The sequence below is a fragment of the Capricornis sumatraensis genome, chromosome X, assembly GCF_032405125.1.
Source record: "Capricornis sumatraensis isolate serow.1 chromosome X, serow.2, whole genome shotgun sequence".
In the NCBI taxonomy this organism is placed as follows: Eukaryota; Metazoa; Chordata; class Mammalia; order Artiodactyla; family Bovidae; genus Capricornis; species Capricornis sumatraensis.
The window spans coordinates 63,253,031-63,378,807 of record NC_091092.1 but is presented as its reverse complement, the minus strand read 5'-3'; the positions used below and the strand labels follow the sequence as shown (position 1 = coordinate 63,378,807).

Genomic DNA, 125,777 nt, shown 5'->3' with positions numbered 1-125,777 from the left:
GCAGCGCCCCCCACCCCCAGGCGTCTGTCCGGCCCTTCCCTTCAACCAAGCATCAGGAAGGGGGCTACAGCCGCTCCTATTGTGCCCGCCCTAGGCCTGAGTTCTGGAACGTGTGGCTGACCCAAAGCAAACAGATAGGATGCTCCTCGTTTGCCGGGATGTTTCGTGGAGGGACCAAGCCAGCCGCCCAACATGTGACCTGAGCAGGCAAGGTCCACTGCCCAGGTTCCCACGGCTGGCAGGGCTCAGGGGTCACAGAGCCAGGGAGGTCTGTGACCGCAGGGCCAGGCCCGCAGGCTGTTTGTTGGCAAGAGCTTGGCCACCGTGGCTCCTCACTTGAGCTTGGGCTGTGTAGGGAAACCACCGGGTTCACATGGACCTAGATTGAGCAGAAAGGGACTTGCTGGGCCAGGGACAGCTGGAATCCAGACCCCGTGGTACCTTCAGGTCTACACGGAGCAGCTGAGAAAGCCCTGTGTGGACAGGCCGAGAGGCCACGCTTCATTTGGTGTGGGGATGCTGACCTTGGTTCTCTTCCCTGTGCCAGTGGCCTGAGGAAGGGGCAGTGAGTAGTCCAGAGTCGCAGAGGGGGACCTAGAGACCCCTTCGCTCCCGTCTAATGCTCTGGCTCCTGCATAGCTACAGAGAGTCCTGTCCTGTCCTGGACACTGTGGAGCAGCTGTGTGCCCACAAAGGCCAGACACTGTGTTTAGTCGCTCAGTCATGTCTGATTCTTTGCGACCTCGTGGACTATAGCCCACCAGGCTCCTCTGTCCATGGAATTCTCCAGGCCAAAACACTGGAGTGGGTTGCCATTCCCTTCTCCAGGGGCTCTTCCTCATCCAGGGATCGAACCACAGTCTCCGGCATTGCAGGCGGATTCTTTACCATCTGAACCACCAGGGAAGCCCTCAGGAGAAAAAGAAAGAAACAAAAAAGCCTTTCTTGACCCCGCTGGGGTCTTTGTGCTCAGAGCCCCCTCACACAGCTCCACAGGCACCTACAGACTTTGGGGGACCCAGTAGAGTTGAGTTCTGGGGAGAGTTGTCCCAAGCCCCTTGGAAAGCTTTCCGGCATGGCGTCACTGAGTGGGACACAACAGCATGGAGGATCCACGTAGGGCAGGAACCAGACGTGGAGGAGAGACTAAGCTCTTTGTGGACCCCCAACATGTGATAACTATTTGGGAGCAGGGACGGTAGGGTGGGGACCCCCAAGCTGATCCTGAGTGTCCCCACCATGACAGAGGGCCCAGGCTAGAGCAGTTAGTGGATAGCTCAGATCTGGGCACTACCTGTGGCAGAGATTAGAGGGCCCTGGTGAGGATGCTCGACTATCACCGGATGCCTGGTGCCAATGAAGGACAGACATGAAGGACCTGAGAGGGACAGTAGCTGTAATCTCAGCTCTAGGAGCTTGCAATGCAAAAGAGGCATAAGGTTCTGGTTGTTCATTGACTCAGGCACGTCCGACTCCTTGAGAATGCATGGACTGCAGCACGCCAGGCTTCCCTGTCCTTCACCATCTCCTGAAGTTTGCTCAAACTTGTTTCCATTGAGTCGGTGATGCCATCCAACCGTCTCATCCTCTGTCGTCCCCTTCTCCTCCTGTCCTCAGTCTTTCCCAGCATCAGAGTCTTTTCCAATGAGAAAAGGCTCTTTGCATCAGGTAGCCAAAGTATTGGAGCTTCAGCTTCAGCATCAGTCCTTCCAATGAGTATTCAGGGTTGATTTCCTTTAGGATGGACTGGTTTGATCTTGCTGTCCAAGGGATTCTCAAGAGTGTTCTCCAGCACCACAGTTTGAAAGCATCAATTCTTTGGCACTCAGCCTTTGTTATTGTCCAAGTCTCACATCTGTACATGATTACTGCAAAAACCATAGCTTTGACTAGATGGAACTTTGTCAACAAAGTGATGTCTCTGCTTTTTAATATGCTGTCTAGTTTTGTCATAGCTTTTTTTCCAAAGAGCAAGCATCTTTTAACTCCATGGCTGCAGGCACCATCTGTAGTGATTGTGGAGCCCAAGAAAATAGTCGGTCACTGTTCCCATTGTTTCCCCATCCATTTGCCATGAAGTGATGGGACCAGATGCCATGATCTTAGTTTTTTGAATGTTGAGTTTTAAGCCAGCTTTTTCACTCTTCTCTTTCAGCCTCATCAAGAGGCTCTGTAGTTCCTCTTCTCTTCCTGCCATAAGGGTGGTGTCATCTGCATATCTGAGGTTATTGATATTTCTCCCAGCAGTCTTGATTCCAGCTTGTGATCCATCCAGCCTGGCATTTCTCATGATGTACTCTGAAAATAAGTTAAATAAGCAGGGTGACAATATACTGCCTTGACATACTCCTTTTCCTATTTGGAACCAGTCTGTTGTTCCATGTCCAGTTCTAACTGTTGCTTCCTGACCCGCATACAGGTTTCTCAAGAGGCAGGTCAGGTGGTCTGGTATTCCCATCTCTTTAAGAATTTTCCAGTTTGTTGTGATCCATACAGTCAGAGGCTTTAGCGTAGTCAATGGAGCAGAAGTAGATGTTTTTCTGAAATTGGCTTTTTCTGTGATCCAACAGATGTTGGCAATTTGATCTCTGGTTCCTCTGCCTCTTCTAAATCCAGCTTGTACATCTGGAAGTTCTAAGTTCACATACTATTGAAACCTAGCTTGAAGGATTTTGAACATTACTTTGCTAGCATGTGAAATGAGAGCAATTGTAGGGTAGTTTGAACATTCTTTGGCACATTGCCTTTCTTTGTGATTGGAATGAAAACTGACTTTTTCAGTCCTATGGCCACTGCTTTTTTTCCAAATTTACTGGCACATTGAGTGCAGCACTTTTACAGCATCATCTTTTAGGATTTGAAACAGCTCAACTGGAATTCCATCACCCCTACTCGCTTTGTTCATTGTGATGCTTCCTAAGGCCCACTTGACTTCACACTCAAGGATGTCTGGCTCTAGGTGAGCGATCACACCATCACGGTTATCTGGGTCACTAAGACCTTTTTGTGTAGTTCTTCTGTATATTCTTGCTACCTCCTCTTAATATCTTCTGCTTCTTAGGTCCATACCACCTCTGTCCTTTATTGTGCCCATTTTTGCATGAAATGTTCCCTTGGTCTCTCTAATTTTTTGAAGAGTTCTCTAGTCTTTCCCATTCTATTGTTTTCCTCTTTCTTTGCATTGTTCACTTAAGAAGCCTTTCTTACCTCTCCTTGCTATTCTTTGGAACTCTGCGTTCAATTGAGTATATCTTTCCCTTTCTCCTTTACTGGTTCCGGTTAAGAGCATTCAGCTGTCACCTCCATTCCAGGTGCCTACAAGGAGGCACAAGCTTGAGGGCGGGGGGCCCTGTAAGGACAGTCACTGGTCCCCTCATCTCTGAATAGTCCTTAGGGCCTCACTGAGGCACACCTTTCTACCTACTCTGGCAGTGGCAGAGGTGTCCTTGGATGAGGGCATTCAACTGTCACTGGTGACCCAGTTGCCTAATCTAGGGTCCAGGCAAGAGGTCCCATCTGAGAACAGTCACCTGTCACCTCAGCTCCGGGTGCCTACTCGGGAATAGAGGCAGGAGATGCCAGCACAAGGGCATGAGCACAGAGGCCCCCGTGAGCCCTGTCACTTGACAACTCTGCATGCAGAGTCTGCACAGAGAGGGCAATGAGGGATCAGCTAAGGGCGCGGGTTCTGGGTGCCCACAGTTGGCACGAGGAGCCAAGCAAACACCGGGAACTAGCACTGCAGCTGTGGGAGCTGCCCTGGGGACGAGCAGGAGGGCCCAGAGGAGACATTCTGCACTGGGGCGCGTGAGTTGCGAGGGTCTCATCCTCTCTTAAGTCCCCGTCAAAAAATATTCCCAGAGAAACAAAGCCGCCCCCTGAAGCACAGAAGACTGGGGAGGAGTCCTGGGCCTTTGGCCCTGCACCACTGTGGTGTCCCTGGGGTTGATGAATGTGTCATTAGGCCCTCAGGAGGACTCATTAAACCAGCATTTCCAAAATGTCTGCTCTGAGAAAGACGTAAACAGTGTCTTCTAAGCACTAGCAGTCTCCCCGCTGCCTGGTGCCTGGCTGGCAGCTCCAGAGTGGGACCAGCCACCAGCTTCATCTATTGGGCACCACAACACCCAGCATTGCAGGAAAGGCCACTGAGGGAGGGCATGGTGCCCAGGGCTTGGTACTCATAGACAGGTGTTGTTGTCCAGTGAGTCGTGTCTGACTGTTTGCAACCCCATGGATTGCAGCATCCCAGGCTTCCCTGTCCTTCACCATCTCCCAGAGGTTGCTCAAACTCATGTCCATTGCGTCGGTGATGCCATCCAACCATCTCATCCTCTGTTGTCCCCTTCTCCTCCTGCATTCAATCTCCCAACATCAGGGTCTTTTCCAGTGAGTCAGTTCTTCACATCAGGTGGCCAAAGTAGTGACACTTCAGCATCAGTCCTTCCAATGAATATTTAGGACTAATGTCCTTTAGGATTTTCTGGTTTGATCTCCCTGCAGTCCAAGGGACTCTCAAGAGTCTTCTCCAACACCACAGTTCAAAAACATCAATTCTTTGGCGCTCAGCTTTTTTTATAGTCCAGCTCTCACATCCATATGTGACTACTGGAAAAACCATAGCTTTGAGTAGATGGACCTTTGCTGGCAAAGTGATGTCTCTGCTTTTTAATACTCATCTAGGTTTGTGATAGCTTTTCTTCCAAGGAGCCAGCGTCTTTGAATTTCATAGCTGCAGTCAACATTTGCAGTGATTTTGGAGCCCAGGAAAATAAAAGTCTAACACCGTTTCCATTGTTTCCCCATCTATTTGCCATGAAGTGATGGGATCAGATGCCGTGATCTCACAGATAGGTGAGAGCTTGGCAAATGGTCAGTACTACGTGATCCCAAATACTAATCGCTGACAGCTGTAGCAGGGGCCTGAAACATCACCTTGATCTTGTAGGGAGAAGGGGTGGTAGGGGGGAGTGTTGTGGATGCCATTGCAGAAGTTCCTGGATGCCAACCAGAGCTCTGTCTCTGCCTAGCTCTATCAACTTTCTCTGGTATTTTTGGTTCTTTCCTTAGGGAATTTTCCCATAAGTGAGGTCATTGGGTCAAAGGGCACGGACGTTTCTGTGGTTCTCACGCCGCCGGGCTGCAGACGTCCCACACCGATGGGTTCAGGCTACAGGGTGGCCCCAGCTCTCCCAGCCCGGGGGGGGGCGGTGATCAGGGTGCCCCAGACGGTGTCCGGGGTGCCTTCCTGAAGGAGGCTGGGGGAGCAGGCAGGAGGTAAGCGCGTGTGAGCGTGCCACTCTGGAAAACAGACCAGCGAGCGGGGAGGCCGCTCAAGGCTGAGCCTGCTGGCTCCTGGATCGTCGCATCCGGCCATTTCCCTGGATACGCCTCTGTCACTCCGTGTTACGAAAACGTACAGATTTGAACGTTGAAAGAATTTCTCATTACGCCCCAGGATCCTGCCGCCCATTTGTAGGCTTCGGATCTGCGCGCCGGGCAGGAGCGTAGCCCCGCCCTCAAAGCCTGGGAAGGCGGGGCTCTCCCCGTTGAGCGAAGTATCAGGGGAGACGTCAGGGGCGGGGCCGATCGTGGTCCCTCCCCCCTGAGCCCGGCCCGGGGGCTCTGCCGGAGAGCGCGTCGGGGGCGGGGCCAATTCGGGCCCCTCCTACCTGGTAGCCGGCTGCCCAGCGCTAGCCGGTGACGGCGGTGGCAGCCGCGGCCGTGCTCTCGCCCAAGTCGCCATTGCTGGGCCTCTCGAGCTGCCCCGCGCAGCTCCCTGGCCTCGCCAAGTAGAGCGAGGCGGCTAGCCTCACGACGCTGCCCTCAATCCGGCTCGCATCCTCCCCCGCGGCGTCAGGCAAGTCTCCGGCCGGCCCGGCCCGGCCCGCGTCGCTGGCCTCCATGCCCGGAGGGGTGGGGGCGGCCTCCCGCGGGAAGGACCCGCATCTGGGAGAACCACTTCCACTTCCCAGCCCCAGAGGCTCCCGGGAGCTCGATCGTGAGCCGCCTGATTCCCGCGTCCCCTCCGGTCCCAGCCGGGCTCCTCTCCATGTCCCCAAGGGGCCTGGCCAGGGACTTGGACCAGCAAATCGGCGCACCGATCACGCCCGCACCATAACTGGGGCCCACCAAGAGGTCGTCCCTGACCCCCACCCAAACCTGCTCTTCTGCTTTGTTGCCCCCCTCCCCAGAGTGCAGGGTCCCCAAAGGCTGCACCTGCCGGCTGCCCCAGCCCAACGAGAGAAGTGGACATGAGATTGGCAGGTGGGTGGCTTCCACCGTGAAAGGGAGAGTCTTGGAAAGCAGACTCGGCTGGAGGCCCAGCTGCCCAGAGGTCTGTCTGGAAGGGCAGGCAGGGCGGGAGTGGTGGGACCACTGGGTTTGTTGGGTTTTGCAGAAACACTCATGCTATGACCTTGAGCAAATCCTTTCACTTCTGAGGACTTCAGCTCCCAGCTCTTTCCGTCGTAAGAAGAGGGGTACAATAGTCTGTTTCTCCCAAACGGGGTGACTGGCCACTCTTTGGAAAAAGCTATGTGAGAGATGCCCCAAGGAGTGCAGCAGCTAGGTGGACAGGGAGATGCGGTGGTCTTAGACAAGAAGCTGATCAAAGTGGCCCTGGGCTCGGATGGGAACCCACTGCCAGTTCTGCTCTTGCCTGGACAGTTGAGACAAAGCGGGTTTGGGGTCCCATCAGGGTGGACTTCCTAGTGGCAAAGGTTGCAGCACTATGAATGTATCCCAGGGAAGCTGGCCCATGAGGAACTGGCTGGGAAGATATGGCCTCAAGAGTGGTCAGGGCTGGGCTGGGAAAACAAGAGTCACTGCTCTGTGAATGTCAGTTAAAGTCTGGGAGCAGAGGAGGGCACTGATACAGATAGTCAAGGCAGGAGGGAAGAGTGAGAAAAGGGTATGGATACAGGATTCGGAGATTTCCCAGTGTCATTCTGCAATGTTTTCACTTGCCGCACTGTATGAATGGAGGAATCATTTGCTGAAAGACAAAATACTGGAAGAATAGAGTTTGCTTATTTGGGGTAGAAGAGAGAAGATGAGTTCTGTTGTAATATTTAGTTTGAGACACCTGTGAAATATCCAAATATCAATATTAAAGTAGCAGTTGGCTATATAGATATGGCTCAGAAGACAGGATAGAGCCAGAGATAAACGTTAAGGACAAGGAGAATGGATGACATGATCCGGGAAGAGTCCATGGAAGGAGGTGAGAAGGCCATGTGGGACAGAAACCAGGACAAGCCCAGGTCTTCAGGGCAGTCTTGGAGGACAAGAAGGGTGAAGAGCATTTTATGGGCTTCCAGGGTGCCAGCCCAGAAGGGTTTCAGCCTGGAAACAACGAGGGCCCACAGGTAACCCTGGGGCGCTGACCCCAGAAGGTCCTGGGCCAGGGGCCTTGGCGACAGGCTGTCCTATGGGGCTGATGGAGGCCCGAGCAGAGAGGAGGTGATCGGAAGACAGAGGGACCAGGAGGGAAGTCTATGCAAGGAGGGAGGAGCCAGCATATGCGACTCTGGAGGGGCCTGAGAGAAGGGGAAGGGAGCGGACAGAGGCCAGCGGCCGGCTGGGGACGTGATCCCCAAGGAGGACCGTCCTCCTGTGTCTTTGGAGGATAGGAGATGTTGACTATAGATGACCAAGAGTAAGACAGAGTGAGCTATTCCAAGAACCCCAGGCAGGGTGGGGAGCTGGGCGCCCAGCTCACAGCAGGGGAAGGGAGGGCTTCCCGGCCTTCTAAAGGGGTAAGAGCCTTCTCCTCCATCATTGCAGGAGAAAGGAGGGCAGGATGGCGGGGACTCAAACGCATGGGGACCTCAGGGGTTAGGGGGCTTCTCCATCAGCACAGGAAGGGGACAAAGCCCTCTCGAGCACGGGCTCTGGAAGGCCCCTCCACACCACTAGGGAGAACCAAGCCAAGAGCCTTCCAGGTGCAGCGGCCTTTCCTCCTTCACCCACCAGGAGCTGATCCCTCTCTCGTGCCTGGTGGGCAGCCGCAGGTCCCCCCAACCCCCGCTCCTGTTCTCCCATCCCTTCCTCCCCAGCAGATAAGGAGATCTGCTCATGAGAAGGCCTGGGGTCGTCCGGGAACTTGCTCCCCTCAGAGGTGGCCTAGCTCATGTCTGTCCTGCCTCCAGGCCCCCTTCGCATCGTGGCCCTGGTCATCACCGTGGCTGTCACCTGGATCGTAGTCAGCATCCTCCTTGGTGGCCTTGGCTTTCCTCGAATCCAGCAACTCTTCGCCAGTGAGTGTGGGACTTTCCCTCACCCTGCTACAAGGGTCGCTGGCAGCAGGCACCCGGACCTGCGGGCCGAGGCTCAGGATGGGGCTGGCAGTGGTCTGGTTTGTCTGTCTCCTCCTGGCGAGACACCAGGAGCTGTCCTCGCTGGTCTGCCTCTTGGTATCCGGCACAGCCTGACCCTTACCACCCAGTTGCTTTGGCTGGATACACCAATCCCCACTCATTAGGATTCATCCAGTTCAGTTGGAGTCACTGGAGCCTGAGTGGGGGGCAGGGGGGCTTCAGCTGAATCTTGGGGATGATGCCCTTGTTGGTCCCCAGAGGCTTTCCACTGGGTTCTGAGATGGGGAGGGAACTTGACCCCTTCTTGCCAGGGACACCTCATCTCTAAGGACTTTTCACAAGTCCCATCTACCCTTTCCTGGAACAGAGAGCTTTGCATGTGAACGTTTAGACTTGCCCAGGAATGTATGTGCCAGGGTCAGCCTGGCATAGCCCCTGGCCCCTGATCCTGGCTTGCCCTCCACATTGACTTCCTGGTACAGGACCAGGCTGCCCTACTAACAGAAACAACTCTCTGTACCCACAGGCCAAGAGAACTCAGTGACTGCAGGTAAGGTTCCTGTCACCTCACTGCTCCTGCAGTGTGCCTGCCCCCTCCGACCACCTTTGTGACAGCCATGCTTGTACCCAGCCCACCAGGGTTTCTCTTCTCCATTTACCCCTCCCCATACTATAGCCCATTGGAGCTGCTTGCATGCTGGGAGTCCAGAGAACAAGTTACCTCCTTCCAGAATACCTTGGGGGCCAGGCATAGGATAGACATCGCCATTCTGAAAGGGAGGAATTGTAAGGAATAAAGAGGTCATCAGTTTCAAGCAAGTCCAAATCCCAGCAGGGCAGATCCATTCCATTTCAAAGCCTAAGAAGAATCCCTGGGCCTTTGAGGGGGTGGAGGTTGGTGGGGCTCTGGAATATAGGGGACGATCTTACCCTCCCTCTGGGTCCAAGCCAACTGTGGCCTCTGCAACTATTGATCTGCCCTTGGAATTATCCTTCCTCCCTTCCATCCTTTGTCTGTCTCTCTCAGTCCAGCCTAGAAATGTTCCTACTTGTATACAAGTCTCAAAAACCTTGTTGATCTCCTTTGGAATTCATGAGGGTCTAAGCTATAGACAAGAGAGTCCTCCAGATCATTCCTGAATAACATCATCTCTCTCTCTCCTGGCTTCTGCTGACACAGCTGAATGGGTCCACAAGTCACCTGCCTAGCTCTTAACAAACAATTGTCCAGCCACACCCTGGGTGTTGTCTCCTGAGCTTGCCCTTCTCATTTTTTTTTTTGCAATATGGTTAGGCTGAGAATTTTCCAGGCCTTTACATTCTGGTTCTTTCATGCTTAACTGGTCTGTCTTCCCTCCCATATTATTGTGAGCAACAAGGAGAAATCCTCAGCACTCTGCTTAGAAATCTCCAAGTTCAGCCTTCACGAGTTGTACCTTCCACAAAACACTAGAACACAATTTGGCCAAGTTCCTTGCCACTTGATGACAAGGGTGGCCTTTTGGCCAGTGTCCCAGAACACATTCCTCATTTCTGTCAGAGAGCTCACCAGAAGCACCTTTAGCATTCACATTTCTAGTGCCATTCTGGGCACAGTGATGTGTGTATTCTCCATGAGGGTAGCAGCTTTCTCTACTGTTATCCCTTCTTTCTGAGCCCTTAGCAGAATTACCTCCAATGGCTGTATGTCTACTAACAGTCTCTTCAAGGCAATCTAGACCTTTTCTAAGAAGTACCTCAGAATCCTACACCCTCTACCCATTACCCGGTTGTAAAGCCATTTCCACATTTTGGGGGATTTATTACAGTAGCACCCCACTTCCTGGTCTCAAACTCTGTATCAATTTCCTGGGGTGGCCACACCAAAATGGCAGAAACTGGGTGGCTTAAACAGTAGAAGGATATTCTTTCTGTTCCAGAAGCTCCAAGTCTGAGATCTAGGTATTGAAAGGCTACTCTCATCCCAGAGCCTCCAGGGGAGGCTCCTTCTGGCATCTTCCAGCTTCTGGTAGCCCCAGGTGGCCCCTGGCTTGTGACTTCATCCCTTCTGTCTTGGCGCCCATCTTCACATGGCCTTCTCCTCCACGTCTGTGTCTTCTGTCTTCTGAGACCACACATCATTAGATTTAAAGTGATTAGTGAAGTCGCTTAGTTGTGTTCAACTCTTTGTGACCCCATGGACTGTAGCCTACCAGGCTCCTCTGTCCATGGGATTTTCCAGGCAAGAGTACTGGAGCGGGTGGCCATTTCCTCTCCAGTCATTAGATTTAGGGCTCACCCTATTCCAGGGTGATCGCCTCTAAATGAATTATAATGTCAGTAACCCTGTTTCCACTGAAGGTCATGTTTTGAGGTCCTGGGGCTTCAGAGCCTCTTCTGTGGAAACACAATTCACCTCGTAACACACCATCCTCCTGGTGGCTCTCCTACTATCCTCTGTTCTCCCACCAGTGGCCAAAGAGCCTCCCTGAGGGTCCCTGACCTCAACCTGAGCCATGTCTCCTCCGCACGCCAGTCCCCTGGTCTGATCACTCATTCGTCCCTATGGGCTGGCCTGACCACCCCCTCTCAGGTGTCCAGTGCCCCCAGGGCCAGGGCCAGGAGTCATGCTAGTTGTCCCCACAGAGCCGCGGGCCAGGAAGTACAAATGCGGTCTGCCCCAGCCGTGCCCCGAGGAGCACCTGGCCTTCCGTGTGGTCAGCGGCGCTGCCAACGTCATTGGACCCAAGATCTGCCTGGAAGACAGGATGTGAGCCTCTCGGGACGGGGCCAGGGTGGGGCAGGGAGGGAAGCAGGGGCTGCATGCCGTTGATGGGCCATTGGAAAGCTCTGTCCCCCTGCCAGGCTCATGAGCAGTGTCAAGGACAACGTGGGCCGGGGACTGAACATTGCCCTGGTGAATGGTGAGTTCCCCATGGAGCAGAGACACAAAGCCGGGTGGCAGCCTGCCACCCTCTGTCCACATGCCCATTCCGGGAAGTCCCAGGGGGGCCTGGGGTGGTAGGGGGCAGTGTGTGGGAGCTGAAGTTGCCACAGAAGAGGTGACCCGATGGACAAGATCAAGGTAGCAGTGAAGATCTCGAACTTTCCAGGGATGGGAGGCTGCTGCCTAGGGAGCCTCTGGAGGTCCGCCAATGTCTGGCAGCCTTGGGTGGGTCCTGGCATGTGAACCAACAGCACGGTGGTGGGCATTCACATGTTGGGGTGTTGGGGGAAGCTTCTGGAAGGGCTGCTGATCTGGGGGCTCTGGGTGGCATCACCCTGGCAGCTCCTGCAGCAGTGCCCAATTCTTCCCTCTACCCAGGGGTAAATGGAGACCTCATCGAGGCCCGCGCCTTTGACATGTGGGCGGGAGGTGAGTCAGGCTACCACTACCACTTTCTGACTGTGGGTGGAATGACAGCTCCTTTGCCCTGAACGCTGTTCCCCTCTATAGGTTCCCCCGGGCAGCTCAAGTGCTCCCTTGCCTTCAGAAAAGGTGGGGAGAAGGACCGGTGTACCGTCAGGACTTTGGCCCTGGCTGCTTGTTTTCTGGGCTTCCCTGGTGGCTCAGATGGTAAAGCATCTGCCTGCAATGTGGGAGACCTGAGTTTGATCCCTGGGTCAGGAAGATCCCCTGGATAAGGGAAATGGCAACCCACTCCAGTACCCTTGCCTGGAGAAATCCCATGGACGGAGGAACCTGGTGGGCAACAGTCCATGGGGTCGCAGAGTCGGCCATGACTGAGCGACTTCCCTTTTTCTTTCTTTCCTTACTTGTTTCCTAAACTCTTCTATTTCTTCTTATTTGGTTCCTAAACTCACTTGGCGACCTGGCTTGGCATGAATCCCTGGCCCACTCCCTGCTTTAGTTTCCTCGTTTGGAGAACAGGGGTTGATGAGGGTGGGGTGCTCAGAGGTGGCCAGTGCTCCATGGGACCTGTTCCCCCAGATGTCAACGACCTGCTGAAGTTCATCCGGCCGCTTCACGAAGGCACCCTAGTGTTTGTGGCTTCCTACGACGACCCAGCCACCAAGTAAGTGATGGCTGAGGGCGCTTCAGCCTCATCCGTCTAGGGTCACAGCTCACCTCTCTTCCTTCTGTGCGGCAGGATGAATGAAGAGACCCGGAAGCTTTTCAGTGATCTGGGCAGCAAGAACGTCAAGGACCTGGCCTTCCGGGACAGCTGGGTGTTTGTGGGGGCCAAGGGTGTGCAGAATAAGAGCCCCTTTGAGCAGGTATGGGCACAAAGCCTGGTACCCCCACTGCCTGGCCCAGGGCAGTCTGCCCGCCCCTCTGGCCTGCATCCTCCAAGGTCCCCTTCTGTTCATGCCACGGCCTTCCCTGAATTCTGCTCAGCACACCTGCCCCCTGCCCCATGGTGATCCTGGCTCTGCACAAGGAGGGCAGTAACTTTTGATCTCTCTCTTGTCTGGATTTCCCCCTAAAGAACCTTTGAATGGCAAAGCTTTCACATGAGCAAGAGTCACAGTTAAGACACCTCCCTCCTATACATCTTCAAGATGCTCACCAGACATCTTGGCAGTCGTTTGGTTAAGATTCCATGCTTCCACTGCCAGGGGCAGGGGGCAAGGGGCACGGGTTCTATCCCTGGTCAGGGAACTGAGGTCCCTCATGCCACGTGGTACAGCACCACCCCCACCCCCAAAAGATTCTCAATGATGTCCCATCCCTGCCAAATCCAGGACCCCAGTTCAACCTGTACACCCTGCTCCTCAGCTGCCCTCATTGGGAGGCCCCCCGCTCCCAAACTCTGCTCCCCGCAACAGGGCAAGGCAAACAGGCCATTCCAGTGGTTTCTAGAAGGCTCCAGCTGCCAAAAGAGCAGCTTGGCTCCCAGACAAGAAATGTTCCTTTGGGCCTCACTCTTGGCACAGCCTTCATGGGCTCCCTGTGGGTGAGGTGAGGGCTGGGACACACCCCGTCCTTCCCTTCCCAGCATGGGCCAGGCCCACCTGAGTTCTGAGAACCTGACCCCCTCCAGCTGTAAGGGGACAGCTGCTGCCATCTTTAGCTGAAAACACTGAGGCACTGGCAGACGGGGCTGGGTGCCCAGAGAATGCCCGCTTGGTTGACCGCAGCCCAAGAGGATGGAAGGTCTGTCTGGCCCTGGTGGCCGAGGATGAGTCCATGCCTTCTTCTACCCCACAGCACATGAAGAATAGCAAGCACACCAATAAGTACGAAGGCTGGCCCGAGGCGCTGGAAATGGAGGGCTGCATTCCCAGGAGGCCCACAGCCAGCTAGGGGCCAGACTCGCAGATGAAACTGAGTAAGGCTGCGTGTGCCCGGCCCCCGACGAGGTGCCAGCACAGGGCTGAGGCCCCGACCCCACGCCCAGCACGTCGGGGCTTTGAGGTGGTGACCAGCGACCAGACCGTGACCAGTAGTGGGGGCTGCCCAGCGGACCTGTCGCACTTTGTGTCTGTGGGGAACCCCAAGTACCTGTCTCCTTTTCCGAAAGCTGCTCCCCTAGTCCACCCCCAGCCAGGCAAGTCCCAAGCACTTGCAGCCCCAGGTTTGGTAGTGGCTGCCTAGAAGGTTTGGGCATCTTCCAGAACCTCTGCATCCCAGAGTGCCTTGTGGCTCCATGGGCCAGGCCTGTTTCCAGCATGATTCGTCATGCTGGGCCACCTGGCCACCTCCAGGGAGGGGCGGCCACCTTGGAGCCAGACCAGCTGTGTGCTGAAGTTGCAGCCTGATGGCAGTCTCTGGAGTGGCAGGTGGCCACCCCTGTGGTTGGTCAGAGGGCCTGCCTTCTCCATGACCTCTTAATAAACTGGTGGCCCCCAATAGGATGAAGTGTGTTCAGCGGGGGGAGTCAGGGGTGTTGGTGTCCTGGGGGAGGGACACGTCCCCGAGGCTCAACCAACTCTCCTCCACACCCTTCATAGTGGCCTGTGTCTCCAGGGCACATGTCATCCACAGGCCCCTCTGCCAAGTGGACATCCCTGTAGCCTTGCCCGGAAAGCTGATTCTGGCTGCCGGAAACTGGCTGAATCCCTTGGACACAGGCCTGTAGGGACAGAAGTGGGGATTCAAATCAACCCAGGAGGCTTCCCCCTCCCACCCCAGCTCCCTCAAGAGCTGGTGCATCTCCCCGCAGTGCTCAGCTTTAGATCCCTTTGAAATCAGGGCATGAGAGATCAAGGTAGGGGGGCTATTTGGCACTTCTCAGAGATCACAGCTCTATTTCCCTGCATTGGGTGAGAACCAGCAAGAAATGATAAGGAGTTTTGCTGGAAAAGTACACAAAGCGGCACAGAAATGGCCTGGTGTCAGGAAAAGGAAGGAAGTCAGTTTGGACTTCCCAGGTAGAGGAATCAATTGGGCACCAGCCAGGTCACATTCAGGGTACCGTGGCGGGGGGCAGTGGACGTTTGAGTCCCCCTCTAGGAGTTAAGTGCTGCCAGAGTGTGAGTGCATTATCAGAAAATGAAGGTATTTAAGGAGGCGCAGAAGAGAGAGAGTCCCGGGATGGCCCAGGAGGAGAGGCTGTGGCTGTAGGGCTGTGGTCACAGCCATGAAGGGTCAGGGAGTTGCAGACGTGAGGGCAGCCTGTTGCTTGCCTGGGAGATGGTGATCACACAAGCTGAAGACCAGCCTGACCCCGTGCCAAGAACTTGAGGTGTTTTCATTTTTACATCAACTTTGTTTTTTAGAGTTTTAGGTTCCCAGCAAAGTTGAGCAGAAAGTCCAGAGTTCCCTCATACCCAGCCTCCACTGAAACATCATCACCACCCATAACCCAGGGTGGACATTGGGGTTCCCTCTTGGTGTTGTGCACTCTGTTTGACAAGTGTTCATAACGCCAAGTGATGGTTGAGTCACTAAGTCATGTCTGACTCTTCCGACCCCATGGACTGTAGCCTGCTAGGCTTCTCTGTCCATGGGATTCTTCAGGCAAGGATACTGTAGTGGGTTGCCATTTCCTTCTCCAGCGAATCTTTCCGACCCAGGAAATCGAACCCAGGTCTCCTGCATTGCAGGCAGATTCTTTACCAAGTCAGCTACGAGGGAAGATGCAACAACTGAGTACTTACCATTATAGTATCATCTATGTTCTTCATATTTTTTTAACCTTTATTATGGACATTTCCAACATCCTCCAAAGTAGAGAGAATAGTCTGATGGATCTGGATGTACCCATTGGGGCTGCCACAAGGATCAACCTGTGGCCAGTGATTCATCTGCATGTATTACCTGCTCAGTCGTCACAGCAACCCCAGTGAGCAAGTGCTGCTGTGACCCCCGTTTAGAGAAGAAAAATGGTCCCTGGTATACTTAGGAAAGCTTCCCTGGGGCTGGGAGGTTAGAAGCCAGCTAAATAGGGCTCCACAAAGTTAGTGACTCACCCCAAATGCAATGCGCCTTAGTCAAGGGACGAACTGCAAGGCTGGGAGGTGCCTCTTATCAACCGCTATGCCAGCTGACCTGCCCCAGACCTTCATCGCTTACACTGGATTCACACAGATGGAAGCGGCAGGCAGGCCAGCTTTATCCCCCACATGGCCCAACACAGGCCAGGACGCTGACAATGGGTGCTGTGCAGCCTGCCAGACCTTCCAAAGTAGAGGACCATCTTTCTACACCCAGTGGTCCTCCTCCACCAGGGTTTTGTCCCCCAGGCCTACCCTCAGGAGTTAAGACATCCTCAGTTACAGTTACAAGAGCCAGGGTCCCAACCCAACTGGCACATGCAAAAATAAAGCCACGATAGCAGAAGGAGGCTGAATTTTCCTGTAACAGACCCCCAACACCTACGGGTGAGTCCAGCTCCAGTCATGTCCTCAGGGCTCTCGTATGTTAGCTCCCCCTTTTTTTGTATTCGTGTCTTTTTCAAACGTGCTGACTTCCCGGGCAGGGGGAGCAACCCCAGCAAGAAAGAGTTCCCATCTTCCCAGTCCCTAGGGAACTACCTCTCATTGGTCCAGATTGGATTATGGGTTTATCTTTGCCTCAATCTGTGTGGCTCTGATTGGCTACCTCTGTGTCATGCACCCCCCAGAGGCCAGCACTGGGGTCATCTACATGCAAACCTGTGTACCAAGAGTGGAAGAGAGATGGCCCACTAAAGAAAACTCGCACCACAACCTGTAGCTGGGCTTGTAAAAACGCCAGTTGTCACTACATTTCCCGGTAAATACCAAATGCATCCCATATTCATGCTTGTATAGAATATGCCTTCCGTGCCTGCTAATTTATCACAGTCTTCCTGGAGGCCCCTGCCTGGAAAGCAGGAGGTAAGTCCACTTCTCAGGGTCATCACTGTGCCCTGTTAGTGGGATGGCGGTGGGTCTCCCATCTGAAGTGCCCTGATGTTCTTTTAGCTGTAACTATCATTTGTTCCATCTGTTTTCTTGGTCCAGATGACTTCTCCTTTGGAACTAGATATCCTTGACTGACACATAGAGACCTTCCTTCTCTTCTGGGGTAAATTATTAATCCTCAAAACTAACTACAAATATTCTTGTTTTTTTGTTGTTGTTGTTGTTCAGTCACTAAGTCGTGTCCAACTATTTGTGACCCCATAATTTTAATTTAGCCACCCCTTTTTCCTGGAGGGAAGGCCTCCAAATCCCTTCAGGTCAGACACCCCCCCACCAGCCCCTCTGGCTTTTCAGGGAAGGCTGGAGAGACTAATGATAACGGGGAGCAGCCTTCTAACTACATTTGTTCTCCTTGACCCCTGACACCAATTCTCATCCAGTTGGGAATATAAAAATGAAGGGCTCCTCAAGGGTGAACAGATTGTTTAGGTTTTCCATCCCCAATGTTCAGCTGATCCATCCCCCTTCTCTCTCTGGCCACTTTTACCCCATCCTCAGACAAGGACAGCACCACTGCTCCTTTGCAAAATTGCAGTCTTCAGCCTAGCATGTGCCCTCTCACCTGTGCCACCCTGCTTCCATCAGGACCTCTCAACCCCATTTGAGAGGGACAGTACAGACTTTCTGGGATACTAAGTCAACACACACACAGAAGGCTTATGTCTTAACTGAGACTAAAGAACAGCCTAGAGCTACAGCTCTGAATGTTTCTTGATCACTGACATAAACCCTCTTGAGTGTGCACCCCACCATGTGTGTCTATCTGCTTACACATCACATGAATGTACTAATCTGAACTTTATAACACACAAATACAGTTCTCAATAAATAAGGCTAAATTAAAATTAATAGGTTTTTATTTAGAGGATTACAGTTATTATTTGTTGGGAAAATAAAAATGGATATGCTACAGGTCTTTTTGGACATTCTCTACGATGTGTCTTAGGAACCTTCTTGGGGCAAGAACCTGCAACTTTGGGCACCTGACAAAGAGGTTCTTCCAGAGCAGTGGGTAGCTATTGTCCCGCTGCCTGACTGCGGTTGCCCAGCAACCTTTGGGAACATACAAATCTCCTTTGATTCTACACTTGTTCACTGTCTTCTCACATCCATGTTCTACACCCTCACCACCTTTTTGCCCTTCCTTATGTCATGTGTTTGCATTCCTTCTCCGTGAAACCTTAGGACCTTGCTGGTGGCCCCAAATAGTTTTGAAACGTTCAAAAATCCACTGATCTTTCACAGGGTGGAAACAGGCGCTCGGTCATTGCTTGAACGTAGGAAGGTGGAACATGGCCGAGACTGGGTCCCAGAGTCTGGGTCCTTCAGAGTCGGCCCTCTGGCCACAGGGCTAGCGCCCAGAGCAGGCACGTGACAGAAACCCTGATTCCTGGGTTCCGCCACTAAGCAGCAGCTCCCGGGCGTCCTAGCTTGGCTAAGGGCTAAGCATGTGTCCCACTGCCCCCAGAGGTCGCAGCGTGGTTGGGAAGGAGTGGGGTGCCTACCGGTACGGGTCGCCCTGGCAGCAACCACAGAAGACTGGGATACGCGTCTCGCTAGCCACACGAGATAGCGCCCAACGCCAAACCACAGCGACCCGGAAGGCGGCCAGACCGGCGCGCGCGCACGCAGACTCGTCGCTCCCGTGTTACGTCACATCCGGTCTAGGCCCGCCCCGACGGTGAGAGGTGAGGGGACTGCCGTGGGGTAGGAGGGGCGGGAGCGTGGGGCGGAGGCGGAGGCGGTGCTTCGACGGGCTCGGGGCGGAGCTCCGGCTGGCAGTGCTCGCGGGCGTCCGCCGGCCCTCCTGGCGCTGGCTCCGGCGCCGTTTCCGGGCCGCCGAGGCAGGTGAGAGCCTCAGGCCAGAAGGGCGGTCGGAAGGCGGCTTCTGGCTCCGGCCAGTTTCCTCCCTCGCTTGCTGTGGCGGCCGGGCGCCACGGAGAAGGGTCGCCGCCGGGTGTTCGTGCAGCCGCGGGGACCGGGAGTGGCGTGAGGGATCCCGGGGCCGCCCGGGCGGATCTCCGGCCTGCCAGCTGCAGGGCGCTCCTCCCTCTCTCCCTCCCTAATTTCTGCCCGAGCTCTGATCCGCCCTGTCCGACAACTTCCGGACTCCCAGGTAGGGAGGAGCCCCGGGTCAGCACTGCCAACTGCACTGACACCGAACACTCGGCCAGTGAGGGGAAAACCTGCTGACCCGGGGTTCCCTCCCTCGTTTTGGGGCGTATCTGCCCAAACTCTCCTGGCATCTCAAGCAGAAATGGTGGGATCTGGGCCGGATCCCCCATACAGTGACTCAAAGCCACCAGCAGTACTGGAACGACGGGGTGCATGGCCATTCACCTCCTCTGCCTTCTGAACTGGTTCACACCAGACCGGTGGCTTCAGTCCCAGGTGCCTTCGTTTCTTCCCTGTGAGTCCCCTCCACTGTACTTCTCCTGCTCCCTCTGGTTTTCCTGCCTCCCTCTTCAGTGGTGGGACCCAAGGCTGGATCAAGGCCTCCAGGGTAAGTAACCCAAATGCCGAGCCAGGAGAGGCTATGGCATCCCAGGGTGGTAGAGGATGACTTTCCCAGGGATGAGCCTTGTGCTGAACCAGCCCTCCACCACCTACTTCCACTGCTCCCCAGTCTCAAATGAGACTATCCCCGATAGGATCTAGAGATGCAGGGGCCTCTTCCAAGACTCGGACAATGCCAGGCATGAGTCAGTCAACAGTAAGGATGAAGAATTACTGTGTCCTCATCTTGGTTGCCCCAGTTCCTGCAGGACAATAGGGTGCGGGCTGCCCAAATTGAGAAGTGGAAAGAGGCAAACGTCCTTCTTTCCCCTTGAGGCAGCCCTCCCCTCTAGAAACACTCCTCAAGGGTAGTTTTAGGTTCTGGTAGGGGTCCACGTGGGCATGGGAGGAATCCCTGAACTCTGATCAGAGCCTCTCAGATGGCACAGTGGCTCTAGGAGCTCCAATTCTGGGCCTGCCAGGGGAGTGAGAGCTCTGACAGAAAGGGGAGAAACCTCTCAGTGGACACATGGCCCTATCTGATCCCTTTCTGCTGCCCCTTCTGGCAACTTCCCTGGGGAGAGAGGGACCTGCTTCCTCCCAGAACCTCCATCTTGCCCCTGTCAGCAGGTAGGTAGGCCAGATGGCCACACACAGCAGCACCGTTCACATGGCAGTGGTGAACATCAGCACATGGGGCCTTTGGCCCGGGGGTCACCCGCTGCCCACACCACTTTGCCGGCTGCTCTCTGCTGGTCAGATGACACTCAGATGCCGTGAGCTGGCCTGCTCTCATCAGGCCTGCTTCCTGGGCATCCCTGGGCTGTCCTTCAGAGATTTCCTCCTGGTTGTGGTACTGCCACAACTGTGCCTCAAAGCAAGTGGGGCACAGGCTAGTGGTGACAAGATTGGGGCTGATCCCCTGGTGTCAGGCCATCTCTCAACTGTCGAAATCAGCCTGAATCAGCAGGCCGAAGGCAAAGTTCTACCTGTCGCTGCCCCTTCTGGGGAAGCTTGAGGTAGTTGTGACTGGGGAAGGGACACCCGAATGGCACTCAAGGGCCATCCCCAGGCTTGCAGCAAGGGACCCGGCTGAGTCTCCCAGCAGTGGGCTTCTCGGTCATGCTCCTGGGCTCACAGCTGCTCGCCCTCACCAGCCACTGCCATGTCCCTTCTCTTCTCAGGAAGAGCTCTACCATCAAGAAAGGGAGCCCAGCACCAGACCTCACCCATGGACCCTTCTGAGGACCACCCAACGGCACCAGCAAGGCTGGTCTCCTAAGCCACAGAGGGCCTGCGTGCCCCACCGTTGGGAAGGAGCCATGGTGTTTAGGAGTGGTGAAGGCCGCTCCCTGCAGTGGCCTGGCCCAGAAGGGGGCACTGGTTGCACGGGCCCCCAAAGCATGCTCAGGGCCACCCTGCTGCTTGTCAGCCTGCTGTGGGGGGCCCGGGGAACAGCAAGTGCCAGTCTCAGCCCGGCTCTGGGCCATCCCATGCCCCTGACCAGGGGCCGCTACCTGAGCATTGGAGATGGCTCTGTGATGGAGTTTGAGTTCCCAGAAGAGAGCGAGGGCATCATTGTGATCACAAGCCATTACCCAGGCCAGGGCAACGGGACGGGACCCAGCCCCATGCTGCGGGTCACCTCCCTGGACCCAGAGGTGCTGACCATCAAGAATGTGAGTGCTATAGCCTGGGGCGGCGGCGGCAGCTTCGTGGTAAGCATCCGCTCGGGCCTGCCTGGGATAGCCCCACTCCACATCCAGCTCACGGACCCCCGCGAGGCCCCACCCAGGCTGATCGAAGAGCGGAGAGATTTCTGCATCAAGGTCTCACCCGCTGAAGACACCCCCATCACCCTCGGCACTAACCTGGTCCACTTCTCAGAGAACCCAATCCTCTACTTGCTCCTGCCTCTTATCTTCGTCAATAAGTGTTCATTTGGGTGCAAAGTGGAGCTCGAGGTACTGAAGGGGCTCTTGCAGAACCCCCAGCCCATGCTGCTGGGCCTTCTGGGCCAGTTCCTAGTCATGCCCTTCTATGCTTTTCTGATGGCTAAGGTCTTCATGCTGCCCAAGGCCCTGGCTCTGGGCCTCATCATCACTTGCTCGTCGCCCGGCGGCGGGGGGAGCTACCTCTTCAGCCTCCTCCTTGGAGGGGACGTCACTCTGGCCATCTCTATGACTTTCATCTCAACGGTGGCTGCCACCGGCTTCCTGCCGCTGTCCTCAGCCATCTACAGTCACCTGCTCAGCATCCATGAAACACTCCATGTGCCCGTTTCCAAGATCCTGGGGACCCTGCTGTTCATTGCCATCCCCATTGCAGCAGGCGTGGTAATCAAGTCCAAGCTCCCCAAGTTCTCGCAGCTGCTGCTGCATGTCATCAAGCCCTTCAGCTTTGTGCTGCTCCTGGGTGGCCTCTTCCTGGCCTACCGCATGGGGGTCTTCATCCTGGCAGGTGTCAGGCTGCCCATCGTGTTGGTGGGCTTCACAGTGCCCCTGGTCGGCCTCCTGGTGGGCTACGGCCTGGCCACGTGCCTGAATCTGCCAGTGGCCCAGCGGCGGACTGTCAGCATCGAGGTTGGGGTGCAGAACAGCCTGCTGGCCTTGGCCATGCTGCAGCTGTCCCTCCGCCGCCTCCAGGCTGACTATGCCTCCCAGGCCCCTTTCCTTGTGGCACTTAGTGGCACCTCGGAGATGCTGGCCTTAGTAATTGGCCACTTTATCTATAGCAGCGTGTGCGCCGTTCCCTGAGGCCCCCTGGGTCAGGCTTTCACCAGGCACCCCTAGCCCCCAACCTCCACCAACTGTCCCCACCATTCTTGTGTACCAAAGGCCTTTAGTTCTCATGCACTATGCACTCAGAAAAAAAAAAAAAAATCCAGGCTTATTTTTTTTACTCGTTTTTTATTCTCCAGCTTTCAGTGCCAAAGAGGCCATGCTGAGTTCTGTAAGCGGGCACTGCCCAGAAAATATATTTCAATAAAACAGAAGCAAGCTTGGGTGTCATGCTGTCTTTGCCCTCTGAGGCCTGCGGGTCAGGGGAAGGAAGGGCGTGGTGTGGCCAGGTAGGTGTGGGCCAGGGTGGAGGGCTGGCTTGGGCGACACTGACCTCTGGCCAGATTTAGCCCTCCTCGCCCCTGCATCACCTCTGAGAGCTGTGTATCTGTTCTAGAAGGAGCAGTGGGAAGGGCAGAGGCCTGACTCCCCCACCAGATCCCAAGCTCAGTTGCTTTTCCACAGATGGAGTAAAAAAGAGGCCGGCGAGTGGTGAAACGAGCTCGGCGGGGCCGGGTCTTCTGCAGGTTCCTGAGAGGCAGGGGATAGGATGGGCATCGGCGTTGACCTGCTCTGCCCACGTGCGGTGGCGCGCGAACTCCCGGCCCGCCGTCTCCCCGGGCCCAGCTCCCCAACTCCTTCGAGCGAGCCCGACTGGTCCCTCCACCCTCTTCCACTCTCCGCGGGTTTCCGGGCTCCGTCGCCCCGGGGTCCGCGGACAGTCCAGGTTGGGGGGGAGGGGCCTGCGACGCCGGCGGGGCGGGGCCGCAACGCCGGGCTCGCCCTTCGCGAGGCTTCCGGCGGCGGCGGGCGGTTCCGGCGCGCGCCCGGGGCGGCGGCGCGCGGCGGCGGGCCGTTGGGGTGCGCGCCGGCCCGAGTGGACGCCTCGACGGCCGCCATGCAGCTGACGGTGAAAGCACTCCAGGGCCGCGAGTGCAGCCTTCAGGTAGCATCGCAGGGCTGGGTTGCGCGGTCAGCCCCGCAGGTGCGGGATCGAGCCGCGGGCGGGGACGGACCCGGCGGGCTGGCCGCCTCGGGAGAGCCACCCTCCGCGCGGGCCGCGGCTTCACCCCCCGCCCACCTTTCTCGGCCGGGACAGGTGTCGGAGGACGAGCTGGTGTCCACGCTGAAACATCTGGTCTCCGAGAAGCTGAACATCCCGGTCCGCCAGCAGCGGCTGCTGTTCAAGGGCAAGGCCCTGGCAGGTAACCAGGGAGAGGGGACGCCGGGGGAGACCCGCGGGAAGCCAGGGTACGGGGCGTCCAGCCCAGGCCCGGGCAGCAGTGTAGGTGGAGGGGGCTCTGGCTAGGTGACCCCCACCCCCACCCGAGAGTTCACCGCTGCGCTTCGCCTAGGCTCCCCGAGGGTCAGTGCGACTCTCTCTCTCTCTCTCTCTCTCTCTCTCTCTCTCTCTCTCTCTCTCTCGGACAGATGGGAAAAGACTCTCCGATTACAGCATCGGGCCGAATTCCAAGCTCAACCTAGTGGTCAAACCTCTGGAGAAGGTGTTGCTGGAAGAAAGCACCGCACGGAAAACGGCCGAGGCCCCAGCCCCACCGCCCGCCGCCTGGCCGCTCATTTCCAGAATCCTGGCCCAGCACTTCAGCGCCGCCGATGCCAGCAGAGTCCTGGATCAACTCCAGAGGGTGAGAAGCGTGGCCCAGGACCTCTGCGTCCTGCCCGCCTGCCTCTGTCCCAGCGGGCCCCCCGCCCCAAGCCACACCCCTGAATCCTTCTGGCTTTCTCTCTTCAGGATTATGAGCGGTCCCTGAGCCGCCTGACGCTGGATGACATTGAACGTTTGGCTGGCCGCTTCCTGCACCCCGAAGCGACTGAAGCTATGGAGAAGGGGTTCTCCAAGTAGGATTCTCGGAGTGTGGGGAGGAGCCTGGCCAGGCCACAAGCTGCATGTAGCATTAAATGTCTTCTTGTATTGCAACTTGGCTCATAATACTGCCTGGCGGGTACCCGGGTACCTGTATCTGGCTCATGTTAGGTGCCAGGCCCCACTCAAAGCTCTTGACCCAGGTTGGCTCCCACATGTCGCACAAAAGGTGAGACAGCCAAGGCTCCTAGCAGAGAAGGCGAGGAGCCAGATTCTGAGTCCAGCCAGCTTCCAGAAGTACTTCAGGGTGAGAAGGAGAAAAGGGTCGTTCAGACGGGTTCTGAGGGGTGGCCATGGACATTCCAGGTTTAGCCCACTGAGGAGAAACCCTCAAGCAATACCTTTTCCAGGCCTGGAAGGGGAAGCAGCTAGCCCCTGATGCCCAGTTCTGTCACCTCATCCTTGGCAGGTCCGGCATTGGCAAGAGGTCAGGTGATGGCCAGCCTTGGGCCCCCTTAGCGGCTGCAACCAGTATGCACTCAAAGGGAAGGCGGGCTGGGGAGTCTAGGATGTCACCCGACTCTGGGGAGTGACACGTAGGTGCCACGTTGGTCCCCAGCCTTCAACTCTGCCCAGTGAGGGCTGTTCTTGAGACTCTCTCAGTTTTTTTTAGCTCCAAAGCCTGGGGTCAGGAGTCTGTAGGCATCCTACCCGTGTGTCCCAGATACTAACTGAGGCCAAACTCTGAGTAATGGCCAAGCGTGGCCCAGAGATGGAATGTCCTGGCCCTTAGTGTCACAGCTTTTCTCTGGGCACCCCCTTCTTGTCTCCTCCCAGACACAAGCAGTCCGTGACCTTTAGAGATGACAGATGATGGTCTCAAGGTGACTCGAGCAGGCCCCTGTACCCTTTGCCCATCCTCTGCCACATGTGGACAGGGCCTCCCACTGTGCACACCACTCACTGTCTGAGAGGGAACCTGGGTGGGGGCAGAAGCTGGGGGGTGGGTCGTAGAGATCGTCTAGGCACCTGCTCCTCAGAGGAGGGCATCTGGGCCACTCTCCGACCTGAGCCTCATAGGGTAAGTGCTGAGTTCCCAGGTGGGGAGGACAGACAGTGGCTCGAGGGCCAAAGGCTTTGAAGAGCAGGTGGAAGTCCATGGCTCCACCCAGGAGCTGGGCATGCACTGCCACAAGGTTCATGTGATAGACTTCCCTACGCTCTCATTTCTTTGCAGTCAGGAAATTTTATATTGACCTTTTCAGTCACACTAGAGGTGCATGTGAGACTTTGACCTGAAAGGAACTCTATTAGTTGAACTGCTTTTGGTTTCCCCATCATTGATTTAACCATTACAGGACATTGGTTTAAGCAATAAAGAAAAGGTATTGGTTTGCAAAACTGAGAAGTCCAGGGGTATTGGCAGCAGATGAATGATTTCCCCAAATACCCAGTTTCTTCCTACCTCCCCTCTGCACTCTGCAGTGTCTGCTTCATCCCAGGCCTCTACCTCAGGATCAGAAGATGGCTGCCTGCAGCTTCCACCGAACCCCTCGGTCACAGCCAGCACGGAGCACCTTCCCGTCCTCTAGCGTAGCTTCCTCCTCAGCTGCCCCAACAAATAAACGCTGTCCCTTTTGGATGCTTAGAACCGGGTGCCTCCATCATTTTATCAGGGGCTTGGGTGGGCTGTGGAAGGGAGAGGGCAACTCTCAGGAAGGCCAGGTCCTCGGGGAGAGCTGACGCGTGCAGACGGGTCTTGTTGACAGACACAAGAGACAGCTGGTGAGTCTTGTGTGCCTCCCGACTGGGTGGTGATGACCCTGTGGTAGCTAGGAGCCATCTGCTGGGTGCAGAAAGTCATCGGGGACCTCAGGCTGCCCATGGAGACAGGAGTGGTGTCTCCCAGGTGTATAGTAGGTGCCTTGCTGACAGGCCCGACAGGCTGATTCCATGGCCCTGTGCAGCTTTCCACGACATTCCGGAGGGCCTGTGGACACAATGTCCCAGACACTGCGAGGATGCATGAAATTACTTCCCAGAGAGCATGACCGAAGAAAGGGGAGAGCACTGGACCTGGGGGAGACTTCACCAACTGGAGACACTGCAGAGGCCAAGGCACCTCTGCAGACGCAAGGCCACAGGGAGAACTTGATGTCAGAGGCCAGGAAGGCCCCTCCAGCCAGGGTACAGAGTGTATAGTGCTGCCAAGAAGCAAAAGAGAGGGCAGCCTCCTCTCAAGCTAACAAGAAGGTCATTGGTGATATTTTAGGGCAAGAAGCCGCTGCGTGGTGGAGAGGGGGAAAGTCTTGCCAGTGACTGGAGACCCCTGGTTCCAGAAGCTTGTCTGGGCAGGAGTGTGTAGCTATGGGGGGTGGGGGTGGGGAGACAGGGAAGAGGTGCTGGGATGAGAGATGGGAGGCCTAGGTGGGAAGGGGCCACGGAGGCTCTGGTCTAGGCCTTGTGCCATCGCTAGAGGATAGAATGGCCACGGGCTGTGCCCTGCCTTTGTCCTTAGTTTCTGGGCGAGGGGGTGGCCCCATGTACCCTGCGGGCTCCAAATGCTGCAGTATCCTTCCACAGGGGCTGGAATGTTTAAGGCCATCACTGTGCCCCTTGAGCCAAGTGTCTGCCCCAGAGGTGGGCACTGACCCCCCCATTACCACTCCCATCCCCTGGTCTGAGACCACTCTCTCCTCGTGGAGGAGCCTTGAAACAGCCCCACTAGGAGATGGCAGGGCGAGTGAAACGCCCAGCTGAAGTGGCCCCAGACAGCAACAGTCTGGCACCTGGAATAAGGTGCCTGTGGTGCCACTTGCCATGGGCACACTGGCGGAGGGGCAGGCTCAGAGGAAAGCAGCGTTTCCTTTGGGGTGGGGCTTGCTGAGCTGGAAAACGTCCAGGAAAAGATCAGCTGCATGCACAATTTGCTGGCGCCTTGCTTTCCACGCAAGCCTGGACAAAAGCCAGCCTTACCAGGTCCAGTAGATCTGACAAGTGCTGCTGAGGACGGGTCAGGCCCTGCCAGCAGGAGATGCAAAGGCCATGGTGGCCTCTGTGCCCTGGGCCTTGGAAAGCCTGCGGGAGAGATGCTCACCCCTGTCCCCCTGTCCCCCTCCAAGGCCCAGCCAGAGCAGCCTCCCGGAGCTACTGGGGACCTTCCCCGGGCCACCTCTTCTGCCTGCCCTCTCCAACTTTTCCTTCCACTTCCCCTAGCTCTGGGCTTCCCTGATAGCTCAATTGGTAAAGGATCCACCTGCAATGCAGGAGACCCCGGTTCAGTTCTTAGATCAGGAAGATCCCCTGGAGAATGGACGGGCTACACACTCCAGTATTCTTGGGCTTCCCTGGTGGCTCAGCTGGGAAAGAATCAGCCTGCAATGAGGGAGACCTGGGTTTGATCCCTGGGTTTGGAAGATCCCCTGGAGAAGGGACCAGCTACCCACTCCAGTATTCTGGTCCATGGGGTCGCAAAGAGTCAGACACGACTGAGCAACTTTCACTTTTACTTTTCACCTGTGCTGGCTCTCCCCCAACACACCCATCTCCTACTTATGGGGGACCCTGAGGCTCCGTCCCCGGATCTCTTCTCTGGATCTCTCACTCCCTGGGGAACCTGTCTGCCTTCATTGCCATTTCTATGCTTTGTGTCCATGTCTGCAACTCACCCCAGCCCCATCTCTGAGCTTCGGGCCATGGCTCTGGGTTGTGACTCTGAAGCTGTGTCCAGCTTCCCTCCAGACACCTCCTGTCACCCCTTTGGTGCTTGTGATGTCGGTGGCACAGGGACTGGAAGACACAGTTCCTTCCTGCCTGGCACCCATGTGCCCAAGGTGAAAGGCAACACCACTGGGTCAGGCGTTTGATGACAGGAAATGGGAGGCCACCTTTGCCTTTCCTAACTCTCCCTTGTCCACGGGCCATCAGACAGCAATGCTTTTGGAAGAGTCCAGGGCACTGGCCTCATAGCAAGTCCCAGGATCTGGATTCGCCTCCTTCCTTGCTGGTTAGATTCAGCTTAGGCCTTCTGAGGAGAGTGGCCACCCAGGGCAGGCTGTGTTCCTCCCCACGCAATGTGAGGGAGGCTCAGTTTGATCACTCAGTCTCTCCCTGGTAAAGCTGCCTTCTCCCTTCCTAACACACAAGTCATCTGGGTGATACCTTGAGACCCAGGGATTCTCTTTTCCCCAACAACCTTCATCTCATGGTCTTACCACCCAAGGATGCTCCCCATTTGGATCAGTTCAACTGGATGAATTGCACAGGTGGCTGCAAAATGGTGGATTTTCTTGGGCTGTCTTGCTTTCTGCAATTATTAGTTGGCATTTCTCTACATTTCTTAGTTATCATGATGGACACTTTTTTTTATTCAACAACTTAGAATCTAAGTTGTCTAAGTGTCATTTTGGGACAGTTTTTACTGCATTGTAGCATGCATACAGTAATGGGCATAAATCATCGATATACAGCTCAACAGAATTTCAAAGTGAATATACCCATGTGTGCATCCCCTCCAGATTGAAATATATACATAATGTCTGCCTATATATTACATTCCCTGGTGCCTCCTCTCCAAAAGGTTTAATAATCTTTGGGGTGCTCAAATTGTTCTAGCTTTGGTTCTTTCCAGTTGGCTCCCATGTCTCTTTCACATGCCCCATCCTTTTCCTTTCCAAGCATATCCTTCCTTTCTGACACTACAAGGTGCTCCAGGCTCCTCTTGTATTTTTCCCTGACCCATACCTAGAATCTTCCATTTCTCCAAGGAGCTCTGGTTCCTTTTAGTGGAGACTGGTGTTGAGAACCAAGTTCTGGGTCCAGGGAACATTCTTTGCTACTGGAGTGACATTGCTTCTAGACTCTCACTGGACAAAACTAGGCAATCTATTTTTTTTTTAAGAATTCATAATGTGATCCCCAATTCCAGTCTGGTAGCACAGTTCTATCTCAGCTTCCCTCATTCCACATTGATGTTCCTAACAACAGCAAAAAACAACCGTTTATGGATATGTTTACTCATCTCTTCTACTGGATACAGTCTACCTTGCAGTATACTCAAAGTAGCTTCAGAATCACCTCAGGACTATCATTACTAACAACACACATACTGAGAATAAAGCCGATTCTTTCTGTCCTTAGAATATATCCCATAAAGGGAGCACCGTCAAAGAGTGAGTTTGAAAGTTTCCTGACTCATTTTCTCTGTGTGGTTGTTACTAACTGGATATGCAGTTAGGCTCACTTGCTTTTGTTTTTATTCCGTTTTAGCATTTTTTCCCTCTTTCAAATGTATTTTTGAATATATAAAATATTTTATGGTTTAAAGTCAAAACTACACAAAAAGATATTAATATATTACAAGAAATCCTATACCCATCTCAACCCCCTATCAGTGAGAATTTTCACTAGTTTCAGGGTTCTCCATCCCCTTTAGTTTTCTTCCCAATAAGCATGTGTATCTATGAGTGTGTGTGCACAGGTCGTTTGCACTCAGCTTTTTTCTTCCCCCCACAAAACAATATATCTTGGAACTCGTTTCATTTTTCTTTTTATTTCATTAGAGATTTTCATTGTTTTTTTTTTTTTTTACTGCTGCTTGGGAATATATTGTCACCCTGCTTATTTAACTTATATGCAGAGTACATCATGAGAAACGCTGGGCTGGAAGAAGCACAAGCTGGAATCAAGATTGCCAGGAGAAATATCAATAATCTCAGATATGCAGATGACACCACCCTTATAGCAGAAAGTGAAGAGGAACTAAAAAGCCTCTTGATGAAAGTGAAAGAGGAGAGTGAAAAAGTTGGCTTAAAGCTCAACATTCAGAAAACTAAAATCATGGCATCTGGTCCCATCACTTCATGGGAAATAGATGGGGAAACAGGGGAAACAGTGTCAGACTTTATTTTGGGGGGCTCCAAAATCACTGCAGATGGTGACTGCAGCCATGAAATTAAAAGACGCTTACTCCTTGGAAGGAAAGTTATGACCAACCTAGATAGCATATTGAAAAGCAGAGACATTACTTTGCCAACAAAGGTCTGTCTAGTCAAGGCTATGGTTTTTCCAGTAGTCATGTATGGATGTGAGAGTTGGACTGTGAAGAAAGCTGAGCACCGAAGAATTGATGCTTTTGAACTGTGTTGTTGGAGAAGACTCTTGCAAGTCCCTTGGACTGCAAGGAGATCCAACCAGTCCATCCTAAAGGAGACCAGTCCTGGGTGTTCATTGGAGGGACTGATGCTGAAGTTGAAACTCCAGTACTTTGGCCACCTCATGCGAAGAGTTGACTCATTGGAAAAGATCCTGATGCTGGGAGGGATTGGGGGCAGGAGGAGAAGGGGATGACAGAGGATGAGATGGCTAGATGGCATCACCGACTTGATGGACATGAGTTTGGGTGAACTCCAGGAGTTGATGATGGACAGGGAAGCCTAGCGTGCTGCAATTGATGGGGTTGCAAAGAGTCCAACATGACTGAGCGACTGAACTGAACTGAAGTAATTTTGTGCATATGTTGTTTCATATTTGTGAAGTAACAGGTACATGTGGCATTCCTAGGCCCAAGACACTGTCTGAGTTTTTGAGGGGATGAGAAGGGGGCAACAGAGGATGAGATGGTTGGATGGCATCACCTACTCAATGGACATGAGTTTGAGCAAGCTCCGGGAGATGGTGAAGGACAGGGAAGCCTGGCGTGCTGCAGTCCAGTCCATGGGGTTGCAGAGTCAGACACAACTGAGCACACAGAATGTTGTTTCATCCAACAAGAAACAAACCACCTAGTGCATAAACTACATAGAAAAGGTATCAGAGACAATACAATGACAGTATAGAAGTGAACAAACTTACAATTTCAGATTATTAGAAATGAGCAACCTGAAATGGGCAAATGTGATGAAGGGTGCCTGGGGGTAGTATGTTAGATTGGTGATCCCAAAGGCCTCTCGGAATTGACACTGGAGACTAGATCTTAATGACAAGAAGGAGCCAGCAACGGGAAAGTCTGGAGACAGTCTTCCAAAAAGAAAAAGTAAGTGCTAAGGGATGGGGGCAGGCCACCCTTGGTCAGGAGCAGAGAGAAGTCCCTAGAGGCTGCACAGAGTAGGGAAGCAAGAAGGTGGAGGAACCCTGAGCCGGGTTACACAGGACTTTTATAAGCTACAGGAAGGAGTTTGTCTTTGGTTTCAAAGACAACAGGAAACTGTTTTAGTACTTTAAGCAGGGACATGATATGATGTGATATATATTAAAAATTAAGAACTGATTCTACTGTGGAGAACAGGATGTAGAGGAGCAAGCATAGAAGAAAACTAGTCAGAAAGCTGTTCAAGGGGCTCCCCTGGTGAAGAAAAAAAAAATGAAACTAGTAGTCACTCCGTTGTGTCCCACTCAAGGCTCCTCTGTCCATGGAATTCTCCAGGCAAGAATACTGAAGTGGGTAGACATTCCCTTCTCCAATGGATCTTCCCCAACCAGGGATCAAACCCGGGTCTCCTGCACTGCAGGCAGATTCTTTACCATCTGATCCACCAGGGAAGCCCCAGTGGTAGAGAATCCACCTGCCAATGCAGGAGACTTGGAAGCTCTGATCCATGAAGATCCCCCATGCCTGGGAACCACTAAGCCAGGCACCACAACTACTGAGACTGTGCTCTAGAGCCCACACGCCCTACAGCCTGAGCTCTGCCAACAAGAGAAGCCACTGCAATAAGCCCGCTTGCTGCAACTAGAGAAAAACCCTCACAGGAAGGAAGACCCAGCACAGACAAAAACAATTAAATTATATGTGAAAAATATATATCAAGTTCAGGGAGATAGGGTGGCCACCGGTGGAGACTAGCAATGAAGGGGGAGAGGGTAGGCTGATTCAGGATGGATTTTGAGGGGTGATGCAACAGGCTTTGATAACCTACTTCACCTTTATGCCCTTCCTTCTGATTACAAAGGAGGAAAACAGAAAACTAACAGGCCTATCACCATCAGAAATTTCATGCCACTTTAAAAACTTATTTTTGATTAAAAATGCCGTATAAGGTCACTGTCAAAAACTTGCAGAACAGAAAAGGGAAGTTAAAATCGAGTCATACAGTTTGTGAAAGGCCCGAGCTGTGGGAAAGAAAGAGTCGCTCAGTCGTGCCCGACTCTGTGGTTTAGTCAGTAAGTCGTGTCCGACTCTTGCGACCTCACAGACTGTAGCCCCCAGGCTCCTCTGTCCATGGGGTTCTCCAGGCAGGAATACTGGAGTGGGTTACTATTTCCTCCTCCAGGGGATCTTCCTGACCCAGGGATCAAACCCGGATCTCTTGCATGGCAGGTAGATTCTTTACCCACTGAGCTACAAGGGAAGCCCCGAACTGCGGAAGGGAGACTCATTTCTCTGTGGCCAACGGAAACCCCCTCGGCCGGCCGGCTCCACCAGACCTGTTTGCGCAAGCGCGCGGGGCGGGGTCGGCGCGCGGGGCGGGGTCGGCGCGCGGGGCGGGGTCGGCGCGCGGGGCGGGGTCGGGGTCGGCGCGCGGGGCGGGGTCGGGGTCGGCGCGCGGGGCGGGGTCGGGGTCGGCGCGCGGGGCGGGGTCGGGGTCGGCGCGCGGGGCGGGGTCGGGGTCGGCGCGCGGGGCGGGGGCGGGGTCGGCGCGCGGGGCGGGGGCGGCGCGCGGGGCGGGGGCGGGGGCGGCGCGCGGGGCGGGGGCGGGGGCGGCGCGCGGGGCGGGGGCGGGGGCGGCGCGCGGGGCGGGGGCGGGGGCGGCGCGGGGGCGGGGGCGGTGCGCGGGGCGGGGGCGGCGCTTCAGGAAGAAGCTGCAGTTTTTAAGCTGCTCGCGGAGAGGGTGGGCGACGCAGAGTCCCGGAGCCAGTGGGTGGGGTTGGAGGCGGAGCATGGCAGCCATGCAGGAGACTGGTGGGGACGTAGGCGCAGGCAGCCTGGCGGGTGGCGCCGAAAGCCAGGGCCGGCGGGGGTTCGGGGGTGGCCGGGGCGGCCCCGGCAGCGCGGGTGCTGCTTCCGCTGCAGACCACGGAGCTCCGGGCGTCGCGCCGGCCCAGCACTCTTCCCAAAGGCCGGGAAGCCGACCATGCGTATTGTATCCTACTCGAGGGGCAGTGCGGATTGGGCTGGGGGCTGCCTGCGGTGGGAGGTGGGACAAACGGACCGGCGGGTCAGGGGCTGCTGGGGGGTGGAATGGCCAGGGCGCCTGGGGCGGGTAGAGAATAGAGAGCCGAAGGGAGACTGGAAGCTGGGATGGGCCTGGGTGGCGTGGGTCGGGGGGAGAAATGGGATCACGGGGCAGTGGGATGGCTGGGCTGGATTAGGGCTACGAGTGGCCCGGAGGGGCTGGATGCGGTCCTGAGACAGGACCCAGAGCTCCAAATCCTTGTGGGTAGTACCTTAACCGCATCTCCATCAGCACCCTAAGCGTGCCTTTCCCGTCCGCCTTGGAGGCAGAGATTGCCCGTGGGTCCCTGGCCCCAGATACCGAACCTCACCGTGGGGCGGTTGGGAAGGAGCTCACAGTGAACGGCAATGTCCTGGCGGTGTAAGTTGGAAAAGGGGCTGGTTGGAAGTGGTAGCAGGTGACCAAGCTTGTCTCTCGCCAGGGGCGCTCTGTTTGGACATACTCAAGGGCTGTGTTTATGGAGGTGACGCAGTGCCCTTGATTCCACCCATCTCCATCTTGATTCTCTTTTTCTGTCACTTTCAGCTGCTGGAGAGCTGAAGATTGCCGCCTCCTTCGAATCTCCATTGTCAACTTTCTGGACCAGCTTTCTCTGGTGATGCGAACCATGCAGCGCTTTGGGCCCCCTGTTGCCCGCTAAGCCAGGGCTGGGGAAAGGGGGGTCTGATCTGGTGGCCCTTCCTAGACAGTGCATCCTTCCTAGGGCAGTGATTCCTGCACTAGTTGCCTATTATGGGGGCCTCATCTTTTAGCTATAATGGCCCTTGCGTGCTCAAGGTCCACTTGCATTGTTTGGTACTTAAATGTTTCTTAACTACTGAAAATAAAATTGACCTGTGATGAGTTTATTTTCAACTGTAGCACCTTCAGAATTCTTGCATTTGTCCTTAGATTGGAGGGTTCTGATTCAGATAGTCAAGTAGTACAGTGTAAGTGAGATAATCTAAGAAATGGAGGAGGATAGGTCCTGTCTTTCATTCAGTATTAGCTACTATCAATATTTTGGAGTATTTTCTGAGTTTTATAGTTACATAGTAAATGTGTAACAATAATATTTGATATTGTGCAAGTTTAGCATTTTTCCTGGTATTTCTCATCTAACATGAACTTTTTTCTAAAAATTATTCAAAATCATTATTGATTGTTTAAACTATTTTCAGTCTTTGCCATATTATAGGTAGTGATTCCGTGGAACGCTTGTATATAGATCTTTGCATGAATGATAAAGATTACAAGAAGTAGAATTAATTAAATATTTAAAGCTCTCAATCTGAAGCATGTGAAATTACTCTCCATAAAATACCCTCCCACCAGAATTCTGGTTTCCCCACATTAGTGTCACCATTGGGGGCTTCCCAGGTGGTGTAGCAGTAAAGAATCCACCTGCCAGTGTGGGAGGCACAAGAGATGAGGGTTTGGTCCCTGTGTCCAGAAGATCCCCTGGAGGAGGAAATGGCAACCCACTCCATGATTCTTGCCTGGGGAATCCCATGGATAGAGGAGCCTGGTGGGAGTCCATGGAGTCGCAAAGAGTCAGACACGATTGAGGGCCTCAGCACCGCACAGGGGCACAATTGACTGCAGTGCACTTGGGACAGTAAAGAGCTGGCAGACATGAAGGTGTTTGTTGGCCATGAAGCTCTGGACCATTTTGAACAGAGTGGGGACAAGGGCCACCATGCTTATTGACAGAGTCCCGGTGCCTCCCATGGTGAGAAGAGGCTGAGGGAAGCCAGGGCAGAAATGGGGTCCAGGCAAGAGACAAGGGCAGCTTGGACCAGTCAGGGGCAGTGGGGATGGGGAGAAGGGAGTGGCTTCTGAACGTGTCTTGAAGGTGGAGCCACCCAGCCTCATTGATGGATTGGACATGGCTGCCCTGGACCACCTCAGATCCTCAGAAACCCCACAAGGAGTCACCCTTCCTCCCACAGATGGCCTCCAGCTCAGGCAGAGTCCGACAGTCTCCCCACCTGCTTCCACCTGCCCTGAGAACAAAGCCACATGCCAACTCTGTTTCCCAACATTTAATTAGGAAAAAAAAAAAGACAGGTCAAAGAAAACCTCATGCAGAAAAGAAAAAGGCCAAATCGGGTTTGTAGGAGCATGGACTGGGGCCAGGTTCCTCCAAGGAGGCAGAAGGACAAAGGAGTAAGGCACTGCCACCTCTGCCCCTCGAGGCGTGCGCAGGGCAGGGCAGCGGAGGGTGAGTGGTCTGGGGGGCGTGCAGACCCCGCAGATGGAGTTTGGCAGCAGGGCCTGGAGGAGGAGAGTCCGGTGCCCCCAGGCCCAGGTCTGGCCCTGGCAGGAGCCTGATTCAAGCCCTCCAGGCCTCAGAGAACACGGCCTGGGAGGAGGCCCAGGCCCAGCCCGAGAAGTCTGGACAGGCTTCTGTGTCAGCTGCCGGGGGACCCCCTCCGCAGAGCCGTAGTCTGAGGGCACCTTTGGAGCCTTGCCCACCCCGAGTGCTGCTGGTGTCCAGGCCCTCTCCTGGAGATGGGCAGGGGCAGCCAGGGGAAGGGGTGGGGCCAGAGGTGAGGCCAAGGCTGACCCTGTCCCAAGGGGAGCCGGAGGACTCGAGGAGGTGAGTGAGGTTGGGACATCTGGGGCAGGGGTGGGTGGATAAGGGGGGGGCCGTATTTACAGATGGAAAGGGTGAGTAGAGATAAATTAAATAAATAGGTGGTTGAGGCATAAATAGCAAGGAGGTCAGGGGTGATCACCAGACTGGGCAAGAGGGCAGGGGGAGGGTGGGGGTATTGCTGCTGCTGTGGTGGGGGGCTTGGTCCAGTCGCCCCCTCCCCACGCAGGGCCCAAAGCAAGGCACTAATGAAGGGCCCCGGGCTATGCCAGGGGTGTCTCGGCCCAGTGCCACCTGATCCAGGGCTCAGCCCAGGACCCAGGCCCGAGACGTCCCCTGGACGGGAGACTGGCTCAGGTCTGAGGTGCGCCTTTCTCTCCAGGTCGGCTGCCCTTAGCTGTTGCTGGACACGAGGCCGATGATCTGCTCCAGTTTCTGGCGCAGCTTGTGTTTCCGACAAGAGGCATCTCGGTCCAGGGCGCTAAGAACCTGGGAAGCAGGCCCCGAGCTGGGCTCTCGGGGCAGTGGGCCGTTCCTCCCAGCCAAGCCCCCTGCTCCTTGGGGCAAGCTTGCCCCTCCCTCAGGCCTCAGGGTGTCCCTCCCTGCTGGCCGGGACCCTGGGCACATGGCCTCCAAACAGCCCCTCTTCGACCCCAAATCCTCCTCCAACCGCACAACTCTCATCCCTCCTCTCCAAGGCCAGCATGCAGCCCCATCCAAGGGTGATGTGGACTCAAGGCTCCCCTTTCCCATCCCCTGCAGACCCCCAATCCCACCCTAGACCTCTCCCATCCAAAGCAGCAGGCCTTCTTGGGCCTCATCTCCGTTGACCATGGGCAGCACCCATCACTCGTCCTGACACCTGGCAGGGGTCCTCACGCATGTGTTCCAGGCCCGTGTGGCACTTGCGGGGGTGTCCCTCCTGACCCTCCTCAGACTCCGCAGCCAGCTCCCCTTCTGCTCTGCCACAGCTCTGTCTCTAGCTGCCCGAGGACTCCCTTGGTGAGCTCATCCAGGCTCAGGGCTCTCAGCCCTGTATCCAGTTGAAGTTTACCAGTTCTCATCTCCAACCAGGAGCCCAATCCTGAAGCCCACCCTCTGGCTTCCCTGTCTACTGAAGCTCAAGTCACAAATCAGGCAGGTGGCCTGACCCTGCCCACCTCTGGCCCCAGCCTTCGTTCCTGGCCCTTTACTTTCTCCCAACCAGAACTTGGTGCTTCAGCCAGTAGCTTCTTTTCTGGGTCCCTCACCTCCCCACATCTACAGAGTGTGTCACGTGTGCCATCCTGAGGGCTTGTTTGTGGGAGGAATTGTGAGTAATCCAAGAGCTGGTCTCCCTGACTCCCATCACACCCCTGCTTTTGCCACTGGCTGCACTCTCAAACTCGAGGGGCCTGCGGGGGTGGCACGCACCTCCTGACGGTACTTGGTGACGTAGAAATAGAGCTCACTGAGCGCACTGAGGACATTGAAGTCACTTGCGTGGAGACGGGACTGCTCCACCAGATACGCATCCATGTCCTGGTCACTGATGGATGCCATCTTGGCTATGTCCCGGTAGTACCTAATGGGATCCCAAAGAAGTCATGCTGGCAGCTGCTGCAAAAGTCAAAGCCCTTGTCCTGGCTTCCAGGCCAGCCTCTGGGCCTTCTTCCTGAAGCTAGCCTTTCATTAATATGTGCCAGCCTGGGCAGGGCCAGCTTCTACCCTCTCACCCAGTAGCCACGTCCCGTGGGTGTCCAGGCCCCCCACCCCCACACACTGGGGCCCACCTCTCCACCCAGCTCTTGTAGTTGGGGATGTCCTTAGCATAGAGCAGCTTGTTGGAGGGCGAGTCCTTGCCCAGGCGGTGCTCCGACGTGGAGCAGGAGTCCATGAAGGTCTGGGCCACCACCGACAAGCAGGCGTCCGTGATGCTGCTCTTGTGGATGTCGAACACGAACTGCGGGTTCTTGATCACGTTCACCCAGAAGCGCAGGGGCAAGCTAGACAGAGGGACAAAGGCCCGCAGCTCCCCAGTTTCCCCGTGCCACACCCTGCTGTCTGCTCACCTCCACAGGCCCACAGGTGGCAAGATGACACACTGAGAGTTAGCAGCCTTTTCTTTAATTTTCAGCCTGACTTCAAGCAGTGAGAAGTAAGAGGAAATGGCATTCTGGCCTTGGTGATCTCAATGCTCCCCTCAACACACTCATTCACCCCCTGAACCAGGCTTCCAGCATCTCTGCACTGTGCCAGCGGTATCACCAGGTGAGCAGCCAGGCCCAGACAGTCAAGGGCATCTCTGAGTGTGGAGAGCACTATCTGCATCCCAGCCGCCCAAACTCCTGGCAGAGTGACAGACCCTTGCTCTCCCTACTCGGTGGCACCATCAATGCCAGGCCACTGTCCTCTCCTGCTGGGATGAGCAGTCCAGCCCCCAGCCCCCACTGTCACCCTGACCGAGGTCCCCAAGTACCAGCCAAGCCTCCTTTTCCCACCCAGCCCTGGAGGGCCAGCGCACAGTGGTACCAGTTGCTCTTCCAGGTGTGGCGCACATCGGGATCACTGATCTGCCGCTGGTCGGCCTGCTCATCCAGGAAGTCAAACATGTACTTAATGGCCAGTGGCAGGGCTGAGCCGCGGTGTGCCGTGCTGAACACAGTTTCAAAGAGGTCATCCACGAACTTCTGCAGTGTGCCCTGCAGGGGCACAGCAAGGGCACTGGCTGACAGGGAGCCAAGGGGGAATGTTCCCACAGCAGGACAGATGGGGATGGAGAGGCCTGACAGTGAGTGGGGCTTCTCTGCCCAGCTAACAACACCCTTCAAATAGGCCTGGCCTTGACCTCAGGGCGGCAGTTCCCATAGCCAAGGCCTTAAGACAGTCCCTTGGTATTGGAACAATCCAGTGGCTCCTTCCCCAGGCAGCCAGAGCCAGCCTGAAGGCCAAGTCGAGGACAGAAGGGACCCACACTCAGGCCAGGATGGCACAGGGCAGGCGCACCTTGGTGGCCAGCAGCCGTGTCAGGTAGATCTCTGAGACCATCTTGCTGCCACGGTCACCCTCTCGGTGGTCGGCGTGGTCATGGTTCTTCACCAGGTGCCACAGCTTGGTGCCCGTCTCCTGGTCCGGGGTGATCATGGGCGCCCGAGAACGGAGGCTGTCGGGGCTGCTGGCCGTGCGAAGCAAGCTCTCTGGGGCAGGGGATGGTGTGCCTCCTTAGGCCAATGGGCCAGCCATCACCATGGCTCTTGCCCCCTCTGTCCCAGGAGCCCTGCACTTCTAGGTTCTAAAGAGCCCAGACCTCCTGAGAGCAGGGTCCAGGGAGGCTGCCAGAGCCAAGCTGGCTGCTCGGAGCAGGGGTTCCCCACCACGGCTGACACAACCTCAAAGGGCACAAGGCCAGCAGACGCCACCACACTGAGGACACTTACCGTAGCGGCTGAGGGAACGGGTGAAGGTGAAAGAGTTGGCCATGTTATAGGCTGACACTTGTTTGGGCACCAGCGCCACCAAGGAACCGTCTGTCACCTGCAGATGCCAGGGACAGAGAGGGGGCAATGCAGGAGGCTGAGAAGCCAAGGGGCCAACCCTGTGGGGATATGTGGGGCAGCTCCCACAGCTCCCAGAGGAGGGCCTGTATTGTGGGGGTGACGGAGGAGAGGGGCCAGCATGGGGCCACAGCCCCAAAGGAGCACTGGTCATGGGTGGCCCTCCAGCTCCTCACCTGGTAGTGGGCCAGCGAGTTGACCCTCTTCCAGTCACACTCGATCTTGGTGGTGACATCCTCATCCTGGAGGATGACACGGGCCATGCGGCCCTGGCGCCACTCTGCAGGCCACAAACAGCTCAGTGTGGGGGGGAGCATGAACAACAGCTATGGTACCAGGAGGTGCGGGGGGGCTGGGAGGAGAGGGCAGGGGCCTCACCTAGGTCCATGTCCTCAGCTTTGGGGCGCTGGGAGTAAGGGATGCCCTTGTATACAGCATCAAGCAGCTTGTCTTTGGCCTGGGTGATACTGTCACAGTTGAGCACCTTCACGGGCACCTCAGCGCTGCCCTCGCTCTCCGGGCACACACAGTGCAGGGTCTGAGGGGGTGGGGGGCCACAGGGTGGGTCCTGGGTGAGGCTTCCCTGCAGGCCTGACACCCTGTCCACCTGACCACCCCCCCACACCACACACCAGCGTCTTATAGTCGATCTGCTGCCGGATGAGCTTGTCCTCGCTCAGCGAATACCGTGCCTCACCCGTGATGGCGTCAATGGGGCCCTTCTCCATCTGCTGCTTGATGGCACAGTACAGCAGGAAGAGCGGCTCCCCAGCACACTCCTGTGGGCAGGGCCAGGCATACAGTTGCCTGCCAGCCAGCTGGCAGCTTCCCCACCCTACAGCCCCCACCACCTGCCCTGTGAGCATGCACACCTTCAGAAACTTATGCAGCAGGAAGGTGAACCAGTTGGTGAGCATCTTCTCAGCCACCGACTCAGTCCTGGAGAGAAAGGGGTGCTGGGGTCCTAGCCGGCAGGGGCCTCCCTAGGGGTGGGGCCTGGCCAGGGTAGGGTTGGCCTGGGGGCTGGGGGAGGGGGGACCCAGTACCTGCGCAGAAGCAGCTTCGGGTGGTTCTTGCTCTCAAGGTTCTTCTCGATGAGGTCCGCCAGCAGCTGCTTAAGCAGGCCCGTGGCGTAGTCGAGGCGGCTCTGCAGGACCACCATGGTGAGGGAGGCCACAGTGCCCCGGTCACGCATGGAGAAGCTGCTCTGGGCCTCCAGGGTGTGGATGAAAGTGAGCACGAAGGCGCGGCTGTGCAGCAGCTGCCCGAAGAGACGCAGGGCCTTCTCAACGTGGGGGGGGCTCTGGAGGCAACAGGGCGTCTCAGAGAGCAGAGGTGACCCTGCGGATGACAGGGCAGGGGCAGACAATGGTGGGGGGAGTGTATGGGGCGGGGTGGGACTCACATCCAGCTCCTTAAGCACCGGGTGGGCCTCAATTCCTGGGAAGAGCACCCGCACAGCATAGGTCCGGTAGTCCAGGAAAGGGATCTGCACACCGTCCATGTGGTTTGTCAACTCATTGATGTCTGTCTGCAGCTCAGCAAAGGCTGGGGAGGGCCGGTGGGGCAGAGTGAGCAGGGCAGGAGCAGGGAGCCCCTGCGGCCTGCCCCACACCCCACCTCCACACAGGCACCTTCCTTGCACTCCAGGGCCACCCGGGACTCCAAATTGTCCATCTGGAGCTGGAGCCGCTTTAGCGTGCGGTCGGCATCCTGAGTCTTACGTTTGTAGGCAACCAGCACGGCAGTGATGGCCAGCAGCAGGAGGCTGCCCCCTACCGCCAGCCCCACCACGGCCGGCAGGGTCAGTGTGCGCTCGGCCGTGATGTGCAGGGTGCCCAGCCAGAACTCCAGACCGCCCACCAGCACCTGTGGGGATGGGCACACAGTGAGGTGAGCCCCACGCCTGCCCCAGGCTGCCCTGGCCGCCTCCCTGCCCCATACTCACCATGACGGGCTGCCGGCCTGTCTGGCTGGGGGAATCACAAAGGAGTTGCGTGTCGGAGACGGTGAGCGCACATGGCTGGCCCCCTATCAGCACTGTGTAGTTGAGGCGGGAGCTGCCAGCTGCTGCAGGGATCAGATTCTTGCCCTGCACACAGACACCCCAGTCAGCAGGGCTCCCCCTTACCCCAGCCCTCCTGCCCTTTGCTCCTGCCCCAGCGGCACCTTTAGCACTACGTGGGAGCCCGGTTTGATGTCCAGGACCCCAGAGGGCCCAAGAGGCTCAAAGCTGGGGTCAGGGTAGTAGGTGAAGGAGGACCGGTTGAGGGAGCGGGCGGTCTGCACATGGTCCAGCAGGAAGCCAAACTCATCTGGGTGCTCGCCCTGGGCCTGCAGCTGGGGCTGCCCCAGGAAGATGCCAGGGGCTTTACACAGCATGGCAGTGTCATTGATCACCTGGCATGTCTGCGGGGACAAAGGCAAGCAGTCCAGCACTTGAGGCCACAGCGGGCAGAGTGGCAGGGGTGGGACGGGGGGCGCAGCTGGCACTCACGTTGGTGGTCTCGATGCCTCGGTACTTGGCCCGGACCCGGGGCTCCTGGACCGTCAGCAAGTGGGTCCCACTCACGGTGATGGCAGTGCTTCCACTAGGGACAGGAGTGAGGGACTTCAGGGTTCCTCCCCAACTGCCCCGAGCATGGCCCTCTCTCTGCTTTCCCCATTGGAAGTGGAAGTGAAGTGAAAGTCACTCAGTCGTGTCTGACTCTTTGTGAGCCCATGGACTATATAGTCCATGGAATTCTCCAGGCCAGAATACTGGAGTGGGTAGCCTTTCCCTTCTCCAGGGGATCTTCCCAACCCAGTGGCCCTGGAGCCTCCGTAACCCTGGGTCACCCAGTGGGTGCCAAGTGTCGTGCGGTCATGGAGGAACCAGGCTCCCCTCTGCTGAGGAGGGTTCAGGCTCAGAGGGGGGGAACTTGATGCCAGGCACTCAAAGACCTGGTCCCCAGCATCCCCTCTTACTTGATGATGCTCCACGTGGGCTCGAGGCGTGTGACAGTGGGGTCCTGGGTGTAAGTGTAGACAACACCGGGACTGGAGATGTTGGCACGGTCAATGGCCAGCGTGATGGGGGCTTGGCTCGGGCCGAGGGTGGAGACAGGCGAGATGCACACGATGGCTTCAGCATCCCTCCTGCATCAGCAAGTGGGGACTTGGAGAGAGTGGCCCAGGGCTGCCCACCATCTGCCAGCCTGAGGCCCCAGCTCCCAAACAACCCACCGGACGAACTGGCACTCGCCATCTCTCACGATCACCATGACCCTGCTGCCGGCATCCAGAGCCCTTCCAGAGATGGTGAGCCGCGTGCCCCCGGAGGCTGGGCCCCGACTAGGACTCACACGGTCAAACGTAGGCGTCTATGGGAGAAGACGTCCTAAGGGGCAGGGCCAGGCAGGGGGGGCCAGGCCGCACGCTACCCCCAGGAAGCGATAGGAGAGGAAACGGGTAGGCAGCCCACCCACCACAAAGGTGTAAAGCTGCTCAGACTGCGTGCGGAAGTCAGCCGAACAGTCGCCGACACAGAGCTCTGCAGGCCCCGGTGGAGGGCTGGGTACCAGTGACTCTTCCATCTCACAGACGATCCTGAGGGCAGGGTCCGAGAAGGTCAGGCCCTGGAGGCCAGCCCCCAGTGGGGGATGAGGCCTGGTGTCCGCCAGCTGGGCTGCACTCACCTCTCAGCACTGATATACTCAGCAGGGATGGAGTTGCAGCGCACGCCAGCCACCCGTAGGCCCACCTCTCGGGAGGTGAGGCCCAGGTTCTCACCCACGATGGTGATCCAGGTGCCCCCCTCCTTGGGCCCCATGACTGGGTGGATCTGCGGAGCAGGATGGGAGGCAGGAGGGTAAGCTGAGTTGGCGGGTGCCTAGAGGGCAGTGGGTGGAGGGGAGACCGACCTGAGCAATGCGAGGATGGCTGCAGCGAGCGCCCTTCTGGTTCGGGTGCATCCAGTTTGTCTTGGGGGCTGGGCAGTGGGCCCGCAGCTGGCACCTGTGCTCCGAGATGCACCAGCCACAGTTGAAGCGGGGGTCAGCCTTGAGGCAGAGGCCACAGCTGGGCCGCTGCGCCCAGCACTTGTACAAGAGGGCTGTGGGCACAGAGGGCATCGCTGGGGAGCAGTTATGGGCCCTAACGAAGGGTCCCCCTGTGGGACCCCGGCCCCAGCTCGTGCCTATGCTGCCCCAGGAAGTGAGGTCCTCAGCCCCATCCCGCAGCTCACCTCGGAAGGTAGCAGGCTTGTCAATGGGGAAATCGCCATCCCAGACCACGGAGAAGTCCAGCTCGGTGTCACTGTACTCATCACCTTCATAAGAATACTGGGGGAGAAGGACTTGTGTGACCCTCATGAAGGTGTGCAGACCACCCCCCCCAAGCCCTAGTTCAGGAATCCCCAGCAGGAGACTCAGAAGGTCCTCTGCCAGGATGAGCCGAGGCTTTCCGAAGAGTCTGCTGGGCACAGCCCAGACCCCCGAGACAGGCGGGGTGGGCCTCACCGAGGCGTTCTGGCACTGCACGCTGCTGCTGTTGAAGCGCACGGCGGGCACCCGCTGATGCCGGCCCTGCACCCGGACCACGCACTCGTAGTTCTTCTGCCCCGACTGAGGCTGCGGCAGGTTCTTGGCCCGCAGGGTGAGGGGCTGCACAACGCCTACCGGGATCAGGAGGTCCCCGCTGGGCAGGATCTCAGGGCAGCCCTGAGGGGAGAACCCCCGCGTTGAGGAGGCTCCAAGAAAACCCCAAGATGGAGGGCAGCAACGCCAGGGATCAGCCTGCAGGGAGCCCGGCCCCCTCATGCACGATGCCCGCCTCACCTCAGGGTTGCGCACCCTGCCCTCCTGGAAGGAACAGTCATGGGGCTGGCTGGTACACACGTGGCGGTACTTACACCACTGGCAGGGGTAAGGGCTGCTGACGCAGGATATGCACCTGGAGGGGAGAGGCTTCAGAAATCATGGAGGAGACCAAACTGGGCCCTTCACTGTCCCTCGGGTGGGCCACACGGGAAGCCAAAGGAAAAAGGCGCCCACATCACAGCGAGCCACAGAGACGTGGGGACCGGGGGCAGGCCAGCCACTACTCACGACTGGAGGACGCTGCAGTTGTAGAAGACGAAGTCGGCCCCAGCAAACCTCACACCGGTCTCCTTGGAGAGCAGCTGCAGCCGCACAGTGCGGGTGGCCCCTGCAGTGAGCCCATGGCACCCCGTGTGAGCCATGGACAGACAGCATCCCCCGCCCCCCGCAGCCCCATCCACTGACCGTGCCCCCGGGTGAGAGCCCGGAGCTCCTGGAGGGAAGGCGAAGGGCAACGTAACTCCCCGGAGGGCAGCAGGACAGCCTCGCTCTGGGTCACCTCCTCGAAGGCACAGCTCACGCCCGCACTGAGGTCTGGCACGTTGCTCATGGCCACAGTCAGCTGCGGGAAGCCGAGGGCTTGGAGGAGGGTCCACTGCAGCACGTGGGCGCCACGGCCCTGCCATGTCCCCGCCATGCCCCTCACCTGCACCCTGGGTGATGTCACCGACACGTTGTTGGGCCAGATGTGCACCTGGACACACTTGCTGAGCGCCTCAGCGAAGCCATACGGGGCCACGGCACCTGGACAGGCCCCTTGGCGGCAGCACCTGTGTGGGGTCAGGCCAGGCCCATCCCACAGCTGCCCTGGGGGCCAGGAAGGGGTGACGAGGGGGCAGCCGGCCCGGCCTACGGTGCCAGACAACCGCATGCCTCGGCTTCATCCCCGAGGGCCTGAGAGACATCACTCGGGCCAGAGGTTCTGCTCATTAGCAGGAGAAAGTCAGAAGGGAGGGAGAGGGAGGCTACAAGGGCACAGCTGGTAGGGTGGGCACGTGGGAGAGGGCAGGCACCACGGCCCCCAGCCACGGGCAGAGCTGGGCAGGTCCTCACCTGTGCTGCAGCACGCACCAGCCACAGTGCGGGTCCCCCGAGCCCAAGCAGGCCGCGCAGTTCAGGTATTGCTCGCAGGTCTCCACTGGGAGCTGGCTCACCTGGGCACAGCCGAGTTAGCATGTGCTGCGCCCTGCCCCCAGCCCACCCCGCCACCTGCCCCGGGCCCACCTGCTTCTCACTCAGCAGGTAGATGTGCCGGTGGTCAGGGCTGAAGAGCAGGTCACGGAGAATGGGGCTGCCATCCACCACGGGCACCGTCTCGTACAGGTGAGCCTCCTGAGAGCTGTCAACCCGCACCTGGGCAACAAGACCAGCCACCTGACGCCACAGCAGCAGCCCATATACCCGGGCAGGCTCTTCTGCAGCCAGGGGCCCAGCCTTGTCCCATCATAGACAGCCGGGGAAGGATGAGACCAAGGCTGCCCCCTGGAGGCTCTTGGGGGTGTCACAGCTGGTCCAAAAAGGCTCACAGGGCAGAGAGAGAGATGACCACACTTACGGCAGAAAGCAAAGAAGAACTAAGGAGCCTCTTGATGAAAGTGAAAGAGGAGAGTGAAAAGGCTGACTTAGATCTCAATATTCAAAAAACGAAGATCATGGCACCTGGTCACATCACTTCATGGCAAATAGATGGTGAAACATTGGAAACAGTGACAGACTTTATTTTCTTAGGCTCTAAAATCACTGCAGATGGTGACTGCAGCCATGAAATTAAAAGATGCTTGCTCCTTGGAAGAAAAGCTATGACCAACCTAGACAGTGTATTAAAAAGCAGAGAAGATACTTGGCCAACAAAAGTCCGTCTAGTCAAAGCTATAGTTTTTCCAGTAGTCATGTATGGATGTGAGAGCTGGACCATAAAGAAAGCTGAGACCCAAAGAATTAATGGTGTGGTGTTGAAGACTCTTGAGAGTCCCTTGGACTGAAAAGAGATCAAACCAGTCCATCTTAAAGGAAATCAGTCCTGAATATTCATTGGGACGACTGATACTGAAGCTGAAACTCCAATCCTTCTGCCACCTGATGGGAAGAACTGACTCATTGGAAAAGACCCTGGTGCTGGGAAAGATTGAAGGTGGGAGGAGAAGGGGACAACAGAGGATGAGATGGTTGGATGGCATCACCGACTCAACAGACATGAGTTTGAGTAAACTCTAGGAGTTGGTGATGGACAGGGAGGCCTGGCATGCTACAGTCCATGGGGTCACAAAGAGTCAGACACGACTGAGTGACTGAACTATAACTGTAGAGTTTGGGCATGGGGAAAAGGTGAGATTTATAGGGGAAGGGATTTTCGGGATGATAGCAATACCCTGGAATGAAGGAGTGTTCATGCCAGTATAACTCTGCATATGTACCAAAATCACAGAGATGCTTTATATGAGGGTGGGAGTGAGACATGGGAGTTATACCCCAATAAAGCTATGAGAAATGCAAAAAAAGGACCTGGAGGGTAGTAGACTAGGCCCCCAAGAGTTCCCTGGCCACTCCAGACCTCCTAGGAACAGCCCGCATCTCCCAGGTGAGCACAAGGAGAAGTTGGTAGTTGGTCTGACTCCTTGTCCCTTTAGAAAACCTCAGACCTCCCAGCCCTGAAACAGAAGCAACCCCTGGGCCTATGAGGGGACAAGATAGCAAAGGCAGTCATGTTCACATTTGTTCCCTCATTCATTCAAGGAGGCTTCCTTAGTAGCTCAGTGGGTAAAGAATCTGCCTCCAATGCAGGAGACCCAGGTTCGATCCCTGGGTCAGGGAGATCCCCTGGAGAAGGGAACGGCAACCCACTCTAGTACTCTTGTCTGGAGAATTCCATAGACCTGGTGGGCTACAGTCCGTGGAATTGCAGAGTTGGACCCGACTATATGACTAACTTTCCTTTCCTTTCCTTTTTCATTCAAGGAGGACCCAACAACAATGGCTCCTGCTCTCCTGGAAGGGAAGCCCAGAGATAAGGACAGAGGCCTGGGTCTGCCACAGGAAGCCAGTGGTTCAGGCCACAGCAGGCAGTGGCACTGGTGAGCGTGGGTGGCGCAGGGGCACACAGGGCTTGCCTGCACAGTCCTGTCCCCACCCCTCGTTCTGCATCTCAGCCTGCCCTGATGCCCACAGGCTGGTGCCCACCTTCTTGAGACTGCCACCGCGAGTGCCGATAAAGACCACAGAGTGCTGCTGGTAGGTGTAGGCGGCCACGCTGGTCATGCCATCGGTACTGTCAGCTAGCAGGGGCAGCCCCTCGATCACGTGCAGTCCACCCAGTGGCTGGTTCAACACCAGCCCACAGAAGTTTCCATTTATCTGCATGGGCTGGTGAAACAGGAGGGGTGCATGCGGATCAGCTCACAGGTACCCACTGGACGTCGGCCACGAGATCCCACATTGTGGCAGGGAAGAGGACTCAGAACTTGTTCCTTGCTAGCCAAGACCAAACAACCATTAGTCCCGGGACCCCACAGGAAATGGGGGGATAAGAAAGGAGCTGGAGGAAGGCGAGCAGGCAGGAGTGGGGAGTAGACAGCAAAGCCTGGGAGGCAGCCACTGACGCAGAATGTGAGGGGGCACCCACAAGATAGAGCTGGAGGAGCCAGCTGGGGACACAGGGGCAGGAAGAGGAAAGGAGTGGTCCACAAACAGAGTGTACCCACCCAGAGGACTGGCAGGGAGGCAGGCTGGCAAGGGAAGAGAAGCTGCAAAGGCAGGGAGGGGGTCACAGAGGGTGGGGGATTCTGGGCTAAGCTGTCACTCCCGAGATGGTCCAGGGAAGCATCTCCCAGGTGAGTGGGCCTGTCCAACCTGGGACAGGCTGGCAGCCTACTGGCTGCTGTGTGACCACCAGGGCTGGCCCCGCAGACCTGGGAAGGGGCAGAGGGTCTGGCGGAGGGGTTGTGGGGGTGGGCAGGGGCTCACAGTGTTGATACAGGGCAGCTCCTTGTTCAGAAGCCAGGGCAGGGCCAGCGTGCCCTCCCCACGGTAGCAGGACTGGATACGACGCCGGATGTGCGCATTGATGTTGCTGAGGGTAAAGAGGCAGAGGATGGTCTGCCGTGGTGGGCTGGCCCGGTTCTTCTGGCCCTGAGAGAAGACAGTGAAGAGGACGTCCTCGTCGGCTGGCACACCCAGGGCCTGGGCCAACAGCAGGCCGGGTTTGGCCAGGTGGGCACTCTGCACCAGGCGGTACTCCACACCACGCCACGAGCAGCCGATGGGGAACTCCACGTATGAGTAGAATTCGGAGTCTCCTGAGCACATGCGCACAATCTTGGACGTGAAGAACTTTTCGCCCGCTGTGTCCAGCAGTGTCTGCTGGGTGTCCAGCTGCAGCGTCAGAAAGTACACAAAGGAGGCGCTCACAAAGCCATAGACATAGTAGATGTCAAAGGCCGGGTAGAGGGACAGCGTGTCTGAGGGGATCTTGATCTGCGAGGAGACGAACTCGTCCTGGTACACCTACGGAACAGGTGGGGGACAAGGCTAGGGTCCACCCGTGGCCTCCCCATCTGTGGCCCCTGCCACTCGCCCTGACCTCGATCCCACAACAGGGCCCCCAAGGGGCTTCCATCACAACCCCCTGCCCATGCATGCACAGGACCCCAGGCCAGAAAGACTCCAGAGGGCAAGCCATGACCCGGCCCACCCTGCCATCCTCAGCAGCTTGTCCCATCTGGGACCAATCAGGTCTCTTCCGGGGGCAGAGACAGGACACATGAAGGCAGGAGGGCACAGGGCCTGGCTCTCCAGAGGGGAGTGAACGGATGGGAGGGCAGGGGCCACCTGACGGCCAGGGGGGGCTCACCCACCAGACTGAACATGTCTACACCGTCCTCGTCCCGGATGAGCTTTCGGGAGCTCAGGGTGGGGAAGTACTCAGACTTGCCGTCCACAGCCGTGCCTACAAACAGCTTGCTGGGCCCCTGGCCCTGCTCCACGATGACGCCAGCCATGGAGTCTGGCTCCTGGGCCCCCGACAGGTAGTGCTCCTTGCGGTGGTGGGGCTCACCCAGCTTGAAGAGGTCGTCCAGCCGCAAGAACTGGCAGATACCCTGCCAGATGCTGCCGCAGGCCACCAGGCGGCGGGCCGTGTAGTCTATGAGCAGCAGCTTGTTCACATTGTCCACGGGCGCCAGCCGGTGGGCACACACGCGCATGCTGGGGGGCGGGTAGCAGCGGGAGTTGTCCTCGACAGGCCCCGTGATGTGGACCCGCAGCTCGGTCAGATTGGGCGCCAGCTTGAAGATGTGGTTCACGGCGCCCACAAACACCTCCCCGGTCACCCGGTGCACAGCCAGGTGGGTGAGTGAGGTGTCCGTCACTGAGAAAACAGGGAAGGGCCCGTGGCTGCCCAGGGCCTGCCTGGCAGCCAAGAGGAACAGCAGGATGAAGATGGTGGGCATGGCTGGCAGCTGTCCCGGGGGGGTGGGCCTGGGGAGAGACAGCAGGGGCCAGTCAGAGGCCCACCCCCTGGCCTGACCTTGGGCCTCCGGCTGGCCCAGAACCATGGCCCAGAGGGTGGAGGCCGGTCACCTGCCACCACACCAGGGCCCCAGATGGCAGCCCCAGCTGGGAGAGAGGAGGGGCATCCACCAGGGTGCACAAGGGAGCTACAAGCACAGGCAGGCTTGGGGGCCATCAATCACCCCCCACCCATTGCTGGCAAGCAGCCAGGAGGCCTCGCCTCAGCTGGGCCACACCCAAGTGGGCCTCGGCGCCAGATGCTGGGAGAGGCAGGGTGGGAGGCCCTCCAGGAAGGAGAAGCTGAACAGCAGATCCCAAGCCCAAGGGTGGCCAGCCACACACGGGCGCAACACAATCATGGGCCACTCAAGGCCACAGAGCCGCCTCGCACCCTAGGGGGGGGGGCGGGGAGGAGACAAGGGAGGGGGAAAAAGACTGCATATGGGACATTGGGGTGTCAGGACATCAGAGGTCTGAGGCATCAAAGTCTGAGCCCAAACAGCACCCAGGGACACCAATCCGCCTTAGGCACCCCAGCTGCCTCCTTGCCCCAAGGGCCTCTGTCTTCTGGCTGACCAGGAGCCTGCGATCGGTCTACAGGCTGCCACACAAAAGCCGAGTGGTGCCGGCCCCCGTAGCAATGCACAGAGACAGACAGAAATCAGGCTCTGCCCAGGCACAACCGGATGGATGCCTGGGGCAGGGGTGCATGCAGCCCCCTCCAAAGCCAGATGGTAGCTGGCAAAGGGGCGAGGCAGGGTTGGCAAACACGGCTAAGACTGGGGAGACAAGCCTAGGGACCTCCAGGAGCAGTGCCGGGCTTGGCTGGGTCTTCACCCGGAGGCCACACCTAGCTCCAGGCAGCCAAGACAGCAGAGCCGTGTCGTGGCAGCCAACGGGGCAGGGCTCAGGGCCCCCCTGTCGGTGCCCAAGCCCCAAGGGAGACACAAGTTATCCCACCTTGCAGGGGGTGGCGGGGAACCAAACCAAGGCAGCCCAGAAGAAATGGGGCGGGGGAGGGGGCGGATTGCATTTGCCAGAACCAGGAGCAGACCCAGTTTGGAACCGCTAAGTTTCAGCTCAAGACAGCTCGGCTCTCCCAGGCTCTTTTGTCAAGGTCTGCATCCTGGACCCTGAATGCCAGAGCCAGAGAAGAAAGGAGGGCGGAGAAGGGGGGGCGTCATTGCCACCCTCACCTCCTCCGCAGCGCACCGGAATACAAGCCTAAGAAGGGGAACGGGACGGGTAGGGAGGGACACCTGGAGAGGCACGCTGTGGAGCCCAAATGCCCGCTCCAAAGCACAGCCTGGAAGCGGGAGCCTCCGGCCAACCGAGCCTCTCTGCGCCAGCCCTGCGGAGCCCGAGGATGCGGGCAGACCCTGGCAGAAACGGGGCTCTCGCACCCGCTCCCCGATGCCCTGCGCGGTTCTGCCAGCCCGGGTTGCCCTGCCCCCATCCAGGGACACCGCCCCCCCTCCGCCGCCCCACTCCCCCCAGTGGACGGAGGCGCCGGGGCTGCTTCTCCACCACAAAGGGTCCCCATCGGGTAGGGGGCTGGCGGCGGGGGCGCCGAGCACTGAAGACCAGTCGGGCGGGCGCCCAAGAAGGCAGGGGCAGGGCCCGACCCCTGGGAGGCCAAGGCGAACCCCGGGGACGCCCGACCCCGGGGCGGATGAACAGGCTGGCCTCGCACAGGCGGCAGGAGCGAGGGGGGTGGTGGCAGGCACCTACCTGTCCCTCCGCCGCCGCCGCCGGGTCCGGGTGGCCGCCTGTCGGCCACGTGGACGCGCCCTCGAGCCCCACACCGCCCCGCTCGCGCGCCCTCGCTGCCGCACCCCGCGCGCCCGCGCCGCCGCCGCCGCCCACACTTTGGGGCCGGCCCGCGGCCGCCGGGGCCTTTTAAATCCGGACCGTACCACCGCGCCGGGCAGGGGTGCCCAGGGAGGGCCGAGCGGCAGCGCTCGCGGCCGTGGGGGGCCGCCTCTCCCCGAGCCACGGGAGAGGCCCAGCAGCGCAGCTCCGCCCCGGCGAGCGGCCGGGGTTCCCCACCCACCCACCGCAGCGAGACGACCCTCCCGTCTCCTCGCGCAATGGCCGCGTCCGGGACGCGCGCCCCTCAGCCCGCCGCCTCCCGCCACCAGGGGGCCCGCGCGCGCCCGCGCCTCAACCCCTTCGGGCTCGGGGTGCGCGCGGGCCTCGGGGTCGCGCAGACGCCTCCCGGCCGCTCGGAGGCGTGCCCAAGGCCACCTGCCGCTGGTTCGCAGCACCACCCGCCCCCCCTCGCACCCTGGTCACGATCCTACAGGCACACACCAGGCCGGAACTCGCGGTCCTGACCCAGGACACTCTCCCGGAGAAGGTCCACTAATCCGGAGGGCCTGCGTCTGATAACATCCACGAGGACTGAGGCTGTCTGCCTTTACCATCTGGCTCCTTCCCCAGTGGCCCTGAGTTGGAGATTTTCAGTCCCTTGGTTCCTTTTTCCTTTTCTTTTTATACAACTTTATTGACCTATAATTCATCTATCATGTAAGTCCCTCATGTAAAGGGTAGCATTCAATGACGTTTAATATATTCACACAAAGTTGGGCAACCATTCCTCCTGTTTGATTCCAAAACATTCTCATCACCCCCAAAGTAAATCTCTATATACCCTTTAGCCAGCCCTCAGTCCACCCCGTATGAATTTTAGGATGGACTTTTCAGTTTCTGAAAAAAAAAAAAAAGCCAGTGGGAATTTTATACAGACTGAATTGAATCTGTAAATCAATTCGGAGAATGTTGCCATTTTAACAAGGCTTCCAAGATGGTACTAGTGGTAAAGAACCCGCCTGCCAATGCAAGAGACATAAGAGATATGAGTTAGATCTCTGGGTTGGGTAGACTACCGTGGAGGAGGAAATGGCAACCCTCTCCAGTATTCTTGCCTGGAGAGTCCCATTGACAGAGGGACAAGAGGGACTGGTGGGCTACAGTCGATAGGGTCACAAAGAGTCAGACATAATGGAAGCGACTTAGCATGCACACACACACCATCTTAACAAGATCCTTTCCATCCATGAACTTGGGATGTTGTGATGATGAATTCATGTGTATTAATTTCAACTTGGCTAGGCTATAGTTGGCAATTATTTAATCAAACACTCATCTAGCTGTTGCTAGGAGAAATTTCGTAGGTGTGGTGAACATCAACAATCGGTTGACTTTAAGTAAATTACACTCCATAATGTGGGTGAATCTTGTCCGCTCAATTGAAGGCCTTAAAAGCAAAAACTGAGGTTCCCTGGGAAAAGAGATATTCTGCCTCCAGACTGTAATGTAGAAGTCCTGCTTGAATCTGCAGCCTGCTGACCTGTCCTGCAAATTTTGGACTTGTCACCTTGTCAGCCCTCACAATCACATGAGCTAATTCCTTAAAATTAACCGTGTGTGTGTGTGTGTGTGTGTGTGTGTGTGTGTGTGTGTGTATCCTGTTCTGTTACTCCAGAGAACCCTGACTAAATAAATGTGTTTTCATTTATTTAGGTTTGCTTTATTTTCTTTCAGTGATATTGTCTAGTTTACAAGTCTTGCATTTCTTTTTTTGATGGTTTATGTGAATTTTTTTTCGTTTTATTTATTTATTGAAGGATAATTGCTTTACAGAATTTTGTTGTTTTCGGTCAAACTTCAACATGAATCAGCCATAGGTATACATATATCCCCTCCTTTTTGAAACTCCCTCCCATCTCCCTACCCGTCCCACCCCTATAGGTTGATACAGAGCCCCCGTTTGAGTTTCCTGAACCATACAGCAAATTCCTGTTGGCTACCTATTTTATATGGAAGTACCTATTTTATATGGAAGTCTTGCTATTTCTATTGTTAATTTATTCCTGAGTATTTTATTCCTTATGGTGCTATTGTAAAACAGAATTGTTCATTGCTCAGGTATAGAAATACAGTTGATCATTGCTCGGGTATAGAAATACAATTGATTTTTGTGTAATGATGTTTCTTCCTGCAACTTTGCTGAACTCGTTTATTAGCTCTACTGTTTTTTCCAGCACATGTAGTAAGATTTGCATATACAAGATTATGTCATCTGAGAATAGAGAGTTTTATTTCTTCCTTTCCGATCTGGCTGGCTATATTGCCCTGATATATATGCCCCTCAGATATGCAGATGACACCACCCTTATGGCAGAAATCAAAGAGAAACTAAAGAGCCTCTTGTGAAAGTGAAAGAGGAGAGTGAAAAAGCTGGCTTAAAACTCAACATATAATGTCATTCTCCCAAACACGTGTACACCCATGGTGGATTCATGTTGATGTATGGCAAAACCAATACAATATTGTAAAGTAATTAGCCTCCAATTAAAATAAATAAATTTAAATTAAAAAAAAAACATCCAAAAAGCAAAGATCATGGCACCTGGTCCTATCACTTCATGGCAAATAGATGGGGAAACAATGGACACAGTGACAGACTTTATTTTCTTGGGCTCCAAAATCACTGCAGATGGTGACTGCAGCCATAAAATTCAAAGACACTTGCTCCTTGGAAGAAAAGCTATGACCAACCTAGACAACATATTAAAACGTAGAGACATTTTGCCAACAAAGGTCCGTGTAGTCAAAGGTATGGTTTTTCCAGTAGTCATGTATAGATGTGTGAGTTTGACCATAAAGAAGTCTGAGTGCCAAATAATTGATACTTTTGAACTGTGGTGTTGGAAAAGACTCTTGAGAGTCCTTCAGACTGCAAGGAGATCAAACCAGTCAATCCTAAAGGCAATCAGTACTGAATATTCATTGGAAGGACTGATGCTGAAGCTGAAGCTCCAATCCTTTGACCACCTGATCCGTAGAACTGACTCATTGGAAAAGACCCGGATGCTGGGAAAGATTGAAGGCAGGAAGAGAAGGGGACAACAGAGGATGAGATTGTTAGATGGCATCACTGACTCGATGGACATGAGTTTGAGCAAGCTCTGGGAATTGGCGATGGACAGGGAAGCCTGGCGTGCTGCAGTCCATGGGGTCGCAAAGAGTCGGACACAACTGAGCGACTGAACTGAACACTCTCCAATCAAATGTTGGATAGAAGTGGGCATTTTCTTTTTAACTTTACAATTTGAAAGTATTTCAGACTTACGGAAAAGCTATAAGAAATGTATAGAAAGCTCCCATGTACCCTCAACTCACATTCACCAAGAGTTCATATTTTGTTCCATTTGCTTTCTCATTCTCTTTGTCTCTTGTGGGTGCATATATTTTTATTTCATTAATTAGAATAACATTTTCTCCGGCTTCCTTGGTGGCTCAGTGGTAAAGAATCCACCTGCCAATGCAGAAGACATGGGTTTGATCTCTGGTCCAGGATGATCCCACATACCTCAGAGCAACTAGCCCCATGTGCCACAACTATTGGGCCTGTGCTCTAGAGCTCAGAAGCCACAACTACTGTAAACCACGCACCCTAGAGCCCTGCTCCACAACAAGAGAAAAACCACTGCAATGAGAAGCTTGTGCAGCAGCAAAGACCCAGCACAGCCAAAAACAAAGAAGTAAAAGAAGGAAAAAAAACCTATGAGGCTGATATTCTGAAAAAATTATAATAAAAATATTTTCTCAACTATGTCTAAGTTGCATACAGCTTACCCCTTAACCCCTAAATACTTCCCTCTGTGTTTCATAACTATAGCATAATTGGCTTCCCTGGTGGCTCAGCTCATAAAGAATCCGTCTGCAATGCAGGAGAACTGGGTTCCATCCCTGGGTTGGGAAGATCCCCTGGAGAAGGGAAAGGCTACCCACTCCAGTATTCTGGCCTGGAGAATTCCGTGGACTGTATAGTCCATGGGGTCACAAAAAGTCAGACACGACTGAGTGACTTTCACTCACTCACTCACAGCATAATTACTGTACTATAGTAATTATAGCCTCTTACATAACCATGGTATAACTCTTCAACGTCAGAAATGTTAACGTTGATATGATGATGTTATTTTATCTAAGGTCTTGTTAAAATTTCACCAATTGTCCCCATGATGTCCTTTATAGTTTTGTTTTCCTGATCCAGGATCCAATCTAGAACCCCACATGGCATTTCATTCTCATCTCATTGGCCCGCTTTAATCTGGAAGACTCCTGCTTTTCTTGGCCTTTCATGACAGGGAAATTTTTGAAGAGTGCAGGCCAGGTATTTGGTGGACCGTCCTCAGGTTGCATTTGTCTGATGTTTTCTCAGGGCAAGATTTGGGCTGTGTGTGGTGGGAGGTTACCAGGCCCTCTCTGTGCTTCTTATCAAGAGGCAAGTGTTACTGTTTTGTCCCTTCACTGTGATGTTAACTTTAAGCATTTGGTTAAGGTGGTAACTACCAGTTTCTCAATGGGCTTCCCTGATAGTTCAGTTGGTAAAGAATCTGCCCACAGTGTGGGAGACCTGGGTTCGATCCCTGGGTGGGGAAGATCCCCTGGAGAAGGGAAGGGCTACCCAATCCAGTATTCTTCCCTGGAGAAGTCCATGGACAGAGGAGCCTAGTGGGCTACAGTCCATGGGGTCTCAAAGAGTTGAACACAACTTTCACTTTCATAGTTGCTCCGTTCCAAACCTCAAGATGATGGTTACCAAACAGTGCTTTTTCTACCTTCATGATCCCTCCTACTCAATGGCATCCTTTCAGAAAGAACTCCAGTTTATCTATCTATATATACATTATCTGTGTGGACTCGTGGATCTGAATTTTATTTGATGGGTTATAACCCATTAATTTTTTTTTATCACACTACATGGAATGCAGGATCTTATTAATAGTTCCCCATGCTATGTGTGCTAAGTCGCTTCAGTCATGTCTGACTCTGTGCAACCATATGGACTATAGGCAGCCAGGCTCCTCTGTCCATTGGATTTTCCAGGGAAGAATACTGTAGTGGGTTGCCATGCCCTCCTTCAGGGGATCTTGCCAACCTAGGGATTGAACCCACATCTCCTGCATCGGCAGGTGGGTTCTTTACCGCTAGGGCCACCTGGGAAACCCCTACACACAGGCTATATATATTTTAAAAAATCCTGAATACATACTGATGCCCCCCACTCCAATTCCACAGCAAAACTTCCTAGCCTTTCCCCAGTGTGTATTTGTATCTCCCTTCAGCATTGGGAGACCTGGCTCCCAACACCACTGATGTATTGACTCATTTGCTTGATCCTCCAATAATGCATAGAGAGCACTTTAGAATCCAAGTATTTGTCCCTAGGACAAATAAACCTACTAAGAGGGGTCTGGAATTTCCTTGCAGGATTTTTGTTGTTTGGTTTCTTTTGTCTTAAAACTGAAGGCATAAAGTAAAAGTGCTGTGTTTAAACACCGTTTGCAGGGACTTCCCTTGTGGTCCAGTGGCTAAGACTCCATGCTCCCAATGCAGGGCACCCGGGTTCAATCTGTGGTCAGGGAACTAAGATCCCACATGCCGTGCAGCATAACAACAAATAAATTGGGATGTTTGTCTAACTTTTATTGATTTGCAGGAGTTTCTGTATGTCTGTGTGAATGTGTTCTGGATACCACCCCTCTGTTATAAAAATATTTTCTTTTCTCGAATCTACTGGCTTGTGTTTTCATTTTCATATCTTTTAAAGAGCAAAAGTTTGCATTTTTGTGAAGTCTGATATATGTTTTTCTTTTTATGATTATTTTTTTATCCTGTGCAAGAAAACTTTGCCCAGATTGCCTAGAGCAAGGTTACAAAGATTTTCCCCCTTGTTTCATTTATACGCATTTTTTAGTTTTAGCTTTTACTTTTAGGTTTACAACCCATGTCAAATTCATTTTTCTCCTAAGAAATGTAAGTAATTCTAATAAATTACTTTAGTATGTAAGTAATTCTAATTTAGTATGTAAGCAATTCTAATTACTTTAGTAATTCTAAATGTAAGAAATTCTAAGTAAGGTGTGTTCGTTTCTTGTGGCTGTCAAAACAAAGTTCCACAAACTGAGTAGCTAAAACAACAGACATTTATTCTCTTTTTTTTTTTTTTAAACTGCTACCCCCTCTTCTCTCCTTTTGAGGTGATAAAATTATTCTGGGAGTAGATAGAGGTGATGGCTTCACAACATTATGAAATGTACTCAGTGCCACTGAAATGTGCATTTTTAAATGGTTAATGGTTATTTTTATGTTATGTGAATTTTTCCTCAGTTGAAAAAATAAATCCCCCACTGAGAGACCACATGTGCCATCTCAGGTTGCATTAGTGCTCCCCCTCTTCGGGAGTGACAGTACTGTGTTGGTGAAGCTGGGGAGCCAGGATTCTCACCCAGTGATCATGCTACAAAATGGGACGGGTGTAGGGAGAAAAATCTATCACTCTCTGGAAACTTAATTATGCCTTCCCTGGTGATCCAGTGGTTAAGACTCAGTGCTTCCACCACAGGGAGCGTGGGTTCAATCCTTGGGCTGAGAACTAGGAATCCTTCAAGCTGCACAGAGGCAGAGGCTGTTGGGAAATGTCTTCTTTTTGATTTTATTTATTTGACCACGTTGGGTTTTCGTTGCATCACGCGTCCCTCAGAAACCATCCAGCCCTGGGTGAGCTGCTGAAGGGCTCCCTCTCCGCGGGAAGCCACTCTTCTGATGGCTTCTCAAAGAGGGCAGGAGAGGGTTGGCGCAGGCCAGAGGATTCCCTCTCTGGGGTTTCTGGAACCCCACAAAAGGCCCCACTGACTTTCTCAGAGTTGTCCCCCACATCCAGGGCTTAGGGCCAGGCCTGCCCACCCCTCCCCGCTGTGCCCAAGGTGCTCTGGCCTACGCTCCACTCCTCCCTCCTCCAAGTGACCCCAGATGGCCCTGCCCCAGACACAGGGTGAGGAAGCCCAAGTGATAGCTCCTAGCTGCCAGATGGGCCTCCCCAGGCCAGGGCTGACAGGGCCCTGCCACAGACGAGGAGGGCAAAGGAGACTGCACTGGGCAGAGCCCACCACTACCATCAGTTCTGTCCATCGGCCTGGGAGGTGGGGCCAGACCCAGAGCTGAGATGTTCACCACCGGCTGGGGGCTATCCGCTGCCCTTTCCAGGCAAAGTGAAGAAGGGGGTCAGCTTACCTTACTCAGCTTCCAGGAGCTGGGTCCGGGGGAATTAGGAGTTGGCAGGGGCCACCGAGGTGGGGCACAAATGACACCCTCAAGCCGAGGCCCATCCCCCTGGGGGCGATGAGAGCGGCCAGCTCCAGGGTAGTGTGTGCAGAGCTTGCCAGGGTGAGGTGGGCAAGCGGTGGGTACAGGGCACCCACAACAGCCTTCCTGTGTCAGCACTGGAGAGAAATGCTGTGATGGGGACACAGGGCGGCTGGGAGCCACAGGACAGCTATGGCCCTTATGGAACGGGCCGCTGGGAGACACAAAGGAGACCGAGGGGCCTGAGTGGGCAGCCCAGGGAGGAATGGCCTTCCTACCCACATAGGGGTTGTGGTGGGGACAGGCTGGCTACAGGGACAGCTGGGCCTACCTAGGCCCCCAGTGAATCACAAGTGCCCCCTCCTGCCTCCACAGATTCACGTTTCCACCCAATCTCCTTCCACCCTCAAATCCCAGAAAAACACACTCTTTCTTGCAAGACTCCATGGATTCACATTTCCACCCAATCTCCTTCCACCCTCAAATCCCCAAAAAACACACTCTTTCTTGCAAGACACAGAAAGCAGAGATACTGTATAATTCTGTTAATCGAAACTTCCAGAATAAGCAAATCCAAACAGACAGGAAATAGACTTAGGGATATGAGGGGCTGGCTGCTAATGGACATGGGGTCTCCTTCAGGGATGATTCACAATACTGTGAATGTACACAATACTCCTGTGTGGTGTACTTTCACACGGTCACAATGGTAAATTTCATCGTATGTGAATTTTAGCTTGATCAAAAAGTTTTTAGACAAAACACACATCGGGTGATCCAAGAGTCATGAAAGAAACAGGCAGGAACCAACAGCGCCAGGGCAGGGGCTGAGCAGGTCCGATCCTATCTCAGGAGCAGGGAGCCGGGCACCCGGAGTCCTGGGGACCAGAGGAGGGGACCGCAGGGAGCCGGGGCCACACTGCCACCACGTCATCGGATCTGGTGCGGGACGAGAGGACAGAGGAGGAGAGGTGAGCGGAGTGGGGCTGGGTGGGCCTCCAGCCTGCCAGCCCAGCTGGGCTTCCACCCTGCGCTGGAGGGCTTCCATACCGTGTACTTGTCCCACTTCTTCTCGGGGTCGTAGGGCTCCCAGCGGCTGGCGGGGAAGATGTGCTTGTTTTTCTCATACCAGCTCCGCAGCACCACCTTGCCTGCATGCGACTGAGGACGGGAAGAGGTCCAGATGCTGCGGCTCAGGGCTGCTGGATGCCCGCCCCCTCCTCCCTGCCCTGGCAGGCCCGGAGCATACCTCATCCTTCTCCACGGTGGCGTCACTGAGCAGCCTCACATCATCGTGAACGTCAAAATTGAAGAGGGGCCCTGCAGGGACAAGGGTCCAGAAGCCCCCCCTCTCAGCTGCCACCCTACAACAGGAGCAAGCTCGGGGAGGAGGGCGCAGCCGGGCGCACTCACCACTTTTCCCTCTAGCCTTGGTGACGATGAAGTCGTAGAAGCTGTGGTGCTACAAGCCGAGCACAGGAAAGTGACAGTGGATGACTCATTTTGGTGTCTCACAGCTAGCTGCCTGCAAGCCCGGCTCCGACCCTGCCCACCCGAGCCAAACACCTAGAGTAGGAGGGGCCCCCTCGAATTCCCTGGGTGCACCAAAGCCTGAGACCCTCCCTACCACCCCGCCTGGGGCTGCAAGGACACAGAAGGGACTAACATGGGGTATGATTAAGTCCTCCTTGATGTACATGAGCTGCTCCACCCCTGCCGATCTGAGGAAGAAAAGATGAGGAAGCTGCTGGCCAAGGATACCAGGCACCAGTGCCAGAGGCCTGCGAGGCTAGTAGGCAGCCCAGTCCGGAAGGCACTTCCTACCCCAGCTCCCCATGGGGAGAGGGATGGAAAAAGGGGCCTGAACTCCTTTCTCAGGAGCGCAGTGCCCAGCATGCCACAAGCAGGAGCTGCCACTTGGGGGTCCCTGGTGCCAGGCTGAGGCTGCAAAATCTGGTGCACATGCTCACATGTACTCACACCCCCACACAGCCCCACCTGAGTTCGCTGAAATCTTTGCGCAGGATCTCGAGTGCCTTCTGCAGGAATTGCTGCATCGTGTTGCCCTTCTTCATCTGTATGAACAGGCATGCAAGAAACCAAGGGATTAGGAAAGGAGGATGGAAGCCCAGAAGGGGGCCCTCGAGAAGGCGGGCACCCCGGAACACTCACCGCCCCCTTCCCTGCTCCCCCCAGGCCACTCATGCCAAAGGGTCTGTGGGCTTTGTCAGGACTGACAGTTCCTTCCCACTGGAAGGCTGGGCCCAAGAGCAAGGGAAATGGGGCCCAGGCTTCACATCGCCTACCTTGACTGTGCGCCGGTGCCCAGAGCCATCCCAGTAACTGAAGGTGATCTCAATCTCCTCACCTACAAGACAGACCTGCTGCTTGGCCTCCAGACCCCTGCCAGCTCCCTGGGGCTTAGGGCACTGCCCAGAGTAGTGTTCACAGGAAAGCAGGCATGGCCCCTGCCCCGGGCTGCACGCCTCCCACTCCAGGAGCTCTCACTCTTAATCTTCTCCTGCTTGGCTTCCCACTCTTGCCGTAGCTCCTCCCGGAGCCGATTCTCCTCTTCCTGGAAGATAAATGAGCAATGCGGGGAGGCCCAGGGCTGCTCAGGGGGCACATGTGGCCCCCGCTTTCTGACTGAAAGCCTCTGCCAGGGTCATCCTGCCTTTACCTCCCGATCTCGGTCAGGCAAGAAGCTTGTGTCCACATCTGGGTTCTTCCCCATTTTCCTCTTCTTTGTGGTAATCTCTGGAGCAAAAGAAAACACAAGAAGTCAACAGTATGATGGCCCTTGCCTCAGGGGAGCAACTGTATCAACTCCATCAACTGTCAGAGGAAGGATGTCATGCCACGTCACATGATTTCTGGAAAAATCCACAGCACAGTCGTGAAAGAACAAGAGTACAGAAGAATAAGAATGTCTTCACAGGATTATGAAGATGGTTTTGACTTCGCAGACCTCTCCAAAGGGTCTCAGAGACCCTAGGGTCACTGGATCACTCTTTGAGAACCGCCAACCTAGATGAGCCCACACTCCAGGGCAAGGGTTCCAGAGCCTGGATAACTTACAAAAATTCCACACCGGGGACTTCCCTGGTGGTCCAGTGGCTATGACTCCGTAATCCCAATGCAAAGGGCCTAGGTTCGATCTTTGGTCAAGGAACTAGATTCCACATGCCACAACTAAGAGTTTGCATGGCACAGCTAAGCGTTCACATGCTGCAACTACAGATCCCATAAGAAAGACCCAGAACAGCCAAATAAATAAAAATAATTAAAAAAATTCTACACTGGGTACCAACGGCCAGGCCCCCAAAACAAAATCTCCAGGGGGAGGGGAAGCACCCACAAAGCCCCAATGACACACAGTGAGGTTGAAAGCCTCCCTCTAGACCTGTGGTGTCCCAAAGGTAGCCTCTGCTACACAGATGCAGCTAACACCCAATGCAACTGACCTGTCAATGGGAATGTTTTAGATACTAAATACTTAATGTTACTAAATAGTACAAAGACTATCCCACGGTTTCCCCCAAGAGGCTGGCAGGCTCTTTGCTCTTCTCCTGACACCACTGGCTGCTCCCCTCAAAGCTGTCCCTGTGCCAACCCCTGCCTTGGCTCTACCATACGGATCCCAGACCATTAGGTTTTCTAACCATCCACCCCCTCCAGGCCTGCAGCTGCACCCTCCCTAGTCCTAAAATGTGTGCACTCCCGCTGGCTCCATTTCTGGACACACTCATCTCTCAACTCTACACACCTCCCGACTCCCCACATCTCTGGGTGCTAATGAAATTCCCCTCGCCCTGAAGGCCCAACTCAAATCATCCCCTCTCCCCTGGCCCCAGTGGGGTGCATGGTGTCCTGTGTGATTCCCACCAGGACAGAGACGGTGCCCAGTGTCTGTCTATCTGCCTTGGTCCTAGCCCATCTGCAAGTGGGTGCTAAGCACACAGGAGCCCCATGGTGTCTTAGTTCTTGCTCACCAGCCTTCCCAAGTCTTCCCTGTTACCCCCTGTTCCCTTGGGCAAGAGCTGCTCTGTCCAATTAGCAGCCACTTAATGTCTGTGGTTGTGTCAATTTACACTGAAATTATTAACAGTTTGGTGCCCCAGTCACATGAGCCCCACACCTCCGCCAAGGGACTGCATACCCGGTTCCCACTCAGTCTGCCACCAAAAAGCAAGCCCTCCACTCAGCTTTGCCACAGTGAAGACCTGGCTCTCTCTCTCTCCTGCCCCAACTTCTGAGGTTCAAGGCCCCAAATGTGGTTAGCAGTCAAGTTTGTTGGTGGATGTGCTTCTTCACTCGAGACCCAGAAGCCAGGACAGAGCTCTGCCCGCTGAACCCATCCCCAGCCTGCCCTCACCTTCCCTTTCCAGCTCCTCCTCGTCCAAGGCCACCACCTCCTCCTCCTCCTCGCCTGCCTCCTCTTCTTCCTCCAGGGTGAAGGACAAGCTGGAGATCTTCCGCTTGGCCTCCTTCTTGCGCTCCTTTTCTCGCAGCTTCTCCAGCTTCCTGCCAAGGCACGGGTGGCTACCACGCACATCCCCACCCTCAAGGCCCATTTCCCGACCCAGAGCCACCTGTGTGCTCAGTGCAGGGCAGGTCCCAGAGTCCTACCGCCCTGGGTCCCTTCAAGTTCACCAGCAGGGCTCTGATGATCAAAAGGCACCCCCACCTCCCAGCTTCCACAAGCAGGAACGGCCTCACCCGCCCCCAAACACAAGCTCCATCTGGAGGGGAGGACCCACAGCTGCAGCTCCTTCGACTGCTCCTTCTTGGCAAGTTGCTTCTCCCGCTCCTTCACCAGCGCCTCCTGCTTGGCCTTCATGTCGTTAAGGGTCACAAGACCTGCGAATTAAGGAGACAGGGGGGTGAAACGCGGTCACCCAGAGCGAACCATGCAGTGGGCCTTGGGCCGGGAGTGGGGGTACAAATGCTTTGCGTACCCACAGTGCTGGACTTGAGCTCAGCCTCCACAGCGTCGTAGTGTGCAGAGAACTTCTTGTCAATGTTGGACTTCATTATGTTCTCCTGCCCAGGAGGCAGAGCAGTGATGATGGCCACCTGCCACCTCACAGTGGAAGTGGGGACCTGGGTTCTCATCCCAAATGAGTCCCTAGACTATGATGTGCGCTTGGGAAAGACATGGCCCCTTTGCCTGATGGAGGGTCCCATGGGGCTGTAAGAGGCTCTTTCAAGTGCCCAGGCAGCCAAGTGGGGTGGTTTCCCTGCACTGTTCTGGTCCGTCCACATGTCCTGCTCACTCAGTAGTCTGGAGCCGTGGGTCCTACCTGCCTTTGGTGTTTTTCACACCCAGCTCTTGAGCTGAAGCTCTGGAGACCCAAGGCAAGGAGTGACAAGAGGAAGCAGAGAGCAGCTGGGGGCCTAGACCCTCACTGAGCAGTGTGGCTCCCTCATGAGGCCCCCTCGCTCCAGGCCTGCCTCATCCCACTGCATACCACTGTATGGACCTCTGCCTGGCCACACAGCAACAGCCGGGTTGGGGCTTGAGTGTAAACTGAGACAGCAGTCGGGCCTCAGCATGCAGCCACTTCCCGGCTGTTGCAGGACCCAAGGCCCCCAAAGACCTAAGTAGGGTGGCCCACCACCAGCGGCCACTCACAGAAGCCCTTAGTGAACCGCTAGCACCTAGGACCCTCCTGCCTGCCTGTGTTAGTTGAAACGGGTTCAGTGGCCAGCAGAGTGGCTGGGGCCCGCCCTTCCGGAGAGCCACTGAACCTGGGCAGAGGCCTGACTCTTGGGGCTGAGGAGCCAGAGAAACAGGATGCTCTGTACCCTCGAGGGTCGCCCCAATTGCCACACATGGAACCACTGAATATGGCTCCTTCCTGTTGCAGGCTTGTGACAACCTAGCTAGCCCCAGCCTTCTGGGCCCATTTTACAGAGGAGCAGACTGTCCCCGGCCCGCTTCCGCCCCTTGCGGGAGATTGGCAAGCAACCTTCCCACCCCAACTCGCCGCCCGCACTCCAGTCCTGCCACCCAGGGTCACGCGGGGTCCCGTGGAATCGGGGCGGCTGTTCGAGCGCCTGCTTTGTGGGGCCCCGGCCCGGCCCGCACCTCGGCAATCCTCTGCTTCATCTGCTCCATCTGCTCGCGCTGCTTCTCCCGCTTCTTCATGAGGTGCATGGCGCGGCCCGCCTCGCTGGCAGCACCCTTGTACTGAGCCATGGCGGCGGCGGCGGCGGCGGCGGCGGCGGCGGCGGCGACGGCGACGGCGGCGACGGCGACGGCGACGGCGACGAAGGACTGGCTGGGGCTCCGGAGCTAAATCGGCTCTGGAGACCGCGGCTCGGTCAGCTGACGCCCGCGCCTTGACGTCAGCCATCAAGGCTAGCGCAGCCGCTTCGCCCCGTCCCGCCCCGACACGTGACCACCGGTAATTTCCCCCGCCCACCTAGTGGCCCCGCCCCCCCGGCCCTCGGAGACTGGACGATCCCGCTCTTCCTAGCTTCCCCATCAGTTTCACAATCAGCCCTGGTCTGAGGCTGGGTCCCCAGTCTTACTTCCTTCTGTTGACCCCAAGGCTGCCCCCACCCTAGACCCTTCACTTCTTCAGTGTTGATCTCAGTCTAAGGGTAGATCCCCTCAGTCCCCTTGCTGCCTCCCTGCCTAAAGCCCCTCTGGTTACTTCTGCATCCTTGATTTTGACTCCCCTCCCGGGACTGGCCCCAGTCCTGTTTCCCCAGGCCACAAGACTGGGCCTGAGTCCCCTCTGCCTCCTCCTCCTCCTTCTTGGCCTGAAGGCAGGGGCCCTGTGCCTCTGCTTCCACCACCTCAGCCCCCACCCCAGGCCGGACCCGTCTCCCATTTCCCTCACTTTGACCCCCAAGGGTTGGAGTCCTGATGTCAGTACTAGCTCAATGTGTGGCCTTGGGCAGGGTGATGTGACCTGCTCCCTTCAGTTCAAGAGCTCTGCAGTTCCCTGATGAAGTCACCTTTTATAGCCATCGGGAACAAAGCTAAACGACGTGCAGTCCCAAGCCTGTGTAAGAGAGCAGGGCAGCCCAGGGATCCAAGGCCCTGGCCTGAAAACAGCTTTGAGAAAAAAAAACTTAAGATCTAGGCTCAGATTTCAACACAGTTTTATTGGGAGTTTGTTTTCTGTGAAATACACTAGAGGATGGGGAAAGGGACACATTCACTTTGCAAGATAAGGATTTCCCACCACTAATGGGAAGGAATAGGGCGGGCAGGGCACAGGGGATTTGGATCCATTTTCCCACCTCCTTCTGCTTTGTTCACACATCATTTCTCTCAGCCAGTACCAGTGGACACAAAGACAAGAAACAAAAACAAGATCAACCTCCAACAGGGCCACACCCAAGCCCTCTCCCTTCCCAAGCTGCGCCAGGGTTGCCAGGGTCAGGCGGGCCCGGCCAGGGTAGCTGTTCCACAGCCCCAGGGCACACCACAAGGCTGCAGACAGGGCTCCTTTCTCACACAAGGTGGGCCAAAGTTAATAAATTAGAATAAATTATGGGGGTAGACTAGGGAAAGGAATGTGACTTTGTGCTGGGAGGGCCCCTTCTTTCCAACACACTAGAGTTGGTGGGGGGAGGCAGGGGGCATCTCCAAAGGCCACTACAGTAGGAGTAAGAGTAACGGGGGCAGAAGTCAGCTTTCCTCCACGTTCTTCCCAAACAGAGCAGAAGAATTAGGGGTGGGGGGAAGATACACACACAAGGAGAGGAACCCCCTTTTCCCAGGATAAGGAAGGGCCAAGGAGGATACTAACCAACCCCCCCCCACCCCCCCCGTCTCCCAAACCATCACTAAGGTTAAGGATTTGGTCAGTGAATCAATGACGTGGGTGACAGGAATGCGGTAGGGGAAGCAGAAGATGTTGGAAACAGGGACGCCCAGCCACACCCGTCTCCCCAGCCTTCAGGGAGAACAGACTCAGGTTGGGGGAGAGGGCACCAGGGGCTGGGCTAGGCATCAGCCATCACTGGTCAGCTTCCCCAAAGACATCATTCTGTTTGCGCTTCATGTTCTCAAAGTCAAAGGCGGAGCCTGCCATGCGCTTGTAGATGTCTTTGATGTCGTTGCAGGTTGTCTCAAAGTGTGTGGTGGCGTCGTAGGAGCAGGAACAGAACACCTGGAAACAGCCAGCACCCAGGGCCCGAGGTGAGCAGGACAGGGGCCCTGGGCCGGCAGCCAGGGGCCCTGGGCCGGCAGCCAGGAGCCAGGGCCGGGACAGGCTGCTTACCTGGCTCTCGGAACCATCATCGATGGGCTCGTACAAGTCACTGATGGCCACAAACCTGAGGGAGAGAGAGAGGGACTGAAACAGGTCTCAGGATCAGCCTTGCCCTCCCTGATGTCTGCCCTCCCTGATGTCCGTCCTCCGGCCCCCTGGCACCCTTCCTCCCCCCAGCTCCAGCCCCAGCCCCCCAGCCCCTCACTTCTGGTCAATGGGCTCCAGCAGCTCCAGGGCCGGCTCAACCTCCTTTTCAGGATCTGTGGTCTCCACTGTGGTGCTGGCGATGGCAATGTACTTGCCCTGCGCGGCCACGTTGTGTGCATAGGAGATCATGCACACGTAGATGTCTGCCCACAAGAAAAGCTCCATTAGCAGGGGCACGTGGGGGGCTTCTGGGGGCCAAGCTCAACACAGGCCCTCCTGCCCCTCCCCAGCCCTGCAGAGCTGGCCACATCCCAGAAGCCGCCCTCGTGGAAAGGAAGCATCCCTCCCTAGGGCCTCAAGGCATGGGGACCATGATGTGGATCCCTGCTCTTTCATGGAGGGATCGAGCAGAGAGCCAGCCCCCGCACTGGGCAGGGGGCGGGGAGGGGCAGCGAGACAGGACTACCCCGAAGAAGAGAACACACCGGAGGAAGTTGTGTGGGGCTTGGCCTACCTGACTTCCTGTTGACCTGGTTCTGGGGGATGATGATTTGGCAGGAGTTGGCATCGTTGGTGTTCTTGATCGGATGGCTGAGGATGCAGATGATACGGATAACCTGGCCGGCCTTCCGCACGCGGTCAGGAACATAGCTGGGGTCACAGATCAGCTGCTTGCAGCGGGCCACCTGTGAAAGCACCAGAAGGCGTTGGCCCTATCCGACCCCCCCTCGATGTCTGAAGGCCAGGACGCCCAGGGAGGGCTGGCAGCTCTGGTAGACGGGCCACTCCCCAGAGCTGTCACCATCACCCCTCCCACAGCGTACATTCTCCTCCCACACCTCGGGAAGGTGGGCCCTCATCCACAGCTGTCTGCTGACAACAGTGACTACCATCTTCCTCTGGAGCCCCGGTCCCCGGGCTAAGGCACCCGGCCAAGCTGTAGGAGCCCCAGCAGAGCTAGGGTGACCAGGAAGAGTGTCTCAAAGGATGGGCTGAGCCCAGCCCAGCCCAGCGTGCCTGTGCAGCAGGAAGGCTCACCTCGCCCTCAGACTTCACGCCCACCACCTTGCCATTCTCCATGATGATGTCGTCCACCGGTTTGTTCAGCATGTACGTCCCCCCATAGATGGCACTCAATCTACAGTGGGGAGAGGAACCATGAGAGTGCCTCCTGGGAGACATGGGGACCAGCACTACTGCACGCCCTGCCCCCAGCAGTGCAGGGCATGGAGAAGGTGGCCTCAGGCAGGCAGAGCTCAGGAGACCTGGGGGCTCTTCCAAGCTTTGTTGCTGCCAGGACCTCAAGACTGAACCTGGTAGGGTCCCTCCTCTCTAGACTTAATGCCAGAAATTTCCAGCTAAGGGCTAGTATGAGGGCAGCTCCTCAGGGAAACATCCCAGGGAACAGAATGAATGGCTCTGACGAATCTGACCAGAGGTTTCAAGGCCACAGGCCCAGTCCTCGTGCCATCTGACTCCAGCCAGGAGCCAAGCGAGCCCTATCTGTGGTCCTTCATCTCCGTACTACAATGCCCCACTGGGCTGCTATCACCTGAGGATGGTGGGAAGTAAACTAAGCCCACAGTGAGAAAGTAACAAAACACAGTGGAAATGCCCAAGGGGGCCCTTTCCATTGTTGGCCTCAGCCTTCTCCACTGCCAATCGACAGAAGCCATGCCCTCACCTTGCAAAGCCTTGGGGCAGCTCGCCAAGGCCATAGAGTGGGTACAGATACGGGCTCTTTCCATACCGAGCCAGGGATTCGCTGTACAACTTGATGCGGTTGATGGTCTCGAGACATGGCTGGTCCAGGTAGCTGGGGGAAACAGGGTCAGAAGAGGCTCCAAGAGCAGAAGGCCCAGTACACCCCCACCCTGGCATCAGGCCAGCCTTCCCACCCTTGCAGGCCTGGGAAAGACCATGGGTCAAACACAAGGAAGGGACAGAAAAGGCGACAGGTGAGTGAGCCCGGAGCTGAGTATGGGAGGTAGGCAGGGTGAGCCAAGGGAGCAGCAGGCAGGAGCGGGGAGGGCAGGGTGTGGGCCGGCTGAAGGGTCATCTGCCATGCCAGTTTCCCCTCACTCATCAGTGCGGTAGAGCGCTAGGGCATGGCCAGTGAAGTCAATGACATCCTGCCCCAAGTCGAACTTCCGGTAGACGTCACGCATGCTGGTGTTCTGGGGGTCAACGCCCTCAAAGGTCTTGGGGTCGTTCTCATCAAAGTTTGCCACGAACACCAGGAACTTGCGGAAGCGCCGTTTCTCAAACATGCCCATCAGGTCTGCGAGGGCCACATGCAAAGCACCACTGAGGTGTGGGCCGTGACCCTCTCCACCTGCCAGGCAGGCAGAGCAAGCGGGTGCCCTAACTCCCAGCAGAGTTCTCTTGCCGACCACTGTGTGATTTTCAATTAACCCCTCTGTGCTCACTGGCCTGTTTTCTCAACTGTACCAAGAGTGAGTGTGGCTGGACAGCCTCTGAGAGCCTTCCCAGCTCTGACACTTGGGGAAGTTTCACTGATCAGGTGAAGCCTCTGTCCAGGACATCGTATTCCCTTCGCACTTGGACTCCTCTCCTGGCAACCAGTGGGTGCACACAGGGGCATGATAGAGCAAGGGGCTTTTGGTACTGCACAAGAAACATGACCTGCAGCAAGGGCCACCCTGCTCTTGATAGCTGTCCCCCCTTCCCCCACCCCGATTCCCTGGCTCATGGGACCCACACTCACTGGAAGCCAAGGCTTCAGTCTCGGTAGATGGTACTTTGTAGATCTTGCCCCCCTTGTAGACAAAGCTGCCCTCCACCACCTTGAAGTCCAGGTAGCGTGTCACCTCTGTATACAGCAGCATCTTCACAAGCTGCCCTGCAGGGTGGTGTGGGAAAGGCAACACAGTCAGCATGGCTCCCTTCACAAGCTCAAGCTGGTCTGTCTGCCCCTGGTCTGCAGTCTGACCCTTCTCTGCTCGTCCCAATCACCCCGCCCCCCACAATACCTCCTTCGTCTCCCTCACCATTGGCCATGAGGAATTTGGGGATCAAGTCAACGTTCCAGTCTCGGCCCCGGCCCATTGTCTCAGGGGGCCCCTCCAGCAACTGAAAACGCTTATACAGCTGCAGGCAGCGGAAGGGGAAAAGAGAGACAGAAAGATGCATCTCAAGGAACCCCCCTCCCGCCCCCGCCCCCCATCCAGAAAACCTGGGGAGCTGCTTCATTCAACACCCCATGCAAGAGGTTAACGAGGGACAGGCCTGGGCCCAGAGCAGCCTACCTCCTCCAGGGGGGTGATGGAGGAGCTCTCACCCCCATAGTAGGGGTTCCGGTCCATATGCAGCACCTTCTTCCCGTTCACAGACATAATACCCGACAGGATACATTCCTGAGTGAGGGGCAATGTTCACTGCACTCCCATCTGCCCACATTCCCACCAGCAGCCCTGACCGTGTTCCCCACTCCAACCCTGAGGGGAGAGTCAACCTGAAGGGCCTCTGCCTCAACACACAGCTCCTTGCACCTGTGGCTGGTCGCTCTGCCTGAAATTGGAGGGGGGGACACCTTCATTTGAACCATGGTTTCCTTTTAAAACCTTGCTGGGCAAAAAGGTGAACAAGGAAGAGGGTATCCAGCAGACACATGGATGGTCTTCAAGCAACCAAGATGCCAAGAAAATCACCTATCGACGTAGAAGCCCACAAAAAGGCAGATAAAACACAGGGATCGCCTAGCTGAACAAGCAAAGAACCCGAAAAGGAAGTAAAGAAAGGCTTAGCATGGTGCCGAAATCCCAGGCCCCACCCTGGGCCGCTTTCCTCAAAGAGGAACCCCTGACTCTGAGCTTTCCCAGTCACAGTAGGGGCTTCCACACCCGACTGTGGGGGAGGCGTCTCTCAGGGCAGCAGTCCAACAGGGTTCGGGGGAGGGCAAACAACCTCACCAGTCACTGTCACCAGCCCAAGGACAAAGGCTGCAAATACGCCTCAGCCCCAAGGTCTCCATGGGAAACCGGGGTGGGGTAGCGGGAATGTGGTCACGGTCCCCACCGCCGCTCCTTCTGGAACATTCCCTGGGTCCTCGGGCCCCCTAAGAACCTGGGAAGGCAGGATGAAAGCCCACCCTGGGAAGTCCCCCCGCCCCGATCTGACTGGAGGTCCCTGTACCACGACATCCCCGCCAGAATGAGAGCAAAATGAGAGAGGATGTTAAGTTGGTCCTGGGTAGGAGCCGGGGGTCGGGCCCGGAGAATCGGTCAAGAGAGACAGCCAGAAAAGGGGCCGCTTCTTGGCAGACCGGCCATGACAGGGATGGAGGCCGCATCACGGTGGTTGGGGACGGGGCTATCTTTTCGGGGACCGAACAGCGCCGCGCAGGCACTGATGGGAGGATGGGGCCGGGGGCTGCAGCATCCCAGGGAGGAGGAGAGGCGGCGCCCTGGACACCGAAGGCCGCACTTACGGTGAGTCCGGTTCCCAGCACGATCACGTCGTATTCCTCGTCCATGGTCAGGCCTCGGTGTCAGCGCCCGTCGGCTCCTCCTCCTCCGCCGCCGCCGCCGCCGCCGCAGTGGACCAAAGATGGCGGCTCAGCCGCTCCGCTCAACCCCTCCGCCACGTCAAAGAGTCCCGGCCCCTCCCCTCCGCCGCCGCGCCGACCGGGGGCCCCTGCTGTCCCCGCTTGCCTCCCGGGGAGGGTTGCTGGGGCCCGGGCTCTAGCACTCGCGCCACTTGGCGGGCCGCGCCGCCTTGCCGAGGGCCTAGAAAAGAGGGCGGTGAGGCGGGGCGGGGCGGGGCGGGGCGGGGCGGGGCGGCGCGGCCTGGCAGACGGTGCTGAGGTCCGCCAGGGATCCGTGCGCAGGAGCCGCGCGCGCCCCGCCCCGGGAAGCTCGGCGCGGCCCCGCCGGCTGGGCGCGCGCTGCTGCAGCAGCCCGAGGCGGGTCCCTAGGGACGTGGGGGCGACTATTGTCGTGGCCGTCTCCCCCGCCTCCCTCTACCGGGCGCTGACGGCCCCCGCCCTCCCCTAGTCGCTGAGGCGGGGGCCGGGGGAAACCCAGCTAGCGAACAACCCTCTCGGCCTCCGCTGGGTCCCTGGAAAAGCAGCCTCCATCCCTCCATCCTCGGGCCTCCTCTCTTGGCAGTCAGCCAAGTGCATCCTCCCTTCCTTGTGCCCAGCGCAGAAATGAGTGACAAGAAGCCCAAGCATGGCGACCCGTCTTTATTTTATTCGGAAGGAAACCACGAGCACCCCGGGGCTCCTGCCGGGTACTCCCGACAGAAACAGGTCCCAGACCCCGTGATCACACCCATCCCACCTGCCATGTTAGGTCCCTTCCTTCTTAGGCCAAAGGAATAAACCCCAGTGTACGTCTTATTGTTAGCACATCACCAAAAAATAAAATAATAACGCCAGCTAAGCGGGACAAATAGTACTTCCACACTCCCCCCCAAACTCAGGGAATGGAACAGCTCCTGGCTGCTACAAGGAACCCCATAGAGCCTGGGAAGGGAGGACTGGCTACACAAAAGCACTATCAACAGCAAGGAGCGAAGGTGGAGAAATCAGAATAAATAAGGAGAAGGGGGGTGGATTTTGTAGAACTAACGGCCCCTACCTTTATAATGATCAAGCCTGGGAGATCTGTCTACTGTCTATGCAGAAATATATACACCTTGTGGAGAGAGATGTGGTGGGGAGTGGGCAGCCTAGGGAAGACCCTCAGCAGGCTGAACAGGTAGCCTGACAAGCTAGGGGGAGCCAGGGAGTTGTGCAATGGCGGAAGAGGGAGAAGCCTTCCTGCCCAGTGGGCCTCTGATGGGAAGGTGACAACCTGGACCCCAGCCACGCCCTCAATCCCCCCCATCCCCCGCCCCTACAGGTGTGGAATCACACGATCTGGGTCAAAGTGATGGTGGGGCCCTTGTGGTCGTCGAAGCGGTCCATTGTCTTGAGGCTGAGGATCATGTGCAGGCCATAGGTGAAGATGAACAGCATGAACAAGGAGGTGAGCAACCCCATCCAGATACCCGGGGAGAAGAAGCCTGCACAGTCGCTAGCATAGGAGAACTGCTCGCCTGTCACATTGAAGGCCTGGATCTGAGGGATAGAAAGCACTGAGTGGCCCCACCCAGAGAAGCCTGGTAAGGGCTGGGGGTTCCCCAGCTGGTGGGAAGAGAGCAGCAAGGGGACAAGACTCCCCTACATTCCCAGGCCCAAACCTGAAAGGACCCAGAGACCCTTCGCAGGCCTCTGCTCCCCTCGAACCCCTCCTCCAGCCAGGGCTTCCCCACTATCAGGCACAGTCCCTCCTCCCTTCCTACCTGGAAGTCCCGAAAAGTCATCTGCCAAAGAGAGGGCTGTGTGTCAGGCACAAGGAGGTTGCCATCCTCGTTTTCACTGCTGACATGCTCGCAGTGAAAGGAATAAATGCTGGGCCCCGTGACCTGGGAGGCATTGAAGTAGGCGACGGAGCCGTTGCTGTGGATTTCCAGGTTCTCCAAGGTAAACCAGTACCGGGCAGATACTGGGTAGAAGCGGTTAGCCAGAGTGAACCTGGGGGGGGGGCATCGCGGAGGGAGGTCAGGCAGCTGGAAAGGCTGGAGCCACAGCAGCCCACCCGCCCCTGCCTCTCAGACTCACTTGAATGTCACCATGGTCCCAAAGAGTGAGTCATAGGTCAGCACCAGCCTGTGGAGGAAGAGGGGTTTTCAGACTCTGGAATGGCCTTGAAAACATTTCCGAGCAAGGCCCTCAGGTCTCCTTCTACCTGAGCTGCACCAGGTCCTCCTGCAGAGCCACCTAAAGAACCAGCACCCTAGCTTGACAGATAGGAGACCTGAGGCCCCATCCCTTTCCAAGTCAGGAACCGGGTAGCACACAGGTACCCCACCTCCAGCAGAGGGCTCCTTCCTCTGGGTTCCCTGAACCCCCAGACTCCCTCTTGGAGTTGCTTGGTGCTCAGGCTGGGCCATGAGGCTGCCCAAGAGGGTGGCACCAGGATCCAGGGTGATTAGGAACTGTTAACAACCAAGGCCCCAGCTAAGGGATGAGAAGGCGTGAACAGGCAGAGCTCTGAGCAGCGGTCCCACCCTACACCACCACCTGCGTCCTCACGCTGAACGCCCCTAAACAAAGACCCAGTCAGGGGCACGCACTTTGCCCTCACCTGGCAATGGAGTCGTTCCAGGAGGAGCCAGTCAGGTTGAGGTCCTGGACCCCAAAGGTGCGGGAGGTCAGGTCCTCCCAGTGCTCCCTGTATGCCACCGAGAAGTTTTGGGCCCAGAAGAGGATCCGCGGGGCAGTGTCATTGTAACTCACGGGGGCATTGATTGCAGGTGGCGCCACCGTTCTCTGCAACAGCTGGCGACCCAGCCCCCCAGTCACCATGGCTACATCACGGGCCACCTGCAGACAAGAGCCCACAAAACCTTCTCTCAACAGCCCTGGGGGCGAGCCCTGAACCAGATAGCCTGCCCTTCCTCTCCCCACTGGACACCATCTCCGGTCCCACCAGTGATGCTCATATGCAAAAGCTTCCTCTGAGCAGCTTTCCCCTAAGCTTCTGACATTGCTAATCTTTGCAACTTCGGAACACTTGGACTTCATGTCCGAAGACGCCAGCCCATAAGGCTGATGGGACGAGATGGACAGTGGTCGCTTGACTTCATGGCTCATCCATGCCCCCCACCCCTACACCTGCCCAGAGGAGGAACCAGCCCCCCTCCAGGCTCCCCGACCACATTCCTGGAGCCCTGGGCATGGGCACGTACCCTAGAAGGGCGGACTGCCGTGAGGGCCGCTGTGTAGGGGATGTCTTCTGACTTGAGTGTGCTCAGCACCTGCCCAATGACCTCATCTGAGGGGCCAGGGGGAGAACAGAGATGCAGGTCAGAGGCAGCCCCTCGCAGCCACTGTACCCAGCAGAAGCCAGGAGAGGCAGGCTGTGCCCTTCTATGCCCTCTCTGGGTGCCTTCTCTGGATGGCGCTCTGTAAGATCACCTTGTGGAGGCGGGCACCCCAGACTTCTCCACTGTGAAGCCCTTCCCACCCTAGCAACCGGCATGTCCCCAGGTGGGACACCGAGCCCCTCCAAGAGCCAGCTCCCATCAACCCCCAGTAGTGTTTTCCATTTCAGTAGCCACTTCTCATCATCCCACCCACTTCCGGCCTCCCCTGGGATACCATGGCCCCAGTCACCGCCTCCCCCACGTGGACAGAGAAAAGACAGACAGCTACCAAAAACGCCAAATCCACCATGGCAAGTTTCTGGTGACCTTTCTGGGAGGAAGAACTGTCCTCTCTAGCACAAGGGAGACAAGTTCTCAGAACAGGTGTTTGAAACAATGCTGGCGTGTTAAACCCCCAGACCCTAGGGTGCAGGCTGCCTGGGTGGAAGCTGGCTCCAGGCTGTGCGGAGGAGGCCCCTGGGCATCCAACGCTTAGGCCAAGACCCAGGGACCTTGCCCAGTTGCCAGGGGCTCGGAGAAGCAGCCAGGCCCCCTGGGAATGCCGAGGGGCTGAGGAACCCGGGCCAGCTCCACATGGCCAAGGGCTGGATAAAGATGGAAACCATGCACCTTCCCCGACCCCACTCACCATTGCCCGTGAGGACTTCCTTCGGTGCTATCAGACCCGAGCTAGGAAAGAGACAGGAAGTTCAAGCTGCCCAAATCCTGATGGCTCTCTGCCACCCATTGGGCTGCCTCCTGAAGCCCCTCCAGGCCCTGTCATTCCCTGGTATAGCCCCGCCACCTAGCACACTCAAGCTGGGCCTCCAAGAGCCATACTCACCACCGTCAGTCCCCCCTCCCGGGACCTCTGCTCACCTCGTGGCCCTGCCTGGAATCCCCTGCTCCTTCTCCCCCAGCTCCGGAGTCCCGGTCACGTCCCTGCCACCTCTCCATGAACAGTCCCCGCTAGGCAGGCTGGTTCCCTGCTAGCGAGGCCCACTCCTGGCTCATCTCAGGAGGCCCGAGAGGCCTAGCTCGATGCAGGGGACTGACTCCTGAGTCCCAACCCGGCTGGAGGGCCTTCCTCCCTCTTCTGGCCAGACAGACGCCTTCTGGGAGGGCCTCAGGGTGCTAAATGGAGGACGGCACGGCTGGATGGAGCTGTGACCCCAGAGCTTGGGCCCTGAGGCTAGAGGCCCAGCCGTACCTGGCTGTGTAGGGCAGGTGGATGAGCAGCAAGGCTGGGATGCTGGCGTTGAGCTTCAGTTCCTGGAGAGTGGCCAAGTCCACGTGCAGGGGGCTGGCCCTGAGCTTCTCCTGCAGGTAAGTGGTCAGAGTGCTGATCGCGTACCAGTCAACGGCAGGAAGCACCAGAGAGGAGGGGGCCAAGTCCAGGGCATTCTGGGAACAGGGGGAAGACAGCCAGATGAGTTAGCAAGGGGCCACAGGACCAGGGCCAGCCACCCAGACCTCGGTGGCAAGCCATACCTACACTGGGTCTCACTCCAGGTAAGAAACAAAACACATCACACCCCTGGCCCTGACATTCGGCCTTTCCCCATCGAGCCAACGTCTCTGGTTCCTGAGGGGACAGTTCCTATTATGCTGGTGGAGAGGGGCACGGGGTGGCCTCCAGGGTCACCGGCTGGGTGTGGACTCTTACCTCCAGGTTAGAAAAGGCGCTGTCTTGCTTGTTTCCAAACACGCCACCATAGGCTGTGAAGTCCTCAATGCTCAGCTAGTAGAAAGGAGGGAAACAGCCTCAGAAGGTTGGACGGACACGGGGCCAGGGCAGGGGGCAGACACTGGCCCTGGGTATTTTTGCAGGGCCAGCAACATCTCATTTAGAAGCAGGTTTGATCTGGAGCATGAGGATGCATTTTAGGGGTGGGGGCGTGGAAGGTTCTCTTTCTTTCTGCCAGCAACCCTCTCAGCAGGGCGAGAAGACAAGGAAGGTAGTCACAGGGTTGGGAGAAGATGTGTGGGCAGCTGACTCGTGATAACCTCAGGAGTAAGAGTCAGCGGCCTGCCTGGAGATAAGAGGAAGTATGGACAAAAGAGGGAAGCTGCGGGTAGGGGGCTGGGAGCAGCCAAGAACACTGATTGCGTGCCCCCGGGGTGGAAGGGCCAGAAAAAGAGAACCTACATGCCAGCTGCAACAGCTGGAGCCACCTTTGTCCAGTCTGCACAGGACCCTTTGCAAAGGAGGGTGAGAAATCCCCCCTCCCTACCCCGGTTTTGGTGGAAGGGGAAAGAGGTGAAGATCTCAGAACACACTGGACTGACCACGGAAGGCTTCTGAGCACTCTGGACCACAATCACCCTGAACCCCATCCTTCTAATCTCCACAACCTAGGGATGTCCTTCCACTTCCGCCCTCCGCTCCAACTCCCAGCTTCCTCTGGCTTTTCCCAGGGAGGCCCAGAAGTGATCTTAATCAGCTTCCCTGATGTCGTGTTTAGTATACACACCTGCCCAGCCTCCTTGCCCTTCTGGGCAGGAATCCTGAGCCTCTCTGGTGCCGAGGCTATTATTCTGAAAGCCTGTGTGCACTCCCTGTTCAAAATCTCCCAAGGTTTCCTGCCACATTTTAGAATTGCGACCAACCCTTTTCCCCCTCATCTCCGGGCTCCTCAACTGACCATTTCCTACGCCTTTCTCTCACTCACTGTACTCCAGCCACACCAGCTCTTCCACAGGCTCACCAGGAATACTCCTCGTCCAGGCCCTTTGAACCTGCTGTTACCTCTGCCAGGAATGCATACCTTCCTCCCCCAGCCACATGGCTACATCTCTTCCTCCGCTTAGATCTCTGCTTCAATACCACCTCCTCAGCGAGCACTTGCCTGCTCTCTCTTTATCTTACCCAGCATTGCCAGTCACTCTGTCCCCGAGTCTGCTTCCTTCTTACCTAAGGACTACAGTGCTTACATTATGTCATACCAACTTAGCATTTAAGTAAACCTCTCACCCTCGCAAGAGTGTTAGCTTCTTTGGAATAGGGGCTTGGGTGATTCTGCTCATTGCTATGTCCCCAGCACTTAATCAATATCTGGCACAGAGCAGGTAGTCTATATTTGACAAATGAATGAATGAATGCCATCAGATGGGAGTTGGGGGGGGGGGGCGCCAGCCAGATTTTTTACATGGACTATCAGAATTGCTCCTCACCGCCCTCTGATGTCAGTGGTGTCTTTTTACAGATGTGGAAACTGGTATTTGCAGAGTATTTCACATGTCCAAAGGCCAGTAAGCAGTAGAACTAGAACTGAGTTCCAGTCTGACTACATTATTCACCACCTCCTGGAAGGACTACAGGCCAGCACAGCTACCAACCCCTGCCCACAGAGCAAGACCACAAAGGGAATGAGCCAAACAGGCCACCAATGAGGAATAGACAAGCAGAAGCTCAATAATCTCGCAAACATTAATCCTAGAATTAGGATTAATTAATTAATTAAACTGCCCTAGAATCTTCTTGTGGTCTGCATACCTGCTTTAGGGGCAGAAATGCCCAGATGGGAGGGTAAACAGTGTGTTGGGTATGAGCACAAAATCACAGTGGGGGAAGGGTGTCCAACAGACTCAGGCTGGAATAATCTGGGGCTTGCACAAGCCATGGAACTTCAGCTGATCCTACAACCCTCAGCTCCTTAGGCAGTAAAACCAAGACAATGACATCACCTCAGCTAGTATGAATGAAGCACTCAGTAAGCGATCGATCATTCTTCCATTCTCTGTCTTACAATCATTACAGTCAGAATCACAACTCTGCCACCCATTAGCTATGTGACCTTGGGCAACTTACTTGCCATCCTTGGACTTCTCATCTGTAAACAGGGTTCATCATCCCTGCCATGTAGTGAGTCAGGTAAGGGTTTGGCACTCAATCAGCATCTGGCCTCTGACCCCTTATTTCCCCCAATCAAGTGGGTGCCATTTCTGGGCCCTCACCATTCCTGTGGTCAGCAGAGTGGCTCAGTGGAAGCGTGTTGTGCCAATAACCCAAAGGTGAAGTGAAGTTAAGTGGCTTCCCAGGTGGCTCAGTCGTGTCCGATTCTTTGTGACCCCGTGGACTGTAGCCCAACAGACTCCTCCATCCATGGGATTCTCCAGGCAAGAATACTGGAGTGGGTTGCCATTTCCTTCTCCAGGGGATCTTCCTGACCCAGGGATCGAACCCAGGTCCCCCGCATTGCAGGCAGATGCTTTAACCTCTGAGCCACCAGGGAAGCCCAAACCCAGAGGTAGACGGATCCTGTGCTAGCTGTTTGGCTTCCCAGGTGGCGCTAGTGTTTAAAAAAAAAAACCCCGCCTGCCAATCCAGGAGACGTAAAGAGATGTGGGTTCAATCCCTGAGTGGGGAAGATCCTTGGAGGAAGGCATGGCAACCCACTCCACTGTTCTTGACTAGGGGCATCCCTGGTGGTTCAGACTGTAAAGAATTTGCCTGCCAATGCAGGAGACCCAGGTTTGATCCCCAGGTTTGGAAGATCCCCTGGAGGAGGGCATGGCAACCCACTCCAGTATTCTCACCTAGAGAATCCCATGGACAAAGGAGCCTGGGGGGCTATTAGCCCATAGAGTCGCAAAGAGTCAGACACAACTGAAGCGACTTAGCAGGCACGCACCATTCCCACTGAACATTCTCCCACAGGCCTTCCCAAGGAAGGAACCACACCTCCCTGCAGTTTGGACAAGGTCACTGCAGCTTCCCTCGGGGAATGGGCCTCAGTGTCCTGGGGGAGAGGGGGGCTGTCTCCTGAATGACGAAGGGAGAGAGGGTTGGGGGAGGCGCACCTTGTCCTGCAGGAACAGCAGCACATTTCGGGGGCCCAGCTCCAGGGCGGGGTCTAAGTAGGTGGAGAGCTGCATGTCGCTGCTGATATGGCCCTCGTGGGTGTCGGCCGCAGGAGCCCACAGGCCTCTGGCAGGGGATAGAGAGGTGCTGTCAAGCGGGGGCTTGAGATCCGAAGCCCGTGGGCTCCCAGCTTGATGCCTGGGGCCCAGAGCCAGCGCCCTTGCTACAGGCCGCCGAACAAGGGACAGCCCCCCTGGGCCTCGCCGCCCCCCGCCAAAGACAGCTCCGGAGTCGAGCGAGGGCCCCTCAACCGCCGCGGCGCGCAGCGCAGCCCACCCCGCTCACCGGTCACTCGACCACAGCACCAGCGGCACCTGCTGCTCCGACGTCGCCGCTGCCGCCGCCACCACCAGCATCAGCGGCAGCCATGGCATCCGGCAGAGCGCTGGAGCCCGCCGCGTCCCCGCCCGCAACCGAGCCGCCGCGGTCGCCGCCATCATAACCTCTCGGCCTCCACTGCCCGGACCCACCGCGGCCGCCGCGGATCAGGTGACTGTCGCCCCCGCCCGAAGTCCGCCTTGAGCTGCCATTGGTCCGGGCGCAAGACGGCTCTCCAGACTCTCAGGTGATTGAACGATGTGGCTGTCACTCATAGCCGCTCCTTTTCGCTGGTTGGCTGTACGTGTCTCCGGGCGCGCATGCTCTAAATAGCTAAGGGGGCGGGGCAGCGCTCCTCTGGTTCCCACAGCCCGCCTGCCAATCTGCGGATGCTGGCGGCTGGGACCCAGCAGAAGGTACTAGGCGGGGTGGGCTCCGCTAGTCCCCGCACTCACGGCTTACCGTCTCCCTGTTTTAAAACTTCAGCATCAGGGTCTTTTCCAATAAGTCAGTTATTTGGCCACCTGATGCGAATAACTGAGCCCTTTGGAAAATACCCTGATGCTGAGAAAGACTGAAGGCGGGAGGAGAAGGGGACGACAGAGGATGAGATGGTTGAATGGCATCACCGACTCGATGGACATGAGTCCGGGAGTTGGTGATGGACAGGGAGCCCTGGCGTGCTGCAGTCCATGGGGTCGCAAAGAATCGGACCCGACTGAGCGACTGAACTGAATGCTTAGAATAGCAAGGGGGCTTTCTTTTCCCCGCAGTTGGACCCTCCCTTATACAGGTAAGGAAAGAAGAGGACGCCCAGGAGAGCGTCCAGAGAAACACCAGCACTTACTAGAGGCAGGGAGGAGGATCAGAAGAGAGATCGGAGAGGAGCATCAAGGAGGAGGGGGAAAACCCTGGGAAGTTTCAAGGACGCCCTGATTAACAATGTCAGTCTCGACTGCTGCCAGGAAGCATGTAAGATGAGGACAGAAAATTTTCTTGTACTTCGCAACACCAGTTTGGTAAGAGCGATGTCATTGTGAGGAAGTGGAGACACAGTGTTGATTGTTCCTTTCTCGAAGTTTGCCTTCAGGAGAGGAAAGAGACAACTAGAGCCAGAAGGTGTGAGACACCACCTCAAATGAACTGGGAGACTTTCATCTTTCTCTGTGCCTCTTTTTCTTAATATGTATTTTTTGTGTGTGCTTACAAAAGCATATACAAAACACTTACAATGTTTCAGGTGCACAGCTACGTGGTTATTATACACATATGTTATTTTTATAATAGACACACCTATTATTGTTAGGTTATTTTCCATTATAGATATTTCAGATAATTTTCCATTATAGGTGTTCCATTAGCGATATTGACAAAATATTGACTATAGTTACCTATGTGTACAGTAAACCTTTGTTGCTTGTTGCACACCTATTTTTTTAATTAGAATCTAGAAATCAAAAAAAGAAGAAATCTAGCAATCTATTCATACTAAGTCAAAAAAGTGGAATCAAAATGTCATGTTTTTTAGCTATATGCCTCTTTTTTTTTTTTTCCCCCCATACCACGCAGCAGGTGGCGTATTAGTTCCCCAACCAGGGATCAAACCCAAATCCCCTGCATTGGAAGCATAGTCTTAACCGCTGGACCACTGAGGAAGTCCTTGTCTGTGCCATTTTTGATTTCTCATATTGGCGACCATTGGAATCTAGTGGGTAAGTAAATGGGTGCTGTTTGTTTTTTTTTTAACACTGATACATGTACTGGGTTGAAGAGTATCCCCCTAAAATTCATGTCTATCCAGAACTTGTAAATGTCACTTCATTTGGAAATTAGATGTGATCCAAATAAGGTCATGCTGGAGTAGGGTGGGCCCTAAATCCAATGACTAGTATCCTCCTAAGTAGAGAGAAGTTTAGACACAGACACACAGGGAAGGCCAACTGATGGTAGAGACAGAGTTTTGCACCCACAAACTGAGGAGCTCCTGGAACCACCAGAAACTGAAAGAGACAAGGAGAAATTCTTCCATAGAGCTTTCAGAGGGAACACAGCCCTGTTTACACCTTGACTTTGGACTTCTAGCCTCCAGAACTGGGAGAGAATAAATTTCTGTTGGTTGAAGCCTGCCCGTTTGTGGTAATCTCTTATAGCAGCCCTGGGAGACTAAAACACTGTATGTTTGCAATTTTTCATAATAAAAAATATGGGGAGATGAAAGTTTGATCATGCCCGTTGCCAGTAAGGATGTTGGGGAATAGTCTCGCCTACACGGTGGTGAAAATATCAACTGGTTGAACTGTTTTTAGAGGATAATTTGGCAGCATCTAACAAACTGAAACCTGTATGACCTTTAACTAAGAGGTTTCCCTCTTAGGGATCCATTCAATAGAAATGGGCTTCCCTGGTGGCTCAGAGGGTGAAGAGTTGGCCTGGAGTGCGGGCGACCTGGGTTCAATACCTGGGTCAGGAAGATCCCCTGGAGAAGGAAATGGCAACCCACTCCAGTGTTCTTGCCTGGAAAATCCCATGGACAGAGGAGCCTTGCAGGCTACAGTCCATGGGATCATAAAGAGTCAGACACGACTGAGTGATTTCACTTTCACTTTCAATGGAAATACTCAGCCAAGCACACACAAAGAGAGCTTTTGCAGCACCGTTTGTGGTTACAAAGATGTGGGTACTTGGGACTGGACATTGGGACAGTGTCCAGCCTCTGCTGCTGCCATCCCTGCCCCTCAAATACCATCTCCTTGGCAGAATTCAATCTATGTGACTTCCCCCCCCCCCGCCCCACAGAGCTGACAGACCACTGATCACCTCTACTCATCAACTGCTTAGGAGATTGTAATCATGGTTGTCACAAATGTGGCTTCAACTATGACAGTGGCAGTTGAACTGAAGAAAGGAGGTGGGCTTGCCATCGTTGAAGAAGACAGAGACTGGAGGTGGCTCTTGGATCTGTCTGAGTTGGGGACTAGGAGACAAGGTAAGTTGGGGACTGGGAGATGAGGTAAGTTTGGGACAGTTAAGTTTGGGTTGTTTGTGGGGCCCCTCAGTAGCAACGTCTGAGTCAGCTGCAGGGAGAGCTTTGTGCTGGAGCTCACTGTGTCCCCAGAAGACCAGGAGAGGTTGGAAGGCTTAGGGCCATGATCTAAGTTGTTGTTTTTAAAAGGGCTGATTTGGCTGTGGGAGCAGAACAGGTGAAGTGGGGAGAGTGGCAAAAGAGACCAGCAAGAGGCTACTGCCCTTGTCTAGGAGGAAGGTGATGGGGCTGGACCAGGTGATGGAGAGGCAGAGGAAGAAGCCAGAGAGACTGCAGAGGTCGCTGCCTCAGCATTGATGTGGGGCTGATGTTCGAGTAGGTGGCATGGTGGCAGGGGCCCTGGGAGCATCTGAAGGGAGAGATCAGAGCCAGGGTAGCCAGCGGATGGGGAAGGGAGAGACCAGAGTCTGCATGCTCGAGTCCTTCCCCGTCCTTGCTCTCACTCTCTGCCCAGTGGCTCTGTTGCATCCCCCTGGTCTGTCAATCCTGCTTAGCCTGGTGCCCCAAGGGAAAAAAAAACAGGGATCGCCCCCCCCCACCCAAACAGGGCATCACAGCATCACTGAAGTCCAAGTTTCAAGGGAAAGATTTTCTCAAAGGTGTGACCTTGCTGGCCAGCAGTCTCCTGCTCCCCGTCATTACAGAGGCCCACAGATGCTTTTCTTCTTTGCTCAGTTCCCACATGTCCCTGGAGTGGTAATCCTCCGGAAGCAGGAGACGCGACATCAGGGGTCCCAGCCCAGGGTGATGGATATTCAAAAGGGAGACACACAGGGCCAGGAGGGAGGCACACAGAGGGGCGCCCACCTGAGTCTGCTTCGACCACAAGGTGACATCTAAGCTGAGTCCTTCAGTAAATATTGACAGCACCCATGAGTACCTTCTGTCTGTGGTTTTGTTTTGGGGGTGAAAGCATTTATTCATGAAAACCCACCTGGGCCCTCACCATCTCTGTGTCTTCTTTTAATACAATATTGGACACATCCCCAAATCAGTGTAATACCTGTGTGCTGCGTGGATTACCTATGTTGCATAGACACATATCACCTTTACGTTACACATATCACATTATTGCATGTGAAACAGACAATAAAAGGAGCCCCCATCACCCGCCCCAGACTTCACAGAGTGCTGCCAGGTCCTGGGCAAAAATCATTCTCCCTGAATCCCTTTCTCCTGCCCCTCCCCACCCCCCAGAAGTAATTGCTAGCCTAAATTTGCTGTTTATCATTCTTTTTTCTCTTAGAGGTTGACCGCTTCAGGATGTCCCCCTAAACAGTCTTGTGCTCAGTCTGCTGATACTTGAGCTTGACAAAATGGCATCATCCTGCTCGTAGACCCACACAAGGGGACATGGGGAGCATCGGAGCATCCTCATGGAGTAAAACCAATGCCTGGTTTTCCTCTTCCCTTGGCAGATGCTGGTGCTTCTTACTGTCCCTTGGTTTGCCAGGAGGCTCTTAATGACCTACAGATGGAAGATGTCTCCGGGGCCATGGTCAACGGCCCTCTCGTTCACAATGATTCCGTCTCCTTCCGTTTAGGAGCACCCCTCCTTGCCCATTGCTGGCCAGGAGACACACTGCAAGTGGCAGGGTCCAGGTATCAGGAGACCCATAGGCCCCCTGTGGGAGTCTTTCAGCACCCTCACCACAAGTGCCTCGGCAATGGAACGTTGCTTACAAAACCCTGAGCTCCATGCTGTGCTTGCTATGAGACAGGTGAAGGGGGCCACCACCTCACCCCTGCAGCCCACGTCACCTGGAGTGCTCCCCAAAGTGGAGTCCACACCCTGAGCCCGCTCACCCAGGCGTCACACAGTCCTCCCAGGCTTGCCTTCCCCCACACACTCCTTGTGTGACTGAAAAAGAAAAGTTGAGAAATCCAGATGTCCAGCGGAATGACTTAGCAAAGCAAACTTTGCCTTGGCATCGCCCAAGTCAAGAATTCAAATGCCTTCATCCTCATCCCCCGCCCATCACTTCCTTCTCACGCACCAGTGAGCACGCACCTGATTTTTGGGGTCATCTCTTGGCTTTTCATAACTTTACCAATTGTATCAGCCCGTTTGGGATGCTGGGACAGTGTCACAGACGGTGGCACTTAGAAACAGCAGAAGTTTGTTGCTCACCGAGGCTTGCTGTCAGAGATCAAGGTACCATCAGCATGGGGGAGGGTCTTCTTCCCAGTTGCAGACTTCTCATTGTATCCTCACTGGGTAGGAGGACTGAAGAAACTGGAGCTTCTTTGATGAGGACACTCATCCCATCTTGAGGACTTCACCCTCGTGAGCTCATGACCTGAGCACCTCTCCCAGGCCCCCACCTCCTAATAAATACCATTAAGGCATTAGATTTCAATATTTGAGTTTGGACAAACATCCTGACCATTGAACCAGACAAGCAGGCATCTCTTGGTTTTGTTTTGTCTGCATTGGGATTTTGTATAAGTGGAATTATTCAGTATTTTATTTGTGCCTAGATTCTGTGCTCAAAATTCGGAGGTTAATGTGAGTGATTTCATAATAGCCACATGACTGCTGTTCCTCTGGACAGATATTTTGCCAGTCATTGAGCCCTTCTGTTGAGGGATATTTGAGTATTTTCCCACTTTAGCTAGCACAGCTAGTGTTGCTGCAAACATATATTTGCCTAATGGTGCACATGTATGTGTATTTCCATAGGTGTATGTGTGTGTGTCTCAGGTCATAGGGTACATACATTGGGTTGAACGGGCTTCCCAGGTGGTGCTAGTGGTAAAGAACCCACCAACCAAAGCAGGAGACGTAAGAGACGCAAGTTCAATCCCTGGGTGGGGAAGATTCCCTGGAAGAGGAAATGGCAACCCACTCCAGTTTTCTTGCCTGGAGAATCCCATGAACAGATGAAGCCTGGCAGGCTACAATCCATAGGGTTGCAAAGAGTCTGATGTGACTGAAGCAACTTAGCATATACTGGGTTGAATAGTGTCCCCCCAAATTCATGTCCAGGCTTCTGTGATGGCTCAAACAGTAAAGAATCTGCCTGCAGTGTGGGAGACCCGGGTTCAATCCCTGGGTTGGGAAGATCCCCTGCAGAAGGGAATGGCAACCCACTCCAGTATTCTGGCCTAGAGAATTCCATGGACAGAGGAGTCTGGTGGTCTATAGTCCATGGGGTTGCAAAGAGTTGGACACAACTGAGCAACTAGCACTTCAGTTTATTGTGCTTTGTTAATGCAATTACAGGAAGTTCTTATACAGTATGTATGTTTTCAGCTCTGCCATTGTGTTTCCTCTTCAATGAAATGCCTGCTCACACCAATCTTCCCGTTTTTCTATGGATTGGTTATCTTTATCTTAGTGATTTAGTGAAGTGAAAGGCACTCAATCATGTCTGACTCTGTGACCTGTGTCCATGGAATTCTCCAGGCCAGAATACTGGAGTGGGTAAATTGTGATTTATTCGTGAGATTCTCCAGGCCAGGATACTAGAGTGGGTAGCCTTTTCCTTCTCCAGGGGCTCTTCCCAACCCAGAGATTGAACCCAAGTCTCCTGCATTGCAGGCAGATTCTTTACCACTCACTGAGCCACCAAGGAAGCCCCCCTACCTTGCACTTTCTTCATGATGTCTTCTGATGAACAAAATGTCTTAATTTTACTGTAGTAAAATGTACCATCTTCTTGATGGTTCATGTTTTTTGTATGTGTGCTCAGTCGCTCAGTCATGTCCGACTCTTTGTGACCTCATGGACTGTAGCCTGTGAGGCTCCTCTGTCCATGGCATATTTCCAGCGAGAATACTGGACTGGGTTGCCGTTTCCTCCTCTAGGGGATCTTCCCAACCCAGGGATCAAACCTGCATCTCCTGTGTCTCTTGCATTGCAGGCAGATTGTTTACTGCTGAGTCACCAGGGACTCCCTCATGTTTTTAATATCCTCTTTAAGAAGCTTTTCCCTGCCCCTAGATTATGGAAATATTTGCCTACATTATCTTCTAGAAGTTGTCTTTGTTTTCCATGCATTCATGTATGTTGTGGGGCTTCCCAGGTGGTGTGAGTGGTAAAGAACCCATATGCCAATGCAAGAGATGTAAGAGATGCAGGTTCAGTGCTTGGGTTGGGAAGATTTCCTGGAGAAGGGCATGGCAACTCATTCCAGTATTCTCACCTGGAGAATTCCATGGACACAGGAGCCTGGCAGGCTACAGTCCATGGGGTCACAAAGAGTTGGACACGACAGAGTGACTAACTCTTTCACTTTCTTCATGTATGTTGTGAGGCAAGGATCAAGTGTCTTTAAGAGAGCTGCAATTGTCCCAATACTGTTTGAGTTAAATGTCCTTTACCCACTGTCTTGAAATACCAATTTTGCCCTATATTAAGTGTCCTTACAGCTGTGGGTCAGTTTTTGGCTCCCTGTTCCATTCCACTAATCAGTTTGCCTCTCGAGTACTACTGTGTCTTAATTATAATTTCACAATAAACTTTGATACCCAAAAAGGCAAATCCTCCCACCTTGTCCTTTTTCAAGAGGCTGTTCTTGGGCTATTGTGTGTCCATATTGATTTTAGAATCAATTCATTATATTGGCTAGATTATTTAAAGTTGTGGTAAAATGTATATAACAAAGTCTACCATTTTAGCCATTTTTTTATTTAAAAGATTTATTGTGGTAAAATAGTCATGATTTAAAACTTTACCACTGTAACCATTTTTAACTGTCCAGTTCTGGGGCATGAAGCACATTCACATTGTTCTACAACCATCGCCTCCATCCGTTGCCAGAACATTCTCATCCACCCCAAACTAAAACTGTCTTGACTAAACACTATCTTTCTCTATTCCCTCCTCCACCAGTCCCTGTCACCCATTCTACTTTTTGTCTCTATGAATTTGACTACTCTAGGGATCTCATATGTATGGAATCATACTACATGTAGTCTTTTGTGTTTGGCATATTTCACTTAGTGTAATGTTTTCAAGGTTCATTCACAATGCAGCCACAATGTCAGAATTTCCTTTCTTTTTATGGAGAATAATATTCCCTTGTATGACCCCAGTTTATTTACCCATTCATCTGTTGATGGACCCTTGAGTTTCCTTTTTGCTGTTGTGAGTAATGCTGTTATGAACATGGGTGTGCAACTGTCTGTCTGAAACCTGATTAGCTTGTGATTGGAATCACATATAATCTATAAATCAATTCTGGAGAACTGATATATTTACTATATCAAGTATTCCTACTCATGGACATGGGATCACTCTCCATTTACTTAGGTCTTCTTTAATACCTTTCCATAAAATGTTATGATTTTCCTTATGTAGATCTTTCACATCTTTTGTGAGATTCCTAGTTACCTTGTAACTTTTGTAAATGGTGTCTTAAACTATACTTTCTAATTTTTTGTTGCTTGTATGTATGTAAATACAACTGATTTTTATACATGTTGATCTTATAACTGGGAAACTTTCTAAAACCTTGTTTCCAAAAATTTGGGCATAAATTCTTTCAGGTTTTCTTTCAGTTCCAGAAGCTAGAAGTGGTACCAAAGCAGTTAGACAAATGAAATCAAAAGTAGAATACTTGTAAAGAAGGAAACAACACTGTCATTAATTTCTGCTATTAGGACTCTCCACATAGAAAAACCAAAAGCTGACTTTCACCTCATTTTGTTCCAAGTTTTCTGAGACTGAACATGAGACTTCCTTGGTGGTATGGTGGATAGGAATCCACTTGCCAATGCAGGCGACACAGGTTCAATGCCTGGTCCAGGAAGATCCCACATGCACCAGAGTAACTAGGCCCATGTGACATAACTACTGAGCCACAACTCCTGTACTGCAACTACTGAAGGTCATGCACTGAGAGCCTGTGCTCCACAACAAGAGAAAACACCACAATGAGAAACTTGTGCACCACAACTAGAGAGTAACCACCTGCTCTGGCAGCAATGAAGACCCAGTGCAACCAAAAATTAAATTAATAAATAATTTAAAACACAACCACATGGAAAAATGGAACATTTATGTAGGGTATCAAATCAGAACTCTTCATGAAATAGTTGATGTCTGTCAAAATTAATATAAAACATATACATGAAAAGGGGATGTTACATTTGGACCTATGCAGATGCAAACTGGCTGACAGTCTGTTTTTTCCTACAAGTGAAAGTCTCTCAGTCATGTCTGACTCTTTGCAACCCCATGGACTCAGACCAGAATACTGGAGTAGGTAGCCTTTCCCTTTTCCAGGTGATCTTCCCAACCCAGGGATTGAACACAGGTCTCTCACATTGCAGGTGGATTCTTTACCAGCTGAGCCACAAGGATTTATGTGTGTGTTTTTTTTTTTAATGTTTACAAGGGTTTATGTTTTTTCCCGTTGCTGTTGTTTAGTTGCTAAGTCATGTCCAACTCTTTGCGACCCTATAGACTGCAGCATGCCAGGCTTCCCTATCCTTCACTATCTCCCGGAGTTTCTTAAAACTCGTGTCCATTCAGTTGGTGGTACTAACCAACCATCTCATCTTCTGTTGCCCCTTTCTCCTCCTCCTCTCAATTTTTCCCAGCATCGGGGTCTTTTCCAGAGAGTCAGCTCTTCATATCAGGTGGCCAATGTATTGGAGTTTCAGCTTCAGCATCAGTCCTTTCAATGAGTATTCAGGATTGATTTCCTTTAGGATTGACTGGCTTGATCTCCTCAAAGACCAAGGAACTCCGAAGAGTCTTCTCAGCTCCACAACTTGAAGGCACCAATTCTTCGGTGCTCAGCCTTCTTTAGGGTCAGCCTTCTTTCACTAATGGCTAACCTCAGATATGCAGATGACACCACCCTTATGACAGAAAGTGAAGAGGAACTAAAGAAACTCTTGATGAAAGTGAAAGAGGAGAGTGAGAAAGTTGGCTTAAAGCTCAACATTCAGAAAACTAAGACCTTGGTATCTGGTCCCATCACTTCATGACAAATAGATGGGGAAACAGTGGAAATAGTAGCTGACTTTACATTTTGGGGCTCTAAAATTACTGCAGATGGTGACTTACTCCTTGGAAGGAAAGTTATGACCAACCTAGACAGCATATTAAAAAGCAAAGACATTACTTTGTCCACAAAGGTCTGTCTAGTCAAGGCTATGGTTTTTCCAGTAGTCATGTATGGATGTGAGAGTTGGCCTATAAAGAAAGCTAAGCACCGAAGAATTGATGCTTTTGAACTGTGATGCTGCAGAAGACTCTTGAGAGTCCCTTGGACTGCAAGGAGATCCAACCAGTCCATCCTAAAGCAGATCAGTCCTGTGTGTTCATTGGAAGGACTGATGTTGAAGCTGAAACTCCAATACTTTGGCCACCTTATGTGAAGAGCTGACTCATTGGAAAAGACCCTGATGCTGGGAAAGATTGAGGGCAGGAGGAGAAGGGGACAGCAGAGGATGAGATGGTTGGATGGCATTACCGACTCAATGGACATAAGTTTGAGTAAACTCCGGGAACTGGTGATAGACAGGGAGGCCTGGCGTGCTGCAGTTCATGGGGTCAGAGTCGGACCCGACTGAGTGACTGAACTTCACTAATGGCCGAAAGTGAATAGGAACTAAAGAGCCTCTTCATGAGGGTGAAAGAGAATGAAAAAACTGGCTTAAAACTCAACATTCAAAAAACTAAGATCATGGGATCTAGTCCCTTCACTTCATGGTAAATAGAAGGAGAAAAAGTGGAAGCAGTGACAGACTTTATTTGGCGGGGGTGGGGGGGCTCCAAAATCACTGCAGATGGTGACTGCAGCCATGAAATTAAAAGATCCTTGCTCCTTGGAAGGAAAGCTATGACCAACCTAGACAGCATATTAAAAAGCAGAGACATCACTTTGCCAACAAAGGTCTGTATAGTCAAAGCTGTGGTTTTTCCAGTTGTCATACATAGATATGAGAGTTGGACCACAAAGAAGGCTGAGCACTGAAGAACTGATGCTTTTGAACTGTGGTGCTGGAGAAGACTTTTGAAAGTCCCTTGAACTGCAAGATCAAGGGACTTGATCCTAAAGGAAAAAAGTCAAGGAAAAGTGAAGGGAAAAGTAGAGGAAACAGTCAATCCTAAAGGAAACCAACCCTGAATACTCATTGGACGGACTGATGCTAAAGGTGAAGCTCCAATACTTTGGCCACCTGATGCAAAGAGCTGACTCTGGAAAAGTCCCTGATGCTGGGAAAGATTGAGGACTGGAGAAGAGGGTGGCAGATGGTGAGATGGTTGGATAGCATTACTGACTCAATGGACATGAATTTGAGCAAATTCTGGGAGACAGTGAAGGACAGGGAAGCCTGGTGTGCTGCGGTCCATGGGGTCAGAGAGTCAGACACAACTTAACAACTGAACAACTACCTGTGGACAAACTGGAGCCCTAAACAGAGCTGGCTTTTCTCTCAAGAGGATTTCCCTTCTGCCAGGAGTGCCACCGCCCTGGATCCTCCTACCTTTTCTCCCACCCAGAGCTCCAAACTCAGTCAAGTTGTCCCCCTTCCCACCTCTCATCACAGCACGTGTAGTTTGCAGCAGCTCACTGGGAGCTTCAGAGACCACCTCTGCCTAGGGAACCACCCTGAGGACTGAATTGCTACTTGCTTCTCCCTGCCTTGCAAACTTTAGGTTCTGAATCAAGTCCATTAACCTCATGCTGCACCATTTGCAGAATGAGATGAAGCCCTACTGTTGTCAGGCTGCATGGGGGTTGCAGACAAGGATGGAGTCTTCAGTGGCTGGTGCCCACTGAGAGCCCATCCAGTCAAGTGCTGTTGACGTGCCCAGAGCTCTCAGGGGCCAGCCTTCTGGTCCAGAGGGTCACCTCCCAGCCCCACCCCTACAGAGAGGCCAGAGGTAAAAGAGCACAACACAAATCCTTTATTGATAGTTTATAAAACAACAAAGGGATTCAAGTGATGCCAGGGAGGCAGAAAGAACAGTGGGCCCCAGCGAGGGGCCAGGTCTTGGGCCCCATTGGACCTGGCTCCCCTTATAGAAAAGGGCAGCTCTTCCACCTGCAGCCCAGGGCTGGTCCCTGCCCGAGGCTCCCATGCCTGCAGGGAGCACAGGCAGAAGAAAGACATGGCTGATGGCTATCCCTGAGGAAGCAGTGAGATCAGGGCTCCTCCTTCCAGTGCCCTGCTGGATCAGGCCCTCCTTCCAGACCCCAGCTCTGGGAGCAAACGGCTTGCAGGTGAAAGAGCACAGGGCCCCCCGCCTAAAGGTCTTTCCTCCCTGCGTGGCCAAGTGCAAGGAGCAGCTGAGAGCCTTCTTTCAGTGGCAGAACCAGAGGTGCTACAATGCTCGCCCACTCGGAGGGGGAACCCTGGAAGGGTTATGCACCAATCTGTCAAAAGGACCATATCTGAGCTCCGAGCATCAGTCCATCCCCCAGCCCAGCACCCAAAGGCGGCGCTGAGAGAGCTGGGAGGGGTCCCAGAGCTGTGTCTGGCCCAGGCCTCGCCACCCCCTCCCAGTCCAAAAGGCAGCTGGACCCGGGTCTAGGCGGGATGGCACCTATCTGGCTTGCAGGTGGTTGTGGAGCTGCTCTGCCTGGCTCTTCAGGTGCTGGAATTCCTCTTGGATGAAGTCCGTCAGGGCTTTGCGCATCTCCACCTGAGGGCGAGGACTGGGGCTGCCACGCAGTCCTCAGGGAGCTTCGCCCAGGGCACCTGAGGAAGCCAAGGGCACTGGGACAGGCGAGGACAGCCCCAAGGAGAAACTCACTGCTGACTTGTTCTCTGCCCGCAGCCGTTCAAGCACAGGCCGGGCGCTGAAGGGCTTGCCAATCAGCACAGTGATTTTCTGCGGGGAGACCAGCCGCCAGTGGGTTGACAGGAGCGGGGGGCGGGGTGCCCACAACCCCAGCACTAAGATGCTGAGTACCCCCTTGGGTCCACCCTCCCGCTTTAAAACAGGGTGGTCGGGCTCAGTGACATCCAAGCCAGTCCTGGGATCCATGCCCAAGTCATCCCTATCCTGCCCTCGCCCTGGCCATGGTGCCAGGAAACCGCCCCTCGTCTCTGCTTCACTCTGTTCCCTCTGCTGCAAGCCCAGCCCCTCTTGAATCTGGGCTCGGTGGTGCCGTGTGGAAGTCACAGGGCAGAGGGAAGACAGACAGACAGACAGACAGACAGACAGACAGACATGATCAGTGGCCCTACCTACCTGCCCAAAGCGGGGGAAGTAGGGTGGACTGTTAGGAAGGACATCGTTCATTCCTGCAGCACAGCAGACAGAGAGCCAGGGTGCAGGTGTGGGGGGTGGAGCAGGGCAGTCCAGGAACCCTGACTCGACCACCCAGAGGAGACCCATCCCACAAGACCACTGTGCAAAGCCCCTCTCCCTGGGCTGCAGCGGTGGTCCCAGAGGGAGGCTCACCAACATGCCACAGGGGCAGGATGATCGGATTGAGATGACATTCGGCGATCAGGCGACCTATTCCTGCCCGGGGGGAGAGGCAGAAACATTGGCATGAGCGGCATTTTGGTGCCAGCCTGTGGACAGGGCCGCTCCTGCCCTCCCTGCAACCCCATTCAAAGCAGCTGCCCTGGGCCAGCTCCTCTTCCAGGCTGGCCTTGGTCTGGGCCCATCCCCCTTCTGTGGCAATGATCACAGTCATCTGCCCCACGTGCCTGGGTCCCACCCAGCCAGAAAGGACCAGTGGCTCTTACCCCACTTGAAGCGGAGGAACTCAGAGCTCATGTTCACTTTCCCTGTTGAGAGAGAGGATGGAGTCGCAGCTTAGGGGCTACTGGGAGGGGATGGGGGCAGTCCCATCCAGATCTTTGAGCGAGTTGCAACCCTGCTAGCGCCACTGACCTTCTGGGAAGATGTGCACCCAGTCCCCGTGGTTGAGCTTCTCCAAAATGAAATCCATTCCCTTCTGGTAGACGCCGTCTCCTGCCAATGAGAAAGTCTCCTCCATCAGTCTCGGTTGTCCCAGGACCCCCCTCCTCCACTTCACCCCCAGGGCCTGGTCCACGCGAACACCGGAGATGGTAAAGCGTCTGCCTGCAACGCGGGAGACCTGGGTTCAATCCCTGGGTCGGGAAGATCCCTTGGAGAAGGAAATGGCAACCCACTCCAGTACTCTTGCCTGAAAAATTCCATGGACGGAGGAGCCTGGCGGGCTACAGTCCATGGGATCGCAAAGTCAGCCACGACTAAGCGACTTCCCTTACTTCCTTACGAACCATCTATGACCCCGCCTTCTGCCCATCAGTCCCAGCACAGCTGCTTCCCCTGAGCAACTCTGGCTGTGGTCAGACACCTGCAGTGTGTGCCCTCTCGGACCCCCAAACTGATTACTGTCCTCCCTGCCCCTGCTTCCACAGTTGGGCTCTTGGAGCCTTGGGACGAGCTAGTCCAGGGGCAAGCCTCCCAGCGGCTGCCGCTGGCCCAGAGGAAGCTGCAGGAGCAAAGCAAGGCTATTTGTGATCTCTAGTCTCACTGGGGCCCAAGGTTCTGCACAGCAAGCCTTTCCCCAGGGTCTCTTACAGACCAGTTCCCACAGGCACCCCTCAGGGGCCTCTGAGCCTCGCCTGAGTCCTCAGCCTCTGCCGTCCCTCCCTCCTGCTCTCCCCTTCCTTGAAGGGCGCCCCTTGAAAACTCGAGTCACCCTTTGTAAAGAATCCACCTGTAATGTGGGAGACCTGGGTTCAATCCCTGGGCAGGGAAGATCCCCTTGAGAAGGGAATGGCTTACGCACTCCAGTATCCTGGCCTGGAGAATTCCACGGACTTTATAGTCCATGGGGTCGCAAAGAGTTGGACACGGCTGAGTGACTTTGACTCACAGTGTCACTGAGAGTTGGGGAAAAGTCAAATCTGCTACACGGAAAACGCTGTGGCTGAGCCGTCCCCGATGCTGGCAACACTGCCTCAAAGATGCCCTGAGACTGTGACACTGGCCCCAAGTGGCCCAGCGGTCAGCAGTAACCCAGACACGACTGCTGGCTCTTGACTTGGGCGTCACATGGGGACAATCTGTGCCCACACGCAGTAAAAACCTTGCTTGCTAAGCTTGTCCAGAGAGTGGACAGAGACCGAGAAAGAGGGAGGCTGAAAAAGAGGGGTAAATATCCTTATCTCATCAAGTGAGGAGTAGAGAGCCACAACACAAAGAGGGAGAGTGGGGCTTCCCTGGTGGCCCAGTGGCTGAGATTCCACACTGCCCACTGCAGGGGGTGCAGGTGCATTCCTGGTCAGGGAAGTAAGATCTTGCTTGCCCTGTGGCATGACCAAGAAAAATAAAACAAACAGGGAGACACGGACAGAGGGATGGTAGGACTACCTGGGCTGATGCCCTAAGAAATGGACTTCCAACCTCTTCTCTGCAAGGCCAAGTCTTTGGAAGGTGCTAGATAGGGATCCAAGGGTCTCAACCCAATCCACATGGAAACGGCCCAGCAGCTCCCTCAGGGGTTGGAGTTGGGGAGCAGTCACCCACTGCAGTTTCTCTGGGTGTCATAAGTGAGAGCTGCGGGTTCCCTACTTGGGATCACACGACCCGCTAGGGCTGGGCTTCAGAGGCACAGGCTCCTGCTTGACAAAAACCGACTGGTGCGAACCAGCCTTCCAGCTCGCAATCGAAATTTTAAAATTCTATGCTTGTGGAGCAACCCTTCAGGATGTTTAGCTTTTACAAATGCTATTTCTACTCACTTGCATGGCTTGTGCAAGATCACTTTGACACTTCATGTCCTAGCATGAGGTGGGGAGGAAATTTTCTAGAACACAGAAGCAAAGTATACTGGGTACTTCCTTTGCTTCAATTGTTAGGCCTTTACTGCACGACCAATGCATTTGACAGCTTGTCCCTTCCCGCATTCTCTCACCAGAAGGTGCTTAGGAATAAGACTGCACTTGCTGCTTTTATTGTACCCTAAAATGTAGATACAGGTCAAAAAGAAAAACGAGGGTAGAAGTGGACACGGAAAGCCCCTGAGGTCACAGAAAGGAGGGACTAAGACTCAAGACAGAGTACCCGAGCAGCATCAGCATCACTCAGAGCAGTGCATGATGGATACCACAGTCAACTGCAATGACACTGGGGCCTCTGCTTGTGTTTTGGGGAGATGAAGTTGCCTCCAAATGCAGCAAAAAAGAGAGTGTTCCAGGCAGGGGTCTCTGGGGAGTAAGTCTGCAGACCTGAGGGGTGGGCACTGCAACTTTCATTGGATGGTGATGGTTTAGTCACCAAGTCGTGTCTGACTCTGGCGACCCCATGGGTTGTAGCCCGCCAGGCTCCTCTGTCCATGGGATTCTCCGGGCAAGAATACTGGAGCGGATTGCCATTTCCTTCTCCAGAGGCTCTTCCCAACCCAGGGATTGAACCCAGATCTCCTACATTGCAGGCAGATTTTTTTCTGACTGAGCCAAACCATCATTACCATTTCCACTACTAGCAATAAGGTTTCCCCTGACCTCAAACACCCCCTGGTTACTTCCTCCTTACACCCCAACTTCCGGGAGGAGTGCCCCCCACCCTGCAGGGCCCCTCCCCACCACTCCCTCAGCTCTGGTGGCTGTCAGTCCAGGGAAGTGGCTTCTCTAGGATCATGGGAAGCTTCCACAATAGCCAGGAGCCCTGTTTTGCTCCCTGCTGCGCTGGGGGCTTATGTCTCCACTGTGGTAAGGGGCTGTCCTGGTCCCTTCTCTCCCCCTCTACACTCTCATTTCTGTGTGGCTGACTTTGTTTGCACCAGAGTTCCCAGGATCTTTTAGAGTTCCAGAATGGCACATCACACTGTCTCCGGATTGCTCCCTCCTCGGGTGACAGGATCTCTCAATGCCCTGCTGCTCGTCCCTGGTCCCATCCTCCCAGCGGTTCCCTGGCACCTGCCGTCACCTAGTGTCATCGTTGACTTTTCTTCTCCTCGCCCCCCACCCCTGGCCACGACCAATCTATCAACAAGTCCTGGCAACTCCACCTCCAAAGCACAGCCCAAAGCACGTGGTCCCCAGCTCTCTGTGGTGACCCCCAGAGGCCCTGTCGCCAGAGGAACCGTGACAGCCCCTAACCAGGCTCCTGGCCTCCATTCAACCCCGATTCTGTCCACCAAGTACACTGCAGCCCGGGGGCTCTCTCTTTCTCTTAACCACACAAGAAAGCACATCAAATTCTTAGCACGATTGTTCTAGAAGCATCACAGGCAGCCCATAACCTACATTTTCTGCCTTGGTCACATACCCTTTCAGGGTTTGCTACATGCTTCCTGGGTCTAGGATGCCTTGCCTTTCATACTCTGCTGGGAAAAATCCCACTTCCCCAGAGGACCAAGCAAGCTGGATTTGAATCCGGGCTTGGCCACCTCTCGCCCTATGATCTTGACCCCACAGCTTTCTCTCTCTGAGCCCCTTTTTCTGGAGAAGAGGGATCCTAATGGCCCCGACCTTCTGAAGCTCTCAAGAGGTACGGAGTAATCACTCCATGTCACACAGCTCGACACAGAAGCCTGTCTGTTTTCACAAACTCACAGCCTCTGGCACGTGCCACCACCATCGCTGACTGATGACACCACATGGCCATCAGTGCGTCTCTTAGCAACGGCCTCCCAAGAAGCAACTGTGGATAATGTCTCCTTGACCTCCAATGCCAGAGCCCCAGGGCACCCAGTCCTCCGGCACTTGCAGGGAAATCGGTGCTCTCCAAGAAACCATTGCTCCCTCCTCCCAGATGATGGAGGTGGGCCTCATGCGAGTGAGGCAGCCGCATGAGGTGCCTGCAGCCCTGGCACCCAGGTGGCCTGTCCCACTGGCGTCCCTCAACTCCCAGTGCAGCTGAACCAGAGACACTGCCACCAGTCTCCCTGCCCCTGGAAGGGCCAGAGAAGTGTCCCCAGCACCCAGCAGCCCAACAGCCCCTCGTAGAGGAGTGGCTCACCTCGGCACACAGGCACACACTTGCCCAAGCTGAAGAAGTGTGAGTGCAGCTCCTTGGTGAAGCAGATGTCTGCAGCTGTGGGGGTCCTGGAGTGGGGATGGATGCAGTCACCCCAGCTTCCCCTGCACCCTGCTTCCCTGCCACCCTCCTCCCGCCAGCGTGCTGCCTAACAGCATCGGCAATGCAGAATGGAGGCACAGGAGGGCCAGTGGGGTCCCATCCCAGGCCCTGCCTGGACTGCTGGAGGCCACCTCCTGAGCAGGCCAGGAGGAGGGCCAATCTGGGCATACGGGTAAGGCCTGCTGGGCCCACTGTGGGGGTCCATTCCTCCTCACCAACGCATCAACTTCAGGTTCCAGATGTGACGGAGTTTCAGGATCCCTGGAGGAGAGAAGGCTGCATGCCTCAACTGACCTTGTACCTAGGGGGGCACCACTTTCTGTCACCCTGTTTCAGGGAATGAGGGACAAGGACATTTCCCTATAGCCCAAAGAGCTATCTTCCAGACCCTTCAGCTGGACCCCCAAGTTCTCTCTGGCTCCTCCATCTTCCACCCCCTGAATCTTAGTAGTCACCACATCCGGCCTGCCTACCTCCCTGATATATGCTAATACTGCCCATCCCTGCTGACTCAGCATTAAAGAATCCACTTGCAATGCAGGAGATGGGGGTTCGACCCCTGGGTGGGGAAGATCCCCTGGAAGAGGGCATGACAACCCACTCCAGTATTCTTGCCTAGAGAATCCTATGGACAGAGGAGCCTGGTGCGCTGCCGCAAAGAGTCAGACAAGACTGAAGCGACTAAACATCCTTCTAACTATTCCTCCACTGTCACTGCCACCACCCTGGTCCAGGTGACTGGACGGCACTAAAACCTTCCTCCTGGTCCCTGGGATTTGCCTCTGGCACCCTACAGGCCATCTTCTGCCCAGAGCAGCAAGTGTGTGCTCTGAACGACTAAATTGACCACATGGCTCCCCATGAGCTCCCTGTCCTCGTCCAGCAGTGGGAGCTCTGGACACCCCTGTAGCCAGCCACCTGGGTTATTGGAGCCAAGCAACTCCCTGTGAAGTCAGCACAGCAGAACTTCTAGACTCCCCAGTGAGGCTGGTCGAAGGCTACAAACCCAGCCTGAGGCAAAGCCGGAACCAGAACACAGGTCTTCCAGCCCCTAGCCCAGAGCTTCCTTGACAGGACACCCTGTGCTCCTCAGATTTATTCCAAGCTCTTCCGAACCATCAGCAGTTTAAAGAATGGAGGGTCCCGCAGGCCTGATAGCTCAGAGTAAAGTAGCCGTCAGACTTTGCCTTGTGGTCATCTCCTCACTTCCTCCAAATTCCAGAGGCCCTCTCCAAATCACACTACCTAGGAGAATGCTGAAGGGGCCACAAATCAAACTTTCATCCCTGAGGCAGGACACCCCAGTAACAGGAGTGTGAGGACCAGGCAAAGAGCCCTGTGAGGAGTTTGTTCTGTTTGTTTGGCCCTGACCCAGGTTCCCTCCTTGCCTCCCCAAGCCGAGCACGCTGGCCCGTGTACCCCAGAGATGAGGGTCATCCATGCACGACTGGTGATTGGAGACCGTGATGAGGGGTGTGGCTGGGCCTCGGTTCTCGATGAGATCGTACAGCACCTCCTTGTTGTGGACGGTGAGGTGGTTCATGCACTCTGAGGGGAGACGGGCAGGATAGGGATCTTGGCTTCTTTCCCCAGGGGCCCAGCGCTCCCCCCTACCAAGCCAACCCCTGCCAGCGCCCCGAACCCCAACTCTGGCTGGGCGTGGAGCCACGCGGCCGACCCTGCCTCGGCTGTGGGCCCACTCACTGGTCCAGAAGCAGCTGTAGGTGCCCACCAGGCCCATGACGACGCTGCTGGCCAGGGTCCAGGTGAGCGGCGGCACCACCGGGAACGGCCATTTCACGTGGAGGGGCATCTCCCCCGCACCCAGCTTCCGCCACAGCCCCCAGCGGCCCGGCGCTCCCCTTGCCCTGGGGCAAGCCTATAGGGGCCGCTCTAGGTCTACGTCCTCAACCGCTCGGGAGCCGGATCACTAACAGGCCCACGGATGGGCGCCACAGCTCGGCGCGACAGGGCACTCGACCAAGGTCACCTCGCGGGTCGGGCCTGAACCGCGCCCGGTCCCGGCCTTGCTCTCGCGCCACACACTAGCCGTCCCGGAACCAAAAAACCAGGAGCGCACTGAGGAGCCCGGGCTGATGGCGGCGTTAGCCGCGAGCTCCGCGGACCCGCCGGAAAGCGAGACTGCGGTGGCGCCGGGCTCGACCGCCGACTGTCGCAAAACTCTCTCGGGCCGCTCGATGGCAGCGATGACAGGCTGACGGGCGGCTTGGCCCCGCCACGCCACGGCCCCGCCACGCTCCGGCGCAGGAGGGGCTCGAGCCCCGCCCCCTCTTCCGAGTCCACTTCCCTTTTGTCTACTTTGTTCGTCCTTGGAAAAGTCTCCGTGACTAACGTGCTGCCTGGCACGGTTATCTGACGCCACTCAAGGTCGGGGTTGGCAGAGCCCTTTTAGTTTTTTCCCCTTTGTTTTCATTAATTTCATCTAACATAGAATTAACTACTTTATAGCATTTTTATTATAAAGATTATTTTATGAATGTACCATATGTAATGTTATTACAGTACATAATTTTTACATAATTATCTACATACACTGCAAAATTCAGATTTAAATTGAAGAAAGTAGGGAAAATCAGTAGACCAATATGGTAGGACCTAAATCAAATCCCTTACAGTTGTACAGTGGAAGTGACAATAGATTCAAGGGGTTAGATCTGATAAAGTGTCTGAAGAACTATGGGCAGAGGCTCATGACATTGTACGGGAGGCAGGGATTAAGACCATCCCTAAGAAAAAGAAATGCAAAAAGGCAAAATACTTGTCTGAGGAGGCCTTACAAATAGCTGAGAAAAGAAGAGAGGCAAAAGGCAAAGGAAAAAGGAAAGATATACCCATCAAGAATGCAGAGTTCCAAAGAATAGCAAGGAGAGATAAGAAAGCCTTCCTAGGTGATCAATGCAAAGGAATAGAGGAAAACAATAGAATGGGAAAGACTAGAGATCCCTTCAAGAAAATTAAAGATACCAAGGGAACATTTCCTGCAAAGATGGGAACAATAAAGGACAGAAGTGGCAGAAGATATTAAGTAGAGGTAGCAAGAATACACAGAAAAACTATACAAAAAAGATCTTAATAACCCAGATAACCATGATGGTATGATCACTCATCTAGAGCCAGATATCCTGGAGTCTGAAGTCAAGTGGGCCTTAGGAAGCATCACTATGAACAAAGCTAGTGGAGGTGATGGAATTCCAGGTGAGCTATTTCCAATCCTAAAAGATGATGCTGTGAAAGTGCTGCACTCAATATGCCAGCAAATTTGGAAAATTCAGCGGTGGCCGCAGGACTGGAAAAGATCAGTTTTCATTCCAGTCCAAAAGAAAGGCTATGGCAAAGAATGTTCAAACTACCGCACAATTACACTCATCTCACATGCTAGCAAAATAATTCTCAAAATTCTCCAAGCTAGGCTTCAACAGTACATGAACTGAGAACTTCCAGATGTTTAAGCAGGATTTAGAAAAGGGAGAGGAACCAGAGATCAAATGTCCATCTGATGGATCATACGAAAAGCAAGAGAGTTCCAGAAAAACATCAACTTCTGCTTTATTGACTACACCAAAGCCTTTGACTGTGTGGATCACAACAACAAACTGTGGAAAATTCTTCAAGAGATGGGAATAGTAGACCACCTGACCTGCCTCCTGAGAAATATGTATGCGCATCAAGAAGCAACAATTAGAACCAGACATGGAACAATGGACAGGTCCAAATTGGGAAAGGAGTATGTCAAGGCTGTATATTGTTACCCCATCTATTTAACTTTTATGCAGAGTACATCATGTGAAATACCAGGCTGGATGAAGCACAAGCTGGAATCAAGATTGCCAGGAGAAATATCAATAACCTCAGATATGCAGATGACACCACACTAATGGCAGAAAGCGAAGAAGAAATAAAGAACCTCTTGATAAAGGTGAAAGAAAACAGTGAAAAAGCTGGCTTAAAACTCAGCATTCAAAATACTCAAATCATGGCATCTGGTCCAGTCGCTTCATAGCAAATAGATGGGGAAACAATGGAAACAGTGACAGACTTTATTTTCTTAGGCTCCAAAATCCCTGCAGATGGTGATTGCAACCATGAAATTAAAAGACACTTGCTCCTCGGAAGAAAAGCAATGACCAACCTAGATAGCATATTAAAAAGCAGAGACAAAAAAAAAAAAGCAGAGACATTCCTTTGCCAATAAAGATCCATCTAGTCAAACCTGTGGTTTTTCCAGTAATCATGTATGCATGTGAGAGTTGGACTATAAAGAAAGCTGGGCGCCGAAGAATTGATGCTTTTGAACTGTGGTGTTGGAGAAGACTCTTGAAAGTCCCTTGGACTGCAAGGAGATTCAACCAGTCCATCCTAAAGGAAATCAGTCCTAAATATTCATTGGAAGGACTGATGCTGAAGCCGAGCTCCAATACTTTGGCCACTTCATGCGAAGAACTGACTCATTGGAAAAGACCCTGATGCTGGGAAAGATTGAAGGCAGAAGAGAAGGACAGAGGATGAGGTGGTTGGATGGCATCACCGACTCAATGGACATGAGTTTGAGCAAGCTCTGGGAGTTGGTGATGGACAGGGAGGTCTGGCGTGCTGCAGTCCATGGGGTTGCAAAGAGCTGGACATGACTAAGCTACTGAACGAAATTACATACAATTGTATACAATTACCATATTACAGAATTACACTGTATGAATGTATGTTTGTAATAAAATGTCATATGTGATGTTATATGCAATGTATAGCAGCATATAACATACAATAGGAAATATATATAACAGTATTTTATATCATTTAGTATTGATACATCCAAAATGTTGTCAGCCATTTCCAACTAGTTCCAGACATGTTCATCACCCAAAAAGAAAGCCCTGTACTCCTTAAGCAGTAATATTTTTAGTTTTTATTTTTTAAAGCACCGCATGACTTCATGTATTTAAAAAACATTTCCCCAGCAATTTCCTGGTCCAGTGGTTAGGACTCGGCGCTCTCACTGCCAAGGGTGCAGGTTCCGTCCTTGGTCCGGGAAATAAGCACCTGCAAGGCGTGGCGAGGCCAAAAAATTTAAAAATGCCCAAACCTTCTGCCCATCACCACCCCCAATCCATGAGTGGGTAGTTGCGGGGAAAACCGCACTACAAACCAGCCAGTGAGGACCCACCGCCGGGCCGCAGAACCCGCGCGAGTCGCCCACTTGTCCCAGCAGCGACCCCCACGGGGACTCCCCTCGCGGTCAGCCCTGGGCTCCACCTACACGGCGCGTTCCTGCGCCCGCTCGCCTGCGGCCATGCAGAGAACCTAGGAGTGCTCGGCCCGAAGACTTGGAGAGAAGGCTTTTGTCCTGGGGTGGTGGGGGACGCCCAGGCTCGCCGCGGGGCTCCCCTCGGTGCGCCAAGCGCTCCAGGTCGGGCCCAGGACCGGCTCTGACTCACGGCTCGCCCCGCGCCTCAGAGCCTCGGCCGCCGCAGGCGCCAGGTCCCTCGCGGGCGGGGAAGGCGGAGTCTGCTGGGAAGGCGGGCGGCCGGGTCAGCGATTCCCAGGCCCCGGGCCGCCCTCCCTTCCACCGCCGAGGCGGAGCCAGGGCCGTGCCCGCCCGCCGGAAGGGTGAGGCCGGCAAACCGGCCTCGACGGAGCGGTCAGTGTGTTGGCGGCGTCTTCCTCTGCTGTCTCCTTCCGTCTAGGCCGGCGCTGCGATTCCCTGGGGGCTGTCGCGATCAGCCCACAGCACAGAAAGGTGTAGAGACGGCCTGGTCTGCGCAGGTATGGGCGCCCTCTAGCCAGAGGGGAAAGCAGAAAGTGGCCCCCAGCCTGGGAAGGCCAGGCGGGAAGGGAATTCCAAGGCTGGGGCCCCAGCTTTGGGCTGAGGCCAAAGTGAAAGTGAAGTCGCTCAGTCGTGTCTGACTCTTTGTGACCCCATGGTAGTCCATGGAATTCTCCAGGCCAGAATACTGGCGTGGGTAGCCTTTCCCTTCTCCAGTGGATCTTCCTGATCCTGGGATTGAATCAGGGTCTTCTGCATTGCAGGCAGATTCTCTACCAACTGAGCTATCAGGGAAGCCCTGAGGGGAGGAACTCTCTAGTTCTTCTTGCCCTCCGCCCTCCTGGGAGCCCATGGCCCCAGAGCCTCCAAGCTTGCCCTTGCCTGCCCAGGGCTGCCTAAAGACCCATGGGCATCCCAGAATAGGCACTGGGGAAGGAGCCCAAACTAGCATGAGTGACACTAGCAGGTGGCTAGAGAGAAACAGGCAGGGGGCCCAGCCAGGGAGAAAGTGAGCCCAGGGAGGAAGGTCACAGAAGTAACAGAGAAAAGCTGGCAGAGGGAAGTAGACGGACTGACATGGCTATGTGAGGGTGGCACCAGCAGGAAGTGGGCTTTGGTTGCAGAGTCGAAGACGACTCTGGCTGACTTGAATCCAGCAATTGAAGGAGTTTATCTTAAAGATCATGTCTGGCAGCTGGGGAGAAAGAAATGCACCATGATGGTCCTCCTGGTTGCTGATGCTGGTGAAAAGGTAGAATCAACTCTAAGGTTGAACCCTGGTGTGCTGCTGGTGGGAATGGAAGATGAGGCAGCCACTGTGGAAAATAGTATGACATTCCTCAAAAAAAGAAAAAAAAGAGAATTACCATTTTGTTGTTGTTGCTCAGTTGTGTTCAACTGTTTGCGATCCTATGGACTGCAGCACACCAGGCTTCCCTGTCCTTCACCATCTCCCAGAGCTTGGTCAAACAAACTCATGTCCGTTGAGTCAGTGATGCCATCCAACCATCTTATCCTCTGTCGTCCTGCCTCTTCTCCTCCTGCCTTCGAGCTTTCCCAGCATCAGGGTCTTTTCCAACGAGTCGACTCTTTGCATGAGGTGGCCAAAGTATTGGAGCTTCGGCTTCAGCATCAGTCCTTCCAATGAATATTTAGGACTGATTTCCTTAAGGATTGACTGGTGTGATCTCCTTGCAGTCGAAGGGACTCTCAAGAGTCTTCTCCAACACCACAGTTCAAAAGCATCAATTCCTCAGCGCTCAACCTTCTTTATGGTCCAACTCTCACATTGGTACATGACTACTCAAAAAACCATAGCTTTGACTAGACTCACCTTTGTTAGCAAAGTAATATCTCTGCTTTCTAATATGCTTTCTAGGTTGATCTTAGCTTTTCTTCCAAGGAACAAGCGTCCTTGAATTTTATGGCTGCAGTCACCATCTGCAGTGATTTTGGAGCCCAAGAAAATAAAATCTGTCACCATTTCCATTGTTTCCCCTTCTATTTGCCATGAAGTGGTGGGACTGGATGCCATGATCTTAAATTTTTTGAATGCTGTTTTTTTTTTTTAAGAAGCTCTAAAAACATGTATTTTTCAAAGTACAGTTTTTCTCAGTGTAATACAAGGCACGTGTCTAATAGATATACATCTGTGTATAACTGAATGAAGTGCCTGAAAACAACAGCAACAACAAAAAATCGGAAATCACGTCTGCTCTAATAGAATGTAACAATTTAAACTACCAAAATAAAGAGTGGGGCATGAAGAAATGTTGCCACCTTGTGGCCACTTTGGGTAGCAACAATTTAAAACCTGTGAAGATGGGCACGTAATATCCCCAGGCCTTCAGGGATGCAAGGGAAAAAAACCTGTCATCAACGAACCACCTTAGGTACATCCTGGAAAAAGAAATCAAAACCTGGCAATTGGTTAAGAAGCCAACCTTGGGAGGTAACTTTTACTCACACTCTTTCAAAATAATCACACGAAAAGATATCGGTATCACTGAAACTTCCTGCTGCTGCTGCTAAGTCGCTTCAGTCGTGTCCGACTCTGTGCGACCCCATAGACGGCAGCCCACCAGGCTCCCCCGTCCCTGGGATTCTCCAGGCAAGAATACTGGAGTGGGTTGCCATTGCCTTCTCCAAGAATGCTGAGTTTTAAGCCAGCTTTTTGCTCTCCTCTTTCACTTTCATCAAGAGACTCTTTATTTCCTCTTCGCTTTCTGCCATTAGGGTGGTGTCATCTGCATATCTGAGGTTATTGATATTTCTCCCAGCAATCTTGATTCCAGCTTGTGCTTCATCCAGCCCAGCATTTTGTATGATGCACTCTGCATATAAGTTAAATAAGCAGGGTGACAATATACAGCCTTGCCGTACTCCTTTCCCAATCTGGAACCAGTCCATTGTTCCATGTCCGGTTCTAACTGTTGCTTCTTGACCTGCACACAGATTTCTCAGCAGGCAGGTAAGGTGGTCTGATATTCCCATCTCTTTAAGAATTCTCCAAAATAAGAATTTTCCACAGTTTGTTGTGATCCACATAGTCACAGGCTTTAGCGTAGTCAATGAAGCAGGAGTAGATGTTTTTCTGGAATTCTCCTGCTTTTTCTATGACCCAATGGATGTTGGCAATTTGTCTTTTTTTTTTTTTTGGCTTCCCTGGGTTATGGCACACAGGATCTTCGATCTTCACTGTGGCATGTGGGATCTAGTTCCCTGACCAGGAATTGAACCCAGGCCTCTGCACTGGGAGCTCAGAGTCTTAGCCACTGGACCACCAGGGAAATCCCGGATGTTGGCAATTTGATATCTGATTCCTCTGCCTTTTCTAAATCCAGCTTGTATATCTATAAGTTCTCAGTTCATGTACTGTTGAAGCCTAGTTTGGAGGATTTTGAGCATGACCTTGCTAGCATGACAAATGAGTGCAATTGTGTGGTAGTGTTCACATTCTTTGGTATTGCCCTTCTTTGGAACTAGAATTAAAACTGAAAACTGACCTTTTCCGGTCCTGTGGCCACTGCTGAGTTTTTCAAATTTACTGGCATTTTGAGTGAAGCGCTTCCACAGCATCATCTTTTAGGATTGGAAATAGCTCACCTGGAATTCTATCACCTCCACTGGCTTTGTTCGTAGTGATGCTTCCTAAGGCCCACTTGACTTTGGACTCCAGGATATCTGGCTCTAGATGAGTGATCATACCATCATGGTTATCTGGGTCTTTAAGATCTTTTTTGTATAGTTTTTCTGTGTATTCTTGCCACCTCTTCTTAATATCTTCTGCTTCTGTTAGGTCCATACCATTTCTGTCCTTTATCGAGCCCATCTTTGCATGAAATGTTCCCTTGGTATCTCTAATTTTCTTGAATGGATCTCTAGTCTTTCCCATTCTATTGTTTTCCCCTATTTCTTTGCATTGACCACTGAGGAAGGCTTTCTTATCTCTCCTTGCTATTCTTTGGAACTCTGCATTCAGATGGGTATATCTTTCCTTTTCTCCTTTGCCTTTCGCTTCTCTTCTTTTCACAGCTATTTGTAAGGCCTCCTCAGACAAGTATTTTGCCTTTTTGCATTTCTTTTTCTTGGGGATGGTTTTGATCACCGTCTCTTTTACAGTGTTATGAACCTCCATCCATAGTTCTTCAGGCACTCTGTCTATCAGATCTAATCCCTTCAATTTACATGATCCAGCAATTTCACTTCTGGGTACTTAATGAAGAGGATTGAAAGTAGGAGCTTGAAGAGATATTTGTAGAGTCATGTTCCCAACAGCATTATTGACAGTAGCCAAAAGGTGGAAGCAACCCAGTGTCTATTGATTGGTGAATAGATAAAATGTGCTCCATCCATCCAGTGGAATGTTATTTAAAATTTCAAAAGAGCATTCTGAGACCTGCTACATCATGGATGAAATGAGGACAGTATGGTCAGTGAAATCAAACAGTCACAAACAGACAGCTACTGTATGACTCCACTTGCATGGGTTGCCTAGAGGAGCCAGATTCCTAGAGACAGAAAGTAAGGATGGTGGGGGGCATGGGCTGGGGGAGGGAAGGAGGATTATTGTCTAATGGGGACAGAGTTTCAGTTTGGGGAGATGATGAAGTTCTGGGGATGGATGGTGGGGATGGTTGCACAACAAGGTGAAGGTGCTTCATGCCACTGAACTGTGCACTTAAAAATGGTTCACATGGTAAACTCGATGGTGAGTGTATTTGATCCCAATGAAAAAGAACAAGCCTGAGAAAGAGCTTCCAACATACATGCTGATGTTGGAAGATATCCACAAGGAAGAAAGGAGGACATGTGTGATGGTGGCAGCACAGGGAAGCTGGTTCTGGGCAGCAGGATGAGCATCACTTTCTCTGTCGCATATTACCGTGTCCTTCTGGAACTAGAACTGTGCGCAACTGGGACCTGAACCTGGGGCAACCTGGATTCCTCTGGAGCGTTCCAGAAGCCCATACACAGCCATGCTCTGCTCTTGCTCCTCCTCCTGGCCAGTGGGGCTGAGACCTTTCGCATCTGTGCCTTCAATGCACAGCGGCTGACACTTGTCAAGGTGGCCAGAGAACCTGTGCTCGACACCTTAGTGAAGGTCAGTTCATCCCTGCAGGGAAGCTGGGCCCCTGAGGACCATGACCCAAAACCCCTAGCCCTGTCTGACCAGGGGCATGTCCCAGAGAAGAGGGGGACATCAGGAGATATGGTGTGGCAATGTGGAGCAGCACCTTCCTTCACTGTCGTCCTCAGTCTCCTCCTCTGTAAAATGGGTGCGGTGTTTATGGCAATGGCATTCCATCTTCTCCCAGGGCTTTTCTAGCCTCACAGCTCTCTTGGGGCTGCAGCCAGTGTGTTATGACACTCATGGCCACGCCACTGCCCGGTCCCCAGAGAGACCACCCTTCTGCCTGGGCAGCTGGCCCTGAGCAGGACTAGCCTTCCTGGTTTCCTGCAGATCCTGGCTCGCTGTGACATCACGGTGCTGCAGGAGGTGGTGGACTCATCTGACAGTGCCATCCCCCTCTTGCTTCGAGAACTCAATCGGTGAGGAAGGCTCTGTGGGTCTTAACAGAGGGCCCTCCCCGCGAGAGCCTCAGGGTCGCTGACCCCAGGTCCCCTTTTCTGGCAGATTTGATGACTCCGGGCCCTACGCGTCCCACAGCAGCCTCCTGCTGGGGCGTAGCACATACAAGGAGAAGTACGTGTATCTCTACCGGTGAGCACAGACGGAGACCGAGGCGGCCTGGATGCTTGGTGCCATGTAGTAGCCCGAAGGGTGGCCCTCACCTTCACATTGTACTTCTCATCAGAGGTTTTATCCCGGGGTCTTCCTGTGCTCTACCCCAGACAGCTTTGGTGCCCATGTTTCCCTCCAGAAGGACACCTTCCTTCCCCAAGCATAGATGTGGGCACCCCATGCCTCCCCCCTGCAGAAGCCACTGGGGCTCAGGGTTAGAGTGGCCCCCTCTGTGGGAGTGACTGGTTGCAGCTCCTGGGAAGAGACTCCCTGGGGACCTGTCTTGAGTCCTGGGCAGATGCAGTTTCTGGAAACAGCCCTCAGTCCCTGGGAGGACAGCCTGAGGGGGTCAGGATTGAGAGGGCAAGGGTGGCAGTCAGAGACGGAGACTTGCTCCTCTATATAGATGAAATTATATAATATCTAGAACTCACTCCAAAATGATGGGGGAACAGAGCCCTGCCCATATACCAGCCCCGCTCCTAATCTCAGAGTGGAAATTGATCTGAGTGTCCATCAGCCGATGAATGGGTAAATGAAAGGTGGTCTCTCCACACAGTGCAGTATCATTTGGCCTAAGAAGGGAGGAAGTCTCAGCCAGGCTGCAGCCCGGATGCAGCTGGGACACATGTGTTAAGGGAAAGAACCAGTCACAGAACACTACGTATTATTTGATTCCATTCGCATGACGTGTTCAGCAGAGATGGAAAACAGATCAGGGGCTGAAAGGGAGGGGAATGGAAAATGCTCATGAGTGATGTTTCTTTGGCCTGCTAAGAATATTCTGAAATTGATTGTGGTGATGGTTGCACAACTTTGTGCATTGCCACTGAACTAACTGTGCATGTTAAACAAGGCACCTTTATGGTAAGTGAATTCTAGCTCAATCTAAAAGAAGTTCTAGAAAGAAGGGCTGGAAGGCTGTGCTTCCATGAAATAGAGCTGCTGGTGGTGGGCCCCCCTCCCTGAGTGCCAGCTCTGATGTGGGCACTTGCAGACCAAGAGCAGTGACATGGGGCCACCGCTTCTTGTCCCTGGTCCACCAGGTCACATGAGGCAGAGGTCCGGGACTCCTACATATACGACAATCAGGATGATCTCTTTACCCGGGAGCCCTTTGTGTGCTGGTTCTCTTTACGCAGCAAGGGTAAGAGGAGGGGGTAGAAGGGTGGTCCCACTGTGGGGGAGCAGGAAGTGGAGTCTGGAGGGTTCTGCCAGGGCAGGGGGTGGGCTTGGTCACCCAGCAGGGACTGGGCCGGGGAGGGCCAGGAGTGGCTGGGAGCCCTGTGTCCCTGGGGTCTTGCAGTTCTTCCTAGCCTTGTGCTGGTCCCGCTGCACACCACTCCGAAGGCCGTGGAGACGGAGCTGAATGCCCTATATGACGTGTTTCTAGATGCTTCCGAGCGCTGGCAGACCAAGGTAGGGCTGGGCCGATTCTGTGGGAGGGAAGAGGGCCAGGGCAGCCAGGCGGCTGGGCCTGACAGCTGCCTCCATCTCCAGGATGTGATCCTGCTCGGGGACTTCAATGCTGACTGTGCATCACTGACCAAAAAGCGCCTGGACGACCTAGTTCTTCGGACTCAGGCTGGCTTCCACTGGGCCATCGCCGACGGCGTGGACACTACGGTGCGGGCCAGCACCCACTGCACCTACGATCGCATCGTGCTCCATGGGGAGCACCTCCAGAGCCTGCTGCGTGGCGCGGCCGCCTTCGACTTCCCCCAGAGCTTTGGGCTCACTGAGCAGGAGGTAAAGCAGTGGTGAGGCTGCAGTGGGCTCCCCGGGAAGCCCCTTGGGCCTGAGACTGATGCTTTGTCTCCCCGCTGCCTGCCCCTAGGCTCTCAACATCAGTGACCACTACCCTGTGGAGGTGGACCTGGCGCTGAGCCGGGCAGTGCACGGGGTCCAGCCCCCCTGCCTGGACACTCTGTGGCTGTCACTGCTGCTGCCCCTCCTGGCCCCCCAGCTGGGCCTGGTGGCTTGAAGCCATGTACCCGCTGCCCCAAAGTGAGGACTGTCCTGTCTTCTGGACTCAAAGCCCTGCCCTGCTCCCAGCCTGCCCTGGTGCCACCCCTCTGTGTGCCTTCGCTTTGGGTGTGTCCTCTGGTCAGGCCTTTGCCTGCCTGGCATCAAAAAGTAGAAAAGGCAGGTGGGGCCCTGGGGCTGGACCCATGCCACTTGTCCCCTGGGTAGTGTCAAGAATGAGGACAAAAGACTGGGTTAGGGGGTGAGGGGGCTCAGTAGAGGTGATCTTGGCTCAAGGGCAGGGCTCAGAGAAGGGAATTGCAACAGATCAAAGGATTTTATCCTGACAAAACCATCCACTCCAAGAACAGAAAGCCAGATGACACAGACATTACATGTGTGCAGCAGACGTGCCAAAAGGTTCATCTTTAACATACACAAGACTTCTAGGAAACAGTATTAAGACCCCAGGAGATACAATGGTAGAGATCAGCAGTTTATACACACACACACACACAAACTAGAAAACAACAGGAGATACAAGGGAAGAGATCAGCAATTTATACACAGACATACATACATAAGAAAACAGCAAGTGGTCAAACTCATTGTAACTTAACCAGATGCCCTAACACCTCTGGTCAAGTCCATGTTCAGACCACAATGCAATTTGGCCCCTACCACTCAGGGTGTGGTCAAGCACTGCCTAGAAGAGGCTGATCACCAAGGCTATAGATGCACACAAAGTTATCTATAGAAACCAGTGTAACCATTATACTTTGTAAATGTGTGGTCCTATGGGGGTCAAGACTTCCCTGGTGGCTCAGATAGTAAAGCTGCCTATAATGTGGGAGACCTGGGTTCAATCCCTGGGTTGGGAAGATCTCCTGGAGAAGGCAATGGCACCCCACTCCAGTATTCTTGCCTGGAAAATCCCATGGATGGAGGAGCCTGGTAGGCTACAGTTCATGGGGTCGCAAAGAGTCGAACACGACTGAGCAACTTCACTTCACTTCATGGGGGTAAAAGGACACACAGCAAAAGTTAACTAAATGAACCCATTTAGTGTGTTGTCACCATAGAGCTCTTCCCCACCTTTTTCCAGAAAACAGACCTCATTAAAAATCTGCACAACAGAGCTATTGTACTGTGAATTAACTGTGACCTAGAAACATCTACTTGAGGTACAAGGGTGGCTCAGCTGGTCAAGAATCCGCCTGCAATGAGGGAGACCTGGGTTTGATCCCCCGGTTGGGAAAATCCCCTGGAGGAGGGCGTGGCAACCCCCTCCAGTATTCTTGCCTGGGAGATCCCATGGACACAGGAGCCTGGCAGGGTACAGCCTCCAAGGTCAAAAGTCAGACTCAACTTAGAGACTAAACATTTCCACCATAGCAACTTGATGTCAGGTGTGGTGGTCCTGGTAATGAAGTCCTATGAGAAGTGGTGGGCTAGGCTTAGAATGGGGGAGGGTAACAAGGTTTCTCAACAACTCTTAACCCAGGAAAAGGTGGTTAGGCCCAGGACAGATGTTAGCTCTAGGGCTAACTGTACGACCCCACCTCCAGGGCTGTGTCTGGTGAGGTTCCACAGCAGCCTGAGGCCAACATTAGACCACAAGCCCTTTTCCATCATCCAGGGTGTGAGCTTCTCAGTGCTCCACATATAGGTGGGGGGACTTCAGAACCTACTGCCTGGGGTCAAGGCATGTACCTCACTGGCCCTACTGTCAACTGGCCAGCTTGTCAGTCTTCTTCTGAAATGACAGCAACCCTTGGGGCATCCAGTTCCCCACCCACCATGAATCCAGATGCAAAGACAGATGGACAGGAAATAGCATTTATTGGTGAGCAAGATTAAGGAGGGGACAGCGCTGATGCTCATGAGTGCAGGGCCCGCCATTTGTCCAGGGGACCACGATTAGGGATGTATTTGACCCCACAGCCATCTGGGATGAGTCGCTTTTCTGCCACCATGTTCTCAAATTCATCCGCGTTGAATTTGGTAAATCCCCACTTCTTAGAGATGTGGATCTAGAGAGAGACAGAAACAACTGAGTCACGGGCCCTGAGGCCAGGAGTAGAGAAAGGGGAGACCAAGGCTGCAAGGAGACCAAGCTCCTTACCTTCTGGCGGCCAGGGAACTTGAACTTGGCCCGGCGGAGGGCTTCAATCACATGTTCCTTGTTCTGCAGCTTGGTGCGGATGGACATTATGACCTGGCCAATGTGGACCCTGGCCACTGTGCCCTGGGGCTTTCCAAAGGCACCACGCATACCTGTCTGGAGTCTAGATTGGGAAACAGCAGGCCAGTCATGAATGCCCACTAGGAAGAGTTGTCTCCAAGGTCCCTTAGGGCAACCTGTACAGGCAACAGGTTGCATACACTACCAAGGAGCCTGCTATTTGCAGCCATTGCACACTGGGCCCCCATGGGGAAAAGAGCACAGTCGGCTTAATTGGCTGCAAAGAAAAGAGAACCAAAAAACAGACTAGCTAGAGTCCCTGCAAGGTGCCATTGGGCTCCTCTGAAAGACCTATGACCACCCCAGCAACCTGCTTGCTTGCAGGTTATGTCATCAGGTGCAAAGAGAAGCTATTCCCACATGAGCAACTTGTTGCCCAGAGCGATGATGCCTTTTGAGCTTCTTTCTGGGACTCTGGGTTGTTCAGTGTCCATTGAGGTCCACTTACTAGCCCTTTGGCCTGGCTTTGCTGGGGGTTAATCTCTGTGGGGCCACTTCTCTGCCCTGGTCGATGAAAATCATCAAGCCCAAAGTAGAGGTCTCAGGATCCAGCTCACCTATCAGCTCCAGCGCAAGACAACATCTTGTTGATGCGGATGACATGGAAGGGGTGGAGCCGCACTCGGATGTGAAAACCATCTTTGCCACAGCTTTTCACCATGTACTTGTTGGCACAAATACGGGCAGCCTCCAGGGCTACGGGAAGACAAAATGCCACAGAAGCATTTACCATGGCTCTCTGTCTTGGTGGGATGAGTTTAGCAAAGAGGCTAATGATTGGGCACTTGTGATTAATAAGCTGGTCATTTCAGTGCAGTGACTTCCAGGTTTGGCTGGGGGTGCACACACAAGGAACCGGGCAGCACTGACAAGGAAGCCTGCCTCACCTTCAGAGGAAAGCTGCTCATACTCATCTGACACCATGTGGCCACAGAGTGGGAACTCATCCACTTTGGCCTTCTTACGCCCCAAGTCAAAGATGCGAATCTTAGCATCTGGGGAAAAAAGACAACCTTGCTGAGTGTGGGAGTTCCATAAGCAACTAGGTCATTGGGCCCAAACCAGTTTGGGAGCTTTGCCCCTACTTACCAGGGACACCTCGGCAGAAGCGGGACTTTGGGTACGGCTTGTTCTTACAATACCGGTAACTGCAAGGAAGACGACCCAGGTTAGCAAGGGTTCATAAAGGAGCTCTACAACATGCACGTTGAAAGCTTGACACATGTTAATCTCCCAGCTTGGTCTCCTTTACCGGAAATGGGCGCTAAAGCAAGATGTGGCCAAAACTCAAGTCACCTATAACAGGGGATTAAAAAATAAAATACCATCCTCGACCCTGTTGTTTTAAACGCTCACATTCTGAAACACACTTTCTCGGTTTAAATATAAAATAGCACAGTTCAAGCCATCCACCTAAATGGACCTTGGAGCACGTGGCATTAAGTTCGCCTCCAAGCCATGTGAAGGGCTCCCGGCGCCCCCTGCAGGGCCGAGGCAGCTGAAACCACTTTTCCGGGACTGCCGTTGGCATCCGAGGCGCCCACATCGCACGTCGCCTGGAAGTAAGACGGGAATGGTACACAGAGGCCTCGAGAGGAAACTAAACTAGCGAATTTTCAAGTCCAGAGGGCGGGATGCAAGGTAGACATCGCTTGTACCCCTACACTGGGGCCATCGTATGCAAAATTGGGTCAATCCACCTCTACAACAAAATAGAAAACCTCAAGTGACCCGGAATGTCTCAAGGAATATGCAGAGTCCGTCCCCAGGACAGAAAAGCCGCACCAGGGAGACCCCACGCCACTGTTGCTTTTAACGGTTAAATGGCCCTCCCTCTCGCTTCCCAGCAGCGAAAAAGCATGGAGTAGCACTCACCACCGGGCGGGGCGGCGGCCCATGGCGACACCAGGATCTTCAGTGGCTACAATGAAACAAAGTCGGAAAAGAAGTCGAACACAGGTATTAAACTAGGAGACAGAAATGGCGAGGACAGCCATAACCGGAGGCCGCGACTACTTACCGTGCCAAAAGGAAAGAGGGGCTCCCACGCCTGCGCAGGTCTTATATAGGCAGCCTATCTTCACGCGTAGGAACCATAGAGTCCAGGCGAGGGCGCGTAGACGCTCTATCAGACTTCCGGACCATAGATGTAGCGATGCTCTGCGTCTGCGTGCGGTGGAAGCTGAGCACATGCGCAGACCGAGAAGGCGGTTAGGCTCCCAACTGCGGGCGCCCAGCTGGCGAATGGGGTTTCGCCACATCGGCGCGAGAACCCAGCTTCCGGGTGGCCATCTTGGGCGTAGAGCTCTTGCCCGAGGCTTTGCCGTAACTGTGAAAGACATTATGTTCCTAGAGTTGAAACTACCCTCAAGTGGGGGTTCACGGTGGCCGCGCGCATGTTGCCGGGCATCGCAGAGCCTGGGACAAGCCTCTGCCTTCCCCGGCGCCCCGGAGCCGGGAAGAGATGCGCCCGGCTGGAGGCTCAGCCTGCATTCCTTTGTCGACCAGGAGGCCGAGGGGGAAGCCCGCCCCTGCCCCCGCGTCCCCCCAAGTGAAGAGTGTTGAACCCACTTGTCCGCGAGCAGTACCCAAGTCCCCCTTCTCTGAAAACCCAGGGCGGGGGCGAGGGAGGGGTCCAGCGCCGACCCCAGGTGGTCTGTGCCTTCCTGCGAGAAAGGCCAAGGAAAAGCCGCCACCGAGATCCAGAGCTCAGGAAACCCCACCTGAGCACCGTTAGGCCTACCCTGTCCCTTGCAAGAAATGAGACGTTGTTCTCCGCAGGGTGCCTTGGAGAAGGGGAAAGGAAGCTGGTGATCCCCCTCAGGTGGCAAAGGAACACTGTCAGTCCTGGGCTGCACCCCAGTCCTGGCCTCTGAGAGCTGCCTTGATCGGTACTCCTGGGAGCTTCCACACTCCCAAGGCCCAGAATCTGGTACTCACCGCCCCCCCCCCCCCCGCCCCAAAACACACACACCCCTGATGCAGTTCTTTCTGTTCCCTGCCCACTGAATTCCAGCACCTCCTGAGTGTGCCCTTGAAATGTTTACAGATAAAGCACGGATCCTTACCCCACCAACCCAAGGATAGTATCCAGAGAAGTGTGCAAAGCTAATGCTCCTACCACCAGGGATCTAAACGTCCGCCAGAGGTGCCCAGCCTTCTAGAGGTGAGGACCGCAGGAAAGTAAGGAAGTCTTGAAGGCATCCCCATGTTGCTTGACAGATGTGACGCATCTCTTCTCCAGGACAACCTGTCACTTTAGTGCATGGGTCCTCTAGGAAGGCGTGGGAAGATTTGCTGTGTGCACATCCAGCTGTGGCACGGGGTCTTTCTCAAGGAACACGATCTCTCATTCCATCCAGAGGCCTTACCTCTGGAAATGGGGTGAGATATGACTATCCGTGGGGGCAGCTCAACTCAGGTTTTTGGCTCCGAGAACTAGAACATTTAGGGTTGTACAGTATACATCAGGCAGAGCTGGATCAGCTGTTGATACTGTTCACTTACTCATGTCTGAATCTTTGCAAACCCATGGGATGCAGCATGCCAGGCTCCTCTGTCCTCCACTGTCTTTGAGAGTTTGCTCAAACTCATGTTCACTGAGTCAGTGATGCTATCCAACCATCTCATTCTCTGTCACCCACTTCTGCCCTCGGTTTTTCCAACATCAGGGTCTTTTCTAATGAGTTGGCTCTTCGCATCAGGAAAAACGATTGGAGCTTCGGTTTCAGCATCACTCCTTCCAGTCAATATTCAGGAGTGATTTCGTTTAGGATTGACTGGTTGGGTCTCCTTGGAGTCCAAGGAACGCTCAAGAGTCTTCTCCAGCACAGTTCAAAAGCATCAGTTGTTCGGTGCTCAGCCTTCTTTATGGTCCACTCTCACATCCATACATGACTACTGGAAAAACCATAGCTTTGACAATATGGACTTTTGTCCCAAAGTGATGTCTCTGCTTTTTAATATGCTGTCTAGTTTTGTCATAGCTTCCTTTCCAAGGAGCAAATGTCTCTTAATTTCATGGCTTCAGTCACCATCTGCAGTGATTTAGAGCCCACGAAAATAAAGTCTGTCACTATTTCCAATGTATTCCATCTATTTGCCATGAAGTGATGGAACTGAATGCCATTAATTTTGCTTTTTGAATGATGAGTTTTAAGCCAGCTTTTTCACTCTCTTCTTTCACATTCATGAAGAGGCTCTTTAGTTCCTCTTGGCTTTCTGACATAAGGGTGGTATCATCTGCATATATGAAATTATTGATATTTCTCCCAGCAATCATGATTCCAGTTTGTGCTTCACCAGCCGGGCATTTCACATGAAGTACTCTGCATAGACATTAAATAAGCAGGGTGACAATATACGGCCTTGATGTACTCCTTTCCCAATTTGGAAGCAGTCTGTTTTTCCATGTCTGCTTCTAACGCAGGTAAGGTGATCTGGTATTCCCATCTCTTTAACAATTTTCTACAATTTGTTGTGATCCACACAAAGGCTTTAGCATAGGCAATAAAGCTGAAGTAGATGTTTTTCTGGAATTCTCTTGCTTTTTCGATGATCCAACGGATGTTCACAATTTGATCTCTGGTTCCTCTGCCTTTTCTAAATCCAGCTTGAACATCTGGAAGTTTTCAGTTCACGTGCTGTTGAAGCCTAGCTTGGAGAATTTTGAGCATTACTTTGCTAGTGTGTGAGATGAATGAAATTGTGCAGTAGGTTGAACATTCTTTGGCATTGCCTTTCTTTGGCATTGGAATGAAAACTGACCTTTTGCAGTGCTATGGCCACTGCTAAGTTTTCCACATTTGCTGACATATTGAATGCAACACTTTCACAGCATCATCTTTTAGGACTTGAAATAGCTCAGCTGGAATTCCATCACCTCCACTAGCTTTGTTCATAGTGATGCTTCCTAAGGTCCACTTCACTTTGCACTCCAGGATGTCTGGCTCTAGGTGAGTGATTGCATCATCTGTGCTTATCTGAGTCATTAAGACCTGTTTTGTATAGTTATTCTATGTATTCCTGCCACCACTTCTTAACCTCTTCTGCTTCTGTCAGGCCAATACCGCCTCTGTCCTTTATTGTGCCCATATTTGCGTGAAATGTTCCCTTGGTATCTCTGATTTTCTTGAAGAGATCTCTAGTCTTTCCTGTTCTACTGTTTTCCTCTGTTTCTTTGCATTGATCACTGAGGAAGGCTTTCTTATCTCTCCTTGCTGTTCTTTGGAACTCTGTATTCAGATGGGTTTATCTTTCCTTTTCTCCTTTGCTTTTTGTTTCTCTTTTTTTCTCAGCTATTTGTCAGGCCTCCTCAGACAACCATTTTGCTTTTGTGCATTTCTTTTTCTTGGGGATGGTCTTGATCACCACCTCCTGGACAATGTCCCAAACCTCCATCCATAGTTCTTCAGGCACTCTATCAGATCTAATCCTTTGAATCTGTCTGTCACTTCCACTGTATAATTGTAGGATTTTATTTTGGTCATACCTGAATGGTCTAGTGGTTTTCCATACTTTCTTTAAGTCTGAATTTTGCAAAAAGGAGTTCATGATCTGAGCCACAGTCAGCTCCGGTCTTTTTCTGCTAACTGTATAGAGCTTCTCTATCTTTGGCTGCAAAGAATACAATCAATATGATTTCCATTTTGACCATCTGATGATATCCATGTGTAGAATTGTCTCTTGTGTTGTTGGAAGACGGTGTTTGCTATGACCAGTGTGTTCTCTTGGAAAAAATATATACTCAGTCTGATTTCAGTATTGACCATCTGGAGCAGGGTGCCCAACTATTTCTTCCCTAGAGGCACTGTGGTCTTTCAGAGTCCTGCTCCAATGGCTGTGTCAGTCCCTCACAGAAAAGAGCTGATTTCTCTCTCCCTAAGCTTTTGGATATGTACAAAATGAAGCAGGGCAAAGGCTAACAGAGTTTTGCCAAGAGAACACTGGTCATAGCAAAAACCCTCTTGCAACAACACCAGAGATGACTATACCCATGGATATCAACAGATGTCAATAACGAAATCGGATTTATTATATCCTTTGTAGCCAAAGATAGAGAAGCTCTATACAGTCAGCAGAAACAAGACCAGGTGCTGACTGTGGCTCAGATCTGAACTCCTTATTGCCAAATTCAGACTTAAATTGAAGAAAGTAGGGAAAACCACTAGACCATTCAGGTATGACCTAAATCAAATCCTTTACGATTATACAGTACAAGTGACAAATAGATTCAAGGGGTTAGATCTGATAGAGTGCCTGAAGAACTATGGACAGAGGTTCAGGATATTGTACAGTAGGCGGTGATTGAGACCATCCCCAAGAAAAAGAAATGCACAAAGGCAAAATGTGTGTCCGAGGAGGCCTTACAAATAGTTGTGAAAAGAACAGAAGTGAAAGGCAAAGGAGAAAAGGAAAGATAAACCCATCTGAATGCAGAGTTTGAAAAAATAGCAAGGAGAGGTAAGAAAGCCTTCCTCAGTATCACTGCAAGGAAACAGAGGAAAGCAATAGGATGGGAAAGACTAGAGATCTCTTCAAGAAAATCAGAGAAACCAAGGGAACATTTCATGCAAAGGTGGGCGCAATAAAGGACAGAGGCGGTATGGACCTAACAGAAGCAGAAGACATTAAGAAGAGGTGGTATGAATACACAGAAGAACTATACAAAAAAGGTCTTAATGATCCAGATAAGCATGATGATGCGATCACTCACCTAGAGCCAGACATCCTGGAGTGTAAAGTGAAGTGGGCCTTAGGAAGCATCACTATGAACAAAGCCAGTGGAGGTGATGGAATTCCAGCTGAGGTATTTCAAATCCTAAAAGATGATGCTGTGAAAGTGCTGTAAATGATGCTGCATTCAATATGCCAGCAAATGTGGAAAACTCAGCAGGGCTGCAGCACTGCAAAAGGTCAGTTTTCATTCCAATGCCAAAGAAAGGCAATGCCAAAGAATGTTCAACCTACTGCACAATGTCATTCATCTCACACACTAGCAAAGTAATGCTCAAAATTCTCCAAGCTAGGCTTCAACAGCACGTGAACTGAAAACTTCCAGATGTTCAAGCTGGATTTAGAAAAGGCAGAGGAACCAGAGATCAAATTGCTAACGTCCACTGGATCATTGAAAAAGCAAGAGAATTCCAGAAAAACATCTATTTCTGCTTTGTTGCCTACACTAAAGCCTTTGACTATGTGGATCACAACAAATTGTGAAAATTTTTCAAAGAGATGGGGATACCAGACCACATTACCTGCCTCGTGAGAAATCTGTATGCAGTTCAAGAAGCAACAGTTAAAACCAGACATGGAACAATGGACTGGTTCCAAATTGGAAAAAGATTATATTGTCAATATGCAGCATCAAGGCTGTATATTTTCACCCTGATTATTTAATTTCTATGGAGAGGACATCAAGCAAAATGCCAGGCTGGATGAAACAGAAGCTGGAATCAAGATTGCTGGGAGAAATATCAGTAACTTCAGATATGCAAATGACACCACTCTTATGGCAGAAGGCGAAGAGGAACTGAAAAACCTCTTGTTGAAAGTGAAAAAGCTGGTTAAAACTCAACATTCAAAAAGCAACCATCATGGCATCTAGTCCCAAGACTTTATGGCAAACAGATGGGGAAACAATGGAAACAGTGACAGAATTTATTTTGGAAGGCTCCAAAATCACTACAGATTGTGACTGCAGCCATGAAATTCAAAGATGATTGCACCTTGGAAGAAAAGCTATAACAAACCTAGACAACATATTATAAAGCAGAGACGCTACTTTGCCAACAAAGGTCCATCTAGTCAAAGCTATGGTTTTTGCAGTAATCATGTATGGATGTGAGAGTTGGACCATAAAGAAGGCTGAGCACTGAACAATTGATGCTTTTGAACTGTGGTGTTGGAGAAGGCTCTTGAGAGTCCCTTGGACTGCAAGGAGATCCAAGCAGCCCATCCTAAAGGAAATCAGTCCTGAATATTCATTGGAAGGACTGATGCTGAAGATGAAGCTCTAGTACTTTGGCCACCTGATACAAAGAACTGACTCATTAGAAAAGACCCTGGTGCTCAGAAAGATTGAAAGTGGGAGGAGAAGGGGACAACAGGGGATGAAATTGTTGGATGGCATAACCAACTCGATGGATATGAGCTTGAGCAAGCTCTTGGTGTTGGTGATGGACAGGGAAGCCTGGCGTGCTGCAGTCCATGGGGTCACAAAGAGTCGGACACAACTGGGCGACTGAACTGAACTGTACTGAAGCCTTTGTATTCTTTCCTCCACCTCCTGTCAGGGCTTTTCTGGCATCAGAACCTATGAAATGCAGGTCAGCAGTAGGTCCAAGTATCAGTCAGCCACCCATGTGAAGTGCGTGCTAGACTACACAGCAGCTACATGTCCTAATACTGATGCTTTCAATCAGAACCTTCTAGTAAATAGACCTCTACCAGTTAATCCACTTCATCGAATGGCCCAGCTCACCTACTGAATTGAACTCCCTGAGAAGCTCCTACCACAAATGTCCAAATAAAGTTAAGCTGGTAGATAGCAGTGAAGTCTGGAAAATATTTATTGATGTATGAGCTGTTTCCTGAAGTGTCAGACTTTGTGCCTGTCCCCTCAATCATGCGGTAATTGGACCCCACTTATGGGTCTCATGGCAACAGGATGTGGTGGCAGAGGGTCTGGAGGACAACTGGTGTCCCCTTGCAAGGCATCGGCACCAGGTGAGGTAATGGCACAGTCCTCAAAGGACAGAACACCAGCCTCCCAGACATGGCTGGGCAAGCTACTTCCGTCAGCAAGGGAGGCTCTGGGGGACTGGGGGCTTGCCAGTTGTCAGCTTCCACCGAGGGCAGCCAGATATCCCGAGTCTCAGTTTCAAGATCCCACTCGTTCACACAGCACCCTGCCTTTCACCTAGGAAATGCAGACAGGCTGGGAATTCAAGCAACCTGGGCATTCTGCAACTGACATGGTGGAATGCTGTGTTTGATTTCCAGCCCTGTCAGCCCTGCAGGCACGGGAATTAACAGGCTGCCATGAAAGAGCTGTGGCTGTCATCCTGTGACTTGAGCCGAGAGGTTAAGGCAGGTGTCCTTGTCAGTTTCCTCCCAGGGACACTGTAGTCACCGCACAGCCCAGCCTTGGTTCCCGGCGTTCCCTCCATGACAGTTCAGGGTAGCAGCCACTCTGGCTCCTTGGGCACTTGCTGCCCTTGGCCCTTCACCCCAGTCGAGCGCGGGGGCAGCATGGTGACTGCTGAGACCCCCACAGGTCATGAGAACCTCAAGCATAGGTGGTCACTCAGGGATGGCTCGGAGGGCTGAAGGCACGCAGCGAGTACAGGAATCAGCTGCCGCCCCAGACCCGGGGCAAGAAGGGAAGGGGTTGACGTCATCGGAAGCCAGGAAGCCAGGATGAGGGGCCACGAAGACTGGGCCATCTCTCCTCAAGGTCACTGCCTTGTCATCTTCCGAGTCATCTACCTGTGGTTTGATTCATCAGCTGAGATTTTTATTTCAAAGACTGGTTTTGTTTCTAATGTCTAAAGTTATTTTTTAGTTTTAAATTCTGCCTAGACTTTTAGAATTTGTCTTATCTTTTTTATTCCTTCTTGTGTATCTACTTTTTTAAGTTTATTTTTAATTGGAGGATAACTGCTTTACAATACTGTGATGGTTTCTGTTGTACATCAACATGGATCAGCCATAGGTATACATATGTCCCCCTCCCTCTTGAACCTCCCTCCCACCTCCCACCGTGTGTGTCTCTTTTGGTGTGTCTCGGAGGCTAGTGAAGATTTGGGGAGTTGCAGTAGCCTTCTATCACAGGAATGCAGATGACTGGTAAATATCCATGAGAACTGCTCTCTGATCTCATGAGAATTTCAAAGTCCCCCCGATTAGGCACAAGAGTACAGGTGTTTCTCTTTCTCACCTCCTTCCTTTATGGACTGGTCCAAGGCCCGGGGATATTCACTGGGACTCACCTCTGATGCCTTCAGGACAAGCTGATGTGTGATATGATGCCCCAGGAACCTCCTTGGGAGCCAGATGGAAAGTGTAGCCTGCAAAAGGGCTTCCCTGAGCGCACAGTTGGTAAAGAATCCACCTGGAATGCAGGAGACCTCGGTTTTATTCCTAGGTCGGGAAGATCCTCTGGAGAAGGGATAGGCTACCCACTCCAGTATTCTTGGGCTTCCCTGGTGGCTCAGCTGGTAAAGAATCCCACCTGCAATGCAGGAGAGCTGGGTTCGATCCCTGGGTTGGGAATATCTCTTGGTGAAAGAAAAGGCTAACCACACCAGTATTCTGGCCTAGATAATTCCATGGACTCTATAGTCCATGGGGTCGCAAAGAGTTGGACACGACTGAATGACTTTCACTTCACTTTACAGCCTGCAAAAGGAGGTCAGGCTTAGAGGCCAATGTCCCTATCCACCCCTCCCTCCTGCTAGCTAGAGATTCAGAACAAGCTGCTCAAGCCTTCCGTGTCCTCATTTGCTCATCTGGAGAAGGGGGTGACATGCTACTGACTTCCTAGGGCCACCGCGAGGCTGGGATGGGTGAATCCAGGCCCGTAGCAGACACTCCCAGCCCTTACCGAAAATTATATCATCTGGCCTCTGACAGTGACGCCCTGGGGACGTAACAAAGCCACTCCTCTCTCTGAGGGACCTGCCAGCGTTCCATGAGGATGGGTGGTGTCTTCAACGTGAGATTGCAAACCAGTCTTCAGCTGGCCCTCTGGGAGTCCTGAGTGGGAAGCCAGAGGTAAGGCATCCCTTCTGGGAGCATTCCCTCTGCCAGGAGCCCAGCAGTACAACCACAGTGCCGGGGATCGGGGGCGGGGGGGAACCTCCCTCAGCCAGTGGTTTGCTGAAGCCCCACTGTCTGTGGCAGCGGGATGGAAGCCCCTGCTTGTAAATGACGGGAACCGGTCTTTTGCTCACTCAGACACATGCTGGGATGGACCCAGTTCCTTTTACAGCCTTGTGCTTCCTTCTTACGGTGCAGGTGACCTTCAAGAGCAATGGTTTTAGGTGGATTCTCGGTTTTTATTTGTGCTTTCCCCATGGATCTCGCTTGCTCACTGGCGGGCCACCTATGCATTTAAATAATATAAAACACTTCATGTACAGGTTTCCTTGTCTTTTCCCCAACTGACCTGGCATCCCAGGAGTTCAGGGGCACTGGCCCCAGTCCTGGCCTACCTAGCTTGAGATCATAGGACACCTCCTCACACACACACACACACACACACACACACACAGTAGTGGGGCCAGCAGGACAGCAATCAGCCAGCCTGGGTCCACACAGCATCGGGTGTGGGAACTTGGAAATTCTGCCCTGAGTCACATGACTCTCCTCACTTGAGGCAGGGCTATTTTGTGCCCAAGATACACAACCCAGAAATCATCAATCTGGAGTTTAATAATAATTTGGTCACATAAAATTGTGTAACTTCTTGACAGCCAAAACCAGCCGGCCTAGTCTTTTGAGACAAGAGACAGGAATCCCACAGCGGTCCAGTGGTTAAGACACCATGCTTCCACTGCAGGGGCCGGGCTTGGTTCAATTCTTGGTATAGGAACTAAGATCTGGCATGGCATGCTATGCAGCCAAAAAAGGAGATCCCTTTCTTCCGCAGCCCCTAAGGTGCTTGGTCCTTCTGAGAAGTCAAGCCCGTTTTGGGGTGAGGCCCTCACTTCATCTCACGACTAGCACTGAGCCAGCAGCCCCACCGAGCACTCACCCGCACTGTGGCTTCTGTCTCGGAGCTTCCTTGCACCTACTCAGCCCTCATTCTGCCCAGTGAGGTGATGGTCACAGAGGATAAGATCAGTGCCCTCGTTAAAACAGCCGGTGTAAATGTTGACCCTTTCTGGCCAGGCTTGTTTGTAAAGGCTTTGGCCAGTGTCAGCATCGGCAGCTTCATCTGCCATGTGGGGGCTGGTGGACCTGTCCCAACAACTGGTGCTGCACCACCATAAGGTCCTGCCCCCTCCACCACTGCTGCCCCAGCAGAGAAGAAGAAAGAAAGAAAAAAGAATCTGAAGACTCTGATGATGACATGAGCTTTGCTCTTTTTGACTAAACCTCTGTAGTAACTTCTCTGGTGGCTCAGATGGTAAAGTGTCTGCCTACAACGTGGGAGACCCAGGTTCGAGCCCTGGGTCGGGAAGATCCCCTGGAGAAGGAAATGGCAACCCTCTCCAGTACTCTTGCCTGGAAAATCCCATGGGCGGAGGATCCCGGTAGGCTACAGTTCATGGAGTCACAGAAAATCAGACACGACTGAGCAACTTCACTCACTTTAGTAACACATTCAAGAAGAACCTGAGCTCTTTAGAGAGAGACTGAGAGAAAAATCTCTGCAACATATGGAGCACAGGGCTAACAGCCCTGCTATATGCCGATCAGGGTCTTTTGGGGAGG

At 53.9% G+C, this 125,777-nt stretch overlaps 11 protein-coding genes, 1 non-coding gene and 1 pseudogene across 25 annotated transcripts; 6 read left to right on the top strand and 7 right to left on the bottom strand.

Annotated features, from left to right (window-relative positions):
* Positions 1–5,711: 5,711 nt before the first annotated feature.
* FAM3A (FAM3 metabolism regulating signaling molecule A) lies at positions 5,712–14,049 on the top strand. Of its 2 annotated transcripts, XM_068962210.1 has the most exons (10): positions 5,712–5,860; positions 6,195–6,267; positions 8,154–8,261; positions 8,848–8,871; positions 10,947–11,070; positions 11,166–11,224; positions 11,626–11,676; positions 12,253–12,337; positions 12,413–12,539; positions 13,474–14,049. In XM_068962210.1, exons 2-10 carry the CDS (start codon positions 6,255–6,257, stop codon positions 13,567–13,569), a joined length of 687 nt encoding a protein of 228 aa, XP_068818311.1. In that variant the 5' UTR covers positions 5,712–5,860; positions 6,195–6,254; the 3' UTR covers positions 13,570–14,049. The 2 variants fall into 2 exon arrangements, with proteins under 2 accessions (XP_068818311.1, XP_068818312.1); XM_068962211.1 differs by lacking the exons at positions 5,712–5,860; positions 8,154–8,261 and having other exon boundaries at positions 6,255–6,267.
* Positions 14,050–18,408: 4,359 nt separating this feature from the next.
* SLC10A3 (solute carrier family 10 member 3) lies at positions 18,409–22,154 on the top strand. 2 transcript variants are annotated; one of them, XM_068962644.1, is made up of 2 exons: positions 18,409–18,500; positions 20,333–22,154. In XM_068962644.1, exon 2 carries the CDS (start codon positions 20,471–20,473, stop codon positions 21,902–21,904), a length of 1,434 nt encoding a protein of 477 aa, XP_068818745.1. In that variant the 5' UTR covers positions 18,409–18,500; positions 20,333–20,470; the 3' UTR covers positions 21,905–22,154. The 2 variants fall into 2 exon arrangements, with proteins under 2 accessions (XP_068818745.1, XP_068818744.1); XM_068962643.1 differs by lacking the exon at positions 18,409–18,500 and adding an exon at positions 18,513–19,155.
* A 616-nt stretch (positions 22,155–22,770) lies between these two features.
* Positions 22,771–25,367, top strand: UBL4A (ubiquitin like 4A). Of its 3 annotated transcripts, none has more exons than XR_011144186.1 (5): positions 22,771–22,874; positions 23,028–23,133; positions 23,360–23,574; positions 23,682–23,982; positions 25,239–25,351. XR_011144186.1 is itself a non-coding variant. In XM_068962369.1 (5 exons), the coding sequence occupies exons 1-5, from the start codon at positions 22,827–22,829 to the stop codon at positions 25,348–25,350; spliced, it is 588 nt and encodes a 195-aa protein (XP_068818470.1). In that variant the 5' UTR covers positions 22,771–22,826; the 3' UTR covers positions 25,351–25,364. The 3 variants fall into 3 exon arrangements, 2 of the variants coding, with proteins under 2 accessions (XP_068818470.1, XP_068818471.1); XM_068962369.1 differs by having other exon boundaries at positions 23,682–23,788; positions 25,239–25,364; XM_068962370.1 differs by having other exon boundaries at positions 23,682–25,367.
* A 7,263-nt stretch (positions 25,368–32,630) lies between these two features.
* LAGE3 (L antigen family member 3) lies at positions 32,631–33,777 on the top strand. Its single transcript, XM_068963170.1, has 3 exons — positions 32,631–32,833; positions 33,158–33,286; positions 33,452–33,777. Exons 1-3 carry the CDS (start codon positions 32,631–32,633, stop codon positions 33,564–33,566), a joined length of 447 nt encoding a protein of 148 aa, XP_068819271.1. The 3' UTR covers positions 33,567–33,777.
* A 1,744-nt stretch (positions 33,778–35,521) lies between these two features.
* PLXNA3 (plexin A3) lies at positions 35,522–49,340 on the bottom strand. The gene is made up of 32 exons (XM_068963084.1): positions 48,747–49,340; positions 47,857–48,396; positions 47,074–47,256; positions 45,121–45,249; positions 44,950–45,050; positions 44,543–44,666; positions 44,302–44,458; positions 44,125–44,224; positions 43,855–43,969; positions 43,537–43,737; positions 43,263–43,359; positions 42,940–43,130; positions 42,715–42,860; positions 42,505–42,625; positions 42,263–42,399; positions 42,005–42,175; positions 41,535–41,628; positions 41,207–41,446; positions 40,986–41,129; positions 40,672–40,906; positions 40,443–40,585; positions 40,084–40,340; positions 39,910–39,976; positions 39,670–39,816; positions 39,416–39,575; positions 39,214–39,317; positions 38,921–39,017; positions 38,490–38,680; positions 38,016–38,185; positions 37,277–37,489; positions 36,918–37,068; positions 35,522–35,993 (listed from the first exon to the last, which is right to left on the bottom strand). Exons 1-32 carry the CDS (start codon positions 49,338–49,340, stop codon positions 35,898–35,900), a joined length of 5,616 nt encoding a protein of 1,871 aa, XP_068819185.1. The 3' UTR covers positions 35,522–35,897.
* A 9,796-nt stretch (positions 49,341–59,136) lies between these two features.
* Positions 59,137–64,771, bottom strand: FAM50A (family with sequence similarity 50 member A). 2 transcript variants are annotated; one of them, XM_068962356.1, is made up of 13 exons: positions 64,652–64,771; positions 63,519–63,603; positions 63,321–63,420; positions 62,936–63,084; positions 61,241–61,317; positions 61,069–61,135; positions 60,867–60,928; positions 60,559–60,635; positions 60,227–60,281; positions 59,974–60,022; positions 59,810–59,880; positions 59,611–59,721; positions 59,137–59,499 (listed from the first exon to the last, which is right to left on the bottom strand). In XM_068962356.1, exons 1-13 carry the CDS (start codon positions 64,760–64,762, stop codon positions 59,491–59,493), a joined length of 1,023 nt encoding a protein of 340 aa, XP_068818457.1. In that variant the 5' UTR covers positions 64,763–64,771; the 3' UTR covers positions 59,137–59,490. The 2 variants fall into 2 exon arrangements, with proteins under 2 accessions (XP_068818457.1, XP_068818459.1); XM_068962358.1 differs by lacking the exons at positions 59,137–59,499; positions 59,974–60,022.
* A 902-nt stretch (positions 64,772–65,673) lies between these two features.
* Positions 65,674–71,505, bottom strand: GDI1 (GDP dissociation inhibitor 1). Of its 3 annotated transcripts, XM_068961917.1 has the most exons (11): positions 71,392–71,505; positions 70,211–70,318; positions 69,953–70,052; positions 69,670–69,804; positions 69,024–69,222; positions 68,626–68,757; positions 67,980–68,079; positions 67,456–67,627; positions 67,000–67,144; positions 66,804–66,858; positions 65,674–66,692 (listed from the first exon to the last, which is right to left on the bottom strand). In XM_068961917.1, exons 1-11 carry the CDS (start codon positions 71,434–71,436, stop codon positions 66,540–66,542), a joined length of 1,344 nt encoding a protein of 447 aa, XP_068818018.1. In that variant the 5' UTR covers positions 71,437–71,505; the 3' UTR covers positions 65,674–66,539. The 3 variants fall into 3 exon arrangements, with proteins under 3 accessions (XP_068818018.1, XP_068818020.1, XP_068818019.1); XM_068961919.1 differs by lacking the exon at positions 69,670–69,804; XM_068961918.1 differs by lacking the exon at positions 70,211–70,318 and having other exon boundaries at positions 71,392–71,466.
* A 648-nt stretch (positions 71,506–72,153) lies between these two features.
* Positions 72,154–80,202, bottom strand: ATP6AP1 (ATPase H+ transporting accessory protein 1). The gene is made up of 10 exons (XM_068962375.1): positions 80,026–80,202; positions 79,680–79,806; positions 76,543–76,617; positions 76,087–76,280; positions 75,526–75,566; positions 74,700–74,785; positions 74,096–74,334; positions 73,570–73,617; positions 73,251–73,482; positions 72,154–73,026 (listed from the first exon to the last, which is right to left on the bottom strand). The coding sequence occupies exons 1-10, from the start codon at positions 80,178–80,180 to the stop codon at positions 72,817–72,819; spliced, it is 1,407 nt and encodes a 468-aa protein (XP_068818476.1). The 5' UTR covers positions 80,181–80,202; the 3' UTR covers positions 72,154–72,816.
* Positions 80,203–92,089: 11,887 nt separating this feature from the next.
* TAFAZZIN (tafazzin, phospholipid-lysophospholipid transacylase) lies at positions 92,090–100,208 on the bottom strand. Of its 6 annotated transcripts, none has more exons than XM_068962005.1 (13): positions 99,774–100,208; positions 99,522–99,677; positions 98,318–98,363; positions 97,983–98,068; positions 97,648–97,650; positions 97,312–97,362; positions 95,391–95,403; positions 94,653–94,675; positions 93,918–93,998; positions 93,477–93,539; positions 93,264–93,316; positions 92,823–92,900; positions 92,090–92,711 (listed from the first exon to the last, which is right to left on the bottom strand). In XM_068962005.1, exons 1-13 carry the CDS (start codon positions 99,913–99,915, stop codon positions 92,613–92,615), a joined length of 894 nt encoding a protein of 297 aa, XP_068818106.1. In that variant the 5' UTR covers positions 99,916–100,208; the 3' UTR covers positions 92,090–92,612. The 6 variants fall into 6 exon arrangements, with proteins under 6 accessions (XP_068818106.1, XP_068818108.1, XP_068818104.1 ...); XM_068962007.1 differs by having other exon boundaries at positions 99,522–99,650; positions 99,807–100,208; XM_068962003.1 differs by lacking the exons at positions 94,653–94,675; positions 95,391–95,403; positions 97,312–97,362; positions 97,648–97,650 and adding an exon at positions 93,770–93,811.
* On the top strand, positions 100,199–112,202 carry DNASE1L1 (deoxyribonuclease 1 like 1). Its single transcript, XM_068963169.1, has 10 exons — positions 100,199–100,316; positions 103,572–103,755; positions 103,802–103,880; positions 108,311–108,484; positions 108,845–108,933; positions 109,019–109,105; positions 110,173–110,273; positions 110,433–110,545; positions 110,627–110,875; positions 110,964–112,202. Exons 1-10 carry the CDS (start codon positions 100,199–100,201, stop codon positions 111,108–111,110), a joined length of 1,341 nt encoding a protein of 446 aa, XP_068819270.1. The 3' UTR covers positions 111,111–112,202.
* Positions 112,203–112,921: 719 nt separating this feature from the next.
* Positions 112,922–115,317, bottom strand: RPL10 (ribosomal protein L10). Of its 2 annotated transcripts, XM_068961986.1 has the most exons (6): positions 115,212–115,302; positions 114,426–114,484; positions 114,224–114,331; positions 113,894–114,032; positions 113,217–113,379; positions 112,922–113,124 (listed from the first exon to the last, which is right to left on the bottom strand). In XM_068961986.1, the coding sequence occupies exons 1-6, from the start codon at positions 115,232–115,234 to the stop codon at positions 112,972–112,974; spliced, it is 645 nt and encodes a 214-aa protein (XP_068818087.1). In that variant the 5' UTR covers positions 115,235–115,302; the 3' UTR covers positions 112,922–112,971. The 2 variants fall into 2 exon arrangements, with proteins under 2 accessions (XP_068818087.1, XP_068818088.1); XM_068961987.1 differs by lacking the exon at positions 114,224–114,331 and having other exon boundaries at positions 115,212–115,317.
* On the bottom strand, positions 113,425–113,559 carry LOC138072073 (small nucleolar RNA SNORA70). The gene has a single exon (XR_011144224.1). It is a non-coding gene; the product is annotated as a small nucleolar RNA SNORA70 (small nucleolar RNA).
* A 174-nt stretch (positions 115,318–115,491) lies between the features above and the next one.
* Positions 115,492–125,436, top strand: LOC138071714 (large ribosomal subunit protein P1-like; annotated as a pseudogene).
* The last annotated feature ends 341 nt before the right edge of the window (positions 125,437–125,777 follow it).

Coding starts and splice junctions, on each gene's coding strand:
- FAM3A (XM_068962210.1), top strand. Junction 11,677..12,252: donor CTTTGACATGTGGGCGGGAG/GTGAGTCAGGCT, acceptor CTGTTCCCCCAG/ATGTCAACGACCTGCTGAAG. Junction 12,540..13,473: donor ATAAGAGCCCCTTTGAGCAG/GTATGGGCACAA, acceptor TCTACCCCACAG/CACATGAAGAATAGCAAGCA.
- SLC10A3 (XM_068962644.1), top strand. CDS start 20,471: ATGGTGTTTAGGAGTGGTGAAGGCCGCTCCCTGCAGTGGCCTGGCCCA.
- UBL4A (XM_068962369.1), top strand. CDS start 22,827: ATGCAGCTGACGGTGAAAGCACTCCAGGGCCGCGAGTGCAGCCTTCAG. Junction 22,875..23,027: donor GCCGCGAGTGCAGCCTTCAG/GTAGCATCGCAG, acceptor CGGCCGGGACAG/GTGTCGGAGGACGAGCTGGT. Junction 23,575..23,681: donor TCCTGGATCAACTCCAGAGG/GTGAGAAGCGTG, acceptor TTCTCTCTTCAG/GATTATGAGCGGTCCCTGAG.
- LAGE3 (XM_068963170.1), top strand. CDS start 32,631: ATGGCAGCCATGCAGGAGACTGGTGGGGACGTAGGCGCAGGCAGCCTG. Junction 32,834..33,157: donor GGAAGCCGACCATGCGTATT/GTATCCTACTCG, acceptor CATCTCCATCAG/CACCCTAAGCGTGCCTTTCC. Junction 33,287..33,451: donor AACGGCAATGTCCTGGCGGT/GTAAGTTGGAAA, acceptor TGTCACTTTCAG/CTGCTGGAGAGCTGAAGATT.
- PLXNA3 (XM_068963084.1), bottom strand. CDS start 49,340: ATGCCCACCATCTTCATCCTGCTGTTCCTCTTGGCTGCCAGGCAGGCC. Junction 40,341..40,442: donor CGGTGCTTAAGGAGCTGGAT/GTGAGTCCCACC, acceptor TGTTGCCTCCAG/AGCCCCCCCCACGTTGAGAA. Junction 39,318..39,415: donor AGCTGAGGACATGGACCTAG/GTGAGGCCCCTG, acceptor TGTGGCCTGCAG/AGTGGCGCCAGGGCCGCATG.
- FAM50A (XM_068962356.1), bottom strand. CDS start 64,762: ATGGCTCAGTACAAGGGTGCTGCCAGCGAGGCGGGCCGCGCCATGCAC. Junction 60,282..60,558: donor AAAGATTTCAGCGAACTCAG/GTGGGGCTGTGT, acceptor TTTCTTCCTCAG/ATCGGCAGGGGTGGAGCAGC. Junction 59,881..59,973: donor CAAGGCTAGAGGGAAAAGTG/GTGAGTGCGCCC, acceptor TTGTCCCTGCAG/GGCCCCTCTTCAATTTTGAC.
- GDI1 (XM_068961917.1), bottom strand. CDS start 71,436: ATGGACGAGGAATACGACGTGATCGTGCTGGGAACCGGACTCACC. Junction 70,053..70,210: donor CCATCACCCCCCTGGAGGAG/GTAGGCTGCTCT, acceptor CGCTGCCTGCAG/CTGTATAAGCGTTTTCAGTT. Junction 68,080..68,625: donor CTGCCCCAAGGCTTTGCAAG/GTGAGGGCATGG, acceptor TCCCCACTGTAG/ATTGAGTGCCATCTATGGGG.
- ATP6AP1 (XM_068962375.1), bottom strand. CDS start 80,180: ATGATGGCGGCGACCGCGGCGGCTCGGTTGCGGGCGGGGACGCGGCGG. Junction 73,618..74,095: donor TGGAACGACTCCATTGCCAG/GTGAGGGCAAAG, acceptor CTTCCTCCACAG/GCTGGTGCTGACCTATGACT. Junction 73,483..73,569: donor GGGACCATGGTGACATTCAA/GTGAGTCTGAGA, acceptor CCCCCCCCCCAG/GTTCACTCTGGCTAACCGCT.
- TAFAZZIN (XM_068962005.1), bottom strand. CDS start 99,915: ATGCCCCTCCACGTGAAATGGCCGTTCCCGGTGGTGCCGCCGCTCACC. Junction 98,364..99,521: donor GGATGACCCTCATCTCTGGG/GTACACGGGCCA, acceptor TCTCTCCTCCAG/GGATCCTGAAACTCCGTCAC. Junction 93,317..93,476: donor CCTGCCCCTGTGGCATGTTG/GTGAGCCTCCCT, acceptor GCTGTGCTGCAG/GAATGAACGATGTCCTTCCT.
- DNASE1L1 (XM_068963169.1), top strand. CDS start 100,199: ATGGCGGCGTTAGCCGCGAGCTCCGCGGACCCGCCGGAAAGCGAGACT. Junction 108,485..108,844: donor TGCTCGACACCTTAGTGAAG/GTCAGTTCATCC, acceptor GGTTTCCTGCAG/ATCCTGGCTCGCTGTGACAT. Junction 110,876..110,963: donor TTGGGCTCACTGAGCAGGAG/GTAAAGCAGTGG, acceptor GCCTGCCCCTAG/GCTCTCAACATCAGTGACCA.
- RPL10 (XM_068961986.1), bottom strand. CDS start 115,234: ATGGGCCGCCGCCCCGCCCGGTG. Junction 114,033..114,223: donor TGAGCAGCTTTCCTCTGAAG/GTGAGGCAGGCT, acceptor GTCTTCCCGTAG/CCCTGGAGGCTGCCCGTATT. Junction 113,380..113,893: donor TCTTGCGCTGGAGCTGATAG/GTGAGCTGGATC, acceptor TTCCCAATCTAG/ACTCCAGACAGGTATGCGTG.